This window comes from Salmo salar, chromosome 15 (assembly GCF_965601325.2).
Source record: "Salmo salar chromosome 15, fSalSal1, whole genome shotgun sequence".
In the NCBI taxonomy this organism is placed as follows: Eukaryota; Metazoa; Chordata; class Actinopteri; order Salmoniformes; family Salmonidae; genus Salmo; species Salmo salar.
This window is the reverse complement of record NC_138305.1, coordinates 69141243-69285421: the sequence shown is the minus strand read 5'-3', so window position 1 is coordinate 69285421 and position 144179 is coordinate 69141243. Positions and strand designations below refer to the sequence as shown.

General features: G+C 43.2%; 6 protein-coding genes across 16 annotated transcripts in view; 3 read left to right on the top strand and 3 right to left on the bottom strand.

Moving 5' to 3' along the window:
• The window catches only part of LOC106571924 (cadherin-4), a 395713-nt gene extending 382511 nt beyond the window's left edge, over positions 1–13202 (top strand). The window contains exons 13-17 of the mRNA XM_014145495.3: positions 487–723; positions 4230–4463; positions 6422–6561; positions 6862–7026; positions 7981–13202. Coding sequence (XP_014000970.2) covers positions 487–723; positions 4230–4463; positions 6422–6561; positions 6862–7026; positions 7981–8187 — 983 coding nt within the window. The 3' untranslated portion in view covers positions 8188–13202. The remainder of the gene's footprint in view (positions 1–486; positions 724–4229; positions 4464–6421; positions 6562–6861; positions 7027–7980) is intronic.
• A 20287-nt stretch (positions 13203–33489) lies between these two features.
• LOC106571923 (transcription initiation factor TFIID subunit 4) lies at positions 33490–44055 on the bottom strand. Of its 3 annotated transcripts, none has more exons than XM_014145492.3 (16): positions 43795–44055; positions 42870–43607; positions 41962–42110; positions 40584–40688; positions 40354–40485; positions 40147–40269; positions 39922–40011; positions 39543–39794; positions 39057–39180; positions 37453–37567; positions 37136–37305; positions 36916–37046; positions 36115–36240; positions 35898–35954; positions 35603–35722; positions 33490–35455 (listed from the first exon to the last, which is right to left on the bottom strand). In XM_014145492.3, exons 1-16 carry the CDS (start codon positions 44024–44026, stop codon positions 35291–35293), a joined length of 2829 nt encoding a protein of 942 aa, XP_014000967.2. In that variant the 5' UTR covers positions 44027–44055; the 3' UTR covers positions 33490–35290. The 3 variants fall into 3 exon arrangements, with proteins under 3 accessions (XP_014000967.2, XP_014000968.2, XP_082818124.1); XM_014145493.3 differs by having other exon boundaries at positions 39057–39177; XM_082961998.1 differs by lacking the exons at positions 33490–35455; positions 35603–35722; positions 35898–35954; positions 36115–36240 and adding an exon at positions 36610–36780.
• A 25905-nt stretch (positions 44056–69960) lies between these two features.
• On the bottom strand, positions 69961–72201 carry LOC106571922 (proteasome subunit alpha type-7). Its single transcript, XM_014145490.3, has 7 exons — positions 71889–72201; positions 71613–71739; positions 71197–71321; positions 71005–71127; positions 70732–70851; positions 70545–70607; positions 69961–70439 (listed from the first exon to the last, which is right to left on the bottom strand). The coding sequence occupies exons 1-7, from the start codon at positions 71982–71984 to the stop codon at positions 70353–70355; spliced, it is 741 nt and encodes a 246-aa protein (XP_014000965.1). The 5' UTR covers positions 71985–72201; the 3' UTR covers positions 69961–70352.
• Positions 72202–72320: 119 nt separating this feature from the next.
• LOC106571920 (calcium-responsive transactivator) lies at positions 72321–88209 on the top strand. Of its 6 annotated transcripts, none has more exons than XM_014145488.3 (11): positions 72321–72616; positions 73755–73831; positions 74017–74101; positions 74266–74413; positions 75077–75307; positions 81564–81737; positions 83241–83342; positions 83939–84031; positions 84275–84394; positions 84663–84790; positions 85010–88209. In XM_014145488.3, exons 1-11 carry the CDS (start codon positions 72548–72550, stop codon positions 85034–85036), a joined length of 1254 nt encoding a protein of 417 aa, XP_014000963.1. In that variant the 5' UTR covers positions 72321–72547; the 3' UTR covers positions 85037–88209. The 6 variants fall into 6 exon arrangements, with proteins under 6 accessions (XP_014000963.1, XP_014000960.1, XP_014000964.1 ...); XM_014145485.3 differs by having other exon boundaries at positions 84663–84855; XM_014145489.3 differs by lacking the exon at positions 75077–75307 and having other exon boundaries at positions 84663–84855.
• Positions 88210–88302: 93 nt separating this feature from the next.
• Positions 88303–99827, top strand: LOC106571919 (uncharacterized protein SCO4629). 4 transcript variants are annotated; one of them, XM_082961996.1, is made up of 10 exons: positions 88303–88844; positions 92803–92947; positions 93070–93109; positions 93297–93515; positions 93683–93820; positions 96983–97062; positions 97308–97431; positions 97585–97734; positions 97951–98111; positions 98369–99827. In XM_082961996.1, the coding sequence occupies exons 4-9, from the start codon at positions 93437–93439 to the stop codon at positions 98109–98111; spliced, it is 732 nt and encodes a 243-aa protein (XP_082818122.1). In that variant the 5' UTR covers positions 88303–88844; positions 92803–92947; positions 93070–93109; positions 93297–93436; the 3' UTR covers positions 98369–99827. The 4 variants fall into 4 exon arrangements, with proteins under 4 accessions (XP_082818122.1, XP_082818121.1, XP_082818120.1 ...); XM_082961995.1 differs by having other exon boundaries at positions 92803–92951; XM_082961994.1 differs by having other exon boundaries at positions 92803–92951; positions 93051–93109.
• cdh26.2 (cadherin 26, tandem duplicate 2) lies at positions 99828–129711 on the bottom strand. Its single transcript, XM_014145477.3, has 17 exons — positions 129545–129711; positions 125563–125685; positions 125195–125344; positions 113906–114050; positions 111434–111609; positions 111218–111349; positions 110891–111076; positions 110278–110600; positions 109791–109933; positions 109449–109676; positions 101728–101949; positions 101442–101563; positions 101273–101350; positions 101044–101160; positions 100899–100937; positions 100654–100758; positions 99828–100450 (listed from the first exon to the last, which is right to left on the bottom strand). Exons 1-17 carry the CDS (start codon positions 129578–129580, stop codon positions 100241–100243), a joined length of 2535 nt encoding a protein of 844 aa, XP_014000952.1. The 5' UTR covers positions 129581–129711; the 3' UTR covers positions 99828–100240.
• Positions 129712–144179: the final 14468 nt, after the last annotated feature.

Below are 144179 nucleotides of genomic sequence, written 5' to 3'. Positions count from 1 at the left end.
GAAATCTCTGTGGATATCTGCCTGGGTTCTCCTCTCTCTCTCTCTCTCTCTCTCTCTCTCTCTCTCTCTCTCTCTCTCTCTCTCTCTCTCTCTCTCTCTCTCTCTCCGTCTTTCTCGCCATCTCATCCATGCAGTCTCCCTTTATTTGCTTTCTCCCAATCGTCACTTCCTCTTTCTTTTTCTCTAGTTTTCTCAATTCATCTTCCTACCCCATCTTTCTCTCTCTCCCTCTGCTCCCTGCAAGTCATTGTTTTGTTGGGGTATTGTTTGAAAGGGCTGTGAGTGCTCTTATCAGTGTGCGTGTGTATGGCTTTGCGGTCATGTGTGGCCGTGAGTGTTTGCTTAACAATAATAATAACTCTTCCCTTACCTCATCTCCCCCTATCCTCTCCTTTCCTCCACTCCACCCCTCTCCTACCTCTTCTTCTTCGCCCTCTCTTCCCTCCCTCCCTCCTCTCCTCTCCACCTCTCCTGTCCCCCTCCCAGGCTCTCCCATGGCCAGTGGTACAGGGACCCTCCAGATCTATCTGATAGATGTGAATGACAACGCTCCGTCTCTGCTGCCCCGCGAGTCTCAGATCTGTGAGCGCATCAACCGTAACGCCGGCATCAACATCACGGCTGCAGACACAGACACGGACCCCAACGTAGGCCCTTTCGTCTTCGAGCTGCCCACGTTCCCTGCTAGCATACGACGCAACTGGACAGTGTCACGTCTCAACGGTGAGGGGACGGGACCGGCAGGGGTAGATGAGGGTTGGCCGATGATTGGCTGAATACCCTGGGCGCAAGGTGGTTGGAGTTGTTAACAAAGTTAATGACAGAAATATGATGCCAAGTTTCTTTGACAAGAAATATACACATATTTTACTTTTGCATGTCAAAAACCGAATGACCACTGCTGCACATGCTGCTGCTGTTTTCAACAGATTAATTTATACTATATACGAAGGAACGAGTGCACCAGGGAGAATGGTCGTCACTAGTTACCACACCTACAAAGTCATAAAGCCCACCTATTTCTACAGTTTATCTTCTTAAAATGGGATTTTAAATCTAATTTTAACATTAACCACACTGCTAACCTTATGCCTAACCCTAACCTTAAATTAAGACCAAAAAGCACATTTTGTATGGTCTATTTTGACTTTGTGGCTGTGGTTACTCGTGGAAACCAGGGAGACAAGCATTCAGATATAAGTGAAAACACATTATCTACACTAACTGGGGAAAGCTAGCTAACATAATGTCACAAAGCATGATCCTCTAGCCAGTTAACTTTCATTCTGAAATAACTTCATATTTCCAGGATGGAGACTAGAGCAGACCCAGAAGTTCTGACTGAACAGACACACATTTCAGCACCCCAGGACAGTCCATTTATTAGCTGGCAAAACAAGCCAAGCAATGTTCACAAGGCCTATGAGCCCACAGAGGCAGAGCTGCTAGTGCTGGCAGTCACTGAGGGGCAGTGTAGTAAGTAATTGAACAGCTTGTTTTGAACAATATATGTATTTTTGTACATCATTTGGGGTCTTTTTAAGCTACAATATGAGGTCCTAAACCTAACATGTAGCTGTGTGAGAAATAATCCAAATGATTGCTTTGGGGTAAATTCTTCCATCTGTCCAGGGGCAATCAATCATATATGTACCCATACAAATACTGATTACATTTTGTCAGTGTTATGCATAATATGCATAGTACATTCGTGTGATTAGCCAAGTTTAAATGATGAAAATTGCCTTCCTCAGTTAGATTTGCACCCAATTGAAGTGTTTTCTTCCCAGGCATTATGCAAGGCATTATCACTGGGATATGAGGTTACACCAGTGTTAAAAGTTTTAAAGGTGAACAGTCAAAATCATTTGATAATATTTGAAGGAAACCAGATCAAAGTAAACTCAGCAAAAAAAGAAACGTCCTCTCACTGTCAACTGCGTTTATTTTCAGCAAACTTAACATGTGTACATATTTGTATGAACATAACAAGATTCCACAACTGAGACATAAACTGAACAAGTTCCACAGACACGTGACTAACAGAAATGGAATAATGTGGCCCTGAACAAAGGGGGGGTCAAAATCAAAAGTGACAGTCAGTATCTGGTGTCGCTGTGAGATGTTACCCCACTCTTCCACCAAGGCAAGTTCCCGGACATTTATGGAGGGAATGGCCCTAGCCCTCACCCTCTGATCCAACATGTCCCAGATGTGCTCAATGGGATTGAGATCCGGGCTCTTTGCTGGCCATGGCAGAACACTGACATTCCTGTCTTGCAGGAAATCACACACAGAACAATCAGTATGGCTGGTGGCATTGTCATGCTGAAGGGTCATGTCAGGATGAGCCTGCAGGAAGGGTACAACATGAGGGAGGAGGATGTCTTCCCTGTAACGCACAGCGTTGACATTGCCTGCAATGATAACAAGCTCAGTCCGATGATGCTGTGACACACCGCCCCAGACCATGACGGACCCTCCACCTCCAAATCGATCCCGCTCCAGAGTACAGGCCTCGGTATAACGCTCATTCCTTCGATGATAAATGCGAATCCGACCATCACCCCTGGTGAGACAAAACCGCGACTCGTCAGTGAAGAGCACTTTTTGCCAGTCCTGTCTGGTCCAGCAACAGTGGGTTTGTGCCCATAGGCGATGTTGTTGCCGGTGATGTCTGGTGAGGACCTGCCTTACAACAGGCCTACAAGCCCTCAGTCCAGCCTCTCTCAGCCTATTGCGGACAGTCTGAGCATTGATTTGAGGGATTGTGCGTTCCTGGTGTAACTTGGGCAGTTGTTGTTGCCATCCTGTACCTGTTCCGGAGGTGTGATGTTTGGATGTACCGATCCTGTGCCGGTCTTGTTACACGTGGTCTGCCACTGCGAGGACGATCAGCTGTCCGTCCTGTCTCCCTGCAACGCTGTCTTAGGCGTCTCACAGTACGGACGTTGCAATTTATTGCCCTGGCCACATTTGCGGTCCTCATGCCTCCTTGCAGCATGCCTAAGGCACGTTCAAGCAGATGAGCAGGGACCCTGGGCATCTTTCTTTTGGTGTTTTTCAGAGTCAGTAGAAAGGCCTCTTTAGTGTCCTAAGTTTTCATAACTGTGACCTTAATTGCCTACCGTCTGTAAGCTGTTCCACAGGTGCATGTTCATTAATTGTTTATGGTTCATTGAACAGGCATGGGAAACAGTGTTTAAACCCTTTACAATGAAGATCTGTGAAGTTTTTTGGATTTTTACAAATGATCTTTGAAAGACAGGGTTCTGAAAAAGGGACGTTTCTTTTTTTGCTGAGTTTATGATGACCAACGTATTAAAAATGACTGTTGCTTCTACATTGATAAAGTTTGGTCAAAAAGTTACTTGTCCCCATGTCAAAAACGTGGATTCATTATTAAGGGGACATCACCTTAACTCTTAGTTTAATACGCCAATGATAACATTATATTCTCTTACCTCATTTAAATAAGTATCGCCTTGTAACCAACATTGGAGAAGACGTGTTTGCAGAGGGAAATTGTTTATATAGCTTGATTGCTACGGTACTGGAGCCAAAATTTGACTGTTGGGTGTCAGCAAATATAATTAAAAGTTTACCTTATTCATCTATGGCAAAGATAAGTACAGTATATGTTTCCCCTTTCATCTGTGTTCATCTGATGTTAGCTAGTTACTGGCTAGCTAGTTCTTCAGCCAGGATGGAACAATAGGGGGGAAGGGTCGTTCAAAACTCAGATATCATTGATGCAATTTCAATGTTGTTTGAGTTGCTTTGTGTATCACCAAATTAGCTTGAGATGATTTTACTACAATACTGCTCACTGCATCCATGTTGCTTGACATTGGCATTTCAAAGAGCTGTCAATCAAGGCGAGCTCATGAATATAAGCTCCTCGCCCACAGATCCTGTCTTTTCAAACTTCCTGGTAGTCAAAAGGGACAAAGTACTTTTTAGAGTGAAAAAGTAAGAAGTGTTGAAATGTGTCCCTGTGCTCAATTTACCCCATACCCGGACTAGCTATGTTTCCAAAACTCTTATGTTTACATGAATCCTTTTGGTTTATGTTGTGTATTTCCAGGGATTCACAACATCCTGAAATATATGTTGATATCTTTGTTAGAAAGAATACCATATTTCCCTGTAAGAAATACCTCTCCCCTATAGATGTCTCTATCAGTGGTAGTAACCTCTGTCTGTCTGTTCTCTCCCTCCCTCCCCAGGTGACTATGCCCGGTTAAGTTTACGGACCCAGTATCTGGAGCCGGGGGTGTATGAGGTGCCTGTGATTGTGACCGATTCGGGGAACCCTCCCCTCTCCAACAGGTCCATTATCAAGGTCAAGGTGTGTCCGTGTGATGAGAACGGAGACTGCACCCTTGTCGGGGCTGTGGCTGCCGCTGGACTTGGGACTGGAGCCATCATAGCCATTCTCGTCTGTATCATCATACTGCTCAGTGAGTATGGTGGATTGGACATCTTAGACACATATGTAGGAACTTAATTTCAGCTAGATTGCTACAGCAGGAAATCCTGCATCGACAGGAAAGGTGAATTATTATGTAGATTATAATTAATTGACATTTTGTAGTGGTTGATACATGTATCGTAAGGGAAAATCTAGTCTAAAATGTAAGTGGAGATTGCAAACTTCCGAAGGTTTTTTTTTAACATCTGTGCACACAAATTATTTATCTTGTACATGTAGGAAATACACGTAGGAAATACACACACACACCTGCCATACCTCCAGACGCATCACTCTGATTCGCTCAGAGCCATCACTTTCTAATTAACAACCAATCGTGTTCACCCCTATCAGAGAGAATAGAAACAAACATATCTTCCTTCCCCCTCCCATTCCCCCTGTAGCTACGACTAACCTCCTCCATACATACTGTATATCAGATCCCTCTGATCAGATGTAATATTAAACCGCCTTTCTTACCAGATGCTGAAATGGGTTAGGATTTGTTGCTCTTTCACACACTGTGCCGTTTGGGCCTTACATTCATCAAACATTTATCATGCAGTTAACGCAATAACATAAAAGTGGTATTATAGATTAATTCTTAGCTGGCTATCAGAATGTGCCGTCTCTGAGTTGGTGACCCTATGGTTTCATTATTGTGTTCTGCCGGAGAGGGGTTTTAATGTGGACTTGTTTTGCTGAGGTGCTGCTGCTGCTTTGTTTTGTGATGGTGTGGTCAGTGCTTATACCGTATTTAAATGGCTTACATTTCAGGGGTTGGAACCAAAATATTTTCTAATCGTTTCGTTCTGAACATAACCATTATTTTTTTAACTTCTGAACCGGTTCAAACCCCCAAAAAGGTTACGGTTTATGTCGTTCCTTTCTGTTCCTTTTTAAACCTCTGAAATCATTTTTTTTGTTGCATTTATCTCGACATTATATTACTTCACCAATGGATAGAGTAGCTTGCTATGGAGCGGGCAAGCAATGGACATGCATTGGACAGACAAGTGTAGTGTAGGGTATGATATGCGACTGAAATTTTGCGGGTGAGGAGAGGGCTGGGCATGAAGCGCTGGGCGTCTTGTTGTTATGACATGCATTATCTGAATTAGACCCACAGAATTATACATACAGAGGAGCGGCATTTATGAAGGAACTTTGAATGTCTTTGGACTTCAGAGAGTTGGCTTAACTAATGTTGGACCGGTGCTAGCCCGTGATCAGGCCTCTCAGTTCCATTACATTACGCATAATACCGCCTAGAGTTTTCGAGACCTAGACCAGAGCTAGCTAACAAGCTAGCTAGCTAATAAGCTTGTATGTGCAGAGCGACACCAGAATTAAAGTAAAAAACGCATCTTACCTTTTTTAGTTAGTAAATTCAATGTGAAACATGATAACTATAGTATCCTTAACTAGCATTGAAAAAGTCAATCCGTTGTTCTGTAATTAAAAATCTTTCTCCCTAATTTCTGAATCACGTCTGTAACATCAGAAGCTACACTAGACTATGCATGCTACGGAGGGAGGGGCAGGTAGCCTACACACATATACACTGGTAAAGATTTTCAGCTGGCAGACAGGCAGACACTGGAATACATTTCTTTGTTACATTTTTTGTGGAACTGGAAAAAAAATCCCTGGAAATTAAAATAACGTTATTAACCGGTTCCCATGCAATTAAAATAACGGTTCTGCTCCTGAACAGTATAGATCACTTTCGTTCTCAGTTCTGGTTCTATTCCTCTAAAAATGTCATTATTTTCCGGTTTTTGGTCTTTTGTATGGAGGTATAGTCCTATCCTCCACAAATATGTAGAGCTTTTTCTGTGGTATTGTATTTTGCAGTAAGCCAATAATGTATGTTGTTTAAGGTGTGTTGGTTGTGTGTTTTTGCAGTATTATTGTGTTATTTAAGGTGTGTTGTGTGTGTTGCAGGTATGGTGCTAGTGTTTGTACTGTGGATGAAGCGCAGAGAGAAGGAGAGACAGACCAAACAGCTGCTGATCGACCCAGAGGACGATGTCAGAGATAACATCCTGAAATACGATGAGGAGGGAGGGGGAGAGGAGGACCAGGTACACACACACACACACACACACACACACACACACACACACACACACACACACACACACACACACACACACACACACACACACACACACACCGAGAGAGACAAACACTCAGATAGACAGACACACCCATACACACACAGAGAGAGACGCACACACTAACAGAGATACAGACCTATAAACAACTACACATATACGTGTATGTGTATATATACAGCATATATCACATACGCCCACAAACACTGACAGCCAGTCAGGTCTATCTTGAGGTTGACTGTCTTATCTGTGTGTGTCTTTGGGCAGGACTATGACCTGAGCCAGCTGCAGCAGCCTGACTCCTTGGAGCACATCATCAGTAAGCCCCCAGGAGTACGGAGGGTGGACGAGCGCCCCATCATCCCTGAGTCCCAGTACCCCATTCGACCGGTGGTCCCCCACCCTGGGGACATCGGGGACTTCATCAATGAGGTGAGGGGGGCAACCAGGGGTCATAGTTATGTTTATTCCTTCATTTCTACTTGAGATCTGACACAAACACACACACACAATCCCACCCACAAGGTACTCCAAACACAACTCAAGGTAGAATGACAAACTTACAATACAAGACTACGCAAACACAGAACATAAGACATTCAGATCTGTAAATAAGATGGAGGTGTATGTACGTACTGTGGACTGTTATTTCTAAGTATTTTGATGTACCTTGTGTTCTAGGTACATGTGAGACGTGAGGGTACTATTGCATAAATGTAGGCATTTTCTGGATGCTGTTTATTTACAGGTTTCAATGCTCTTAACTTTGGCAACAGTAGAGATGGAGATTACCTGACAGCTGTTATCACACACACACACACACACACACACACACACACACACACACACACACACACACACACACACACACACACACACACACACACACACACACACACACACACACACACACACACACACACTGTACTCGCACACACACATGCACACGCTCACTTGCACGTACGTAACCCCAATCTCAACACACTCATGCAAGAAGGCTTTGATTGACAGGCGCCGTGACAACACGTTCACACTTGAGAAGTGTTGGCAGCTGTTCAGCTTTGATCCATCCTGACTACACACACACACACACACACACACACACACTGATCTCGCTCCAGCAGTCTGGCAAAACACAAACACGTTGTGGCTCGGCTGCCCACTGTATCCTCCATGGGGATTCTACATCCCTGCCAATGACATCACTCTGTCACTCACAATATATTGCCTGAATGCCAATACTTACAATTTTCTCTATGGTGCTTTCTTAGCTGTTATCTTACAAAAAGCCTACCCTACTCTGTCTCCAAATGGTATACTATACACTAACCTTTCTAATCATGTTGGCCTGTATGCCAATACTTACTCTCTTCTTCCTCCCTCCAGGGTCTGCGGGCGGCAGACAATGACCCCACGGCCCCTCCCTATGACTCCCTCCTGGTGTTTGACTACGAGGGCAGCGGCTCTACGGTCGGCTCCGTCAGCTCCCTCAACTCCTCCAGCACAGGGGACCAGGACTACGACTACCTCAACGACTGGGGCCCCCGCTTCAAGAAGCTAGCCGACATGTACGGGGGAGGGGACGATGAATAGGGCCACGGGGGCCTCATTAAAGATCCACTCCCCCAGCTGAACCCCCTCAGCTGGTCTGCCATGCTCTCTCTGTCTCTCCAACCGTGGAGAGACAGATAACACAGACACACACACACACACACACACACACACACACCAATATACACCACAAACACCAATACACACACTAATACACACCACACACAACAATATACACCACACACGGCAATACACATTACACACGACAATACACACCACGCACGACAATACACACCACACACACGAACCAACTGAACTGACCTAGCAACTGACCAATCAATCAAGCAACCGCCATAGTGAACTGTGCAGTGAGGCAGCTTTGTCCTTCTGTACTGTATTGTACTGTACTGAGCCCTCTCCTACTCCGAGGTGTGTGGGGGGAGGGAGGTAGATTTTGGGGTTGGCTACTTTTGTTTTATGTTATTTAAAAAATGTTTGATTATCTCATGGTGTCCTCACTGTCCTTAAATGCAAGCTATTTCCTGGTTTTTGGAGGCCATTGGCTTTCTATTTCCCCATCAGCCCCCAGCCTGTCCCTTTGCAGATAGATTGAGGTGCATATTGCGTGACGGGGAAGAAAAGAACAAAGAAACACAGAAAGTAAACTCCTTCCTCTGCGTGGAAGGCCCTGGTTTAATCTCTCTGAACTTGAATTCCATAGAACAGAAGCACTGTTGTTTAAGAAGTGCCTTCAGTGGTGCGTATTTTTTGCTGACTCCCGCTAACTCAGGATTGGTGGCCATTTTCTGGGCTAACGTGCACCCCGTCCTCCCCCGTCCCCTAATTACCCCTCACCTTTCAATTGTGACCTTCCTGTCCCTTTTCCTGTGTGTCATATCCATCACCCTGCAATGTAACACGGGCAGATGCAGTATAAGTTGCAGAGGGGATTTGCCTTTGGAGGTGAGGGGGTATCATTGGTGTGAATTTCGGAGAGGGAGTGCTCTGTACAAAGACAGACAGTATATCTCCTTAGGTGAAGGACAAATCTTTTCTTTCCAATCTGGCACATCTGAGCTTCTTATGCACAGCCATCACCTGTGTGACAATAGGAATCATCACACTGACACAGAATGGGACTGTGTCGTTAGACAACATGTATTTACTGTATTCGAACAGTGTGTACCCTCTGAGAGCAGTTGAGTTTGGATGGTTTTGTGACTTTGTGGTTTTGAGTTCGCATTACTTTGCACTTTTAACTTAGTGAGGCTGTGTGAGCTAGGGATAGAGGGATGACGAGTCATTTTTAATGTGAAAGAAATTAATCCATAGGAGGATTTTCTTTCTTTACCTAGTCTCTATTCTTAGATGAAGGATATGGGTGGGTTGCATGGTTCTGTCCCCCGTTTCCAAATGTTGTCAACTTGGCACTAGTTGTCTTGTGGTCTTATTGGTCAATGTGTTGAGGAAAACTATATAAACTGTAAAAAGATGAGAAAAAGGGTGTAAAAGTAGATCTTTTTTAAGTATTAGAACAAACCGTTTGTGCTCCATTTCTGTTAGCATTGCTGGCAGAGAAGACAAATTGTGAGACCCAAAGTTTCAAGCTTCGACTTAACTTTTTTTTGTGCTGATTCACTGTTGTGTCTTGACACACTTTTGATATACCATCTCTGATGCTGGTCCCCGTCGCAGCAACAGAGAGAGCGAGAAAGCGAGCTGAGATTCTGTCAGGGACTTAGCAAGCGCCACAATCTGTCTCTCCTCAGACACTTTCATTCATTTGAAATGCAAGAGGTTTTGAAAACATGTAGGAGAAAATATGTCTCTTACAAACTTTTTGGCAAAGAGTGATGGAGAAGAACTGCACTTTACCAAAGCAGGGTTTAATAGTGCTAAACATTTCACTCTTTAGAGAAGAAGGTGCCTATGAGGAACAGATATTTTATTGTCTTTTGTGAAAATACCACTACCCAACATTCCTATGATATACAGTACATTTCCCCCGGTTATACAAGTTATACACTTGTTTCTCACTCACACACCGGCAGAAGTCCTTTTGTAAATGACCTTTCACATAGTGTTCCCATGTTCCCAGTTGAGGAGATGCTGAAGAAATCAACACGGCTTCTCTCACACTGCCCATTCACACAGTCCGCTCATTCTCTCAGCAGTTAACTGAGTCCATCGGAATGTTTTGCTCTTTCAAAAATGTCAGCTGAGTTCAATGTAATTTCAGTTGAGATTTACACTTGAGAGAAATGTGGTTTCTATACGTAGAGATACTTCTCTCTCCCTAAGCTCTTTCTCTCTTATGGTGGATTTGATAGAGATTGGGCAGGGTTATATATTTAATTCATACTCCAGTTACCCTTCGTAATAAAGAGGATGATGGATCCTTCCAGGTAGTCTCCTTGACAGAGAGAGAGAGAGAGAGAGCCTTTAAACTCCTAGATAAGATATGAGGAGAGGAGGACTCTCAGCGTCCCATGCTCTTCCTCCCAGCTTCCCCTTCTCTATCAGGTCTTTACACACTACATCCAGCATCTCTTCGTCACATCTTCCTCTGGAGAAAAAAGATATGTACAGTATGCCTTACAGAGAGGGGAGGGGAATGGAGGGAGGGGGGGATAGGGGCAGAGAGGTGGGAGGAAGCAAGATGATAGGAAGGGCACTGAAAGGGGGAGTAGGTCATTTATGGGCTGTTGAATAACAGTGAGTTGGACCCCAAACCTACCTGATGTAGAGTGACAGGGCATCAGTGGGTATGAACTTTGACCCTCTGGTCCTGCTGTGTACCGACAATGCCTTTGGATGGTGACATACACAGAAGCAGGAAGCGGTATTTAGGGTTTCCACCTTACCTCTCGCTATCGCAAAGTAGGATTAGTGCTCCTCTCTTCACTAAAGCTTAGCTCAATGCACTCACTCACTCACTCACTCACTCACTCACTCACTCACTCACTCACTCACTCACTCACTCACTCACTCACTCACTCACTCACTCACTCACTCACTCACACACACACACACACACACACACACACATACACACATACACACACACACACACACACACACACACACACACATTACACAGCTGCTGCTGTTCATGATTCATGATTATCTCCGACATATAAATGTTGTACATCAACTTTTATTTTTTACACATTTTGTTGTTTTGTACATTTGTTCTCTTTATATTCTCCACCCTGTGTTTTGTTTTCTCTGTTGTTCGACGAGTAGCCTAGCCAGCCTGCTCGCAAGCTTCAAATCACCATAAAAGCCATTTGCGTTCACTGAAGATTCAAAGAGACTCATACGCTCACAGCCATACTTGTTTATGTGGGTGTTCTGTTCAAGGTTGGCGTCAATATTACATTACACGACGTCCTCCTATACATATTTGCACTCAACCTTTCTGGGCATCACCCTGCATGTCAACCCATATCGATAAGGCCTCCTTGCTATGCCCCACCCGAGAGAGTCCAGCCTGGCTGAATGCCAGACAGCCTGATGGTCCCTCAAGACTGTCAAATATTCACCTGCATGGGTGGCAGCGAACAGAGACGAGATAGACCCAGGCACTTCATGTTCCCACTTTACATAAGGCTGCTGTCATAAGTGCTACATAGCATCATCACGTGAATAGGCTGCTGCCTGTCATAGTGAATGTGTCATGATCTAGGAGTTATTAGTGAGACAAATGAAGCTGTGCCATTCAAATGCTATGAGGGGATGAGAGGGAAGCCATGGAGGGGTGAAATGAAGGTGTTGGATAAATGAAGGCTTGAATTGGAGGTTTGAAGGATTGGATTATGCAAAGGTGGTTGTGGTTAGGTGGTTGGGGTGAATGGATGCTATTGGTGTGACAATGACACTCACAGGGGAACTGGGATCAGGATGTGTGGATTTGTGCATCCACGTCTTAATTTGGCATATTGAAGCAGGAGCTCGCGGGAGGCTAAAGTATACAAATAAATTCCTTGAGCAAAAGCTTGGCATGAATGATATAGTGGGAGGAATGCAGTATGTTTAGCTTCTGCAGATGTATTTCAGATTTAGTATCTGTGTGTACGGCTTGGCCCTACTCTACAGTGTACACTCCCTTTTACCATAAGGCCTGCACACAAGCAATCAAGTCTGTCTGTCCATGTCTGTCTGTCCCTAGACAGAAGTGGTCATCTTCTGTTAGCCTTTGAACGGTTACCCTCACTGGAGGACCACAGATCCTGAAAGCTCTCCCCAATCCATGGGGTGTTCTGCGCTCTATCCAACTGCAGGAGACTCCCAACAAGTTAGTTACAGTGTTAGACATAGCCTACACTTTCACCAGGAACGCACAGAAACATGACAGTGTCTGAGTCTCAAATGGCCCCTTGTTCTCCATATAGTACACTACCGTGGTTGAAAGTAATGCACTATAAGGGATAGGATATGATTTGAGACACAACCAATGTCGTATTGGAGTCGCCCCGATGTTGCTCACGTCTGAGTGTACATAATGTAGTAATTGCTTGAAGCTAAACAGATCAAGTTAGGCAACATATAACTGTACAATTTGAGCTTTTTTGCATGTGTCTTTTTATAATGGGCAGAAGAAGAATTCTATAACAGTTATCATAAAGCTAATTTTAAAGCGTGTAGCAGCCCGCATGACCGAGGTTGCGGTCCAGAAGGACTTCTGGTATGTACCATACTCACATAAACTCAAATGGAGAAAAAAATGAAATGGAAAACAATCTAAAACGCTTAAAAAAAAAGAATAATTGCACAGTTATCAAGGTAAGATACTTTTTTTGTAAACTGTCAACAGCACAACTATTTTGTATTGTTGTTTGTACCATTTTGTATGAAAAAAGAAAAAAACTTGAACAAAAAGGGAAAGAGTGTGTTGTTTTAAGCGTGTGTTTCTAGTGCCACTGCGACCTTGGTTTCCAAATACAGTACAGTACATACGCAGCCTTGCAGATAAACCTTGTAATATAGATGCTGAGTTGGCGACTCCACGTCAGCGCCCCCTGTGTTATAAATAAAGTTTCCCCTCCTTATGCAAACACTGCTTCCTGTCTCCTAATTTTCTTCTTGTTTCAAATGTGATGATGATGATGATGATGATGATGATGATGGATTATTCCATGAACAAAGACAGAGGCTCTGACACTATTTTCTAATTCTTTCAACCTGTATTTGACACAAGTGTAGTTGCAGATGATGCTTGTGTACCTTCTTATTCACTGTGTTGCTGAATTGCTTTTAACCAAAACAATATGTTTCCGAAAAGTAAATTATTCAAACATTGATCTAAGGTCATATTTCTATAAAACTAAGGTTAATAATACATTTCCTCATTCATACTGTACAATGTGGACGCTGTCACAAGTTTTAATTGCTATTTTAATATTCTAAAATATATTTTTGTTTTATCTCTTTTTTTTTCACCCATGTGTTTAGTAAAGGAATCAACATCACAGCATCCATGTCAAAGTTCACTCTCCAAACAACACAATGTAATTCAAATGTTTTGAACATTGCAGTCTCTGTGGTTTTTTGAAAAACAAACACTAGCCCAATAAGCATAATGAGTGCTCAAGCTTTTTTCTCCTCTGTATTGGTAAAACATATTCCAAGTTGTAAGGAACATTTCCGCTGTTTAAAATTCTAGTGAAGTCAGCCACGTTTGAGCCAGTCTATCAAGTTGCTGAGATGTGTCTCCGTCTCCCAGCCTTTAGCAGCAGGGAAAGCACATATTGAACCTGAGGGTAGTTATATGTGATTTTGTAACTGCATTTGATTATGGCCCTGGAAAGGCAGAATGCAATTTGATGGGAGGCCCCCCAGCCTCGTATAGCGTAACACTCACCTTGATAGAGCGAGCGTGCAAACTGCATGATAACTGGATTACAAGAACCCATCAGCCAAGACCCAGACTGGGGGGCGTCTTGTCAGGGGGATGGTGTGTGCGTGTGTGTGTGTGTATGGCATGGATTTTCATCGACCTTGATCAAAATGCTATCAATCCTCATGTTTTCAGGCAGAGGACTAATTTCGAGGCTCACTGGAAAAAAAACACTCAAACGCTCATGCAAACGCACACCACGTTCCAGCGTGCACGTACACACACATCCGGTACAGTAGTGAATTTCTACCATGGATCCACTTCTATGGTACAATAAAACATTATTGGTGATACACTAAAGACAGTCTTTAAAGTGGAAAGTTTAAACAATGAACAAAATGTACTTTTGCATAATTGAAATCTTTCTGTGTTTGGGACTCATTTGCAAGGCTACTAGACAGACTGTTAGTATATGTGATGATTCCAGACACATGATTGAGCTTCACCTTAGTTAAGTTGCAGTCACGAAGACAGAGACACAAATGATCAACACAATTAAGTTACTGCAGTTGCCTTCTCTCTCCCTGAGCTTTTACAAGGTGTGGGAATGAAGTCAGTACCAGCTGCAGCGGATGCCATGCAAATAGGAATAAAGTTAATATAATAATACAAAGCTAAGGCAGGTGCAGATTGGATTTTCTGTACTCCTCAACGCTTGATTTATACGCTGCCACTTAAGATGGTGTTACCATGACGACCTCCTCGCTACTCAAGTGCAATCGTCGATAGCTAGCTACTACTGTACAGAGAAATATAAAAATGTGTCTTCACCTGTACAAGTAACACACTAGCAAAAGTATGGACAAACAAACAGTTTTGAGAGAAAATAGAAGCGAGCAGACTAGGTGGAAAATCGGTCAATGTGCACTTGAGCAAGGCACTTAACCTTAAAAGCTCTGGATAAGAGCATCTGCTCAATGTAAAATGTAGATTGAACAAAAGCCCCACCCAGATGAGGATTGAGACAACGGCCTCTTAGGTTGAACTGTTAACAGGGACCAGGCGGGTCAATGAAACAGCAGCAGGCCAGGCGGCAGCTCCTCCCCATTGATTGGCCTGTCACTGGATGTCAATGCATGCAGACAGAATATCCCCCACCATTTGACTCAGTGGGCGCATTCTCTGAGCCACTAGCATGCAGGAACGCCGACCCGCAAGTGACTTGCCTAGTTAAATAAAGGTTAAATCAAATAAAAATGTGCACACACACACCCTCACAATTCCCTCCTTTAATACCCACCCATAGTGAGTCTGCAGGAAGCCTGATCTAGTCAAATCATTTCACCTGCTCTCTGACACGAACATGTTCGTCTGAAAGAAAGGACATGGTGAGACAGAGGGCGGAGGAGTTTTGCTAAAGAGCGAGCGAAAAACGGGGGGGTTTACAGGTAAAATGAGTTATGCTCAGCAGTAAAACGTCAAGGTTGACAGGATGAGTCATTATAGATTAACGCAGCCAGGTAGCCTATGGTTATCTGGACTAAACCATGCTGCTGCATTTTGACCCATTGTGGATTTATAGAGGTAGGTAGTTTGGGATTGTATTGATCAAATGAAGCAGCGTTTTTCTCCTACCGGCAGGGCCACTGCATCACCACAGCTTCACTCCATTGACTTAAAAATAAACACAAAAAACACTACGTAGTTATTTCAAAAATACAATGTGTATACTACAACAATAACTGGTTACATTCCATGTATGTGTATGAGAAAAACAATAACTCAAAACGAGTTAATTCCTTCAAATGGAGAATATTCCAATACGCTACTGTGTTTGAAAATACTGTACTTTCAAGGAGGAAATACTTCATAATGGAGTCAGTCCACAGAGAAACGCTCATTATACTCCACTAACATGCTACACAAGCAGGTGTAGTTTGAAACAACATTTGTTTTTCATGGTCTTTCCAGAGAGGGTCATATTGACCTATGGAGCCTGAATCAATGGGCAGCAGGAAGTAGAGAATTACAGGCTGGAACACAAATACACACAGGCACACAGGTGGGCTCTGGTAGAGAAGGTTGCCAAGGGAGCTAGATGTCGTCAGGGGCAAGTGTAAGTGTGTGGAGGAGGCTATGTGCAATATCATCACCGTGGAGAGCATGCAAAATGATCACCATCAAGCACACACTGTTTGCCACAACATTTTGTTCATTTTTGTTCATTTTGACATTGCAAATAAGAAAACGTCATGATGACGCAAATGAATGTATTTATCTATTGCTCACCCACCACGTTGAGAGAGATACTTTTAGATTTGGTTTTGAAGCATAAGGTCAGATATGCGTTTGACTTCAAGAGCTCTGTCTCAAGACAATTTGAATCCCATTCGCCTTGGAAATAGACGAAGAGAAGAGAAGAGAGGATAACTAGATAACTGTTTTTCCCTCTGTTGTGCATCTGATGGGTGTATTAGCGGTGTAAAACCAGTGGGGGTCTGTGCTATGTGGTCTCATAGTAATGTGTTTTCTCAGAGGCAGACGTGTCACTCTGGGTAATAGGGACAAAACAAACGCTGTGGCTTTATTGTCTTATATATGCATTCCTTTACTCAGCCGTGGTGGTGGGCTATATAGCTGCTGCATCATGAATTCCATTTTCATCCTATGTGGGAGTGATGCACTCTGGGTAAAGAAATATCCTCTCACAGGAGAGCGAGGAGAGGATTCAAACAGTCAAACTGACCTCAAACGGTGCGTAGAAAAACAATCAAGTAACTTTAGATCACTCCCTTCTCACATAACGAGATATATTCAATCTATATGCACCTTCCCAAAATGACAGTTGGCTGGACATTTTGATGACAGATGACATTTGGGTACTGGATATGATGCAGGTCATTTCGAGAAGTACCTAGAGCTGTGGACCTCTTGCTATGGGATGATAGGATAGATAGGATAATGTGTCCTCTCCCAGGTCGTCAGGACCATGCCCCAGGGTAGATAGCCGCCCGGCTGGGAGCTGACCACATTAAGGATGCTGAGGGATGGAGATGGAGTAGAGTGGGGCGCTGGGTCCATTCTACTGGCTAAAATGAGATTTACATTCCACTCCCAGCAGCATCCAAATCACATTAGTCTCCACATCTATTCACAGACATACTATTTATCACTCAGTCGCACAACTGCAAAACACTAGCTACAGCCAGCAGCCCATCCTCACCAATATTCTGAAACAATTGCCAAACTGAAGTTTAAAATATTGCTAGTCTGTGGTAGGTCTATACTATATAATTACAGATCTATTATACATTGAGCAGGTCAAAATTATCCTAACCAAAGACTACTAAGAAGTCACCAACTTTTAAAGTGCTCACCCTCTTATGTATATTCATAAAATAAGTAATTAAGATATCAGATTTTGTTTCAGAGGCCTGAAAGAGTAATGGTGTTTTCCTCAGAAAGCCTGATTAAAAATGCCCATTGTAAATGATCCTTGGGCCAGTGAAACACTGACCTATGACCTGCTTAATGTTTATATTCAGGAGTTTAAGGAGACCTCTCAGCTAGCATGGAGCCACCAGACACCTCTCCTTTAATTCTGTCTCCTGCAGATTTAATGATGACCAGCCATGATATCTGTGGGCTGGACCTGCACTAAGGTAAACCATAGCCAGCAAGTTATCACAGAAAAGAATCTCGCTGCAGGTTAACAACGAAATGATCGACAGCGGGTCAACATTGAAATGATCACACTACAGGTTACTAACACCGAAATTATCACACTGGAGGTTAACACTGAAAGGATCACAGTGCAGGTTATTAACACTGAAATGATCACACTGCAGGTTATTAACACTGAAATGATCGCACTGCAGGTTAACACTGAAACGATCACTTTGCAGGTTAACACAAAAATTATCACACTGCAGGTTAACACTGAAATAATCACGGTGCAGGTTAACAAAAAAAAATATCACACTGCAGGTTAAAACAAAAATGATCACACTGTAGGTTAACACTGAAATGATCACACTGCAAGTTAACACTGAAATGATCATAGTGCAGGTTATTTAAACTGAAATTATCACATGGCAGGTTAACACTGAAATGATCACATTGCAGGATAACACTGAGATAATCACACTGCAGTTTAACACGTACATTTTCAGGTTTACACTGAAATAATCACACTGCAAGTTAACACTGAAATGATAACACTGCAGGTTAACACTGAAGTGATCACACTGCAGGTTAACACTGAAATGATCACACTGCAGGTTAACATTGAAATGATCACACTGCAGGTTAAATCACACATGGATATATTCCAGACTCGGGTAGTTTCAGTGTTACCCTGAAATGATCACACTGCAGGGTAACATTGAAATGATCAAATCTAATTCTATTCGTCACATGCTTCGCAAACAACTGGTGTAGTAGACTAACAGTGAAATGCTTACTTACGGGCCCTTCCCAAAAATGCAGAGATAACTAATTGAAATAATAGAAAAATAATTAACACAATGAATAAATTCTAAATGAGTATCAATAACTTGGCTATACACACGGGGTACCGGTACCGAGTCGATATGCAGGAGTACGAGGTAATTGACGTAGATATGTACGTAGGTTATGGATCAAGTGACTAGGCAAACGGATAGATAACGAACTCTAGCAGCTCCATACATGATGAGTCAAAAGAGATTAGTGCAAAAAGGGTCAATGTAGATAGTCCGGGTATTGCGGGTAGAAAATGTTCAGGGTCCTGCTGGTTCCAGACTTGGTGCACCGGTACCGCTTGCAGTGTGGTAGCAAAGAGAACAGTTTATGATGGGTGGCTGGAGACTTTGACAATTTTTACCAATTTTACACTACCCTCTGTAGCGCCTTTCGGTCGGATGCCAAACAGTTGCTACTCCAAGCCAGTGAAGATGCTCTCAATGGTGCAGCTGTAGAACTTTTTGAGGATCTGAAAACCCATGCTGAATCTTTTCAGCCTTCTGGGGGTGAAGAGGCATTGTCGTGCCTTCTTCACGACTATGTTGGTATGTGTGGACGATGATAATTCCTTAGTAATGTGGACCAAGAAACATGAATCTCTCGATCCACTCCACTACAGCCCCATCGATGTGGATAGGGGCATGATCGGCTCTCCGTTTCCTTTAGTCCATGATCAGCTCCTTTGTCTAGCTGACATTGAGGGAGAGGTTTGTTGTTCTGGCACCAAAATGCCAGGTCACTGACCTCCTCCCTATAGGCTCATCGTCGTAGGGGATCAGGCCAACCACCGTTGTGTCATCAGCAAACTTAATGATGGTGTTGGAGTTGTGCACGGCCATGCAGTTATGGGTAAACAGGGAGTACTAAGCATGCACCCCTGAGGGGCTCCCGTATTGAGGGTCAGTGTGGCAGATGTGTTGTTGACTACCCTCACCACCTGGTGGCGGCCCGTCAGGAAGTCCAGGATCCAGTTGCAGAGGGAGGTGTTCAGTCCCAGGGTCCTGAACCTAGTGATGAGCTTGGAGTGCACTGTGGTGTTGAACGCTGAGCTATAGTCAATGAACAGCATTCTCACAACGGTTTTCTTCTTGTCCAGGTGGGAGAGGGGAGTGTGGAGTGCAATAGAGATTGCGTCATCTGTGGATCTGTTGGGGTGGTTTGAAAATTGGAGTGGGTCCAGGCTGTCTGGGAGGTTGATGTAAGCCATGAATCTTTTCAGCCTTCTGAGGGGGCCTTTTAAAGCATTTCATGGCTACAGATGTGAGTGCTACGGAGCGATAGTCATTTAGACAGGTTACCTTGGTGTTCCTGGGCACAGGGACTATGGTGGTCTGCTTGAAACATGTAGGTATTACAGACTGGATCAGGGAGAGGTTGGAAATGTCAGTGAACACACTTGCCAGCTGGTCAGCGCATGCTCTGAGTACGCGTCTTGGTAATCCGTCTGGTCCCGCGACCTTTTGAATATTAACCTGTTTAAAGGTCTTATCTACAGAGCGCAAGAGTGCACAGCAGTCCGGAACAGCTGGTGCTCTCATGCATGGTTCAGTGTTGCTTGCCTCAAAGTGAGCATTGAAGGAATTTAGCTCATCTGGTAGGCTCGCATCACTAGGCGGCTCGCATCACTGGGCAGCTCACGACTGGGTTTCCCTTTGTAATCCGTGAAAGTTTGCAAGCCCTGCCACACTCGATGAGCGTCAGAGCCGGCGTAGTAGGGTTCAATCTTAGTCCTGTGTTGACGTTTTGACAGTTTGATGGCTCATTGGAGGTTGTAGCGAGATTTCTTATAAGCATCCAGATTAATGTCCCACTCCTTGAAAGTGGAAACTCTAGCCTTTAGCTCAGTGCAGATGTTGCCTGTAATCCATGGCTTCTGGTTGGGATATGTACGTATGGTTACTGTGTCGACGACATCGTTGGTGCACTTATTAATGAAGCCGGTGACCGATGTGGTAAACTCCTCAACGTTATCGGATGAATCCCGGAACATAATGCAATCTGTGCTAGCGAAACAGTCCTGTAGCTTAGCATCCTCTTCATCTGCCCACTTCCGTATTCAGCGCGTCAATGGTACTTTATGTTTGAGTTTTTGCTTGTAAGCAGGAATCACAATGTTGGAGTCAGATTTGTCAAATAGAGGGCGAGAGAGAGAGCTTTACATGCGTTTCTGTGTGTGGAGTAAAGGTGATCTTGAGTTTTTTTTGCCTCTAGTTGCACAGGTGACATGCTGGTAAAAATGAGGTAATACTGATTTCAGTTTCCCTGCATTAAAATCACCAGCCACTAGGAGCGGCACCTTCAGATGAGCAATTTCTTTTTTGCTTATTACAGCTCGTTGAGTGCAGATTTTGTGCCAGCATCGGTTTGTGATGGTAAATAGGCAGCTATGAAAAATATAGATGAAAACTCTGTGTAAATAGTATGGTCTGCAGCTTATCATGAGGTATTCTAACTCATGTAAGCAAAACCTTGAGGCTTCCTTAACATTAAAGATCGCATACCAGCTGTTGTTAACAAAGAGGCACACACTTCCCCCCTTACCCTTACCCGAAGCTGCCATTCGGTCTTGACGATACATAGAAAAACCAGCTTGAGGTATATTATCCATGTCCTTGTTCAGTCACGATTCCAAGAAACATAGGATATTACAGTTCTTCAGGTCCCATTGATGGGATAGTCTTGTAAATGGGAATTTTAATGTTTGTGCTTTTCTTATAACTAATTTCTGTGCTCTATTCATGTGCTGTTCTATAAACCAGTTTCTGTGTTCATGCAAGTGGCTGACTGTACAAATCATCACTGCAAATTGGCAGTACGCCCAGAACGTGTTTTGAGAACGAACGAAAGCTATCTCAGTTTCAAAGTCTCAGCTTAGAGATGAGAAGCCTCGTGAGGTGTTGGTCTATCATATGTTATGGAACAGTATTGGCCGGTCACATGAATGAAATAAAATGGTAATTATTAATTAATTATGCTAAATCATGCAAATATAACTTCTCTGTGTATAGCCGTACATAAGACAACTGCTGGGACTGCCCCATCAGAGCTCCTGATTGACATGTACTATGGTGCATTGAGTTGGTTGGAACCTCTCCAGCACGCCGACAATAAACAATGATTCATTTAATAATGACTTTGAGTGTCCCTGTGTAAAAATTTCCGCGACAGTCTCAAAATTTCCAGTTTATTCTCTAGTAGTTGTACGTTTGCCAATAGAATGGAAAGGACTTATTTACTCGCCGACGTAGTCTTATCAGGGAGCTTGCTCATTTGCCTCTCTTGCGCTGTCCCTTTCTCTTTCAAGTCCCAGGATTAGAGCCTGGTCCGGAATGAGCAGCTGCCGACTCTATGAAATAGAAATCTTCATCCAAATCGAGGTTGGTGATCGTTGTTCTGATGTCCAGAAGCTGTTTTCGGTCGTAGGAAATGATGGCAGAAATATTATGGACAAAAAAAAGTTAAGATCAGCGTAAAGAAAAACACAAAATAGCAGAATAGGTCAGGAGCCTGAAAGACAGCAGCTATCCACTGCAGTTTGTCATCACACTGCAAGTTAACACTGAAATGATCACACTGCTGCTTAACCCTAAAATGATCACACTGCAAGTTAACACTGAAATGATCACACTGCTGCTTAACCCTAAAATGATCACACTGCAGGTTAACACTGAAATGATCACACTGCTGCTTAACCCTAAAATGATCACACTGCAGGTTAACACTGAAATGATCACACTGCTGCTTAACCCTAAAATGATCACACTGCAGGTTAACACTGAAATGATCACACTGCTGCTTAACCCTAAAATGATCACACTGCTGCTTAACCCTAAAATGATCACACTGCAGGTTAACACCAAATTATCACATTGCAGGTTGAATAACATTTCAGTGAAATGACCTGAGTCTGAAATATATCCATGTCTGCAATGCATGTGGAGAGCAGGACTACTGGTGATGATGGAAAGATGACAGTGGACTGGACAGAGGGGTTAAGTATGTACAGTGCCTTCAGAAAGTATTCACATCCCTGTACTTTTCCTCTTTTTGTTGTGTTAAAATGTTTTACAACATTTTTACAAATTAATACAAAAATTAATTGTACACCTATGTTATGGCAAGCCTAAATAAGTTTAAGAGTAAAAATGTGCTTAACAAGTCACAAGCAGTAATAAGTTGAATGGACTCACTGTGTGCAATACTAGTGTTTAACATGATTTTTTAATGACTGCCTCATCTTTGTACCCCACACATAAACTCAGCAAAAAAAGAAACATCCTATCACTGTCAACTGCGTTTATTTTCAGGAAACTTAACATGTGTAAATATTTGTATGAACATAACAAGATTCAACAACTGAGACATAAACTGAACAAGTTCCACAGACACGTGACTAACAGAAATGGAATAATGTGGCCCTGAACAAAGGGGGGGTCAAAATCAAAAGTAACAGTCAGTATCTGGTGTCGCTGTGAGATGTTACCCCACTCTTCCACCAAGGCAAGTTCCCGGACATTTATGGAGGGAATGGCCCTAGCCCTCACCCTCTGATCCAACATGTCCCAGATGTGCTCAATGGGATTGAGATCCAGGCTCTTTGCTGGCCATGGCAGAACACTGACATTCCTGTCTTGCAGGAAATCACACACAGAACAATCAGTATGGCTGGTGGCATTGTCATGCTGGAGGGTCATGTCAGGATGAGCCTGCAGGAAGGGTACCACATGAGGGAGGAGGATGTCTTCCCTGTAATGCACAGTGTTGAGATTGCCTGCAATAACAACAAGCTCAGTCCGATGATGCTGTGACACACCGCTCCAGACCATGACGGACCCTCCACCTCCAAATCGATCCCAATCCAGAGTACAGGCCTCGGTGTAACGCTCATTCCTTCGACGATAAACGCGAATCTGACCATCACCCCTGGTGAGACAAAACCGCAACTCGTCAGAGAAGAGCACTTTTTGCCAGTTCTGTCTGGTCCAGCGACGGTGGGTTTGTGCCCATAGGCGATGTTGTTGCCGGTGATGTCTGGTGAGGACCTGCCTTACAACAGGCCTACAAGCCCTCAGTCCAGCCTCTCTCAGCCTATTGCGGACAGTCTGAGCACTGATTTGAGGGATTGTGCATTCCTGGTGTAACTCGGGCAGTTGTTGTTGCCATCCTGTACCTGTCCCACAGGTGTGATGTTTGGATGTACCGATCCTGTGCAGGTGTTGTTACACGTGGTCTGCCACTGCGAGGACGATCAGCTGTCCATCCTGTCTGCTTGTAGCGCTGTCTTAGGCGTGTCACAGTACGGACATTGCAATTTATTGCCCTGGCCACATCTGCCGTCCTCATGCCTCCTTGCAGCATGCCTAAGGCACGTTCACGCAGATGAGCAGGCACCCTGGGTATCTTTCTTCTGGTGTTTTTTAGAGTCAGTAGAAAGGCCTCTTAGTGTCCTAAGTTTTCATAACTGTGACCTTAATTGCCTACCATCTGTAAGATGTTAGTGTCTTAATGACCATTCCACAGGAGCATGTTCATTAATTGTTTATGGTTCACTGAACAAGCATGGGAAACAGTGTTTAAACCCTTTACAATGAAGATCTGTGAAGTTTTTGGGATTTTTACAAATTATCTTCGAAAGACAGGGTCCTGAAAAAGGGATGTTTATTTTTTTGCTGAGTTTATTAGGTTTGGCGTGTACAATGTGGAATGGTGTGTACAATGAACTAACTACTCAACCTCATCATACATACAGTAGGCTACAATGACTCCTTTAGCCTACTTGTGGAACACTGCATGCAGTGCAACATGAAATAGATATATAAAACATGTTATCAAGGCCAACTTCAAATTGAAAGTAACCGGAGCATGAAACAGCTGACTGTGAATGCAAACTACGCCAGATAAATCCCACACATGCATTGAAAAAGAAGGCATACGTCAAAGGAATTACTTAAGCCTACAATCGACAAGGGTGCATAAAGAAAAACAAACTCGACCAAGGAATTAAGAAAACGCTCTGTAGAGTGTGGCTGAATGGACAGCGTCTCTGTCTAGTAGCCAGCTAGAATTAGGCTATTCAGTTTGAGGGCAGTTAGACATTTTATAGGCGTAGTTGAGATAGCCTACAATGCTTATATGAAAATAATAACTGGCACAAAGATCTTGAGAAATTGTAGGATCAACTGCAAATTGTCACTCATAGGAAAAAGCTTGCATACCCCCTATATGAAGTCACACTTGTGGAACGGCGCATACAGTGTACTCTGACAGTGTCATTGTCTCGTGCTCTTCCCACCAAAATAGTTGCTCTGCATTCAGAGATGTTCCCTATAACCTGGGCGCCCAGCTCATTTTTGTATTTGCCTGTCTGCATTATTCGCCAGGGAACGGAAACTTTCTGTGAATATTGAAGCGTGCCATCAACGAACGAGGCGACTCTGAGAATATTGAAAACTGTTGTATCAATAAGAGTGCTCCGAGAATATTAATATTGCAACATAGCCAACGCGGAGACGGCCCGCGAAAAATGTTACCCTGGCCAGCCTGTCTCTGTCTGATATGATTGTGCTGCCTACACAGCATCTGGGTGCTCATCATATACAAACAAGCAGCCCTACTTCCACACTATACCTAAATAACTTGATGATGTTTTGCCAGCAAGATTGATCTGTTAGAATATCACATTTTCATTCAGGAAGATGGACTAGCAAAGACTGATAGAGTGAGAAGTGGAAATGCATTATATGTACCAGAGGCAGGTAGGCTACAGGTAGGGATGCAGGCAGAGGATGATGATGTAGGCCTACAGCAAAAAGTTCAAGAAGTTAGCCCAACTAGGCAATCATTAATTATTTGCATTATCTCAGTTATCATTCTGTCACTACATGACAATGACTATTTGTTCTAGCCTACAATTGTTATTGTCTTTTGGGGAGATGCACTAAATACCAAGTTGTTCAGTTGTTTATTTTCATATCAATATGAAACCAAAATTGACCTAGCCTACTGGGCGAATAAATTAAAATAGCAATTAGGCTTACAGCTATCACAACCATATTTTCATAGCAATAAAACAGCTTTTGGTTTCGAATGGTCACCAAAAAGGAGGGCTCCCCACCTCCCAATTAAATCAATCCCTGGCAATCTGATTATAACAAGGTTTACAAGGCCAAATTCAAATGCGAACATTAAATTCAAAGCAATCGGCGCACTGCCTAAACAGCTGACCGGCAAAGCAAATGGCCCTGTCTCTGCCCTCTGCTTCTAAAAGCAACAGAAAAGTTGTACATGCTGGCAGCTGCTCTCCGAGCAATGCTCCGCATGGTCCTAAAGCCTGCTAAAGTGGTAAAAAGCCTTTGCATTTTAATCTGGATTAGAATGATTTTAGTCTACATTTTTAAAAAGAATGACCATGCTGAAGACGTCTATGTCGCTAATACAGGACTAGTAAAGGCCCAGTGCACAAATTTTGTGATAATTATTTTTAGCTAAATGTATTTGAGTGTTTACCAGCATTTGTAACTTGAGTCTGATAATTATCTGTACAAAACAGTTAAGATAATACTTATAAAAATACTTGCTTGAATATAAAAATACTTGCTTGATATATGTTTTCCAGTTTCTTGAAATACTTATTTCTAAGTGAAAACTGAAATGGTCCCTCGACAGAACTGAACCCACAACCCTAGCATTGCAAGCACCACGCTCTACCAACTGAGCCACATCATCACAAATCACTTGATATCACAATGTACTCAATTACTGTATTGTACATTGCTTTTCTTCATGGTGCTGGAAAGTCTACAGGTACAAACCTAGATGACCAGCCTATGTACAATACAATAATGTACATTTACATTAAGTGGTTTGTAAGGATGGTAAATGAATACTACACAAAAAGTGGTTGTTTTCCATGTTATTTGATCAAGAAAACTATTTTATTTGATGTGGATGTTTTGTATCTTTGCCCATAACTTTGTACCTTTTGATGTAAATATTTGAGGACGGGGTTTTGTTCTTTCTGGATTTCATTGGAATGACAATCACAGAGAAAGGGACAGGACAACAAGACAACAATTCTAACTATTGAATCCTGCAAGATACTGTTCTTAATTATACATCCTTTTTTTGCCAAAGTGGAGATGATGAAAATATATTCGGTCCACTGATATTTGAATATCCCATTGAGCATGATGAAGTTATTCATTACACTTTGAATGGTGTATCAATACACCAAGTCACTACAAAGATACAGACGTCCTTCCTGACTCAGTTGCCGGAGAGGAAAGAAATTGCTCAGGGATTTCACCATGAGGCAAACGGTGACTTTACAGAGTTTAATGGCTGTGATAAAAAAATAACTGAGGATAGATCAACAACATTGTAATTACTCCCCAATATTAACCTAATTGACAGAGTGAAAAGAAGGAAGACTGTACACAATAAAAAATATTCCAAAACATGCATCCTGTTTGCAATACAGCACTAAAGTAAAATGCAAATAATGTGGCAAAGAAATTAACTTAATGTCCTGAACACAAAGTGTTATGTTTGGGGTAAATCCAACACATCACTGAGTACCACTCTTCATATTTTCAAGCATGGTGGTGGTGGCTGCATCATGTTATGGGTATGCTTGTCATTGACAAGGACTACAGGGTTTTCTTAGGATAAAAAATAAATGGAATAAAGCTAAGGACAGGCAAGATCCCAGAGGAAAACCTGGTTCAGTCTGCTTTCCAATAGGCACTGGGAGACACATTCACCTTTCAACAGGACAATAACCTAAAACACAAGGCCAAATATACACTGGAGTTGCTTACCAAGATGACATTGGATGTTCCAGAGAGGCCTAGGTACAGTTTTGACTTAAATTGTCTTGAAAATCTATGGCAAGACTTTATAATGTCTGTCTAGCAATGATCAACAACCAACTTGATAGAGCTTGAATCATTTTTCTAAGAATAATGTGCAAATATTGTACAATCCAGGTGAGCAAAGCTCTTAGAAACTTACCCAGAAAGACTCACAGCTGTGATCACTGCCAAAGGTACTTCTGCAAAGTATTCTCAGGGGAGTGAATATTTACACTATATACACAAAAATATGTGGACAGTGAACACCCATTCAAATTAGTGGATTTGGCTATTTCAGCCACAACCACAGCTCAGCCGCGAAGTGGTAGGCCACACAAGCTCACAGAACGGGACCGCTGAGTGCTGAAAAATCGCCTGTCCTCGATTGCAACACTCACTACCGGGTTCCAAACTGCCTCTGGAAGCAACGTCAGCACAAGAACTGTTCGTCGGGAGTTTCATGAAATGGGTTTCCATGGCCGAGTAGCCGCACACATGCCTCGGCTGGAGTGATGTAAAGCTTGCTGCCATTGGTCTCTGGAGCAGTGGAAAAGCATTCTCTGGAGTGATGAATCACGCTTCACCATCTGGCAGTCCAACGGATGAATCTGGGATAGGCAGATGACAGGAGAACGCTACCTGCCCCAATGCATAGTGCCAACTGTAAAGTATGGTGGAGGAGGAATCATGGTCTGGGTCTGTTTTCATGGTTCGGGGGGTATTTTAATGCTACAGCATACAATGACATTCTAGACAATTCTGTGCTTCCAACTTTGTGGCAACAGTTTGGGGAAGGCCCTTTCCTGTTTCAGCATGACAATGCCCCATGCACAAGGTGAGGTCCATACAGAAATGGTTTGTCGAGATCGGTGTGGAAGAATTTGACTGTCCTGCACAGAGCCCTGACCTCAACCCCATCGAATGCCTCTGGGATGTATTAGAACGCCGACTTTGAGCCAGGCCTAATCGCCCAACATCAGTGCCCGACCTGTGGCTGAATGGAAGCAAGTACCCGCAGCAATGTTCCAACATCTAGTGGGAAGCCTTACCAGAAGAGTGGAGGCTATTATAACAGCAAAAGGGGGGACCAACTCCATATTAATGCCTATGATTTTGGAATGAGATGTTCAACGAGCAGGTGTCCACATACCTTTGATCAATGTATGTAAATGTGATTTTTCTGTATTTGATTTTCAATAGTTTAGCAAAAATGTTGAATAACATGTTTTAACTTTGTCATAATGGGGTATTGTGTGTAGATGGCTGAAAATGTTTTTGAATTTAGGCTGTAACACAACAAAATGTGGAATAATTCAAGAGGTATGAATACTTTCTGAAGGCACTGTATGTGTCCATGTTAAAATAGCATATAGTATTTTGTGGCTAATATCTCTGGCTGAGGAAATTGTTCTTCAAAAACAAAAATGTAATATTCAGCTGACAGAGATTACTGGAAGGCCAAAATCAATCAGTGGCTGGACAGACAACCAGGAGTGGCGAATTCAACTTTTTCTTTATATTTTTAACTTAGTATTTTTGATTAGCAGATAATGTCATTGTATTTTCTGCTGTCAAGTAGTCCATCACAGACATACAGTGTCGTTTATCATCTGAGCCATGAGTGATTCAACAGCACTCTGTACCAGTAACCCCTGTAAATAGCTTCGCTACTGTTATTTTATTGTTGCTCCTTAATTATTGAAAATGTTTACTTCAGTTTATTTTACACTTTCTTTCTTAAAACTGCATTGTTGGTTAAAACCTCTTATGGCTTGAATCCCGTTATCGAATGATTGTATCCCGGATCGATATGACAACAGTCAGTGGAAGTGCAGGGCGCCAAATCCAAAACAACAAAATTCTCATAATTAAAATTCCTCAAACATACAAGTATTATACACCATTTTAAAGCTTTACTTCTTGTTAATCCAGCCACAGTGTCTGATTTCAAAAAGGCTTTACGGTGAAAGCAAACCATATGATTATGTTAGGTCAGCGCCTACACACAAAAAAACACAGTCATTTTCCAGCCAAAGAGAGGAGTCACAAAAAGCAGAAATAGAGATAAAATGAATCACTAACCTTTGATGATCTTCATCAGATGACACTCATATGACTTCATGTTACACAATATATGTAAGTTTGGTTTAATAAAGTTCATATTTATATCAAAAAATCTCAGTTTACATTGGCGCGTTATGTTCAGTAATGTTTTGCCTCCAAAACATCCAGTGATTTTGCAGAGAGCCACATCAATTTACAGAAATACTCATCATAAATGTTGATGAAAATGCAAGTGTTATACATGGAACTTTAGATAAACTTCTCCTTAATGCAACCGCTGTGTCAGATTTCAAAAAGGCTTTACCGAAAAAGCAATAATCTGAGTACGGCGCTCAGACACAAAAACATGCCATACAATATATCCGCCATGTTGGAGTCAACAATAGTCAGAAATAGCATTATAAATATTCACTTACCTTTGATGATCTTCATCAGAATGCACTCCCAGGAATCCCCGTTCCACAATAAATGTTTGTTTTGTTCGATAAAGTCCATCCTTTATGTCCAAATACCTCCTTTTTGTTCGCGCCTTCAGTTCACAAATCCAAATTCACGACGCGCAGACGAAAACTAAAAAAATGCAATTACAGTTCGTAGAAACATGTCAAACAATGTATAGAATAAATTTTTATGATGTTTTTTTTTATCATAAATCCGCAATAAAGTCTCAACCGGAAAATGCAATCTGACTCCAGGAGCTCTTATTCATCCCCACTTCACAGTAGAAGCCTCAAACAAGGTTCTAAAGACTGTTGACATCTAGTGGAAGCCTTAGGAAGTGCAAAATGACCCCACAGACACTGTAGTTTGGATAGGCAATCACTTCAAAAACTACAAACCACTTCCTGTTTGGATTTTTTCTCAGGTTTTTGCCTGCCATATGAGTTCTGTTATACTCACAGAAATCATTCAAACATATCCAAATCTACTAATAATATGCATATCTTCGTTTCTGGGCGTGAGTAGCAGGCAGTTTACTCTGGGCACGTCAGTCATCCAAGCTAATCAATACTGCCACCATCCATAAAAAGTTTTAAGGGCTTGTAAGTAAGTATTTCACTGTGAGGTCTACACCTGTTGTATTCGGCACATATGACAAATACAATTTAATTTGAACAGGAGGCCTCTTCATTACAGAGCAGTACAGCCACAGTGTGGGAACAGTAATGGTAGCACACAATGTATTAATGTGTGGTGGAATAGAAATAAAAACAAAAAACATATCTATTTTAGAAACTTTCGGAACAACAATTTGATGGCCATGAGAGAGAAAGTTTCCAATGTCCAGCAAAAGTAGCTAAATCTCTATGAGCAAGGAAAGTAGCTAATCAATTGAAGGTTGCCTGTGTTCTGATGGGACTTGGGTCTCAAACCGATCGAACAGCTTTGCAGTGTTTCTGCAAACGTACCCTCATCTAACAAAATCGCTTCAGTCTCGAATAAACTGCTCCTCGGTAGGCTTAACCATGGGCCTACCTGTAATGAAAGGCCTAGAGAAAGGCCTATATTATCACATTAGGCCCATGTCTATTACAAGGTTTTGGACAAGAGATTTTTGAGCGTTTGCTGTTCTAACAACAGGGAAAATGTACTCTACATTAAAATCACATCAAAATCAAGACAAAACAGCTGCAATCACAATGTTGGGAACCATTGGTAGGCCATCAAGCCATCATGCCATCCTGGTTTCCCACCTACTATACCATACACACGTGTCACAGTTTAACATTAAATGCTGGACCATTCTCCTCTGTCTTCTCTCAGACAAGCAACATAGGAGGCAACATGAGGTCCTAATATGACTAACATTCCAGGCCTTCTTTTCCCTTAATGGAAACCGCTTAACAAAGTCAACCCGGCGGATCGGAGCGGAGAGCCTTCCGGCAGACTGAGGCTATAATTGATGGACACTTGGCATGCTCGGTGTGCCTGGCGATTTGTCGAATCCATAAAAAGAGATGTCGAGGTAATTATGTCTGTCATGATATATTGAAAGCAGGAATGGGCGAGCTAATCAGAATACCTGACAGCTGTGGCGTGCAGATGCTATCAGACCTCTTGTCCGCGGCGATAAAATGAAAGCGGGTCATTTTAACAGGTAACAGCTGCTCATGGCTAATTTGTTCAATTACGCGCGGAGGTTGTTTCTGGGCCCCAAGGGACCACCACTCCTCCTAGATGTTCTTTCTTTCTTCCCTCTCTCTCTCTCGCTCTCTCTTTCCGAGAACGAACAGAGAGAAAATCCATACGTGCACGAAGAGCGATTTAGCATTCTTAGCATGCAGCAGCAAGGGAAGGCCCTGTTGATGACCCTCTATGATGGTAACTCAGGTTGAGCAACAATCAACAAGACATATGTATTTATTGCTGTGCATCTGTGTTAATAAAAGGACACCATGAATAGAAATCCCTTGATGACTTGTTTGTCTTAACTGATGTCAAAACCATGTATAGTTTATTTGAGATATGGCAAGTGTCTTTATTGGTTTGTCTGTGTGGCGAAGCATAAAGTTGGTGTGTGCGTGTTCTTGGGTTGCAGACTGTATGAGCAGGTGTTCCCTCCCTTTCGGCAATGATGAACATCAAAGCCTGCGACATTGAAGCTCTGAGCCTTCTCTCTCTAAATCCCTTGGCTATGATCAGTATGTATGATATATCAATTTCATAGTGCTAGTGCTAATCTCACAGGAGGTGTGTGTGTGTGTACACGTGTGTGTACTAAAGAGTATCGCCGTCTAATCCTCTCCCACTGATAAAGAACTGCTCTGTGGATGAGAGTCATCAGTAGGGATCTATCCAAACAAACTTGTCTGTCTCTTGCTCAGCCCCGCTGCTCAGAGGGATTTGGCTCCTTGGTGATTCAACCTGCTAATGTATTTCTGTCAGTCAAGATGCTCTCTCCCATATGTCTCACCCAGCATTCATTGAGAAGTCCTGGCCAATGAGGTTAGATACGTGAAAGGCAATATGTATGATTACTCAGAAAGGATGAACATATTTGTATTGGGGTAGACTTCAATGCCATGCTATCCTTGTAAGGGATATAGAATGGATGAAGACACAGGGTTTCACAGGCACCTACTGTCTGCAGAGTGAACAGAAACAAACAACTCCATAAACCTCATATCCGCACTGTCTGAAACAGGGACATGACTGGGTGTGCTTTCCCGGTGAGCCATCGCTGAGCTGCCCAACTCTGTGTGTGTGGGTGTAATCCAGCGGTGTGTACCTACAGATCAACAGCCTGCATTCTCAAGTCACTGGAGCCAGAGTACAGCCAGGAGACATGACTCCTGGCGCTGCTTGGCTTGCTCATAAAATCTCTCAGTCTGGCAGCCTAAGCACATATTTCTTGCTGTTGTTACTGCGCTAAGGGAAGGGTTGGGAAACTGACGGTATGCTCCGAAGGCTACTGTGCTGATAGAGGCATATGCAGGGGTGGAATTGGGTGAGCAAAAATAATAATCACTCTAGGAACTTACCACTGTCATATCCACAGGCATTCAGCTTATAAACATGTTAGTATCAGCTCAAAATGCTGCCCCTGGGATTTTTATTTTGTGAACCGAACTCCATTCACATGCGAGTGTGATTTCGGTTCTATTGACTTGGACCATGTCCTCATATGCTGTGTTCACGTGCTAGCCGGAACTAGGAAACTGGGAAATGCCTGACTTGCTAACTGGTTGAACGCGACACGTTTAACTACAACCAGCTAGCAAGTCGGAAATGAGATTCCTAGTTCCGACTTGTAGTACACGAACGCGGCAATAGATGCAGATGAGATCACTCTTACTCCCAAAGACACCAAAGAAAATGGTTTCGGTTTGATGAGATTGACCACTGTTTGAGGGATGTAGAGATTTAGTGATACAATAGTGCCCTCCTCTGAGAGAACTATGTACTGCACTTGAACTCAGGAACTGGTTTTTAAAAGAAATCCCTCACATCATTGCAGCCCTTCTGTCTCTGGGTTAATACAGTAGGCAGCCACTGTACAAGACAAACTATAAATGCAGGCATTGAGAAGGGTTTAAGCAAGATCCAAACACTGTAGCCACGCAGAAAGACATACAGCACAACAACTTATTTTTCATTTTTAATGAAGGAGATCATTCTCTCTCAATCCTCTATAAACAATCACCATTAAAAACGTTTCATTTAGAGTATTTACATATTAACAAATGGCTGTGCAAAATGTATATTTACATAATATACTTCAGTTTTTCATTGAAAACTGTGTTCTCCGATAGAAAATGGACAGAGGGAAATGTGTGTAACAGTTGCCAGGGGCGATGGTATAAAAACATATCAATACTGATTGACTAGCAGAGAGAAAAAATAAATGTTGAGAAAAGAGAATTAAATCTTCTATTGACAGACCTTACAAAAGGCCAACTGAAGTATGTACAGCTAGAAAAGTCTAATCAATATACATTTTCATACACTCCCATCCAAAACCTTCAGAAACAACCAATTAGTATGTGCACCAACAAAATATCCAAAAATGATATAGAAAGTGGGTGTATCCCTCTGACTTGATTAAAAATCAGTCGTTGGGGGAGGGGGGGCAGTCCATATTCTGCATTCCATAACATCACCATGGCAGCCAGGAATGGCCTACCTCCAATCATAAATAGGCTATTTATTGCCAACGTTGCATCAACGTCTCAGTCTCACTTTGCATTGTTGCATCAACAATTAATTATTGTAAATTCTTTTACATGACTCTTTTGAAAAAAAATAAAATCATAAACCTGTTCATGTTTATCCTCCCCCCCCCACAGTCTACTGGCAGAAACATATGGTCTGTATGAACAGGTGATTGACAGACTGTTTCCATAGGATTACATGTTACATGTGCACCAGAAATGAGCGCGCACACAAGCTCGCGTCCATTTCCATAACCTTTTCAACAGACGTGTTGACATTCATAATAATGGATTCAAAAACAAAAGTCAAACAAAAAAGCACACCGGAAGATATACTAAAACAGAAATCAAACAAAGCCTAAAAACTCTGTGGAGAATTGACTGAATAACAAGTAGGGGTCCTGTAATGTTATCAGGGTTCTAGAGAGTTAGACATGTATCATTCATATGGCTTTATTTTGGCAAAAAAGGCAACTCAGCAGAAGACTTGTATCAGTCAAGTAAAAAATTAAAATAAAATAAAAAGTTAAAAAAATTCCAAATGAATGACTATAAAATAGTCTCTATCTCCCACCTCTATCCCCCAACAAAAGGCCCAGAGTTTCTGTATGGTCAGGGATTTGACGTTACTACTGCGGTTTTGTACGTTTGTTCGTTAACCGTGTTAAAAGGGTCCTCGCTGGGGGTTCTTTATAAAAAGTCTAATCATATAAGCCTCTTGCATGAGGTTAAAGGATGTAAAAGCTATGCACCTACTGTGAATGAGGATGTTTCCAGACCCAAAGGAGACCTCACAAATAAGAGCATTTCCCCTCCATGGCACCAGAGGGCAGTTTATGGGAGGGGACCAGGTTGCCAGTAGCTGGTCCCTACAGAAGTGTGAGAGGCACGGGGGTAAAGGAGGGTCCAGAAGAGCTAGTCTGAGAGGTCAGTCCCACCACCTCACCTTTGAGGAAGGCGTGTAGGGCACAGCTGATGATTAATATTCCAGGTGCTGCTGGTCTGTCTTCCCTCCAGGTCATGATTGTAGGAGAGCACAAAAGAGGAGGAGGTGCCGTCACATGTAGCTGGTCCATTTGGCTCTATAAGGGACGTGCTGTTGGGAGTGTCTGGCCTGTTATCTGTCGGGGAGATGTTATTGGAGACTGCGTCACGTGCATCAGAGTGACTGGTTTCTCTCATTAGTGTCTCATCTCTCTGGAAGTGTAACAGGGCGTGGCTGGTCTCTCTGTGCGTTATTTGAGGAAGCCTTTGTAGAGCAGATGTGAGCTACTGGTTTCTCTCTCATTCTCCAGACAGAAGAGCAGGTCCCTGAGGTTGACCCTGGTGATGCGCTGGCGCTGAGGTCTGGAGCCTCCGCTATTGGCCCCAACTGACGATGAGGGACCAGAGCCAGAACCCTGCAGAGAGGGAGGGGGAGACGGAGAAAGGAACATTCATGTTGATCTTCAAAAATATGTGCATGTATAAACCGCTATCAGTCCACAAGTTTGGTTCTTTGTTAAGCGCAATATATAGTCAATGATCAAGCCTAGAGTAGTCTTTACCTCAGCCCCGGCTCCGTTGACGGGGGACTCCATTTTCCGTTTCTTCCTGGGGCCGATGGCTGCCAGGGCCGTCATGTTGGCCTCCTTCTGCCTGATCTGATTCAGCTCCTGCTGCTGCATCTACAACCAAACCACACACAGAGGGAACAGGCATGACACATACAACGCTCCTGTGCTTGAAGACTGAGACAAGTGACACAGAGTATGAGAAACACTACAAATCATTTGCATACGACATAATACACTAATGTTATACACACTCTGCACACAGCCACACAAAACGCTCTCCTCTCACCTCTTTGGCCTTCTGTTTGAGCCGAAGCTGCTCTGGGTCCTCTTGCCGCGATCGAGACTGGGGGAGGAAAGAGGCACGGAATTCACTATCAACACTACTGGCACTTACAGTATAAGACCACTAGATGCTGCAAAAGGCTATGTAACATGGTTGAAGTTGCACCTCCACATTTCTAAGGTTAATGCCATCAATGCCTGTGGTGGTGAGTTACAGTTACCTTAGCAGCCTTCATCAGGATCTCCCTCTCCTGCTCCTCCTTCCTCTGTTTCTCCATCTGATCCAGCTGTTCATAGAACTTCAGCTGGGCTCGCACGTCACTCACCTGTTCATACTTATCATCCTCCTGAAGGAGAGAGAGAGGGGTGGAGAGAGAGATAATGGATTACAAGGGTAAAAATGTATGACTTTTTTTGTTGTACTTTTTACCCTCTTTTCTCCCCAATTTTGTGATATCCAAGTGGTAGTTACAGTCTTGTCCCATCGCTGCAACTCCCGTATGGACTCGGGAGAGGCGAAGGTCGAGAGCCATGCGTCCGTCCGAAACACGACCCCGCCAAGCCGCACTGCTTCTTGAAACACTGCTCGCCTTAACCCGGAAGCCAGCCGCACCAATGTGTCGGAGGAAACGCCGTCCAGCTGGCAAACGAAGTCAGCGTGCACGCTCCCCGGCACGCCACAAGGAGTCGCTAGAGCACGATGGGACAAGGGCATTCTAGCAGACCAAACACTCCCCTAACACGGATGACGCTGGGCCAATTGTGCGCCGCCTCATGGGTCTCCCGGTTGCGACACAGCTTGGGCTAGAACCCGGGTCTGTAGTGACGCCTCTAGCGCTGCGATGCAATGCCTTAGACCGCTGCACCACTCGGGAGGCCCTTCAGCACTTTTTGAAGATGAAAGGCTAGCAACAATAAGGATGACAACCCAGTATCGACAGAATACAACAGAACTTAATAGCTCATTAAAGAAGTCGTGAACCTCCTTCACGCCAACACCCACAGAAGCTGTGTTCTCTCACCTTGAAGGTGATGTTTTTCTGCTGCGCCACCTCCGTCACTTTCTCCAGCAGGTTCTGCAGCCGCTGCTGTGTTGCATGGGAAACGTAGTTGATAACCTCTGGCCCCAGGTCAATCACCCCAAACCTCCTACCTGTTACAACAAGGGAACAGGAGATGTTAAGAGATTTTAGGTACAGAGTGTGTGTGTGCATGCGTGCGTTTATGTTGTGTGTGTCTCACCGATCTCCTGTACTCTCCGGGTTAGTGAGGCGGTGTAGAGGAAGGCCTCGTCCTTACAGGAGCGGGTCACCGCGCCCACCAGCTCAGAGTTGGTTGCCAGGATACGGGCGCTCTCCTCTGACAGGTTGACTCCAGCCATGGAGGCCACGTCATTGATATCATCATCATCTCTGGATGAAGACGACAGGGAAAGAAGAGAAAGATCACATTTATAAGGCCTCTTTTTCACTTTAAGAATTCTGAAATCAACCGACTTGTGCATGCGTGTGTGTGTGTGTGTGTGTGTGTGTGTGTGGGTGTGTGCGTGTGTGAGTTACTTGAAGGTTCCTCCGCTTGCCTCCTTCAGCTTGTTCTTCTGTGCAACAGAGAGCATAGACTGGCGCCCCAGTGTTACCTTGGCCCCTGGTGCTAGAGCTTGTTTCACTACAGGAACTGAGACACAGACAGAAAGACAGAGAGCGCAAGATGGGGGAGAAAAGGAACAGTTAGACACTACCTTTACACAGGCTCCTCAACCTTTCACATTGTATAATGTATCATTACACATCAATAAATAATGATCTTTTTCTTGGTATATTTGCTGTGAGCAGAAGAGAGGAGCTGAGATCAAGAGGAAGAGAGATGGAGGAAGAACATTTCACAGATGAGCGCTTTCTTGATCAATATCGCATGCAGCTACATTTATATCTCACAAGGGGGCAGTGTTTCCATACAGTCCAGTGAACACACGTAAAGTGTATTTCCATTCAAAATTCCATTTTCCTTTACCCTAACTTTAACCCAGGTGCATCATGCACAAAAATGTGAGGAGGCACAAAGTATGTGAGGATGGCTCAGGGGTAGAAGTTGAGAATTTAGCATTTTTTTAAACTCCTGTAATCTAGAGCCATAATCATTATGCTTAATTTGATGTCAGAAATGTGTTTATTTTCCTGCATATCTAAGCATACTTCTTGAGCTGTCTGTTTCTTACTGACTGGTGGTAAAAAAAAAAAATCAAGAAACGAAATATGCTTCTCTGCTAAAATCTGGGTAAAAGATTGAAAGGATGCGAGTACATTTAGTAATTGCTTGCTTTTCTAAAGTCTACCAACCTTACCAGCAGGCATGCCAGCTAAGATAGTTAGACAAGCTAGTTACTCTAACTTGACTGATGGCCTGAAATGGTTTCTTGGTAGCTAGATATGAGGTTGGAAGATTGGTAACCTATTTGGGCTAGCATTACAGAAATCACTTTATTTTAATAAAATGTTAAACAGGACAAATTTGAGGGGGCACGTGTCCCTATGCCCCATATGGGCATAACACCACTAACTTAACCCAAACCCTAACCCCAATTCTAACCCTAACCCCAATTCTAACCCTAACCCCAATTCTAACCCTAACCCCTAAGCCTAAAATAGCCTTTGTCCTCATGGAGACCTGAGAAATGTCCCCACGAGGGAGAATTTTCCTTGTGGGGACTTTTGGGGATTTCCGGTACCCACGAGGATAGTAATACAAGACCACACACACACACACGCGCACGCACGCACGCACACACACACACTACTGCCATCTCCACTAGCTAATCTCCACTAGCTAATAGCAGCCGGCCACAGACCGAACACTTCTGTCTGACGCTTTCTATCATTGACACTGCCATTGTTCACACTGAGCGCATTTGTCCCAGAGACTCCCAGTGGAAAAATAGCTAACACAGAAAAGCTCCTATCCTGCACAAGAGCAGTATTATACAGCTATGGTATAAGAAAGCACTAGGGTTCATCTGAAATAAGATAACTAATACGTTATCCTTTGTATAAATGATATTTCTGTTTGAGAAATGGCTGACATTTTCATGTAGAATAAGTACACAAACATCAAACACAAAGCCATGACGCAGTTAAGACGATGGGACGCAGACAATACAAACGCACACCTGTTTGCAGCTGTTTGACCACCTGCGGATGTCCCATGATGATGCGACTGTGGGACTGGCCTCGGAAAGTAACCATGGGCGACTGGGCCAGAGTTACCTGAGTACTTGCCAACGCCCCCTGCTGCTGGGGCACCATCAACACAGAGAGAGAGTAGAGAACGAGAGAGAAAGAGAGAGGAGAGAGCGAGGGAGGAGAGAGAGGTATAAAACATGATTCACACAATAGAGCAGACATTACTGTTCAGGCTCGGGCTATTTATTTTTAACATTGTCCTTTCTAGTATGGCTCCAGCAATTACGGTGGATGCGTAACCAGGCCAGCCCAGTGCAGCTCGGCTTTGCCATGTAGTGTGAAACAGGTGATACACTTCTGGTCATCCCTCAACATAACAGTCATATAGACTTCATGTGACACAAAGTCAACAAGGCACCCCCCTATACAATACATGGAAACACTGAGTGGAGTATCATTAGGATATAGTATACCAGGCCAGGCTTGCTGTGAGGTGTCTGGGCCTGGCTGATGACAGGGGACTGGTGCATGGTCCCCTTGGCCCCGGGGCTGGCCGTGGTGGTTCTGTTCAGAGGGAGTCTCTGTGCGGTGGCCGTGCCCCCCAGCACCACTGCAGTCAGGGCTGTGGAGGAGGAGGCAGGCTGGACGCTGGCCTGGGGAAGCTGGCTCTGCTGGATGAAGGCTGTCGAGTCTGGGGTCATCTGACGCAGTGCAGGGAGACTCCTCTGGAGATGGGGAGGGAGAGCACAGGTCATTCCCTCATCTATATTGCATCTTCCGGCCACTTGTGTTTGTTTGGGTCGCGAGTGAATAGCTAGCTACATTAGAGAAGGGAAAAGCCATCGGGCTCACCTTGAGGAAAGGCACAAGATATGGCTGAGGAGAGGAGTTGAGCTCCCGGTATAACCGACTGGTGAACTCCTCTGCTTCGATCTTACCTTCCTGCAGTGGTAGAAAAACACAGACATCAATGTAGAAAGACAGCGTGAGGAAAAAGAGTAAGAGCGAGTGCAAGAGAAAGAGAGAGACAGAGCGAGAGAGAGAGTGAAACGAACACCGACAGACAGACAGGCGTACCAACAGGCTCTTGACCAGGTCCTTGACGCTGGCCGTGGTCTCAGACGACTGCTTCCCGCTGGATGCCAGCTTGATCAGCGTGGAAAGGAAGTTCTTGCATTTCTTCACGTTCTCCAGGGTCTCCTACACACACACACACGTAAAAACCATTGCATGACCATTTAGGAGTAGACAAATGCAGGAAGGAGTAGAGGAGTGTTGTCCCACCGTAGTGGGAGTGCTTGGTGTCCCGGTAGCTCCGGGGGTCCCTGCTCGCTGGTTGACTGCTGCTGCTGCCGAGCCAGGCTGCACTGGGGCCTGACCTGGGGTGGCAGCCGCCCCACCCAGCACAATGGTGTTCTACAGGAGATGGGACAAAGGGAGCAGGGGATGAAATGAGACTAAAGGGAGAGGGTGAGATAATGAAAGAGAAGAGGGGGGATGAGGTGTGTACCTACCTGCTGTAGCACAGGAGGCCTCTGGAGGACAGTGGTCTGGGCCGGGGTGCCCTGCTTGATGATGGTGGGGGTCACCTGACGGGCCATGAGGGGCATCCCTGGAGCCTACAGGATAGGACAAGGGTTCTGGGGACGGTTGCACCAGTTGGTCGTAACCCCACTTCCGACCTTAAAATTAGACCTGTTGCACCACCTGGGCATAACCCTTCTATGAGCTATGTCTGGGAGTAGAATCTACGCCTTGTAGGGAGCAGGTGTATTCTTTCATGATATGCTCAGAAAATAACAGCAATCTCTATTTTCAAAAGGATGTGAGTCTCGTGTTCAAATTTCACAACCGAAGCAGGCTTTTCATGTTGCCTATGCACAAGTCAATAGCTACATAATACACTTGATTTATGCTACATTATAGCATGCTAAATGTGTCTGATCAGATATTAGCGAACAAATAGATGGTCTGCCACCTCCTCTTATTTGCCCAGACAGAAACCAATTAACCAAACATATGGACGGAGATTCTGTGAAACAAAATCATATTGATTGATCATCAGACAAGTCAAGAGCTTTGAGTCGGAATATAGCCTAGGCTACCACACGAGTGACGAGCAAAATAATCCACGTTATACTCGGCTACCGTAGGCTACATAGCAAACCAGCAAAATATTCTGATAACACTGCTAGACCAGCAAACTAGACTAAAGATCATCATGAACACTCACCTCAATTTTGCTAACATTTCCCCAGCCTAATTGTAACCAAATATCCAAACGGATATTCGGTGAAAAAAAAAAAAAAAAATTCTGACATTGATTCATTCATCAAGATAAGTCCTCATGCTTGTCTCAAAGCAGCGCGATAACACTGGCCCAATCATAACGGTGCTGAAATTACGGTTGACCACATACGGCTATTGCTTTAAAGTATTTAAAACGGTTAGACGACTTTGGGAAGTTTCAGTAAGCAACAATATGATAAATGCCTTCAATGGCATTAACTTTATTCTCATTCAGTGATACTCATTCCCAATGTAATTATCGATTGATCCATCCAGCTGTGGTTGAGAAAACGTGCATGCATAGCGGTGGGCTTTGCGAAGTGATGGGACATGCCTCGCAATGTTTAGAACTGCCACTGGCGCTGCCTAGCAACCATCATTATGAAGCATCACATCTCATGAACGTGCGTTGTATATGCCGTACTAGTCTTATTTTTGGTTGGTGCAACAGGTGTAAATTAACCGGCTTTGTGTCACCTCTGTTCGCCTGTGTCGCTCTTTCATCGCTCTCTTTATTCAATCACACTGTGATCTCTCCATCACTGGAGCTAAGAGATGATTTACAGTTTCAGTGTGTGTGTGTGTGTGTGTGTGTGTGTGTACCTGTACAGAGGTGATCTGGACAGGGGGAGTGCTGGTGGGGGTGGCTGGCCGTGGGGTCATGGGGCTCTGGGACTGAGCCTGCATCTGGGCCAGGGTCTGCTGGTGGATCATTAACAGCTGCCCACTCTCACTGCGCACCAACACCATCCCTGCACAGGGCAGAGGGCATGGAGGGGGGTCAGAGGTGAGGTCAAACAGGGGTCATAGATCAACAGACAGACTCGCTAAATACACCACAATTGAATAACTTCTAAAGCATTGTTTGCTTAGAAAATATATTTGGCCACTCTTGGCTGAAAAGTGGTACAGTAAAAAGTAATTATCACTAAAACTCAACTTTCAGTGGCGAGCTTAATGGTGGATAGCATTGTTAGACAGAACATGTGAGAGATGCAGTTCCAACAGAACATTTGGCACATGCTTGCAACTAGGTTACATGATGCACTACAGTGTCAGTGTGCCCCTTGACAGTGGGTCGGTCTATGGTATGTGTGCTATCAGGACCACACAACAGAGAACAGCACAACAGATAACGCTAATCTGCTTTTACAAGCAAAACAAGTAGACAGAATCAATAGAATGTTCCCACAGGTCACAGTGTGCTAGAGGAGCATGAACAATGGACAGCAAAACACACACACACACACTAGAGACTGGGATGGAGTACAGTATAGCAACTGGACAGTTTGTCTGATAAACAAACAAAAGACTTGTCTGTGTGCCACAGCGCATAAGTTTGCAATAAAGTTTGTTTATCACATTGATAGAGCCTTGAAACGCTGCCAGCAAGATGCATTGTATCCCCTCTCCACTCACTATGGCTCACTGACATAATTGGCTACTCTAACACATCATATCATGCTTCAATGAATCAGCTATACAATATCAACTGAGAATGGAAAAGTTACCTGGGGGGAGCTGAATGTTTTGGATGTTTGGCGCGTTCTGTTGGGGTTGCGGAAGTCTTGGGGCCAATACCTGAGGAGCGATCGCCCTTATCCCACCAGGACTGATTGCAATAGTCGATGGGCTTTTCTCTAAAGCTGTTGCCGTCCCCGTCACCTGTGCAGTCTTTTGTATTGTCGTTTTTGGCGACTCTGACTTGTTGATTTGTGCTCCTGAACATGCAGGGTGAGCGACGTTGACAGATGATGTCAGAAAGGTATTGCTCCCGCTCAGCGAGGTGACTGCTCCGGGGGTTTGCATAGGCGGCCTCACGAGCGTGACAGTAGGCACACTGTTTAGAACAGACGGCTGAGACGATATTACAGTTGAAGTGACAGCATTGTCCATTAGAGAGGTTTGAATGACAGTGCTGGAAGTTGAGGGTAAGATTACGTTTCCCTTGACCACGGAGCCTGGTCCGTTGTAGACAATCGTGACGGCGGGCACTGTGCTGCTTGCCGAGCTCACCAAATTATGAGAGTTTATTACAACGCTACTTCCATTTAAAGTTTGTACACCAGCCGACTCAGTTTTTCCGATCCTTTCCCCGTGATCGGGAACCACTGTTACCACACCACCAGCTGTCCTCGTCTTACTCTGACTGTGTCCCGCTGTCATGCTTGAGCCCGCCGCCGTCGTCGCGGCCGCTGTATCCATGGTGGACCTCGTACTATTAATGACACCCCCTTGGACGCTATTCCCTACAGCAGAGGAAACATGAGAGAAAGGGAAATATATATATATACAAATATATATAAATTGAACATGTGTATAAGCAAGAGTTTTGTCAAATGGTGTGGCTTAAAAGATACGAAAACAGAAAAACAACGTGACAAAAATGTGCTAACCAGAGTCAGCGGCTAAACCTATATCTTACGTTAACGTTACCTGGTTTAGCAAGCTCTTGTGAAAGTCCCATTTTGCTGTCCTGGACATTGGAATTGCCACATACAGCGGGGTTGCCACTGTGATTTGCGGCAGCCTGGACCCTGACTGCAGAGTTTCCGCGACCCGATCCCGTGAGCTCAGACTCCAAAGATCCAACAAGATCACTAACTACTTTCTCGTCCACCTCAGTGTTGAAGAAAACATCATCCAGCAAATCCGAGCCCGCCGCCATCTTTACCCTACTACACTCGATCGTGAGACGCATGCGCCGATTGGATACTCCGTCACTGACATCGGATTCCGGGTGCTCTGATTGGTTATTGCTAGATTTAAAGGTTGGGATAAATGGTTTTAACTTGCATTTTGGAATGCCAGCCGGATGAGGAAGCACGGACGAAAAATCGGTACGACAATACGGATAGAATTGCCAAATGGAAACGAACCACACGAGATGTTACCGATTGTACTTATTTGGAATCATTCTAGAGGAAATAATGTGATTTCTTTGCTCTTTTGAGTTTTTATTCTCGACTCAAAATGGCTGCGTTGTTTTTTTCATTTTTTTTTCTTCAGTTCTGTCCGACAACTGCTGTTACCACACGCACGAGGGCGCATATCATGCGCTCGCTGCTGACTGTTAAACAGAACTAGGCAGCCTGCTGCTTGCCCCTCTGTCTGTCGCTGAGCTGTGGAGGACAATAAAGACATCTCATGTCATTTTTTTTACATTTCTGTGATCATGCTTTAGAGATTGAAGTTGTGCTATAGGCATAGGGTGAATTCAAAAAGAGTGGGACATTGCTCTTTTAAAAAAAGTATTATTAATGGAGGGAGCGCCCAAAAATATAAATGACGTCATGATTTCCCAAATCAACGTTTGTACCGACAGATGTAGCTAATTGAATAGCCTATCATTATAGAGTATTCATTAAAACGCATTCTCCAAATCAAATTTTATCAGTCACATGCACCTAATACAACATGCACGGAATTCACCTTACAGTGAAATGCTTGCTTACAAGCCCCTAACTGACAGTGCAGTTTCAAAAAATATGGATAAGAATAAGAGAGAAAAGTAACAAGTAATTAAAGGTGCTGGTACAGTCAATGTGCAAGGGCACAGGTTAGTTGGGAAAGTGTGTACATGTAGGTAGAGTTAATTAAAGTGACTATGCATATATAACAACAGAGAGTGGTAGTGGAGGGGTAGTCATTTGACTAGACGTTCAGGAGTCTTATGGCTTGGGGGTAGAAGCTGTTTAGAAGCCTCTTGGAGCTAGACTTAGCGCTCCGGTACTGCTTGCTTGTGGTAGCAGAGTGAACAGTCTATGACTAGTGTGGCTGGAGTCTTTGACAATTTTTAGGGCCTTCCTCTGACACCGCCTGGTACAGAGGTCCTGGATTGCAGGAAGCTTGGCCCCAGTGATGTACTGGGCTGTCGGAGGCTGAGCAGTTGCCATACCAGGCAGTGATGCAACCAGTCAGGATGCTCTCGATGGTGCAGCTGTAGAACCTTTTGAGGATCTGAGGACCCATACCACATCTTTTCAGTCTCCTGAGGGGGAATAGGTTTTGTCGTGCCCACTTCATGACTGTCATGGTGTGCTTGGACCATGTTAGTTTGTTCGGAACTTAAAGCTCTCAACCTGCTCCACTGCAGCCCCGTCAATGACAATGGGGGCGTGCTCGGTCCTCTTTTTCCTGTAGTCCACAATCATCTCCTTTGTCTTGATCACGTTGAGGGAGAGGTTGTTGTCCTGACACCATACGACCAGGTCTCTGACCTCCTCCTTATAGGCTGTCTCGTTGTTGTCGGTGATCAGGCCTACCACTGTTATGTAATTGGCAAATTTAATGATGGTGTTGAAGTCGTGCCTGGCCGTGCAGTCATGAGTGAACAGGAAGTACAGGAGGGGGCTGAGCACTGGATCCTGCACTTCCTGACGGGCCGCCCCCGGTGGTAAGGGTAGGTAACAACACATTCGCCACGCTGATCTTCAACACAGGGGCCTGCAACTGGATCCTGGCCCCTGTGTTGAGGATCAGCATGGCGGATATGTTGTTATCAACCCTTACCACCAGGGGGCGGCCCGTCAGGAAGTCCAGGATCCAGTTGCAGGGGGAGGTGTTTAGTCCCAGGGTCCTTAGCTTATTGATGAGCTTTGAGAGCACTGTGGTGTTGAACGCTGAGCTGTAGTCAATGAATAACATTCTCACATTGGTGTTCCTTTTGTCCAGGTGGGAAAGGGCAGTGTGGAGTGCAATCGCGACTGCATCATCTGTGGAACTGTTGGGACGTGATCCAAATTGGAGTGGGTCTAGGGTTTCTGGGATAATGGTGTTGATGTGAGCCATGACCAGCCTTTCAAAGCACTTCATGGCTACAGACGTGAGTGCTACGGGTCAGTAGTCATTTAGGCATGTTACCTTAGTGTTCTTGGTGCCCAAGAACACTATGGTGGTCTGCTTAAAACATGTTGATATTACAGACTCGGACAGGGAGAGGTTGAAAATGTCAGTGAAGACACTTGCTAGTTGGTCAGTGCATGCTCGCAGTACACGTCCTGGTAATCCGTCTGGACCTGCGGCCTTGTGAATGTTGACCTGTCTAAAGGTCTTACATCGGCTGCAGAGAGCGTGATCACACAGTCTTCTGGTACAGCCGGTGCTCTCATGCATGTTTCAGTGTTATTTGCCTCGAAGTGAGCATATAAGTAGTTTAGCTCGTCTGGTAGGCTCATGTCACTGGGCAGCTCTCGGCTGTGCTTCCCTTTGTAGTCTGTAATGGTTTGCAGGCCCTGCCACATCTGACGAGCATCAGAGCCGGTGTAGTACGACTCGATCTTATTGATGCTTTGCCTTTTTGATGGTTCGTCGGAGGGCATAGCGTAATTTCTTATAATCTTCCGGGTTAGAGTCACGCTCCTTGAAAACGGCAGCTCTGGCCTTTAGCTCAGTGCGGATGCTGCCTGTAATCCATGGCTTCTGGTTGGGGTATGTACGTCAGTCACTGTAGGGACGACGTCATGGTTGCACTTATTGATGAAGCCAATGACAGATGTGGTGTACTCCTCAATGCCATTGGAGGAATACGGGAACATATTCCAGTCTGTGCTTGCAAAACAGTCTTGTAGCTTATCATCTGCTTCATATGACCAGTTTTTTATTGATCTAGTCACTGGGGCTTCCTGCTTTAATTTTTGCTTGTAAGCAGGAATTAGGAGGATGGAATTATGGTCAGATTTGCCAAATGGAGGGCGAGCTTTGTATGCATCTCTGTGTTTGGAGTATAGGTGGTCCAGAGTTCTTTGCCCTCTGGTTGCACATTTAACATGCTGATAGAAATTTGGTAAAACTGATTTATGTTTCCCTGCATTAAAGTCCCCGGCTAGTAGGAGCGCCACCTCTGAGTGAGCGTTTTCTTGTTTGCTTATGGCAGAATACAGCTCAGCTGTCAGAGCAGCTCACAGATCACTGCACCTGTACATAGCCCATCTATAATTTAGCCCAAACAACTACCTCTTCCCCTACTGTATTTATTTATTTTATTTTGCTCCTTTGCACCCCATTATCTCTATTTCTACTTTCCACTTTCTTCTACTACAAATCTACCATTCCAGTGTTTTACTTGCTATATTGTATTTACTTTGCCACCATGGACTTTTTTGCCTTTACCTCCCTTACCTACCAGCCACCTGTATGTTGATATTGGCGTTGTTTAGCCACGACTCCGTGAAGCATAAGATGTTACAGTTTTTAATGTCCCATTGGTAGTTTAATCTTCCCAATAACTCTTCCATTTTATTGTCCAAAGATTACGTTTGCTAGCAGAATTGAGGGGAGTGGGGGTTTATTCGATCGCCTCCGACTCCTCAGATGGCAGCCCGCCCTATCTTTCTCCGCCTCCTCTTCACGCATATCACTGGGGTCGGGGCCTGTTCCCGAGGGAGCCGTATATCCTCCGCATCGGGCTCGGCAGAGTCGTGAACTAAGAAAAAGGATTCTGCGAGTCCGTGGTGAGTAATCACAGTTATGATGTCTAGAAGTTATTTTCGGTCATATTGCACAGTCTATGCCCACACATTGTCTAAATACAATGTTATATTTGTAATACTCTCAAACAACACATTAGGTATAGGCTACCTCATTTCAGAATAGGGCAGCATCACTCAATAGTGAATTAATTTGTATATACACTATATATACAAATGTATGTGGACACCACTTAAAATTTGTGGATTCGGCTATTTCATCCATACCCTTTGCTGACATGTGTATACAATCGAGCACACAGGCATGCAATCTCCATAGACAAACATTGTCAGTAGAATGCTCTTACTGAAGAGATCAGTTACATTCAATGTGGCACCGTCATAGGATGCCACCTTTCCAATAAGTCAGTTCCTCAAATTTCTGCCCTGCTAGAGCTGCACCGGTCAACTGTAAGTGCTCTTATTGTGAAGTGGAAATGTCTAGGAGCAACACCGGCTCAGCCGTGAAGTGGTAGACCACACAATGTCACAGACCGGGACCGCTGAAGCGCGTAGCGCGTAAAAATCATCTCTCCGGCCTCCCAGGTGGCGCAGTGGTCTAAGGCACTGCATCGCAGTGCTAGCTGTGCCACCAGAGATTCTAGGTTTGAGTCCAGGCTCTGTCGCAGCCGGCCGCGACTGGGAGGCCCATGGGGCGGCGCACAATTGGCCCAGCGTCGTCCAGATTAGGGAGGGTTTGGCCGGCAGGGATATCCTTGTCTCATCACGCACTAGCGACTCCTGTGGCGGGCCGGGTGCAGTGCACGCTGACCAGGTCGCCAGGTGTACGGTGTTTCCTCCGACACATTGGTGTGGCTGGCTTCCGGGTTGGATGGGCATTGTGTCAAGAAGCAGTGCGGCTTAGTTGGGTTGTGTTTCGGAGGACGCATGGCTCTCGACCTTCGCCTCTCCCGAGTCCATACGGGAGTTGCAGCGATGAGACAAGACTGTAACTACTACCAATTGGATACCACGAAAATTGGGGAGAAGAAAAAGGGTAAAAAAAATATATAATTTAAAAAATCGTCTGTCCTCGGTTGCAACACTCACTACCGAGTTCCAAACTGCCTCTGGAAGCAACATCAGCTCAAGAACTGTTCGTTGGGAGTGATGTAAAGCTCGCCGCCATTGGACTCTGGAGCAGTGGAAACTCGTTCTCTGGAGTGATGAATCACGCTTCACCATCTGGCAGTCTGACAGACAAATCTGGTTTTGGTGGATCCCAGGAGAATACTATCTGCCCCAATGCATAATGCCAACTGTAAAGTTTGGTGGAGGAGGATTAATGGTCTGGGGCTGTTTTTCATGGTTTGGGCTCGGTCCCTTAGTTCCAGTGAAGGGAAATCTTAACGCTACAGCATACAGTGACATTATAGACAATTCTGTTCTTCCAACTTTGTGGCAACAGTTTGGGGAAGACCCTTTCCTGTTTCAGCATGACAATGCTCCCATGCACAAAGCGAGGTCCATACAGAAATGTTTTGTCGAGATTGGCGTGGAAGAACTTGACTGGCCTGCACAGAGCCCTGACCTCAACTCCATCGAACAACTTTGGGATGACTTGGAACGCTGACTGCGAGCCAGGCTTAATCACCCAACATCAGTGCCTGACCTCACTAATGCTCTTGTGGCTGAATGGAAGCAAGTACCCGCAGCAATGTTCCAACATCTAGTGGAAAGCCTTTTCAGACGAGTGGGCTGTTATAGCAGCAAAGGAGGGATCAACTCCATATTAATGCATATGATTTTGTAATGAGATGTTCGACAAGCAGGTGTTCACATACTTTTGGTCATGTAGTGTATTTCTTCACATATCCAAGCCAATCATTTGATTGATCTCAAAGTTTCACGGGGATATGCATTTAGGTATTCTTGAATTACTATTTTGTGAGCGAATTAGATCTGATGGTGTTAAAAAAACTATTAGACTTTCTTGTTTTTTGTTTGAATCAAAGCATATATCCTGCCTAGTTGTATTATCTTTTTTTTTTCTTTTCAGCTTCATCTAAACATCCTAAAATCTCATTAGAAATGAGGTGTTTTTGGTGTAACAGTAGAATTATAGGCCTACTATGCTACGGTATTAAATTCGGTTCTGTTATGTAAAATGCAAATGAATCATTATGTGATCTTGTGAGACATTGATTCAGCTTTGATTTAACTTTACTAAAGGAGCACCATTGTGAGAAGTGGTGATCTTCTGTTTGTAATAATAATAATATGTGATGAGCCTGACTACACTGGCGGGTTTTGCCATTAGGCACAAGACACAATTGCCTCAAATCATCAAGGGGCCTCATGAGCTGGGCATAAAAAATACATTAAAATAAAACAAAATTACAATACTTTCTGTGCTTGAAGCCCCCCTCATGCTCCGCTCGAAGCATAATAAATAAATAATAGAAACATCTCCATTAAAATCCATCTGTTTAATTCACCGCATCCACCGATATCGTCCTTTCGCATCTGCGGTGGAAGGTGGCCAAGCTACAATATCTTCTCTTGAAAACATCTGTAGTGTCCAAATGGTTTGGGCTACACACTAATATACCTCTCTATGAAAATATGAGACTCTCCGTTTTGCTCTGTGACCCCCACAAGTCCCAAATCATCTTGGCTCCTGGACCCTGTCAGCGTATTTCAAGGCTCTTTTGAGACAATGACTTATCAGTGACCAAAGCCCTGCTCAGATAATCCCTACCATTGTATCGCTGAGTTGGCGTATTGCTGCTGCAAATGTACATGGCAGTCGTAATGTAAGTAACCTAATTTATGTCCCTCTAACTCCCCTGAATGCCTCTGTCAACCCTACAGCTATTGTATGCAGTAATCATGCGCCTATGAACCAGAGCACTGAGGCAGTTTGGCCTAGTAGGAAATCCACTGTGTGCAGCTCACCCTGCACTATATGCTCAAACATAAATATCACTGTCATGTCTAGCTCTGATCAGCCTCCCAGTAAAGCAATAAAAACAATCAAGAATCCCAAAAGAGTTAAAAAAAGAAAAAGAAGCCCATTCTTGTGGGAAGGTGCTATAGACCACGAAGTGCTAACAATCAGTATATGGATAATATGTGTGAAATGCTTGATAATCTATGTGATATCAACAGAGAGGTACAGTGCATTCGGAAAGTATTCAGACCCCTTCACTTTTTCCACATTTTGTTACGTTACAGCCTTATTCTGTAATTTCCCTCATCAAGCTACACACAATACCCGATAATGACAAAACAGAAATACCTTATTTACATTGGTATTCACACCCTTTGCTATGAGACTTGAAATTGAGCTCAGGTGCCACCTGTTGCCATTGATCATCCTTGAGATGCTTCTACAACTTGATTCAATTGATTGGACATGATCCCACAGTTGACAGTGCATGTCAGAGCAAAAACCAAGCCATAGGAAAGCTCTGAGACAGGATTGTGTCGAGGCAAAAATCTGGCGAAGGGTATCAAAACATTTCTGCAGCATTGAAGGTCCCCAAGGACATAGAGGCCTCCATCATTCTTAAATGGAAGAAGTTTGGAACCACCAACTCTTCTTAGAACTGGCCACCCGGCCAAACGCAGGGGAAGGGCCTTGGTCAGGGAGTTCACCAAGAACCTGATGGTCACATCGTACACCTGGCAACCGTGTCAGCGTGTATGCGCCCGGCCTGCCACAGGAGTCGCTAGAGCACGATAGGACAAGGACATCCCTGCCGGCCAAACCCTTCCCTAACCCGGACGACGCTGGGCCAATTGTGCGCCAACCAATGGGTCTCCCGGTCACGGCTGGCTGTGACAGAGCCTGGACGCGAACCAAGATCTCTAGTGGCACAGCTAGCATTGCGATGCAGTGCCTTAGACCACTGCGCCACTCAGGAGGCCCCGATGGTCACTCTGACACAGCTCCACAGTTCCTCTGTGGAGTGGCCAGACGGAAGCCAGATTCTCTGGTCTGATGAAATGAAGATTGAACTCTTTGGCCTGAATGCCAAGCATCACGTCTGGAGGAAACCTGGCAGCATCCCTACGGTGAAGCATGGTGGTGGCAGCGTCATGTTGCGGGGATGTTTTCAGCAGCACGGAGACTAATCAGGATTGAGAGAAAGATGAACGGGACAATGTACAGAGAGATCCGTGATGAAAACCAGCTCCAGAGTGCTCAGGACCTCAGACTGGGGTGAAGGTTCACCTTCCAACAGGACAACGACCCTAAGCACACAGCCACGACCAGCAGGAGTGGCTTCAGGACAAGTCTCTGAATGTCCTTGGGTGGCACAGCCAGAGCCCGGACTTGAACCCGATCTAACATCTCTGGAGAGACCTGAAAATAGCTGTGCAGCGACACTCCCCATCCAACCTGACAGAGCTTGAGAGGATCTGCAGAGAAGAATGGCAGAAATTCCCCAAATACAGGTGTGCCAAGCTTGTAGCATCATACCCGAGAAGACTTGTGTCTGTAATCGCTGGCAAAGGTGCTTCAACAAAGTACTGAGTAAAGGGTCTGAATACTAATGTAAATGTGATTTTTCCATAAAAATAAAAAAATACATTTGCAAAAATGTATAAAAACCTGTTTTTGCTTTTTCATTATTGGGTATTGTGCTTAGGTTGATGAGGGGGAAAAAACGATTTAATCCATTTTAGAATAAGTCAAGGGGTCTGAATACTTTCCAAATGCACTATATTTCATCAGCGACCTAAATATTGACTAGCTTTCATCAAGCTGCCCACTCAAAAAAAAGCTTAAATGTGTAACCAGTGCCTGCAACCTGGTTCAGGTTTTCAGTAAACAGTATAGAATGTTTCATCCAATTGTATTGATCACATCTTTACTAATGCTGCAGAAATCTACTCTAATGCATATCCAAATCCATCTGATGTAGTGATCATAATACATTTACATTTTTTTTACATTTTAGTCATTTAGCAGACGCTCTTATCCAGAGTGACTTACAGTAGTGAATGCATACATTTCATAAATTTTTATCTCCGTACTGGTCCCCCGTGGGAATCAAACCCACAATCCTGGCGTTGCAAACACATATGTTAGCCATATCTAAGAAAGTTCCAAAGGCTGGGCCTAATATACCTAATATACCAAAGTTCCAAAGGCTGGGCCTAATATAGTGTAGAAGAGGTCATACAATACGTTTTGTAGTGATTACTATGATTACTAAGATGTAATTATTATTTGCTGGTATGTGGTGTGTAATGAGAAGCAACCAGACGCTGCACTTGACACATTTATGAAATGGCTTATTCCAATTACTAATAAGCGTGCACCCATTAAGAAAATGACTGCAAAAACTGTAAAATCCCTGTGGATTGATGAGGAATAAAAATGGTATGGTTGAGAGCAATGAGGCAAAAGGAATGGCAAATAAGTCTGGCTGCACAGCTGAAAGGCAAACCTACTGTAAATTGAGAAATCATGTGACTAAACTGAACAAAAAGAAGAAACTGTACTATTACTGTACTTACACAGATAAATTATATAAAGAATGATAGTAAAAAAAACTTTCATGAAATGTTGGGCAAAATAGCAAAATAGGCTTCATCATTAATTGAAGCAGTTGGCTCATTCATCACGACAACTTTACTGAGGATGATAGCGGACGATATTGCTACTCCTATTTGCCATCTCCTCAATCGTAGCCTACAGGAAAGTGTGTGCCCTCAGGCCTGGAGGGAAGCAAAATTCATTCCGTTACCCAAAAATAGCAAAGCACCCTTTACTGGCTCAAACAGCCGACCAATCAGCCGACCAACAAATGAACAGATTTTCAGCACGCTTATAAGGAAGGGCATTCAACATGTACAGCCCTTACACAAATGACTGATGATTGGCTGAGAGAAATTGACAATAAAAATAGTGGGAGCTATTTTGTTAGACTTCAGTGCAGCTTTTGATATTATCGATCATAATCTGCTGCTGGAAAAACGTATGTGTTATGGCTTTACATCTCCTGCTATATTGTGGATCGAGAGTTCTCTGTCTAACAGAACACGGAGGGTGTTCTTTAATAGAAAACTCTCCAACATAATCCAGATAGAGTCAGGCATTGTACAAATTGTACAAGTACAAATTACCTCGACTAACCTGTACCCCCGCACATTGACTCGGTACCGGTACCCCCTGTATACAGCCTCATTATTCTTATTTTATTGTCTTAATTATTATTTCATTTTTTTACTTTAGTTTATTTAGTAAATATTTTTCTTAACTCTCTTTTCTTAAAACTGCATTGTTGGTTAAGGGCTTGAAAGTAAGCATTTCATGGTAAGGTCTACACCTCTTGTATTCGGCGCATGTGACAAATACAATTTGATTTGATTTGATTCCCAAGGGCAATTGTCTAGGCCCCATTCTTTTTTCAATCTTTACGAATGACCTGCCACTGGCTCTGAGTAAAACCTGTATGTCTAAACTGCTTGGATTATAAATTTATAAATTGGATTGGATTATACATTTCCCGGTCAAAACATATTGATGCAACAGTGGCTAAAATGGGGAGAGGTCTGTCCATAATAAAGCGTAGCACTACCTTCTTAACAACTCTATCAACAAGTCAGGTACTTAAGGCCCCAGTTTTGTCGCACCTGGACTACTGTCCAGTCATGTGGTCATGTGCCACAAAGAGGGACTTAGGAAAATTACAAATGCCCCAGAACAGGGCAGCAAGACTGGCCCTTAAATGTACACGGAGAGCTAACATTAATAATAGGCATGTCAATCTCTCCTGGCTAATAGAGGAGAGATTTACTTCATCACTACTTGTGTTTGTGAGAAATATTGACATGTTGAATGCACAGAGCTGTCTGTTTAAACTACTAGTACACAGCTCAGACACCCATGCGTACCCCACAAGACATGCCACGAGGTCTCTTCACAGAAGAGTCCAGAACAGACTATGGGAGGCGCACAGTACTACATAGACCCGTGACTACATGGAACTCTATTCCACATTAAGTAAAGCATGCAAGCAGTAAAATCAGATTTAAAAAAAACAGATAAAACACACCTTCTCGAACAGCAGGGAATGTGAGACACACACAGGCACAGGCACAGACACATGCATACACACACACACACACACACACACACACACACACACACACACACACACACACACACCCCCCCTCAAATCAAATGTATTTATAAAGCCCTTTTTACATTAGCAGAGGTCACCAAGTACTATACAGAAACCCAGCCTAAAACCTCAAACAGCAATATGAATGAAGATGTATAATGCTGATGTAGAAGCACAGTGGCTAGGAAAAACTCCCTAGAAAGGCAGGAACCTAAGAAGAAACCTAGAGAAACCAGGCTCTGAGGGGTGGCCGCTCCTCTTCTGGCTGTGCCAGGTGGAGATTATAACAGTACATGGCCATTAAGGCCAGATTGTTCTTCAAGATGTTGAAACGTTCATAGATGACCAGCAGGGTCAAATAATAATCACAGTGATTGTAGAGGGTGCCACAGGTCAGTACCTCAGGAGTAAATGTCAGTTGGCTTTTCATAGCCGAATATTCAGTGTTCAAGACAGCAGGTGCGGTAGAGAGAGAGAGAGGGAGGGAGAGCGAGTTGAAAACAGCAGGTCCGGGACAAGGTAACACGTCCGGTGAACAGGTCAGGGTTCCATAGCCGCAGGCGGGGAGGGGAGGGGAAGGAGAGTGCGAGATAGAGAATTAAAGGGAGCATACTTACATTTACACAGGACACCAGATAAGACATGAGAATCACACCAGATATAACAGACTGACCCTAGCTCCCCGGCACATAGACTATTGCAGTATAGATACTGGAGGCTGAGACATAACATATGCACTATACACACGTGCACATGGATTTTGTGTTATACAGTACATATGTGATAGTAGAGCAGTGGGCTGAGGGCATACACTTAATGTGTTGTGAAATGTATTTTAATTTTTACATTTTTTTATATAACTACAGTACCTTCATTTTGCTAGTCCCCAGGAAGAGTAGCTGCTGACTTGGCATCAGCTAATGGGAATCTATAATAAATAGAAATACAAATAGGCCTACTAGTATCACAAGACTTGTCTGAAGGTAACCCGGTACCGGGACGGGAAAAAAACAATAGAAGTGAATAGGGCATTTCAACATAAAAGGTATAGGCCTAAGGGTAATTCCAAGATATTTTATTTTTCTGAGCTTACTTATGTCTCTCACATATCCACCTCATTTTCAAACGTTTCTATGGGTACAGCCAAACAACTATATAGATGATTCAATTTCCACTTCTCCTCCCTACTGCAGCGCACTGGTGGCAAACTTGGCAGAGTCAATTATTTGAGAGTCAGTTTACAGAGTATAAAAGTCAAGTAAACAAGTAGGCTTTAAATGTAAGTGTATAAATGTAATTGTATATTTATTTCATTCAAGTTCGCTAACATTAGCTAGACTTACAAGTAGGCTAAGTCTGTTGTAATAATAACGTTAGTTGTGTTGTGTCAGAGTTAAGGCCAACTATAATGATAACTATAATGACAAACTATAGCCTACATAACGTTGTTGAGCATCCATACTAGAGGAAGGTTTATCGTTCTACAGTCCTACACCTGTCAATCAACTGATCAACGCATCCCAGTGCATGCTGCCTAAGAACCAATTTATGCTTGATCTGAAATGTGGTCGGAGGCGCCATTTGGATGGTGTGATGCAATTGCGAAGCCTCCGGAGGCACGCAGAGGCCAAATTGAGCTCTGTACCGCAACACAGTGCGCCTCTCAAATTGTGTAACAATGTAGAGGGCGCAGTATAGCTCCGCATTGATATGATTGGTTGACTGTAGGTGAGTGCGGGAGGTCCTGTATAAACACAAACTTTTTTGTGTTTGTTGTTGCCTGTTTTGCTTGTTATTTTAGCATTAATACGTGTCACATATCAATTTGCAAACAATGTAAATGAAGCCACAATCAAACATGTTCTCTTTTTTTCTGTCTTGAGTAAGGAAGCTCAAAAATGCAGGTGTTTCAGCCTAGCTCAGTGCTTTCTGTGGTGGTGGGGCAGCCAGCGGAAAATATAGAGTGTAGCAGGGTTTGCTAATGTTCTCTAGTTGCGCCGTGATTGGCTCAGTGTTCTGTCACTCATGGGGACACTATGTCAACGCAAAATCTATGGGAAGAGCTCGAACATTGAAGCCCCTTGGGTGCTGCCATAGAATGACATTAGAAGTGCCCATCCAAGAAGGCTCAAGGCCACTGGCCACGGATAAAATGATGTCAAATTATGTTGTATCTACCGTAGCTTTGATTGGACTGATTGTGTCAACATCATACTTTCAAAATCTTAACTAGCAAGCTGGACAAGCAGTCATCATCATGAATCATGTCGACAAACTACTGGCAAATCTTTTTCAATCCTTGTTATATGAATAGAAATTCTAGATAAAACCTATTGGTGCGGATCGGCCATTGGACATAAACATTAGATGTTGGGAAATTCAAAATTCAACAATGAGTGGTTTGGAAATAATCAGTGTCTCACTGCAAGCGTTGGAAAGAAATCACTAGCCTGCTATTCTGTGGAGTGGGTGTGTGGTCCAAGTCTGGGTTTAAGGGTCTCTTTTCCAAGCTTAAAAGGATAAACATTCAACACCATGGGCCAGAGGTTGAAAACATTGGGCATGCTGTCAATCCATCATGACTTGTGCCGCGTTCAAAACAATTGGAAACTCGGAACTGGGAAATCTCAGACTTCAGTGAGTTCAAGACAACTGGGATCTCGAGCTCCGCCTGGGAAAATAAGTTTTGAACAGTTATCCAACTCAGAATTCTAAGTCAGGAACTTTGGCCTCTTTCTAGAGGTCCAACCTGAAGATCACTGACATCATGATTTGGCCTTGTTTTTTTCCGAGTTCCTAGTTGTCTTGAAAGCACCATCAATCCAGAGAATGCCAGACTTTGATGGCAAAGTTTACCCACAAGGATTGCTGCCCCACCTTCCTGTTCAAGTGAGCACAACAAGGCGAGTCCAAAAATGTCTTGTATGCTGCTGCATAAATGATGTAATATGCCAGGGAGATATGTATACTGTAGCTAAGAAAGTAATACGAAGTGTATGTTGTGTAGTAAGCTGTTAGTAGCCCATGTGCCTCACCCTAATAATTTGGTCCCTTTCCCACTCATAACTTAGCCTACTGTTCTGACTTGGTGGTGCACATGTAGCATATAGCCTGTTTAAGAGAAATGTAATCATTGAATATTGTAAGTGTGTTCATTGTCTGCTTATATGCCCCCTTTATTTATCCTACAGTTCTGACTAGGTGTACAGGGAGAATACTGTAAGAATGGCCAATGTTCTGAATTCTGTCACTGTACATTTCAAAAGTGCTAAACAAATAGTGATATTGACTATGTCTGTCCTAACTCGCTCATTAATGTCTTAATCGAAATGACGGATTGCCTTTTATCCACTCGTCGTCCCCTTATGCCATAGTTTGTACATCTCAATTGTAATGAGAAACCACATTTGTTGAAGCAAGTCAGCCATGTCAGCTATGTTTTTTTAAAGACAGTAAATGAGGCTGAATGAATTGTTTTGCTGACAGACAAGGCTCCGCTGATAGCCAGGTGTAGCAGTGGTAAGGATTCACTCCATGGTGCTGAAAAGAAAGCTCTACTGTTGAGACTAAATAACTGCATCTTGATCCAGGCACCTTAGTAGGTAAGTAATATGGTGTATTTTGTAATGATGTATCAGCTAATATAAACATGCTAATGTTTTTCTAGTGGCACACATATGAAGGATGACGTTGTAGCCATAGTTTCTGTGTCCGGCTTCCGTGTTGTAAAAGTGTTCAAAATGAAGTGGACAGACACTTCAAAACAGTCTGGCTATTTATATATACAGTATATATATAATATATACACTGCTCAAAAAAATAAAGGGAACACTTAAACAACACAATGTAACTCCAAGTCAATCACACTTCTGTGAAATCAAACTGTCCACTTAGGAAGCAACACTGATTGACAATAAATTTCACATGCTGTTGTGCAAATGGAATAGACAACAGGTGGAAATTATAGGCAATTAGCAAGACACCCCCAATAAAGGAGTGGTTCTGCAGGTGGTAACCACAGACCACTTCTCAGTTCCTATGCTTCCTGGCTGATGTTTTGGTCACTTTTGAATGCTGGCAGTGCTTTCACTCTAGTGGTAGCATGAGACGGAGTCTACAACCCACACAAGTGGCTCAGGTAGTGCAGCTCATCCAGGATGGCACATCAATGCGAGCTGTGGCAAGAAGGTTTGCTGTGTCTGTCAGCGTAGTGTCCAGAGCATGGAGGCTACCAGGAGACAGGCCAGTACATCAGGAGACGTGGAGGAGGCCGTAGGAGGGCAACAACCCAGCAGCAGGACCGCTACGCAAAATGACCTCCAGCAGCCCACAAATGTGCATGTGTCTGCTCAAACGGTCAGAAACAGACTCCATGAGGGTGGTATGAGGGCCCGATGTCCACATGTGGGGGTTGTGCTTACAGCCCAACACCGTGCAGGACATTTGGCATTTGCCAGAGAACACCAAGATTGGCATATTCACCACTGGCGCCCTGTGCTCTTCACAGATGAAAGCAGGTTCACACTGAGCATGTGACAGACGTGACAGAGTCTGGAGACGCCGTGGAGAACGTTCTGCTGCCTGCAACATCCTCCAGCATGACCGGTTTGGCGGTGGGTCAGTCATGGTGTGGGGTGGAATTTCTTTGGTGGGCCGCACAGCCCTCCATGTGCTCGCCAGAGGTAGCCTGACTGCCATTAGGTACCGAGATGAGATCCTCAGACCCCTTGTGAGACCATATGCTGGTGCGGTTGGCCCTGGGTTCCTCCTAATGAAAGACAATGCTAGACCTCATGTGGCTGGAGTGTGTCAGCAGTTCCTGCAAGAGGAAGGCATTGATGCTATGGACTGGCCCGCCCGTTCCCCAGACCTGAATCCAATTGAGCACATCTGGGACATCATGTCTCGCTCCATCCACCAATGCCACGTTGCACCACAGACTGTCCAGGAGTTGGTGGATGCTTTAGTCCAGGTCTGGGAGGAGATCCCTCAGGAGACCATCCGCCACCTCATCAGGAGCATGCCCAGGCGTTGTAGGGAGGTCATACAGGCACGTGGAGGCCGCACACACTACTGAGCCTCATTTTGACTTGTTTTAAGGACATTACATCAACGTTGGATCAGCCTGTAGTGTGGTTTTCCACTTTAATTTTGAGTGTGACTCCAAATCCAAACCTCCATGGGTTGATAAATTGGATTTCCACACACTACTGAGCCTCATTTTGACTTGTTTTAAGGACATTACATCAACGTTGGATCAGCCTGTAGTGTGGTTTTCCACTTTAATTTTGAGTGTGACTCCAAATCCAAACCTCCATGGGTTGATAAATTGGATTTCCATTGATTATTTTTGTGTGATTTTGTTGTCAGCACATTCAACTATGTAAAGAAAAAAGTATTTATTAAGATTATTTCTTTCATTCAGATCTAGGATGTGTTGTTTAAGTGTTCCCTTTATTCTTTTGAGCAGTATATATATATATATATATATATATTAATATCTGTTTTTCCATGTATGAGTTTGTTATTAAATGCGTTTCTATGGTCTAATAGGAGTGATGCCAACTTCAATGTTTCATCAAATAAAATGTGTATAATTTTTTTTGATAGCCTACTTACAGGGGTCCTAAAATTCTAAATCAAATAGTCATGCCAAGGATAATTTAGCTATCTTAACCCTCCTGTTGTGTTCGTTTCATGTTAATGAATTCTGTGTTCCCGGTCCAAAATGACCACCCCATTATAGCTGATTATAAATCCATAATAATACATATATTATCACCTAATGTTGTGTTAGATCTTTTTATCAGCTTAAGTTCTTGTGAACATTTCAAGTTTCAAACTTCTATTTGCTATTTATGGCCTGTAGACCTCATTGACCTGAGCTCATACAACTCATATTTGGGTAAAAAAAACATAATGTATGGATTATTTTGACTATAACAAATACTCAGATTAAACATTATTTATTACAGACTACTTTATGTCAAAGTTTAACAAGGACTCTCCTCCTCACCAGTGTCATGATCAAAGATATGATCAAGAGCCTCACATACAGTATGTTGTTTGGTCATTGTACTCCCACAGATTGAATTGTGCGCAAGGCCTCAAAAAAGCTTTATATACCAGAGCTGAGAAAAGTTCTATATATTATTGAAACAATGTTGCGATTGTTTGTGAGAATGCCAACAGGTGTGGTTCCCAAGGGGGAAAGATTCTATTGGGGAAAGGTTCCTGTGGGGGTTGCCATGGAAGCGAAGAAGGGGCGTGAGGTGTGTGTGTGTGTGTGCGCGCGTGCGTGCTCACACATGTCTGGGAGAGGAAGTGTGTCCATCTGATGAATGGGCATGTGCCTGAACTCAATTTTATACACTTTTGTGTGATCAGATGCCCTGTGTGGACAAAGTCATGGAACCTTATGACAGTCAGATTAAATGAACTACATTTTTTAAAGCGAAAACTTCGGTCCAATTCGACCAGAACACAGCAGGACGGTTAAAACAATTCCATATATTAGCTTAATAGAAACCCAGCTCTGGTCATTGGACTAAAGGCAGGCACGTGCACAGATTGGTCTCTACCTGTGCAGAGCACATGCCCCTTTGCCCTTCCAGTATCCAAAGTTTCCCCAAAAATGTGCTTTTTGTCATTGAACCCACTGCCCACAAGCTGTCATCAAGTTCGCCACCCGCACCCCTGTCCGTTGTTTCTGCCCTGTATGGAGTTCGCGCGAGCCCGGTTGCGCTTTTTACCCAGTCTGCACTGTACGGAGATTGCAGGCAATGCTTGAGAGATGCGCTCACCGGTCGAGTGTTTGTAGCAACATAATCACCCCGGACTGACACAAGCAAAAACTCATTATATAAATGTTGCGGCAGCCTAGCTACAACCAAACATTAGAGATCTGGCATGCTGTATGGGATGAAAACGAGACGATTCTTCAGCTACTAATATTAGCAGCTGCATACAGCCTACACTCCCTGTCCATCTGGTCAGGGTAAACACATTGGTAACGTTATGTATTTATTGTCCATTTGTTTATCAGGAGAAAATGTGAACGTGATTACATTTGGTTGATATTCTAACTTGGGCTGGCTACACCTTTAGAAAATCCAAAAGTATTAACTGGAATTAATCAACAAAATATTGATGAAATAGACTGTGATTTCATTTTTAATTAGGCCTACAGTTGCATGGGCCTGCATGATGCAAACATGCATAAAGCAAGCTCAGCCCTGTGAGTTCTATTGTCCATCAGTTGTCTCTGTTGTCCCCTGTTAGTCTAGTCTAAAATATAATTCATATGAACAAGTATAAGGCTGCTGCATAGAAACGGGCTGCGTGGCCTATTAGTGCGCATAGAAATAGGCTACGTGGCCTGCTATCCAAGCTTTGGAATCAGAACGTTGAATAAGATAACATAACTGCTCCATGTATGCATGATGTTGGAATTTGATTAATAATCATTAAAACAATTGTACCAATGTAACAATGGATGTGGAAATGGCGTTTTACATTGTAGAACCAGTTTATTGGTTGTAATTGTCAATTGGGTAATGGTCCTGGGGGGCAAGTGCTTATTATGTAGGCCTACTTGTTTGAGCTCCTGTTAGACTGATTCGATTTGGTTTCTCAGATAGGACAGGTTAAGCCTGATACAGAGGCTATTTCTTTTGGGCAATTGCCCGTGTATATTTGATCAATCAAATCAAATCAAATGTATTTATATAGCCCTTCTTACATCAGCTGATATCTCAAAGTGCTGTACAGAAACCCAGCCTAAAACCCCAAACAGCAAGTAATGCAGGTGTAGAAGCACAGTGGCTAGGAAAAACTCCCTAGAAAGGCCAAAACCTAGGAAGAAACCAAGAGAGGAACCGGGCTATGAGGGGTGACCAGTCCTCTTCTGGCTGTACCAGATTAGGAAAAACTCCAGGCCCCAGGGGGGGGGGGGGAAATCTAGTTGGATATTGTGTATGATATGATGCTTTCACCATTGGATCACCAAGACCTATAAATACATCTACACCCTGAGCATATCAACTTGCCTTGCCTTCTGTTGATTTCATGCTCTTATGACTGCAAATGAGTTAAGAATTAGTCCAAGCAAGGAGTAAAATCATTGATGTGTAATAATGTGATTGTGTTTGTTTAGGTGATTGACTCTATATACAGTAATGAGAGAAACTTGACAGGTGTACTCACTGTGCTTGGAGAGGAAACATTAAATGTGCCACTGGAGTGGGCACACGAGATGTGGCTTCAGTTCATGTCAGGAGAGAGTTGACAATGGTATTGGAATGGAGTGGTCATCATATCTTAATCAGGGAACAGCAGGGGACTTAGCTGTAAATACAAATAGCAGATAGATTCCATTACAGCAGTGCCATCATAGGTTTAGGCAACAAGTTTCGAAATGAAGTTAAACTCAGACATTTTAGAATTCACGAATACAGACTGCGCATATTGCCCACTTAACACTTCGAATTAGCCCAAAAAACATTCCTGAATAAAGCCCTGATCATCCACATACCTGACGATAATTGAGAACTGCAAGTAACTGCAAGCAGATAGGTCCCAGAGTGGTGGGGGAATTTTTTACCCCTGGGGCCCGGAGTTTTTCCTAATCTGGTAACCTAACCAGAAAAACTCGGACCCTATAGGGTATGACAGTGATTAATCCGTTGTAAAAAGGTTTTATATGGGCTATGATGGGACCAGTTTATCTAATCAGTTCACATGGTTAAAAAAAAAACGATTTGAAAAAACTATTGACAGAGATTTAGGACAAACGGAACTCCGACATAACTCCGACATTGAATTAAATAAACATGTATACAAATAAACATGTAAACAACATGTAAGCATGTATAGAAATGTATACATGTTGCAATAAACAGTAAGGTAATGGAATGATGAAACGCTAGCAATTATTGTAGTATTAGAAGGAATCTAGATTTATCACATAGGGCCTATGCATTTAAACGTGTGAAAGCAACACCAAATATTTCAACAAAAGAAAAAAAGCACTCTCCACTGGCGAGAGTTTGGAGTGCAAGTGAACCATCTTCGCCACACTAACATTTGATTTTAACAACAAATTCCAAATGCAAGCTTCATAAGTATATTATCAAGATTAAGCAATTGTTACATATCAAAAGACCAGTAGACCTACGCTAATTGTTGCCCCAATGCTGGTGAGCTTGCAAAGTAAACACTTAATATTCTTAATCACCAAACAATTTTTGGAGCTGCATATTTATTTATTACGGGATTACTCTCTCCCTAAAATGTGTCGTTTGCTCGACACCCGAACCTATCTATACATTTACAGCAATTCAATAATCTGTTCGCAAACTCACCCGACCTGTGTTTATTGACAATTTGTTGGTCCAGTCAGAGTGCCGAGTGAGCGTTTCACTAGCCAATCTGGTTCCGTTTTTTTTGCAAGGGAGACGCTGCGGCTACTGTCTAGCTGCGTGTGGATTAATCCACGTTGACTGTGCCACAAAATGAGTGCCAAATCATTGCAAAAACTGGCCAGATAATTTCAAGTCATCAGTCTCAAGACAAAGTCGAGTCCCGAGTATTGAGGCTCCAAATTCAAGTCAAGTCTCAAGTTATTTTATTTTATATCAAGTCAGTCTCAAGTCACCAAATTTGTGACTGGAGTCAGACTCGAGCCCAAATCCTGTGAGTCGAGTCCACAACTCTGGCAGAAAAATATTAACTGTGTTGGAATACTCATACTATTTTTATTTTTTATTAACAAACAAATAGTAGCAAAAAAAGAGGAATAGTCAAATGCAAACAAGCATACATACTATTTACATCGCCAGGAATCCTAAACAAACAAATCATATTCATAAATAATACAACAAGTTTAAATTGCCTTTTTCGTTTTTCATTTTAGTTAAAGTAGTGACATATTGATTTAAATTCATTTATAAAGTGAACAAAGTTAGGTTTTGAATTCGACCATTTGCATTTGTGAATATGACATTTACCTAATATTATTATCAGTTGAATCAAATATACTACATCTTTATCAATGTCAGAATTTCTGAAATAAATCATTGTATCAAAACCAATTGTACAACCTATCCTATTTTCTTTGTAACAACGTTCTGTACGTCAATCCAAAGAATTCTACTGTAAATACAGGTAAAAAACAAATGAAATATGGTATCCTTCTCCATTCCACAGAAATCACAATTATAGTCAATATTCAGCTTGAAGTTTTCCAAAACATGCAATTTCCAAATCCCAGAGTGAGGCCAATGATGAGAACAGGCCACCACCAAGGAGAAGACAAGGTGGCCCTTCTCTGTTACAATTGAGGAGTGTCTGTTGAGCGGTTGGATTTGAGAAGATTTAATTTGCTTTGGGGATGCATTTATAGCCGGAGCGCAACTTTCACTGGGGATAGGGGGGTCATGTCCACCCTACATTCTGAAATTGTATTTTTGTCCTCCCCAGTTTTATCATACAAAAGCGGTGGAGGGTGCTTTAGGACCATGCGGATGCCTCCGAGCGGGTAGACTGTTTGGAGAGTTCAGCCAGCTGAATTTAGAACCTCGCAATATCACAGAGTGGGCTGGCAGGCTGTGTGAAGGCAAACATCTTTAGCAATCTACACACAATACCCCATAATGACAAAGCAAAAACCTGGTTCAGAACTTTTTTGCTAATTTATACCAAAAAAAACTGGAAATATTACATTCACATTAGTATTCAGACCCTTTACTCAGTACTTTTATCACGACTCAGGATATGACCCAGATGCAGACACGGGAGGCGGATAGTACAGATCTCAGATGATTTATTAGAAACACGGGGCAGGCAAATGGCAAGTCGAGGCCAGGCAGAGGTTCGTGATCATGTCAGAGTCAGGCAGGTACAGGACGGCAGGTGGGCTTGGGGTCAGGGCAGGCAGAATGGTCAGAACCGGGAAAAACTATAAAACAGAACTAGAGAAACAGGAAGGCGGGAGAGAAGACAAGACGAACTGGCAACAGACAAACAGAGAACACAGGTATAAATACACAAGATAATGGGAAGTTGGGTGACACCTGGAGGGGGGTGGAGACAAGCATAAAGACAGGTGAAACAGATCAGGGTGTGACAGTACCCCCCTCCCCCTCTTGGGACATCACCTGGCGTCCTACCTGGACACATACCTGGAAACAGGAGACAAAGGACTGCGAGACATGTTTAATCCTAGACACATGAAAATTGGGATGTATACGGAGGCTACGGGGCAACAGAAGACAAACACCAGAGGGGCTAAGAATCTTGGAGATGGGGAAAGGGCCGATAAAACGGGGGGACAGTTTGCGGGACTATCCGGAGGGGCGGATCCCGAGTAGACAGGATCTGCCCCGAGACGAGCCAGGGAGCCAGGGTCCGGTGGCGGTCCACCTGTCGTCGATACCTGGAGGTGGTCTTGAGAAGAGCTGACTGGTGGCAGCAGTGGAAGAACATCTGGGCCAAGGGTATGCTGACCTCTTGCTCCGGGAAGAGCGGGTCTGATATCCCAGGGAGCAATCAAAAGGCGAGAGACCAGTGGCTGAGCAAGGGAGGGTGTTGTGGGCATACTCTAACCACACAAGCTGCTGGCTCCAGGTGATAGGATGAGTGCAGCCGCGAGACAAGAGAGGGGGGGGGGGGGGGGGGGTATTTAGTGTGTCCTTTTGTGTTCAGGAATTCGTGTGGGATTGTTTGTATGTCACTAAGAGTGCAGACGGTAGTTAGCACTGCCTTAGTATTCAGAGTGTTGCATTTCTGTATTGTGTTTGCCGGGCTGCGCGCCGTGCGTTATCGTTTTGGAACGATTCTCCTCTTTGGGTGTTATGCGCACCCTGTGCTTTTTCGGCTACCTTATTTTCAACGGTGGAATAAAACTTCTGTACTACCGGACCTCAGTCTCCTGCTCTTGACTCTGCCCCTTTCCTGCTCCTAAGAAAACGTGACAGAATCCCGCACCTGATACGATGGAGTCAGCAGGAGCAGAAGCGCCGTCCATGGCTGAGCAGGTGTCACAACACGCCAGCCTCCTCCACCGCCTGGGCTCGGCTATGGACCAGGTGCTAGCCCGGTTGGAGAGCTGGGAGAGAGGTGCTTCCCCAGCCAGACCAGCTCCGGTTCCTCATCCTGAGCTGGTCTGCTCCTAAGAAAACGTGACATACCTCGAATGAAGGACTTCCATTTTGTCCCGTAGGAGCCCGTAGGCCCAGCTCGTTGTGGAGGGCTCGAAGCCCTTCACCCTCAAGTTTGAGTCGGACTTTGACTTTGATTCTGCAAATCCAATGTTTGACAAGGAAGCGCTGGAGAGGGAGATGCAGGACAAGTTGAACATCAAAGGTTAGTTGCATTATACTCACCACATATCCGTCGACATGTGGGCTTTGTACTGTAGTTGCAGGAACATGGCAATTCGACCATGACTGTGATCATTCATTAAGAACACAATATCTCATGATTTGGCTATCACTGATTGGTGAAATTATTGAAAAAAGGGGACTTTTCTATCTCTGACAGAAATGGTTCCTCTCATTTTTGTCTTTAGTATCATCTGCAAGCTTTTCAGAGCCATGGTTGGTCACTGTTTTCATTCATTCTAGCCTCTTCACCATCTCTAGAAGCCAATAATGAAGGAGAAACCAGGAGTAGACAGTAGTGAGAAGACGGTGGAGAATTCATTTGGGCCTAAGTGCTACTATGACAAGGCCAAATCCTCCTTTGATATCTCATCAGACCATGAATCCAGGTGAATTTATGTTTAATTCACGCTTGTTTACATTCATTTGTTTAAATGTACTCTAAACATCTGAATGTTCTCCACCTATTGTGATGTCTGAGTCAATTTCATGAATGTCACATTTTTAAAAGATCTGACTACGTGCTTGTCTGATCACATTCTGTAACTCTCTAACCCAGACACCCTATCTAGGCAGAAAGGAAGCTGAATGTTGAGACCTTCGGGTTTCATGGTCGCCTCCTGATGGGCTGTGGGGGGCTACCGCTGGCCGGAGAGGGCAGGGGTCAGCACAGCGCCGGCCCTCCCAGAGAGCCGGGAGTGGGAGGCTGTGAGGGTCAAGGGTCAGGTGAGTAAGGGTGTGTGCATGTTAATTCTAAAGCGTGGGTATAAATAAGTTGTGATTGTGAGTCTAAAATACAGGCGTTTATTTTTACCCTGCAGGCCTCATTTGGATCTTGGGTTAATTTGTTATGTACACTACCTGTCAAAAGTTTTAGAACACCTACACATTCAAGGGTTTTTCTTTATTTTACTATTTTCTACATTGAAAAAAATAAAGGCGTTTGAGCCAGTCAGTTGTGTAGGTAGGGGTGGTATACAGAATATAGCCCTATTTGGAATATAGCCCTATCTGGTAAAAGACCAAGTTCATATTATGGCAAGAACAGCTCAAATAAGCAAAGAGAAACTACAGTCCATCATTACTTTAAGACATGAAGAACTTTGAAAGATTCTTCAAGTGCAGTCGCAAAAACCATCAAGCGCTATGATGAAACTGGCTCTCATGAGGACCGCCACAGGAATGGAAGACCCAGAGTTACCTCTTTTGCAGAGGAGAAGTTCATTAGAGTTACCAGCCTCAGAAAATGCAGCCGAAATAAATGCTTCACAGAGTTCAAGTAACAGACACATCTCAACATCAACTGTTCAGAGGAGACTGCATGAATAAGGCCAAGGTCGAAATGCTGCAAGAAACCACTACTAAAGGGCACCAATAAGAAGAAAAGACTTGCTTGGGCCAAGAAACACAAGCAATGGACATTAAACCGGTAGAAATTTGTCCTTTGGTCTGGAGTCCAAATTGGAGATTTTTGGTTCCAAATGCTGTGTCTTTGTGACACGCGCTGTGGGTGAACGGATGATCTCCACATGTGTATTTCCCACCGTAAAGCATGGAGGAGGTGTTATGGTGTGGGGGTGCTTTGCTGGTGACACCGTCTGTGATTTATTTAGAATTCAAGGAACACTTAACCAGCATGGCTACCACAGCATTCTGCAGCGATACGCCATCCCATCTGGTTTGGGCTTAGTGCGACTATCATTGTTTTTCAACAGGACAATGACTGAACACACCTCCAGGCTGTGTAAGGGCTATTTTACCAAGACGAAGAGTGATGGAGTGCTGCATCAGATGACCTTGCCTCCACAATCCCACGACCTCAACGAAATTGGGATGGTTTGGATGAGTTGGGCCGCAGAGTGAAGGAAAAGCAGCCAACGAGTGCTCAGCATATGTGGGAACTCCTTCAAGACTGTTGGAAAAGCATTCCAGGTGAAGCTGGTTGAGAAAATGCCAAGAGTGGGCAAAGCTGTCATCAAGGCAAAGGGTGGCTATTTAAAGAATCTCAAATATAAAATACATTTTGATTTGTTTAACACTTTTTTGGTTACTACATGATTCCATGTGTGTTATTTCATAGTTTTGATGTCTTCACTATTATTCTACAATGTAGAAAATAGTAGAATAAAGAAAAATCCTTGAATGAGTAGGTGTTCTAAAACTTTTGACCGGTAGTGTATATATTATTTTGTTTTTGTACATTTTGTATTCCATTATTGTTCTCCGCCATCATGAGGTGTTTTGTAATGAAGAAACATTGAGAATTTATTTTCACTCTCGGGTGCCCCACAACTGAATAAGTATATGATAAATGCTTTATATATATTTTTTTGCCTGTGCTTTTCAACCTCTGCTATATTCTGATAAATAGCTAGATGACATGCACACTTCCTAAACTATTCAAGGGATCAATTTGAAGATGAAACTGAGGGGAAAATACCTTCAGTTAATTTTTGTGTTCCAGGTAATGTAAATATTACTTATTAATATAATTATAAATAACTTGATTAAAGACCAAATGTCTGCCAGAACGAATGAATTTCCATGTATTGGTTTGTTTTCTATCATTTTGAGCACAAGTGATGTTACATTGTTACAAATCTAATAAAGAAGGGAAATTGCTGATTCACTTGTTCTTGTTAATTTTCTCTGTTCAATGATAGTAACTGAAAGTTGTAGTTTAAAAACAGAAATTTATTAATTGCAAGAATAAGGTAAAGTCTTAAGTTTTCATATGGTCTATTAGGGCAGCAGTGTCTCTCCATCCATTTTATTGGAACTCCCAGGATGGGAGTAGTTTTGTTTGAGCCCAACACTAGTCTCAGCACCCAGAACAGTCTCTCCCAGCACTACCATAGCCTACCTGATTCAGCCAAACAAGAGCCCGGTGATTAGTCAAAACAAGTGTGGTAGTACTGGGCTAGAACAAAAATATGTACTCCTTAGGAGTCCCTCCAGCATTGGATAGAGAAACGATGAAATAATTAATGTAAACAATGAGATTCCTGATGCAATATTGAAGATGGATGAAGGCATGCTTGGTCATGACTTCAATCAGAAAGTGTTCATGTTTTCTTCTTTTGTTTCTCCGCTTCCTCCTTTTCCTTTTCAATAGCCGTGACGTATTCCTCAATTTCCTCTTGGACCAGAATCTATTTACAGTGGAAAAGAGGTCGTTAGGGGAGCATTTAAGTTGCATCATTACACAGGTGAGATCCTCTGACGGATTTGCGCAGGTGTCATGATTTCAAACAGACCTTCATTGATTCATCCCGCTTCATAATGGCCAACTCAATGTTCTTTCCCCCTGACTGGACAACCTGTGAACACATGGAGCAAACCTTGAGACAGGAATAGCTGAGATTTCAATCATTAATAGCAGGTGCTCATGCAATATCGTTGCTGCCAATCAAAAGTTTGTATCTAGACTGGCATAAACCTCACCTCAAGTAGGGCTCTGATGGCCAGTTTAATGGTGTCTGTATCGGACTCCATATGCTCCTCTTTATAGTTCTTCTCTAGAAACTCACGTACAGTCTTGGCAGATCTTCCAATGGCATTTGCCTATGTACACAACCACACTTAGGTTTTCACATTCTGCTCATATTTAATCACATTGCAACTTGAGGTACATTGGGTAATTCATTGGGGGTGATGACAAACCTGTCAAAGCACCTTTAAATGATTCAGATGTATGGGTCAGAATTACACCCCTACCTTCCAGGCATGATATGTTCCTGAAGGGTCAGTTTGGTACAGATGGGGTGTTCCATCGAAATCAAACCCCACAATGAGGGAGGAGATGCCAAAGGGCCTTCGCCCATTGCTTTGGGTGTAGCGCTGAAAGTGGGAATATGTAGAAATTATATATCTGCACATGTGTATTGTACTGTAGTGTGTGTGTGGTACCTGTTTGATGCTGGAGATGAAGCGTGTGATGTACTCCACAGTCACAGGGTCTTCCACTGTAAGCCTGTGACTCTGACACTCCACCCGAGCCCTGTTAACAACGATCCTGGCATCTGCTGTCAACCCTGCAGGCCATGGGGTAAGGAGATAAAGTATGTTACACCAATTAAACACCTCACCCAACAAGGTGAACAAACAATCAAATTGCTAAATTTCAGCAGTAAAATTAAATGTATCATTCAAAGTAGGCCTACATGATCAAATGTTGATGACATAAATTATACCATACAAATGGTAGGCTAATTACATATTTGCAATCAACCACTTCACACCATCTGTGGCTTGGGTGCGCACTGTGCCTTATTGGTCCTATGTTGGTCTTCTTGCCTTATTGGTCATGTCCTACAGTAAGTTACCTGCAAAGGCCATGAAGACGTTGTCATCCAAGGCGCAGATTTTGCGCACTGTTCTGTCATCTTGGAGCTTGGCGACAGTTTTCTTCTCCACTCCTAGCACAACGACGTTTTTTCCTCGCACTCCAACCTGTAAATGAATTAGGCCCAAGTGATACAGTTGCGCCCGTTGTAGCACAATTCGGGTCTGCTTCTATTGATAGGCTACATTTTGCATCGGCACAGACCCATTGTTTTGACCTCAATCAACATTGACAGAAATGAGACAGGACTACTTACAGCGGTTGAACCTTTTTTGACCGCCTCCTGTGCGTATTCCACCTGGAATAAGTGGCCATCAGGTGAGAACACTGTGATTGCACGATCGTAGCTCATCTTCCAAGCACTTCACCTGTAAAGAAAAGCTGATTTCTGTGTCTCCTCGATTTGCCGACGCTCTTTAACAAAAGTGAAAGTAATCCGACTGAATGAAACAGCAAATTCAAGTTGAACACAGCGCCTCATCTGGATTTTAGTGTGCAACAGCCTTGATTTATTGCGGCCATCGTTGGTTTACGTTGGAGAGTGAGCGCATTGGATGTCGTGAATCAAAGAACACCCCTACTACTGTGAGAAATTATACTGTAGCCTATAGCTGACTGCATGGGTTATACCAACACATTACTGAGTGAGTCTCGAAAAATACGATATTTTCATAGACATGATGGAATTCTGATCAACTCTCAATCTTAACAACAGAACCAAATGTAGAGTATCAATTTGCATCCAGGGGAATAGTGGTATACTTATAATGTATTTTCATTTCGGAGCAATCCAGGGGTTCACACACCCCTATTATTTTCTGAACATGGAAAACCTAACTATGTTATACTGCACGCAAGATAATAGGCAAAATATTAGAATAAAACGAGCGTTTCTTACTGTTTCCTTATATAACAATGTCGGTGGCATTTTCATCGGCGCGCCCAAGGAGCAAAGGGGAGGTGACACAACAAACGATACAAAAGGTAGGCTAATGCTATGTCTTTCTCTATTACGTCGTCTAACAGGAAATATTTCATTCTGGTCGATTTGAGAGCGTGGATAGAGTCAGCCAGTGCCAACGGTGGGAAAGTAGTCAACATCAGCACATAACTGGTACAATAGAGCGAGCCAAACAAAGTGACGTGATCATAAGACGCTAATGAAAACGAATTGACATTCATCAAAGGCTACTTTTTATTGCGTTGTTACTGTTGTGCTCTTCACTGCACAGTGTGGCATTTAATGGAAGCCGACATAACGGCTGCAATGTTATGCGTTAGAACAACAACACATGTTGTCTAATAATAGATTATAGCATCCGAGACCAAAAAATCTAGTTTGTCCCGAGTCTGACTGAATTTTTGCTTATTCTGGTGCATGCACTTCATGGGATTTTTTGTTAACTGTTATTTGAGTATTTTTGGGGTTCTTTTTCTTTAAGCAACATTTTATCCTTTACAAAATACACTCCATATGATAGGCTATTGTTACAAAAAATAGTTGATAGCCAGCCGTGCCAAAGAGCCAGCCGTGCCAAATATGTGAGAAGACTAGCGAGAATTCTTTAGACAGCCAGTGGTAAGAGGCAGGTGCACTGGATGAATGGATAGTCTGACAGTGGCAATGATGATGGAAGGTGTGGGCTTACGTGCAACATCATTGGACCTTTTTTTTATCCTCGAAGGAACGGGGAAGACTCTTATTGGTGCTTGTCAAATTGTTGAGGGTATATATATATATATATATATATATACACACACGGTTAGAGCTCCTTCTTTGGATCGTAGCCTGTAGAGGACAGATTCCCCTTTCTTGTACACTCGCTTTTTGTCACTGATGTCAGAATGTTGTGATTGGCTGAAAATAATGGTAGACTTTTGGAGTTGCAGGAAAAAAAGACAAACCATGGCTCCGTCCGACTTAAACAGTCTCTTCTGCCCTAGGCTCTTTCTGGCAACGTTAAATATACTCCAAGAAAAACAGCTGACCCAGATAATTTTGTTCAGAGAGTGGGGGCTTACGTGAGCGCAAGTCCCGAGAATTCAGGACACTTTATTATAGTGTCATAACTCTGTTATAATAAGCTGCTCGCCTAACATGATTTTCTTTTATCTCCCCAAGATGCTGGATGAAAATCACCATCTGATACAATGCATAATGGATTACCAGAGCAAAGGAAAAACAGCAGAATGCACACAGTAGGAGTCACACCTGTCCTCATAGTGTTGTCACAGATGCATGTTATGTAGGTTACTATAGCAGATGTGTACTTGTATGAAGATGTGTTTCTAAGCATGAAGATAGTATATCAAAGTTTAATGATGGTCATCATGTTGAAGGCTCTTGTGATTAGTGATTAACCTGTCTTTCTGTGCTTTGACAGGTATCAGCAGATCCTTCACAGAAACCTAGTCTATCTGGCCACGATAGCAGATTCGAATCAGAACATGCAGTCACTGTTACCTGCAGTAAGTCTGTGTGGAGTTACGCAATACAATAGAGCCCCGTGTTGGTCTTCTTCTCGCTCTCGCTCTCTCTCTCTCCCTTACCCGGCCTCAATAGCTGTTCTTTAACTGTAACACAATTCCCAGAGCTGTAAATTCACGTCTCTCCTCTCCTCCTGTTCTCTCAGCCTCCTACCCCTAACATGGGGAATATAGGTGCTGGAGGAATGGGACAGAGTGGAGGCAGCGGGCCCCTACACTCCCAGAGTAACCTCAACGACACCATGACCCCTGGCCTGCCCCCTACCTCTATGATGCAGAGTCAGATGAGCAATGGTGAGACCTCCGTATCCACACACACACACACACACACACACACACACACACACACACACACACACACACACACACACACACACACACACACACACACCACACACACACACACACTATCCACTGTATGTGTGTACTATCTGAATGCTCGCCTCTTTGCCAAACTGACTGTCTGCTGCATGCATGTATGTCGTCTGTCTACCTCTCCTATGGCAGCATATTTGATCTCGTCCTCTGCTCTGTCCAGACATCATTCTATGATTCTATGGGTGCATCTCCATGTTTTAAAGTGGCCTCCTCTTCTACACTAATCCCTGAATACAGGATACTGTAAGTGGATGCTAACTGGGCATTTCATTCCATCTGTCCAGTTCTCTCACATCACTGCACATTGAGTAATGGAGACGAGGAGAGGAAGCCACTTCTTCAGACTATTTAGATGCACTCTTGTCCATTTATCGCTCCACTAATTCTTCTCTCGTAGTCTCTCCGCATAATATACACACCCTTGATTCAAAACTTCATTCTATGCCTACCGAGTCCTCCACAAGCCTCCTGTGGTGTAGCGATGAACTGGATGTGTTGCGTTTTCGTGGTGCCTGTCACCATGCTGGCACTGCGTGTGCCTGAGTGGCTGGTTGCTCTGACTGCTCTGTGTGTCGTCAGGCCCCAGCCACGCTCCCATGCAGCAGCAGGTGGGTCAGACACAGTCGGCTGGGCCCTCATCCACGTCCCTCAGCCTGCCAGCCAGCACCCACGGCTCAGCCTCCGGCTACAGCCACCCCGTGCCCCCCTCCTCCCAGGGCAGCATGATCCAGGGCCTTGGCCCAGGCTACGGTTCTTCCTCTTCCTCTTCTACCTCCTCCCGCAGCAACCTCAACATGCAGTCTAACACAGGTGAGCCAGCCAGGTGTAGAGGAATCAGCGACAAGGGATCAGTGGCATAGGAATACATCATCAAAGCCAATGATATGAAATCGTTATTGGAAACACTATTCCTTTGGAAATACATAATTGCTAATTGCGCTATTCTATTTTGTTTTCTCCAGCGAGTCTTGTTGCTAAGTGCATTGGTAACGATTGTTGAGTCCACTCATAGCGTATTGTGATTGGCAGAAAGTGAGCAGGGAGGGTGAGAGGCCAGCCCCCACTAGAGTAAATGTCAGAGCTCTGGAAGGGAAGGGGGTATGGTCAGGGAGGAAGGGAAGCAAAAGGGTTGAACATTAGAGGATAGAGCAGGGATTATCATCTTGATTCAGCCTCTGGCGATTTGTTTTCTTGAGCGGATGGTCGTGGGGCCCAAACAGATATAATATTTGACTAAAACATAATAATATTAAATAGAGGTGGACCGATTAATCGGAATGGCCGATTAATTAGGGCCGATTTCAAGTTTTCATAACAATCGGTAATCTGTGTTTTTGGACATCGATTTGCCGATTATTTATTTATTTAAATGTTGTTGTTTTTTTACACCTTTTTTTAACTAGGCAAGTCAGTTAAAAACACATTCTTATTTTCAATGACGGCCTAGGAACGGTGGGTTAACTGCCTTGTTCAGGGGCAGAACGACAGATTTTTACCTTGTCAGCTCGGGGATTCAATCTTGCAACCTTACGGTTAACTAGTCCAACGCTCTAACCACCTGCTTTACATTGCACTCCACGAGGAGCCTGCCTGTTACGCGAATGCAGTAAGAAGCCAAGGTAAGTTGCTAGCTAGCATTAAACTTATCTTATAAAAAACAATCAATCAATCATAATCACATGGTTGATGATATTACTAGTTTATCTTGCCTGTCCTGCGTTGCATATAATCAATGCGGTGCGCATTCGCGAAAAAGGACTGTCATTGCTCCAACATGTACCTAACCATAAGCATCAATGTCTTTCTTAAAATAAATACACAAGTATATATTTTTAAACCTGCATATTTAGCTAAAATAAATCCAGGTTAGCAGGCAATATTAACCAGGTGAAATTGTGTCACTTCTCTTGCGTTCATTGCACGTAGAGTCAGGGTATATGCAACAGTTTGGGCCGCCTGGTACGTTGCGAACTAATTTTCCAGAATTTTACGTAATTATGACATAACATTGAAGGTTGTGCAATGTAACAGGAATATTTAGACTTAGGGATGCCACCTGTTAGATAAAATACGGAACGGTTCCGTATTTCACTGAAAGAAAAAACTTTTGTTTTCGAGATGATAGTTTCCGGATTCGACCATATTAATGACCTAAGGCTCGTATTTCTGTGTGTTTATTATATTATAATTAAGTCTATCATATTAATAATTAAGTCTACCATATTAATGACCTAAGGCTCGTATTTCTGTGTGTTTATTATATTATAATTAAATCGTTTGGCCAGCAGCTCTTCGCAATGCTTCAATCATTGCGCTGTTTATGACTTCAAGCCTATCAACTCCCAAGATTAGGCTGGTGTAACCGATGTGAAATGGCTAGCTAGTTAGCGGGGTGCGCGCTAATAGCGTTTCAAATGTCACTCGCTCTGAGACTTGGAGTAGTTGTTCCCCTTGCTCTGCATGGGTAACGCTGCTTTGAGGGTGGCTGTTGTCGATGTGTTCCTGGTTCGAGTCCAGGTAGGAGTGAGGAGAGGGACGGAAGCTATACTGTTACACTTGCAATACTAAAGTGCCTATAAGAACATCCAATAGTCAAAGGTATATTAAATACAAATCGTATAGAAATAGTCCTATAATTCCTATAATAATTACAACCTAAAACTTCTTATCTGGGAATATTGAAGACTCATGTTAAAAGGAACCACCAGCTTTCACATGTTCTCATGTTCTGAGCAAGGCACTTAAATGTTAGCTTTCTTACCTGGCACATATTGCACTTTTACTTTCTTCTCCAACACTTTGTTTTTGCATGATTTAAACCACATTGAATATGTTTCAATATTTATTTGAGGTTAAATTGATTTTATTGATGTATTATATTAAGTTAAAATAAGTGTTCATTCAGTATTGTTGTAGTTGTCATTATTACAAAAAAAGAAGTAGAATCGGCCGATTAATCGGTATCGGGATTTTTGGGGGCCATACAATAATCGGTATCGGTATCGACGTTGAAAAATCATAATCGGCCGACCTCTAATATTAAACCTTGCTTCCATTTGTATATGATCACGTGTCTCTATTATGAGTGGCAATACTTCGGAACAGATTTCCAAAATTAAAATCACCTGGAGCGGATTTCCTGGTGTTTTTACAGTATTTTTTTTGTCCCCAAAAAAACTATAATAAAAAAACAACGATATACTGGATACTGAACAAAAATATAGAAGTGTTGATCCCATGTTTCATGAGCTGAAATAAAATATCCCAAAAATGTTCCATACGCACAAAAAACTTCGTTCTCTCAATTTTTGTGCACAAATTTGTTTACATAGTAAGCATTTCTCCTTTGCCAAGATAATCCATCCACCTGACAGGTGTGGCATATCAATAAGCTTATTAAACAGCATGATCATTACACAGGTGCACCTGGTTCTGGGGACAATAAAATGCCACTCTAAAATGTGCAGTATTGTCACACAATGCAATGCCACTGATGTGTGCAATTGGCATGCTTACTGCAGGAATATCCACCAGAGCTGTTGCATGAGAATTTAATGTTAATCTCTTTACCATAAGTCGCTTCCAATGTCGTTTTAAAGAATTTGGTAGTATGTCCAACCGACCTCACAACCGCAGAGCCACACCAGCCCAGGACTTCCACATCCGGCTTCTTCACCTGCGGGATGGTCTGAGACGAGCCACCCGGACAGTTGGTTAAACTGTGGGTTTGCACAACCGAATAATTTCTGCACAAACTGTCAGAAACCGTCTCAGGGAAATGCTTTTCTGTGCTTGTCATCTGCACCAGGTTCTTGACCTGACTGCAGTTAGGCGTCGTAACCGACTTCAGTGGGTAAATGCTCACCTTCGATGGCCACTTGCACGCTGGAGAAGAGTGCTCTTCACGGATGAATCCCGGTTTCAACTGTGCTGGGCAGATGGCAGCGTGTATGGCGTTGTGTGGGCGAACAGTTTGCTGATGTCAACGTTGTGAACAGAGTGCCCCATAGTGGGGTTATGGTATGGGCAGTTATGGTATGGCAATTTGAATTTGAGATACCGTGACGAGATCCTGGGGCACAATGTCGTGCCATTCATCCGCCGCCGTCACATGTTTCAGCATGCACTGCCCCATGTCGCAAGGATCTATACACAATTCCTGGAAACTGAAAATGTCCCAGTTCTTCCATGGTCTGCGTACTCACCAGACATGTCACCCATTGAGCCTTTTTGGGATGCTCTGGATCAACGTGTACGACAGCGTGTTCCAGTTACCGCCAATATCCAGCAACTTCGTACAGCCATTAAAGAGGAGTGGGACAATATTTCACAGGCCACAATCAACAGCCTGATCAACTCTATGCGAAGGAGATGTGTCCATGAGGCAAATGGGGGTCATACCAGATACTGACTGGTTTCCTGATCCATGCCCCTACCTTTTTTAAGGTATCTGTGACCTACAGATGCATATCTGTATTCCCAGTCATGAAATCCATAGATTAGGGCCATGTTAATTTATTTCAATTGACTTATCTTCTTATATGAACTGTAAATCTTTGAAATTGTTGCATTTATATTTTTGTTCAGTGTATAATTAAATTGTTTTGCTCAGAAAACTTGGAGGGCCAAAATCCGCCTGTGGGTTGCCAGTTTGCGAACCCTGTCTTAGAGTGATACTGTTAAAGTCGGACGTTTACATACACCTTAGCCAAATACATTTAAACTCAGTTTTTCACAATTCCTGACATTTAATCCTAGTAAAAATTCCCTGTCTTAGGTCAGTTAGGATCACCACTTTATTTTAAGAATGTAAAATGTCAGAGTAATAGTAGAGAGACTGATTTATTTCAGCATTTCTTTCTTTCATCACATTCCCAGTGGGTCAAAAGTTTACATACACTCAATTAATATTTGGTAGCATTGCCTTTAAATTGTTTAACTTGGGTCAAATGTTTCGGGTAGCCTTCCACAAGCTTCTGACAATAAGTTGGGTGAATTTTGGCCCATTCTTCCTGACAGCTGGTGTAACTGAGTCAGGTTTGTAGGCCTCCTTGCTCGCACACGCTTTTTCAGTTCTGCCCACAAATTTTCTATAGGATTGAGGTCAGGGCTTTGTGATGGCCACTGCAATACCTTGACTTTGTTGTTCTTAAGCCATTTTGCCACAACTTTGGAAGTTTTCATGGGTCATTGTCCATTTGGAAGACCCATTTGTGACCAAGCTTTAACTTCCTGACTGATGTCTTGAGATGTTGCTTCAATGTGCACCAGTCCCTCCTGCAGCAAAGCACCCCCACAACATGATGCTGCCACCCCCGTGCTTCACGGTTGGGATGGTGTTCTTCAGCTTGCAAGCTTCCCCCTTTTTCCTCCAAACATAACGATGGCCATTATGGCCAAAGAGTTCTATTTTTGTTTCATCAGACCAGAGGACATTTCTCCAAAAAGTACAATCTTTGTCCCCATGTGCAGTTGCTAACCGTAGTCTGTCTTTTTTTATGGTGGCTTTGGAGCCCTGGCTTCTTCCTTGCTGAGCGGCATTTAAGGTGATGTTGATATAGGACTCATTTTACTGTGGATATAGATACTTTTGTACCCGTTTCCTCCAGCATCTTCACAAGGTCCTTTGCTGTTGTTCTGGGATTGATTTGCACTTTTCACACCAAAGTACGTTCATCTCTAGGAGATGGAACGTGTCTCCTTCCTGAGAAGTATGCGTGGTCCCATGGTGTTTAAACTTGTGTACTATTGTTTGTACAGATGAATGTGGTACCTTCAGGCGTTTGGAAATTGCTCCCAAGGAAGAACCAGACTTGTGGAGGTCTACCTTTTTTTTCTGAGGTCTTGGCTGATTTCTTTTGATTTTCCCATGATGTCAAGCAAAGAGGCACTGAGTTTGAAGGTAGGCCTTGAAATACATCCACAGGTACACCTCCAATTTACTCAAATGATGTCAATTAGCCTATCAGAAGCGTCTAAAACCATGACATCATTTTCTGGAATTTTCCAAGCTGTTTTAAGGCACAGTCAACTTAGTGTGTGTAAACTTCTGACCAACTGGAATTGTGATACAGTGAATTAATCTGTCTGTAAACAATTGTTGGAAAAATTAATTGTGTCGTGCACAAAGAAGATGTCCTAACCAACTTGCCAAAACTATAGTTTGTTAACAAGAAATTTGTGGAGTGGTTGAAAAACGAGTTTTAATGACTCCAACCTAAGTGTATGTAAACTTCCGACTTCAACTGTACGTGTGTAGTCTGGAGGTTGGGATTGAGGGTATACTGTAGTGTTCCCTGTATCAGTAGGGCCTAGAGTGGGAGGGAGAGATAGGGAGGGAGGTCTGCTCTCCCAGGATTCTAGAAAATGAGGATTATATTGATTTAGACAGGAGACAGGACATTGGTGGATGATTCACTGACCCAAGGAACCCCTGAAGGTATTCCACAGCTTTTCAATATCTTTCTCAATAACCTCCCCTCTGCCCTCTCTGTTAGAAAACCTTCTCTAGTCTTTATACACTTGAACTTCACACTCCAAAACCTCTGAATGTCTGCATTGTCCTATATGAACGACAAGAAGAACCAAACACATTCAGTTCATCAGACTGGTAGGCAGCCCCATCCTCCCTCTGGAGTCTTGTATTTGCTAGTCTAGCCCCAGTCACTTCCCTGCTTCAGGCTCTCCTCTCTTCTCCTGACCTGTAACCCTGACATGCAGCCCTGCAGCCCACCCTCGTCTCCCTGGTTGTCCATGTGTATTTATCTCTGTTTTATGCACTGACCCCTCTATGGCTTCTTTTCCATTTCCTCCAGAGCATTTTAAAGCCTCTCTCTCTCCCAGATTCTTTGAATATTTGAAACAGACCCCCTCCCTTTCTGGGTACTCTCTGACTGTCATGACCCCTCCCTTTTTTATTTTTTTTATTCTTTTGATTCTGCCTGTTTCTGTTCTGGTTATGTATGTTGTTGATGACAATGATGAAGATGTTGACATTGTGTGTGTGTGTTAATGTGTAAGATCTCTCCCCATAACGCCCCTTCCCTCCCCCCCAACCCCCTTTTAGTCTCCATGATGCACCAGCAGTCGGCCACACCTCATTACCCGTCATCCCAGACTGGTGGCGGACAGCAGCAGTACCAGGGTCAGCAGGCTGCTATGGGCATGTTGGGGCAGAGCGGGCAAGGCAACAACATGATGAGCCAGAGGCCCATGGGGACCTACCGACCCACACAGCAAGGTAGGTGACCGAGGCTTTCTGTCTTTCTCCAGGCTGCTGCGGTTTGGTCATGGGCTGCAGATGCACTGTGGTTTATATGTGGAGAAAATGTCTGTGTGGTTCAGAGTGGAGATGATTACTAGAGGAACTCCTGAAGATGTAGCCACAGCGGATGCAGATGACATAGACGTTGGCTGAAAGGTGGATATGTTAATGGTTAGCAGGTGTTTAGGAGGTGTGAGCCTAAAAAACAGACTATGATATTTATGGTGGATATAATCTGTCACGGATGCGCATACGTTACCATGGTATCGCAGGTGTGTAGCCTAGATGATCTCACCCATAGTAATGGCCTGCCTGAACTTTACTGAAGATTTATGGCTGTTGTAACGTGGAGTCCCAGTCTCTGTATATCCCTTTACCCATGGTGTCAGCATGAGCCTAAAACTAGTCCCTAAACGTCCCCTTGTGTTTGGTGTGGGACGTGGACTAGGCATGTACCTCACAGAGACTCGTCAGTAGCTCGTCTGTAGGATGTCTGAGAAAATGTCTCCAGGGAAACAGAGGTGACTTGCCCTGGGTTGTTTGTTGTGGCTTACCTTAGTCTTATCCCAGCTTGTCCAGGTACGATCACTAGATCTTGTCTACAAGGACTCTATTGTTCCAGTGTATAGTTCATCACTGAGAAAGGATATTTGTCAATGGGGAATTGAATCGTTTTCTTTTGCCATGAAAGATTATTTGTTCTCTAGCTGTTGACTGGTGTGATAATGGTCCTTTTTGCATTACGTTATTGGATCAATATTTTGTAGAATATTAATATTTAGCGAGACTGTGAGTTGCTGTCTTGCAGATACAGCGATATTTCTAGCAATACTTCTGGCAACGGAAATAAATATATTTGGTTTCTGATTCAGTCGTTTGTGAAGGAATGGCATCTGGAGTTTCTGCACACCACCACCACAGCGTCTCCCATATGATTGGCCCGTCTGGGATTTCTAAAACCACTCTTATTGGTCCTTTCAGAAAGTCATATTTCATTTCATTCTCATAGGATTCTATACTTTTTCAGATCATGGTTTGGATAGGGCTGAACATTCTGAAATGAAAATGGACGCCAAAATGATGCATTTTCTTCCCATGGAATTCACATTTCAGACAACGCCTCCTACACAATCATTTATTCAGTTTAAATCTACCAATAGGACCTCTTGAACTTGAGTCATTGAACTACAAAAAAGCTTCTCATTATGTAATTAGCACCCATAAGACACTACTTCACTTTCTCTCACACTCACACACACACACACCACACACACACCACACACACACACACACACACACACACACACACACACACACACACACACACACACACACACACACACACACCACACACACACACACACACACACTCCCCTCCAACTGCCAAAGCGCCCTGGTCCAGCCCCCTTTAGTCACCAACACAGAGGCCCATTGGTCCGACCAGCTGATTAACCAATGCTGGTGTCGCCTGTCTTGCAGGATCTGCACCGCAGTACATGGGACAAGACGATTTCTACGGAGAGCAGTACGGACACACTCAGAGCTCCAGCGAGCCCATAAACCAGCAGTATTACTCTGATGGTAATAATTTAGAGCCTTGACCCTCACACACACAACCCCTCCAACACATACACACCTTTCAGACATCTCAATCACACACACGCATACATGCCATCCCGTCTCAGTGTCATCCCACTGCCCTGTCTTCAAGTTATACTGCAGCGCTGAACTCCATATTCCAATCCTCTGGCTTCTTGTTTTTCCTTTCCCTTCGTGTGGGAGTTCAATGGGAGTCTTTTGTACGGTGGATTTTTGTGGAAGGATTATGATTTTGATGGCAAAGTGCTGAGTTTGGTCTTAGAACTGTTTCCTCCCGGTGTGCCTCAGTCAATAGTGTTCCCCTCTGGTGTGCGGAAATGTTAGATTTCCCATTTTTGAAAATCGTTTAGGGCAGAGCTCCAACTGATTCTAGCGTGTTTTTGTGTGCTTTCTGTGTTTGAGTGTCCGAGGCACTTCAAATGTCTGTTTGTGCTCTGGTCAACTAATGGGTGTATTCCTATGTATGTAAGCTTTTTACAAACTGTGAAAGGACCAAGCTCTCTACTGTAAATGTGTGAGGAGCCACATTGTTTTTTGGTGGATTGGTTTTGGCATGTGCTCATTCCTGCCCCCTCCAGGTCATGGGGAGTACTCCTACCAACAGTCATCCTACGGTGAACAGGGCTATGAGAGGTCCTTTGATGAGTCCTCACAGCACTACTACGAAGGAGGTATGTTCCCAAAACACATAGGCTCATGCCTAATAAGCATAAAGGTTGTGAACTTGTGATAGTTTTGTAGCTGCTAGCTATGTGCCACTGTAGGCCCAATCTCAGACACCCAGAACTACAGTAAAATCTTGCGTAATTGTGTCAGATGCTCGATTACTATTAATGTTACACGCATCTGTCCACGAGAGATTACAGTATAAAGTTAAGTCTTGAAGTAGTTAAATTGCTGCTCCCGACCCCCAGGCAACTCCCAGTACAGTCAGCAGCAGGCCCAGTACCAGCAAGGGTCAGGCCAGCAGCAGCCCTTCAGCCAACAACAGTACCCCTCACAGCAGGGCTACAGCGGACAGCCACAGGGCTACGGTAAGGAACACACACAGGCGCACACACACACACACACACGCACACACGCTTGCATGAACGCACAGACATACAGTGACAGACACATAGACATACACATGCCTATGTTTCGCAATGGACATATTGATGCTGCTGATAGTTGGGATTGTTGGGCTGGTTGGGAATTGAACATTCATATCAGGACATTTATTTTTTTAAAGATGATGATTGTTTCACTGTACATCCGTCAGTGTGATTCAAGACTTGGTTGATTGACTGATTTGGTCTCCAGGTCCAGGTCAGGGTGCGCCGTCCCAGTACTCCCAGTACCAGCAGGGTCAGGGCCAGCAGTACAGCTCCTACCGCTCCTCCCAGGCTGCCTCTGGGGCACAGACACAGAGGCCCTACGCCTACGAACAGGTACAACTACAGCTACCCCCAACCCCACGTTTTGAGGAGGACTGTGCTGTCCAACAAAACATTGGGTAAATTGGGCAACTCACACCGCAAATTACCACAGTGGCGATGCCCATGGGTTGCTTTGAATCATGAGAAAGTATTCATGAACAAAAGTATTCCCCATCTCATGCTGACCTGACATGACTAAAGATGTTTATTTTCTAACTCCCTCTCTTTTAGGGTCAATACGGAAACTACCAGCAATAAGGCACCACCTCCTGGGCAAACTGGTGGACAAGTTAGGCAAGGGAACAGTTCTGTGAATAACCCCCAACAGTCGTGTGTAAACCAGTCTCTGAGTAAATGAGTTAGATTTATCTCTGAATCTTTTTAGTTTGCTGAGACACGGATTAGCAGGCTAGCAGTCAGATTCATGTTCTGCTGGTTCACTATTTTCTAACTGAGTACAGGTGAACTGGTTCAGGAGATCCTGCATGAAACACCTCTTATCTCTGCTTTCTCTTCTTTTCCTCGCCCTCTAAGATGATTTGAATTATGGGTATCTGGTAACAAATCGGGGAACCCTCAATAGCATTATTATATTAACGTTGGCACCCTCATAAGCGTTGAAAAGACTCATATGTTTAATTCGAACCTTGCCTTTAAATGTCTTCCTTTTTTGGTCTCTGTCCTCGCTATCAACCTCTGTCTGGTTCTCTCAACCTACTTTTCTGTCTGTCTTTCACAGGGTGCACAATACAAGTGCTGTCCTCTGTCTAAGATTGTAATTTAAAATGTGCCCAGGTCACAAAAAGAATGTTTGGTCATACATTCAGCATCTTTTATTCAGTGTAAAGCTTAACTTGATTAAGGTGAAAATGGGACTTGTCAGTAGTGTTCAAACTGAAGTGTTCAGGTTGTGTTTGAAACTGTGAAGTTGTGTAGATCGGTGTGTGATGTTACCGACTGTTCAGTGTTACCACTCTGTCTGCGTATGAAGAACACATGTTTGAGTAAGGTTATAGACACAATAGCTGGTAGATTGACAAGAGAGTGCAACTATCAACAACCATCATATTACAGCTAATATGTACAATTCATTTCCATGATCAAACCTCTTTGTTAATTCTTTAATTTTGTCTGATTGCATATATATATTTTTTAACTAAGCATTTTTTTTATTAAGCAAAATTATTTGTAGATTTTTATAAGTTGGGACTTTTTCCATGCTATATTTACACTGAACAAAAATATAAACGCAACAATTTCAAAGATTTTCCTGAGTTACAGTTCATATAAGGAACAGTCAATTGAAATGAATTCATTAGGCCCTAATCTATGGATTTCACATTACTGGGAATACAGATATGATTCTGTTGGTCACAGATAACTTTGAAAAAAAGGGAGGGGCGTGGATCAATTATGTTCATTGTTCGTAGCGTATGCCTGCCCATACCATAACCCCATCGCCACCATGGGGCACTCTGTTCACAATGCTGCCATCAGCAAACTGCTTGCCTACACGACGCCATCCACGCTGTCTGCCATCAGCCCTGTACAGTTGAAACCAGGATTCATCCATCAAGAGCACACTTCTCCAGCATGCCAGTGGCCATCAAAAGGTGAGCATTTGCCAACCGAAGTCGGTTAAGATGCCGAAATGTAGTCAGATCAAGACCCTGGTGAGGACGATGAGTACGCAAATGAGCTTCCCTGAGACAGTTTCTGACAGTTTGTATGGACATTCTTTGGTTGTGCAAACCCACAGTTTCATCAGCTGTCCAGGTTGTTGGTCTTGGACGATCCCGCAGGTGATGAAGCCGGATGTGGAGGACCTGGGCTGTCGTGGTTACACGTGGTCTGTGGTTGAGAGGCTGGTTGGACGTACTGCCAAATTCTCTAAAACAATGTTGGAGGCGGCTTATGGTAGAGAAATTAACTTTCAGCTCTCTGCAAACAGCTCTGGTGGACATTCCTGTAGTCAGCATGCCAATTGCACGCTCTCTCAACTTGAGACATGTGGCATTGTGTTGTGTGACAACTGCACATTTTAGTGGCCTTTTATTGTCCCACCACAAGGTGCACCTGTGTAATGATCTTTCTGTTTAATCAGCTTCTTAATATGCCACACCTGTCAGATGGATGGATTATCTTGGCAAATGATAAATGCTCACTAACAGGGATGTAAACACGTGTGCACAAAATTTGAGCTTTTTGTGTGTATGGAACATTTCTGGGATCTTTTATTTCAGCTCCTGAAACATGGGACCAACATTTTACATGTTGCGTTTAAATTTTTGTTCGGTATATTTATTTATCAAGGTACAATTTATTTTATCAGATGTTTTCATTTTTCTATGTCTCATTCTCTGTAATGCACTTTTACTTATCGTAGTTGTTTCTAAGAAATGATTTCCAAACAGCCAAAGTAAAGTAATACACAGGGAGAGGATTTTAGAATGTTTTTAGCAATCCGCACAACACTTTTTCAATACGTGCAATACAGTCAGTCACTGGAGCAGAGGATGAGATTATCAGTAGGCTTGATAATTGACTTTAATGACTTGCTGTGTGCTACCACACACTATTGAGTCTATAGCCTGTTAGGGTACAAAATGAAAAGTCTTAGCCTTCTATCTAGTTGAGTACATAATCCAAAGTATTATTTTTTCCAATTGTGTTTGGGGTTTGCTTCAACTGTCTTAACCCATATAGAGGGATGTTTTGTAAAGTATTACATTCTAACCAATGTGATGTAGTCTTAGCCTATGTGTGTGAGTGCATATGGCATACATGTTTGGTGTATGTTTACAGAAACAAAACAAGTTTGCCATTTGTCTTACTCAATTTACTTTATTCGAAGTGATCCTAGATCAAGTGTTGGTTGGTAAGTCCTTATGAGTGTTATAGAAGACAAGTTTGTGCCACAAACACACTTGCCTTATAATTTCTATGACAATGTACAATATGTAAAGAGATGTTGTGGTTGTCTTTATTTACCTCAAACGATTTGATCATTTTATGAAAATAATGGTTTGGTTTGTTGTATAGGTATACATATATCCCCTGTAATAATCCTAGTAATGTCAGACTGGAACTTTACTATAAAATGCTGAAAAGGGGACAGCACAACTCATTACACTTGTATGTTGCCAATAAAGTGGGATTTCTGAGGTACCTGGCTGTCAAACAGCTCAATAACTGTATGTTAACTCAACTCTACAGTGACAATCATAGGCTTCTTTAGACTGCATAATATATCATTGTATTAATTTCCTGTGAATTGGATATGTACTGCTTTGCTTATAATGCAATACATTGCGTGTGCGTGACAGAATAAAGGGTTTGTTTGTGCATAACCAAATATGAATGTTTAATTGATTGTTCATCTTCGTCTTTTGTTACTGTTTAATATGTAAAATAAATTTACTTTCACCTTGTTTTGTGTCTTGTATGAAGCAATGTTCCATCACACGACCAAACTTTGACTTTATATGCTTTTTGAACCTCGGTAGCTACCGTAGCTAGCTCGCGGTATGCTGCTGAAGTGAAGTTGTTGCTCCAAACAGTTAGCATTGATATAAAAGCTACATGTTTGTTTAGCGTTGTTAGATTGCAAGATTTTGTAAAATATCTAGAGATAGATGGACATTTTTTTTGCCGATTTAATTAGTAGGCTTGTCGAAAGTGACTTGTATAGCTAACGTTAGCTCATAACCACAGTCAGCGAGCTACGTTAGCTAGCTAACTAACACATTATCCTGCTATAGTAACGCTACTGTTAACTAGCTAACGAGGTCAGGGCGACACTTCTGGCTGTCTCCCTTTGACATGACATTCATTATTTTCCAATGGTAACTATATTGACAAAGGTTCAGAGCCGAAGATGGCTTGTCCAAGAGATAAGCCGAATATTTGCCCACGTTTGCTTTAGGAACGAGGTGAAGGGCAGCTGGTTGACAGGGCTCAGAAGCCACTTGGCAGCACAGAGGAAAACAACTGGAATCAGGAATGTCACCACGTCCTGTGCAATTAGAGGACATCCCCAAAAGAAATAACTGTCAGAAAAAAACTGGTATGTTTTAATGTGATAAAGCTAACTAGCTCGATTAGTTATCCCCTGTCCTCGGCTCACTAAGAAAAGTTAGCCATGCACTGCACAACATGGTTGTTTACATTGCCAAGTAATGTGCTTTCGAAAGTATTCAGACCCCTTGACCACATTTTGTTACGTTATAGCGTTATTCTAAAATTGATTAAATAAAACATTTTCCTCATCAATCTACAACCAATACCCAATGACAACAGTTTTTTTGAAATTTTTGCGAATGTATTGTAAATAAAAAAATAATACCCTATTTATGTAAGTATTCAGACCCTTTGCTATGAGACTCGAAATTCAGCTCAGGTACATCCTGTTACCATTGATCAACCTTCAGATGTTTGTACAACTTGATTTCAGTCCAAATTAAATTGATTGGACATGATTGGGAAAGTCACACACCTGTCTATATAATGTCCCACAGTTGACAGTGCATGTCAGAGCAAAAACCAAGCCATGAGGTCCAAGTAATTGTCCTTAGAGCTCTGAGACAGGATTGTCTCAAGTCACAGATCTGGGGAAGGGTACCAAAACATTGCTGCAGCATTGAAGGTCCCCAAGAACACAGTGGCCTTCATCATTCCAAAATGGAAGAAGTTTGGAACCACTAATACTTCCTAGAGCTAGCTGCCCGGCCAAACTGAGCATTTGGGGGAGAAGGGCCGAACACGATGGTCACTCTGACAGAGCTCCAGAGTTCTTCTGTGGAGATGGGAGAACCTTCCAGAAGGACAACCATGTTTGTAGCACTCCATCAATCAGGCCTTTATGGTAGAGTGGCCAGACAGAAGCCACTCCTCAGTAAAAGACAGCCCACTTGGTGTTTGCCAAAAGGCACCTAAAAGACTCTCAGACCATGAGGAACAAGATTCTCTTGTCTGATGAAACCAAGATTGGACTCTTTAGCCTGAATGCCAAGCTGGAGGAAACCTGACACCATCCCTATGGGGAAGCATGGTGGTGGCAGCATCATGCTGTGGGGATGTTTTTCAGTGCAGAGAGATCGTTGATGAAACCCTGCTCAAGACCTCAGACTGAGGCGAAGGTTCACCTTCCAACAGGACAACGACCCTAAGCGCACACAGCCAAGACAACGCAGGAGTTTCAATTGGGTAGAGGTCGGGGGATTGTGGAGGCCAGGTCATCTGATGCAGCACTCCATCACTCTCCTTATTGGTCAAATAGCCCTTACACAGCCTGGAGGTGTGTTTGGTCATTGTCCTGTTGAAAAACAAATGATAATCTCACTAAGTGCAAACCAGATGGGATGGCGTATCGCTGCAGAATGCTGTGATAACCATGCTGGTTAAGTGTGCCTTGAATTCTAAATAAATCACAGACGGTGTCACCAGCAAAAAAAACACACCTCCTCCTCCATGCTTCATGGTGGGGACAACACATGTGGAGATCATCCGTTTACCTACTCTGCGTCTTACAAAGACACGGCGGTTGGAACCAAAAATCTCTAATTTGGACTTTGGACCAAAGGACAAATTTCTACCGGTCTAATTTCCATTGCTCTGGTTTCTTGGCCCAAGCAAGTCTCTTCTTGTTATTGGTGCCCTTTACTAGTGGTTTCTTTGCAGCAATTTGACATTGAAAGCCTGATTTCATGCAGTCTCTTCTGAACAGTTGATGTTGTGATGTATCTGTTACTTGAACTCTGTGAAGCATTTATTTGGGCTGCAATCAGAGGCTGGTAACTCTAATGAAATTGTCCTCTGCAGCAGAGTTAACTCTGGGTCTTCCTTTCCTGTGGTGGTCCACGTGAGAGCCAGTTTCATCATAGCGCTTGATGGTTTTTGAGACTGCAGTTGAAGGAACTTTGCACTTGACTGAGCTTCATGTAATGATGGACTCATTTCTCTTAGATTATTTGAGTTGTTCTTGCCATAATATGGACTTGGTCTTTTACCAAATAGGGCTATCTACCTTGTCACAACACACCTGATTGGCTCAAACGCATTAAGAAGGAAATAAATTCAACAAATTAACTTTTAAGAAGGCACACCTGTTAATTGAAATCCATTCCAGGTGAAGCTGGTTGAGAGAATGCCAAGAGTGTGCAAAGCTGTCATCAAGGCAAAGGGTGGCTACTTTGAAGAATATTTTGATTTGTTTAACACATTTTTGGTTACTACATGATTCCATATGTGTTATTTCATAGTTTTGATATTTTCACTATTCTGTAATGTAGAAAATTGTTAACATTTTATTTTATTATTTAAATGTCATATTTCGGTGTTTTTTAAAATTAAGTTTGCTACAATTTCTAAAAACCTGTTTTTGCTTTATCGTTATGGGGTATTGTGTGTAGATTCATGAGGGGAGAAAAACTATTTTATTCATTTTAGAATAAGGCTATAACGTAACAAAATGTGAAAAGTCATGCGGTCTGAATACTTTCCGAATATACTATAGCTAGATAGCTCGTTTTTCTGCACTTTGGAGAATTCTGGACAGGGCTTACTTGTTCCATAATGCACTCAAATCAGTGTTCATTTTTGCATTATTTAAAAAAAGTTGGTCTAGTCTTAATCATTTTGACTAAAATGTCATTGTCTTAGTTGCATTTTTGTCATTTGAATAATGATGTGGTCTATTTAATGTCAGAATGAGAAACAGTGGGCCATTTTAGTCTCATCACATTTGTATTGCCTCATTAACCTATAGTAAACATAAATCACTGTCTTCCATGTGCACAAACATACATAGACTTGTCCTACCAACATATTATTCTGCATAACATCCAATTCTCTTGCCAACAGCAGAAATATGACAAACATACACTACCGGTCAAAAGTTTTAGAACACCTACTCATTCAAGGGTTTTCCTTGATTTTTACTATTTTTCACATTGTAGAATAATAGTGAAGACATCAAAATTATGAAATAACACATATGGAATCATGTAACCAAAAAAGTGTCAAACAAATCAAAATATATTTTATATTTGAGATTCTTCAAATAGCATCCCTTTGCCTTGATGACAGCTTTGCACACTCTTGGCAAGGGCCGTGATATGCTTTATGAATGTAAAATGCGGCCCACCAATGCGCGATGGAAAAAAAAGTGAGTGCTGGTATTATGGATAATATCTTTTGAACGGTAATGCCTAGTATCAAGTCGTTTTCTCTGAGGAAAAGAGGGAGACTTGGCTAGTACGTTCATTACAGAACCTGTCTATGAAATGCAGTGGGAAAAGTGTGAGGGTTGAGTGAGACTACAAATTCAAAAACATTTCTATACTCAAGGGAGAGAAAAACATAGCTTGACTGTTGTTTTACTATTAAACTTAATGCTGCTGCTATTGTTTTTAATTTAGTTAAGCAGCTTGTGTTTCTTAACCAGGCAAAGGGTATCTAACTAGAAGGCTGGTGGTGACTGGTTAGTTACGTTGAATATGTGTATGATCGGAGGTGGAGCGGAGCCTATCAGCCTGTCTGCCCACTCACGCTCATCGCTTGCTCCCCCGCAGCTCACAAGCTGATGTACGCTAGGCTGTGTGTGGCGGGTCCTTTACACTGCTTAACAGAACTGCGCTGTGCTTCTGTGCTGCCAATATTAATTGTGCTTATCACTCAAAGCTCTCAATCTCTCCAAAAACTCTTGTCCAGTCCATTTAGTAGTGAGATTTTAGTCACAGATAATTTCATCTTGTCTCGTTTTAGTCAACTGAAATATATATTTTTCTGGGTCTATTTAGTCAGTTATAGTCTCGTCAATTGCCACTGAAAAATAGGTGTGTAATTCATATTTGAGTCACTATTATTGTTGACAAAGTGAACACTGACTCAAATAAGGATAAGCAAATATTGATTATACTATAAGATGTGACAATGATATTAGCTTAGTTAAGTTTTCAAGAGTGTGCAAGTGGGATATGATTTTAGAATGCAGGTAGATATCTTTAAGCTCTCACTCTGTTTAGACTCGCCATTTTGTGGACCACCGCAATGTGAAGCTACTGGCTGGAGCAGGTGGGAAAGGGGCCTGCACCTTCCATAGTGAGCCCCGGAAAGAGTGGGGTGGACCGGACGGAGGGAATGGAGGAGATGGTGGGAACATCATCAAAAGTAGGTGAGAGACACTCACTCTCAACAGTGTTGCACTATTCTCAAACCGACCTGGTTATACATTGTTTATAATCTGGTTAAAAAGTCTTGATCTTCTGAGAAGCTTTTGTTTACCTATTCAGATCAAAGTTGTGGAGAAACGCCAGCACAACCTACATCGCTGTGAGTTAGTGCCCATGGCTACGGCTGGGGTATTGCTTTGAATTAGGGGCTCTTGTATGAACATAGATTTTAATTACTTTAATTGTGCGATGTAATTACTAAGTAAATACCAAATACCATAATGCTGACTGTAAAATAAAGTGAAGGCCAAACTGAATGTTGTGTGTGGTGTTTTGGGACCATGCAGGTGCCAGTGGGCACGGTGGTGAAGGAGCAGGGGGAGACTATGGCAGACCTCTCCCAGCATAGCCAGGAGTACGTGGCTGTTTTTGGAGGGGCGGGGGGAAAGGGGAACCGCGCTTCCTGTCCAATGAGAACCGTGCCCCAATGATGGCCACCCCGGGAGAGAGAGGCCAGGAGAGTTGTCCTCCAGCTGGAGCTGTGTACCATGACCCATGCTGGACTGGTGAGACATGGGAGTGGGGCTCACTCTCCTCTGACTAGGTCTATGTTATTATAATGTGGGCTGGTTACAATAATATTGTAGACATATAAATGGGATGTTACTTGATCCCACAATAATGTATAACATTTTCTTAGATTTACATGTTAGTGTGTGTTTTTTCACTTCAGGTTGGGTTTCCCAATGCAGGGAAGTCTTCTCTTCTATGGACCATCTCCAATGCCAGGCCTGCTGTGGCTACCTACCCCTTCACAACCCTCAACCACACGTCGGCATTGTTAAGTACAGGGACCATGAGCAAGTGGCAGGTAATGGAGTTTGTCTTATTGTTGTATATTATGTTGGGCACAAAGGTTGATCATGCAGTTTACCATCCCTCCTTTTCCCATTGTCTGGTGGCTGACATCCCTGGTACCATCCATGGGGCCCATGAACCGAGGCCTGGGGATCTCCTTCCTGCGCCACGTTGAGTGCTGTCGCTTCCTGCTCTTTGTCCTGGACCTGTCCTCCCCTGAACCCTGGACCCAGCTCCAGCACCTGCGTTTCGAGCTGGACCAGTACGAGCCGGACTCTCCCACTGGCCCCACGTTGTCGTGGCCAACAAAATGGACCTGCTTGGGGCTCGGGGGAAAATGGACGCCCTCGGGCCACATGGCCCAAAGGCCCTCACAGGCCAGAACACAGAGGAGCTGATAATCCACCTCAGGGAGCTGTATGATGTCTACCTGCAGACCCAGGGACAGGTTGTAGGATTGTAGGTCTGCCAGGGAAAAGGAGTGAAAGACGTCCATGCCTTTTCCTTTTCCTCACTGTTTAGCACCTACCAAATGTAGTTTGTTCATATTATAGGACTAAAGAAATATTGATATAACTGTGAACTATGGTATTTATTTATGATTGAATGTGTTTAATTAATCTTGATTCTGCATTGTTTTATTTACACAATGCACTATACTCATACTTATCACAACTGTACAGGGGTCAGCGCTGATGTCATCAGATATTGTGATGTCAAATTTACTTGTTCAGGGTTTTCCCTTATAATATCAACATCACACATTTAACCTTTAGGATGTCTAGAAACACACTCTAATCAAAAATGCAAGTACTGGTACGTGTTAAACACTGGACAAGTCTTAAGTGGAATCCTTGGGACGTCTAACTCTGACGTGTCCCCGTTGAAGATAACATTTAAAATGGTTAAGGTAAGGGTAGGGTAAGGTCGTCCCAAGGATTCCACTTAGCATCTGCCATTAGACATTTGGTCTCAGCTATCAACTTCTATTTTAACAACATTTTCAGAGCAGGAATCTCAGGAATTCTCAGTAACACGTCTGTCACCCTCGCTAAAGGATTTATCTATGTATTTCTTGGTACAAAACAACAACAGTGTGTTTGGGCTGACTTTTGACCTCTGTGCCCGTGGTCACACCATGGGTCACACACAGTAGCGGATGTTTACTGTGTGCTGCTGCTGACTGGACTTCCAGAGGGCAGTGAGAGCGAGCAGGGTCAGGTCAGGCAGTTAGATGAGCAGTCAGGGCTAGAACACCATGGCTGCGTTTCATGCCACAAAACGTTTTCCTTCCCTCTGTCCTCGTTTACTCCCCTCCATTGATCGAATAGAACTGGGCAGATGAAAGCAATATGACAGAAACTCAACCCGGTCTTAGAGCATTTCGTATTATTATGTATGTAAACCCGAGACACTCCATTAAGTATGATTCAGTACGTTACGTTTCATATGGTATGTAGTAATTTGTGGATGTCCTTGACCCATTTCGTATTATATGTTACGAATTACAATTCATATTATATGTTACAAATTTGTAAAACGTACAATATGGTACCAATTGGCGAAAGGTATGGTATTTTAAGGAATCCTATGGAGGTGGCAAACGTCAGTGAAGCTATGGTTAAGTTTAGGTGTTAGGTTAAGGGCTAGGGGAAAGGTTAGCTAAAAGGGTTAGGGGAATGGTTAGCTAACATGCTAAGTAGTTGCAAAGTAGCTAAAATGTAGTTAGTACCGTAATTTCCGGACTATTAAGTGCACCTGAATATAAGCCGCACCCACTGAATTTAAAAAAAGATATTATTTTGAACATAAATAAGCCGCACATGTCTATAAGCCGCAGGTGCCTACCGGTCCATTGAAACAAATGAACTTTACACAGGCTTTAACGAAACACGGCTTGTAACAAAAATAAATAGGCTTTAACGAAACACGGCTTGTAACAAAAATAAATAGGCTTTAATGAAACACGGTTGTAACAAAAATAAATAGGCTTTAACGAAACACGGCTTGTAACAAAAAATAAAAAATTTGCCCTAAACTTTAATTGTCTTTTTGCACTGAGTCAATTCCTCACGCTACTGTTTCCAACGTCTTATCATCGACTCATTAAGACCAAGCTCCCGTGCAGCAGCTCTATTTCCTTTTCCAACAGCCAGATCAATCGCCTTCAACTTGAAAGCTGCATCATATGCATTTCTCCGTCTTTGCCATGATGAGGGAGACAAAATGACTACCGTAATCAGAATGATGGGAAGTTTGAGAGCGCTCGATTTAATCTAAACAGTAAACAAAAAAGTTGTTTGACCGTAACCCGTTCGGCAATTTCATTGGTCTAATGAAAGCTTCATGCCGCCAAAAAATTGAGCACGTCACAGAATGTGTTTTTTAGGAGAAAAAAAAATTGAAAGCGGAAAAAATCCATATATAAGCCGCGAGGTTCAAAGCCTGGGAAAAAAGTTGCGGCTTATAGTCCGGAATTTACGGTAGTTGAAAACTTGCTAATTAGCTTAAATGTTAAAGTTGATGAGATTCCAACTCACAACCTTTGGGTTGCTAGACTTTTGCGTTATATGCCCGACTAACCACTCTACTTTTGTTTTTTTTGCATTAAGTAACCATCTGTCTTATTATGTTGTGGATGGGGTTGGGTCCAGTTCGGGACCAAAACAAAACAACACCCAATCTAAACCAGAGTGAGGGTGCAAGCAGGTTAGCAGGAAAAATCTTGAAAAGCAGGTTAGCAGGAAAAGAGAGAACGTTGGGAGAGAGAGCCGCTGGGGTTTGCCAAGCTTTTATCCTTGGGACAGACGAGAAATAGAATGTCAATGTTAACTGCTTCTGAATGATGTTATGTGTATGAATGAGTTGAACACTGGTGGAGTGTAGCATGTTGAGCCTGGCCACTGCTACTGCTGTCTTTAAAGGATGACCAACGTCACCTGCCCTCAGGGTGCTGTTATTGTCTAGATGCTGCTGCTGTGTCAACGGAGTGGACCATTATAGCTCTGTTTGTGCTCGCCTGAGGTGAAGCAGGGTGCTTCCTCTCCACACGTGTATTTAATGAGGACATTGTTGACCTGTGAATAAGTATTGTTACTGATTAATTCAGTGTCATCATTTTCGTTTTGGTTATTTGATTTGGTTCTGCTTTTGAAGTGTGTGTGTTCTCCTACAGGGCAGCATGTGAGAGTAATGGACAATAAGTGGGCCAGAGTTCTGTGGGACTACCTTTGTCTGCACCAATCTCTGGAAAAGGTAAGCCTTCATATCTGACTGTATATACACATAAGATACATTTTGACAGGATACATTTCAAATGGGATTGAAACTGAATTTTAAGTAGTGTAATGCTACACTCTTTTGGGAAGTCATGATTAGCTCGTCTGGCTTCACCCAAAATAACATCATAATGAACTATCCTCTCTTACCATGATGTCATATTCCATTTCATACTCATAGATTTTCTCTCGGGGTTTTGTTTGTTATGTATGTTCTCTCAGAGTGATGTCATAATAGGCCTGGGTTGCCATGATGTGCGTGTGGCAGAGAGGTCAGCTGATCTCTTCCTGGAAGGATTGGCTCCTTGGCTGCTTTTCACTGGTTACTTAGGCAACCAGACTGCAGGTCAGCAAGACACTGGGCATCTTTCCCGCTATTTATGTCTTTCTCTGTCCCTCTTTCTGCCCATGCAAGAAAACACACACACGCATCAACGCACACATACCGTGTTTGTATGTTACTATCCAATGTCTCTAGTGTGTGTGTTGTGTGTTCCAGGTGTGTGGACGAGGCCAGAAGCTGACGTGTTCTTGGATGTTGCTCTGAGGATGGGAGTGCCCAGGAGGAACATACTGCTGGAGACAGAGGCCACCAACACTGGAGAGAACATCCGCTTCTACAGGCTCCTCAAGGAGAATAACATCCCAGGTGAGACTCTCCTCATTACAGACACACCGATGGAGAAAAAAAACAATGTTATTGGTGTGGCATTATTCTACAACTAAGGTGCAGAGGAGCACAACTGAATCACTGAAACACATTTTTAGCCAAGCCGGGATTGTGTTGTTATGCTTATACAGAAGGCCTATGTGTATTTTTGTCATTTACCCATTAGTGATTGTGTTTGTCATGTGTCTATCCCAGCCCACAGGGTGATCCTGGTCCAGCAGCCCTTTATGGAGCGCAGGGTTTTTGCTATCTTTCTGCACCAGTGGCATGACCAGGGGGAACACACGCATGCCATCGTCACCTCCCCCCAGATGGGAATCTCTGCCTACCCCCACTTCACAGCACTTACATGCTAGGTACTCTGTCCATAATATCAAGACTTGTGTGTTTTCGATAGAACTTTAGACCATGTAAGATAAATATGTCTATAATTATTCACAGGTCAGCAAGCCTCATCTTTCTAGTGCAGGAGTGTATGAATGCATTCAGAATCAAATATTCTGAAAGTCAGTATTTTTCCATTGCCAACCATTTCAATTAACGCAATGTAGGAATAACAGACATTAGTATGATGCTATGTGTGAGGTGTAAACTTTGTGTTTGTGTATTCCAGGTGTTCTAGAGAGGATCCGTGACTACCCACAGAAAGGCTTCCAGTTGGAACAGGAGATCACACCCAGTACTCTCTCTGCCTACCAATGGCTCCTGCACGCTGGCTACTTTCCCAGGTGAATGCACAACACACATGCCCATGCATGAACGCCTGCACACACTTCCACGTACACACACACACTTGTCCCTATGTTTTGCTATTGTTGATGCTGCTGATAAGTTGGGATGGTTAGGAATTGAACATTAAATCACAGTAAACTTATATTTAGAAAATATGTTTGTTTCATTGAAACCGTGAATTGAGATGCATGAAAATATACCACAGAACTCTGCATTACTACATAAGTAAAACTAAATGAATGTAAAACAATTACCTTTACCTAGATACCAATAAACACATATAGAATATACATTCAAAGCCAACACCAATACACACAAATTAATCAACCAGACTTCAGCGCAAAACTTTCAACCCAAGCTTTCACTGGTAATCCAAGCGCGCCCCCATGTATATAGATGGAGCTGTTGTGGAACAGGTTGAGGGCTTCAAGTTCGTTGGAGTCCACATCACTAAGGAACTATCATGGTCCACACACATTTGGCATGGCATAGGCCCTCAAATCCTCAAAAATGGCTACAGCTGCACCATTGAGAGCATCTTGACCGGGTGCATCACCGCTTGGTTTGGCAACTGTTTGGCATCCGGCCACAAAGCGCTACAGAGGGTAGTGTGTACGGACCAGCACATCACTGGGGCCAAGCTCCCTGCCATCCAGGACCTCAATACCAGGCGGTGTCAGAGGAAGACCCTAAAAAATGTAAAAGACTCCAGCCACCCAAATCATACACTCTTCTCTCTGCTACCGCACGACAAGCGGTACCGATGCACCAAGTCTGGAACCAACAGAACCCTGAACAGCTTCTACCCCCAAGCTATAAGACTTCTAAATAGTCAGTTAAACAGTTAACCAATAGCTACCCGGAATATCTGCATTGATTATTTTTGCACTAATCTCTTTTGACTCACCCCATACACTGCTGTTAGTTACTGTTTATTATCTATCCTGTTGCCTAGTCACTATATCCCTACCTGTATGTACATATCTACCTCAATTACTTCGTACCCCTGCGCAATGACTCGGTACTGGTAACCCGTGTATATAGCCAAGCTTTAATTACTTGTGTATTTATTCCTTGTGTTATTATTTTTTTATTTATTCCTTGTGTTATTGTTTTTATACTTTTTGTTCAATTTTTTTCTACTATTTATATATTGTTTCACTGCATTGTTGGGAAGGGCCTGTAAGTAAGCATTTCACTGTTAGTCTACAGCTGTTGTTTACGAAGCGTGTGAAAAAATACAATTTGATTTGGGAATCATCATCATAACCATCATAGAAAACAATATTAGACTATTCGGACTCAATGTATTTTCTGAAGAATAAAGAGGTAAGAGATGGTGTGGTATGTTCACTGTTAATTCACCTCTAAATTGCAGCCATCAAATTCATAAAAGCACAGAGCAAGTCAATGCCATGCAAGTATTTTCCACTACATGTCTCTCTCTGTGTGTGTTCTCAGCGGTAGATTTCATTGTTCTCCTTTCAACACTGAGTTCCATCTTGGTCTTTGTATTGATTGATCACTGATCTTCATAGTTCTGTGTGCATTTGATTGTTTTTGTAAAAAATGACTGCTTGTTCTTAACCAGATTTCGCAAGAGCAAGTTTGCTGTTCTACCTCATTTGAAGAATGAGTGATCATGTCCAGTTTATAATCCAGGAATGCGGCCGGTGACCTAGCCTGTTATGCCAATGCTATCTAGCCGGTCCTGGCAGAGCCTTTTGCCCCAGAGGGTGAGGGCAAGATGGGCTTAGGATGCGCTGAGGTCTGCGGTGTTGCAGATGGAGGCCAGGGTGTTGAACCTGGGGCCCAGGTACAGGAGCATGTCCTGGTCGAAGAGGGTCTCAGGGATGGAGATAGCATCCAGCTGGAGGTCTGTCTCTAGGTACCCCTCTTCAGCGTAGGGGTGCGGGGCATAGTCCCCCAGCTCCTCTCCTTGAACTTGCAGGGCGTACATCCTCTGGAGAAGGTGGAGTGATGGATAGAAGTAGGGCAGGAGGGAGGGAGAGATTGAAGTGAATGGAGGAGAGTTGTGGTCACAATAAGGTTAATCGACAATGAATACATCAGTTCAACTAGTACATAAAAAAAATCACAATTTGATTTATTTTTTGTATTCATTGATTACAGACATGACTGTTTGTGACTGTTGCACATTGTTACCTGATTCAGTTGGGTCATCAAGTGCCCGGATTTGTTGAGATAATTAGCTTCTTCCCATGAGGAGTATCTTGTTGTTGTCTTCATTGATCTGCTCATCATTGACCCCTGAGTGATGAGAAACATAATATCACTACTCAGAACACACACACACATACAACTAGCACAATGCAACATTAGTAAAATGAAAGTCTCCGGGAAAAAAATTGTTTACATAAGTTTCATTGAAATATTAGATTTTGAAGTACCTGTTCATAACCATTGGAGCGTAATTTTGTGGGCGCACTCTGAAACAAAATGTTAAGTGTTGCTGTAGTACAGTGCCACTGAGAATTTAATTGACAGGGCAAAAATGTATAAAGGTAGTAGATTTATTTGATTGCTATAGCCTACCTGGCGCAGGGAGGTTCCTCGTTGAAACTGTCCCTGTTGTTGCTCTTGGTAGGAGGAGGAATACTTGGAATATCCTGAACGTACCAGTGCTCGCATACTGGCTGACTTCTGTACAGCCTGGGAAAATATATAATATTTACTTGTCATGGTTAAACAGTTTTCCATTTGTCAAATATGCCCAGTATGAACCAAAAGAATAATGGTGATTGAATATTGCAGGTTTCCTAACCGACATCCTCTTGATTGGTTGAAAAGCAGCTTTTGTTTCCACCTGGCTGTCCACTTGGAGTATGGTAGCCGTAGGCACCTGGGATCAAAAATAGCATATCGTACGATGTAAAAAAGCCATTTCCAGAGAAGAACGTGATTGTAGTGATAGTAATGTTGTCTGTGGTTACCTTGCAATCAGTTCCTGGGATCTCAATGTTAGATTTGATCAGATGTTCTCCAGAGATTTCATCTATAGGGATCAGCTTCAGATCTCTCTTACAGGTCATCAGGAGGGCCAACAGTAGAAAACCTAGGAGGGACACACACATTTTGTTTAGATACAAATCTTCATTCACACTAACCTGTGCTGTTCTAAACGTATTTAGTGGGAGCCAATTTGCCAAATAAACACTAGGTGGCGATGTAGGCCAGTTTGTCTTTTCCACCAAACACAAGACTCAAAAGACTATATACCTAGTACTAGCAACATGGCAGCGATGACAATCCCTACTGCACTCTCTCCAATCTTGGATCCAGTGGCCCTGCGAATGCGGCAGCTGGCCACCCTGGAGCAGTCACACACGGTGACGGACAGGTTGTGGAGGGCACCCTGACCCTGCAGGTCAAACACCTTCAGCAGCAGCTCGTGGTGACCTGCATACACTGTGTTCTCCTTCACCAGGTTCACTGTGTAGCCTGGAGGGATGTGCAGTGAGAAAGAGAGATAGCTAGTTGAGGGCTGCATGAAGTATAGGCCTATAGTATTGAGAGACTTATGCCACATTCACATGCTAGTCGGAAATAGAAAACTCAGACATTTCTGACTTGCTATCTCGTAGAAAGATGATTCCGAGTGTCTCACTTGGGAAGTATCAGAATCTCTGAGGTTACGAGCATGTGAACGTGGCATTAGGCCTTCTTGTGCAAAAGCTACAGTTGAAGTCGGAAGTTTACATACACTTAGGTTGGAGTCATTAAAACGTTTTTTCAACCACTACAAATTTCTTGTTAACAAACTAATGTTTCGACAAGTTGGTTAGGACCTCTTCTTTGTGCATGACACAAGTCATTTTTCCAACAATTGTTTACAGACAGATTATTTCAGTTATAATTCACTGTATCACAGTGGGTCAGAAGTTTACACACACTAAGTTGACTGTGCCTTCAAACAGCTTTGAAAATTCCAGAAAATGATGTCATGGCTTTAGAAGCTTCTGATAGGCTAATTGACATCATTTGAGTCAATTGGAGGTGTACCTGTGGATGTATTTCAAGGCCTACCTTCAAACTCAGTGCCTCTTTGATTGACATCATGGGAAAATCAAAAGAAATGAGCCAAGACCTCAGAAAACAAAAGGTAGACCTCCACAAGTCTGGTTCATCCTTGGGAGCAATTTCCAAACGCCTGAAGGTACCACGTTCATCGGTACAAACAATAGAACACAAGTATAAACACCATAGCACCACGCAGCTGTCATATCGGTCAGAAAGGAGACACGTTCTGTCTCCTAGACATACTTTGGTGCGAAAAGTGCAAATCAATCCCAGATCAACAGCAAAGGACCTTGTGAAGATCTGGAGGAAATGGTACAAAAGTATTTATATCCACAGTAAAACGAGTCCTATATCGACATAACCTGAAAGGCCGCTTAGCAAGAAAGAAGCCAGTGCTCCAAAACCGCCATAAAAAAGACAGACTATGGTTTGCAACTGTACATGGGGACAAAAATCGTACTTTTTGGAGAAATGCCGTCTGGGTTAGGCTTGCAAGCCGAAGAACACCATACCAACCGTGAAGCACAGGGGTGGCAGCCATCATTGTTTGAATGTTAAATGACAAGACAGAGGCATTAATGCAAGTAACCAGTCTTGTTCAGTATATTGCAATACATCCGGGTATCTCAAGCACACCGGTAAAACACTGGAGTTGCAGTAATTAACATTTACCAACAGATGGCATCACTGTGCCATCTTACACCCATAACATCTTCCCTTTTATAAAATAGGACAGGAGCTGTCAATTCACTAACAAAACAAACCTAGTAGTAATTTCCAACATGAACAGTTTCTTTTTTTTCTTCTTTTTTTTCCAGTTAACAACTTAACACATTTTGATACTCTCTTCACTTTTATCTCTGTCTGTCAACAATCCCTAATGGGAAACCTACAGATTAAGTATTTTTGGTGGCTGGGACAGACGCCCGCAGTGTGAAAAGACAGGGGGCTTGTCTGCGTGGACTGCGGGTTCCCGCACAGGCGCGTCACCTGACTGTCTATGGGGAGTATTGATGGGCGAGGGAGCGGCCGACCTGTGATCCCCTGGCTCTTCGCCCAGTGCCTCATGCCCCATGTGACTTGCTGGGGTTCCGTCTTTTGTCATGCGACCCCTATGACCATCAGGGTTCTGAGTAGGTGCTGGCTCAGCAATCCGAAGGTCAACCCTGTTACGACGGTACAGTGATCCATTCACTTCGACCAAGTAGGAGCGTGGTGCCACATTCTGTACACAGGATCCGAGTCTCCAGAGGCCCGTCCGGTCCCCTGGTAGTGGCTTCATTCGCACCGTTTCACCCACCCTGAGCTCTGGTAAGTCTTTTGCTGATTTGTCGTAGATGAACTTGGAGACCTGTCTTCTGTGACGTAGCTTCACCAGCACGTCTGTCACCACACATGGCTCCAGGAGAGTGCTTGCTACTGGCAGAGCTGCTTTCAAATGCCGTGCCATGAGGCGCTGGGCCGGGCTGCTATCCATGCCTTCTGTCGGGGTATTGCACCACTGCAGGATTGCTTTCCAGGCATCTTTGCCCTCTCGCAGAGCTTTTTTGCAGAGGTTCTTTGCGATTTTGACTGCCGACTCAGCCTTCCCATTAGCTTTTGGGTGTCGTGGTGATGAAGTGACGTGCTCGAATTCCCATTCTGCAGCAAATTTTCGGAACTCAAATCCGGAGAATTGGGGTCCATTATCTGAAATTACCCTATCTGGCTGGCCATAGCGGGCAAACTGAGCCTTGCAGCGTTTGATCGTTGTCTCTGCTGAGAGGTCGGGGAGGAGGTCAATCTCCCAGAAGTCTGAGAAATGATCGACTATCAGCAGAAAGTCTTTGCCACTGTGCTGGAAGAGATCTAGACTTACTATCTGCCAGGGGCGCATTGGTAGCTCGTGGGACATCATCGTCTCTCTCTGTTGCCCAATGGCATATTCATTGCAGATTGTGCATTTACTGACAGTCTTTGATTTCACTCTGCATTCCTGGCCAATACAGTGTGTCACGTGCTTGTCTGTAACAGGCCTCACCTCCTATGTGACTTGAGTGCACGCGCGCCAACATCTCAGGGCGCAGAGACCGGGGAATAACGACTCTCTGACCCTTGAATATTACTCCGTTTTGAACACTGAGCTCCTCTTTGACTAGCCAATATTCTCTGATGGCTAAAGCAGTTTCTTCCTTGCAGTCAGGCCAGCCCATCAGAATCACAGACCTCAATGCCTGGAGTTGCTCGTCCCTGTCTGTGTGCTGTCTGATTTGTATAAGGGGCTGGTCCGTAACATTGAGGTAGTCAGCCTGGTTGATGTGTTCAACATCCACTTGCTCTGTTTGTAAGCTGCACACTGCGTGTTGTTCATGCATGGAGCGTGTGTGAGTGCCTGATGCAGTAGCCCTGCTGAGCGTATCACTCACATACATCTCTGGCCCTGGCTTATACACCACCTTGAGGTTGTAGTTTTGTAGGGCCAGTAGCATGCTCTGCAGTCGTTCCGGGGCATTCAGGAGGGGCTTGCTGAATATAGCAATAAGGGGCTTGTGATCTGTCGCTGCGGTAATATTGTCACACCCGTACAGGTAGTGGTGGAAGCGTTGGCATGCAAACACAATGCTGAGGCACTCCTTCTCTATCTGGGCATAGTTCTGCTCTGTTGGAGTGAGTGCCCTAGAGACGAATGCCACAGGCTGGGCCTGCTGCATGAGGCAACAGCCCAGTCCATACTGGCTTGAGTCACTCTGAATCGTGACAGGTTTTGACACATCGTAGTACAGGTGTCTGGGTGACCAGTTGTTTTATTTCCCTCACCGCTGTGTCATGTTTTGGGAGCCAATGCCAGATGGTGTCCTTGTCCATGAGCCTCCTTAGTGGCTCACACACTTCAGAGAGCCGCGGTAGGAACTTGGCCAGGTAGGTGACAAATCAGACGAAGCGCTGCACTGCCTTCATGTCAGATGGGTGGGGTATTTCCAAGACAGCCTTCACTTTTTCTGGATTCGCCTTCAATCCGGTGGAGGACAAGATGTGCCCATTTAAGCGAACCTCTGGCACTTTAAACTGAAGCTTTTTTATGCTTAGCCTTAGCTTGACCTGTCTGCATCTGATCATCAGGGCCGGCAGCTTGGCGTCATGGTCACATTCTGCCTCATCACTGTCCCCACAGCCCACTACGAGGATGTCATCTGCTATGGGTTCCACGCCACTGAATCCCATCAACAGCTCGTGCTGTTTCCGCTGATACACCTCTGGAGCCATGGAGACACCAAACGGGAGCTTCAACCACCTCTTCCTGCCCCGGGGTGTCCAAAAGGTGGTCATGTAGCTGCTGGGCTCGTAGAGCTTGCACTGCAGGAAGGCATCTCTGGCGTCCACGAGCGTGAAGACTCTGGCCTTTGGGAGCTTGTAAAGAACATCCTCCAACGTGGGCATAATGTAATGTGCGCGTTGCAGAGCCCGGTTGAGGTGTTTAGGCTCAATGCATATCCGTAGCTTGTCTGGTTTCTTGACGATAACCATATTACTTATTCAGTCTGTAGGCTCGGTGACTGATATGATGTGGCCATCTGCTTCGTATTTGTCAAGCTGAGCCTTCGTAGCTGCTTTCATGGCCACTGGTACATTGTGGGGTGCACACTGGACAGGCTGGATTGCTGCGTCCAACTCAAAGTGGATTTCGCCGGCGACTGACTCGACCGGTGCGTTGAAGACATCATGGTACTTGCTTAGGAGTGTCTCCTTGCTCAGGGGCCCAGCCTGGACTTTGTCTATAATGTTAAGATCAGCTGGGATGGTGAAGTTAATAAGCCCAAGGCGCTCGCATGTAGAACCTGACCGTAATGGCTGTTGACTAGCCTCAACTATTTCAAACTCAAGAGTTTGTTTCTAGCCACGTAAAACACACTCTGTCACAAACAGGCCTAAAGAGGTCATGAACTGGACTGAATACAGTTTCAGCTTGGTGCTACTCTGTGTGAGTTTGTCTCTGGGCGCGAGCCTCTTTTTATCTTTAAAGGCTCATAACGTTACATGTAGCCCCTGAATCTGGCATTGCTGTGGTTTATTATTAAGTAGCAGAGTGACAAACCACTTTTGTCATTTTGCCCTTACTGCCCCTATGCACTCGCTAGCATATACATCCTCTGTGCTATTGTTCCCTTCATCTGTGTTTGTTTCAATGGAGTGCACTTTACCCTCCTTTCTCTTGCTTTTCATGCAGACCCTTGCGAAGTGATTAGCTGTACCACAGGATTTGCATATTTTTCCATAGGCTGGGCAGTGTTCTTTTCCCCGTCCATGAGAAATGCCACAATATCGGCATGTTTTGGGGTTGTCTACTGCAGAGTTGGCTGTAGTATTAGCATTAGCTGTGGCAAAGGGGAATTTCTTTGCTCGCTGCCTGAATGTAGCATTGACATTGTCCATATGTTGCCTTTCTAGCTCCATGGACCTTATCCGTAATACAGTAAGCTCTGCTGCACGGCATGTCTCCAGTGTCAGGTCACGTTCTCTCAGCAAACGTCTGCGGGTGCCCTCATCAGTTATGCCAAGCACTATCTTATCTCTGATCAGTTCATCTCTTAAAGCACCATAGCCTAGTGACAAAGCTGTCAATGGACTCCCCGTCCTCCTGTTTGCAACAACCGAAAACATAGCGCTCGTAGATAACGTTCTTTGCTGGATTAAAGTAATGTTCAAGAGCATCAAGAATAGCTGTAGCGTTACCTTGCTGAGCTGCTGTTAGGTTCAGGTTGTGTTTGAACTGAACCTCGGCAAGACGGAGCTGCTCTTCCTCCCGGGGAAGGACTGCCCGTTCCATGATCTCGCCATCACGGTTGACAACTCCTTTGTGTCCTCCTCCCAGAGTGCTAAGAACCTTGGCGTGATCCTGGACAACACCCTGTTGTTCTCCACTAACATCAAGGCGGTGACCCGATCCTGTAGGTTCATGCTCTACAACATTCGCAGAGTACGACCCTGCCTCACACAGGAAGCGGCGCAGGTCCTAATCCAGGCACTTGTCATCTCCCGTCTGGATTACTGCAACTCGCTGTTGGCTGGGCTCCCTGCCTGTGCCATTAAACCCCTACAACTCATCCAGAACGCCGCAGCCCGTCTGGTGTTCAACCTTCCCAAGTTCTCTCACGTCACCCCGCTCCTCCGCTCTCTCCACTGGCTTCCAGTTGAAGCTCGCATCCGCTACAAGACCATGGTGATTGCCTACGGAGCTGTGAAGGGAACGGCACCTCCATACCTTCAGGCTCTGATCAGGCCCTACACCCAAACAAGGGCACTGCGTTCATCCACCACTGGCCTGCTGGCCCCCCTACCTCTGAGGAAGCACAGTTCCCGCTCAGCCCAGTCAAAACTGTTCGCTGCTCTGGCACCCCAATGGTGGAACAAGCTCCCTCACGACGCCAGGACAGCGGAGTCAATCACGACCTTCCGGAGACACCTGAAACCCCACCTCTTTAAGGAATACCTAGGATAGGATAAAGTAATCCTTCTAACCCCCCCCCCCCCCCCCCTAAAAGATTTAGATGCACTATTGTAAAGTGGTTGTTCCACTGGATATCATAAGGTGAATGCACCATTTTGTAAGTCGCTCTGGATAAGAGCGTCTGCTAAATGACTTAAATGTAAATGTAAATGTAAATGTGTTTGTATACGTGTCGGCATTCAGCTCCCATTATAGTCCTCAAAGTGGCAGCCACTAACTCATCGTCCTTTTCCCGAAGTCCCGTTGCTAGTGTATAGTCCTCCCATTCACCTCTAAACGTATCCCAGTTTGTGCTCCAATCTCCTCTGAGCTTCATAACGGCGGGAGGGGGAATGTTCGCTGCCATGTCTAACCGGTGCTAACACTACTGAAGCTAACTAGCAAACTAACTCTAGCTAAGGACAATTCCGGCGAAGTTTTTCTCAAATAAGCATTTTTGGGGGGGTAAACCAGAACAGGTGACTTTAATTTGCGGAAAGCATGGTTAGTTATCCGACTCTGACACCATGTTTGAATGTTAAATGACGAGACAGAGGCATTGATGCGAGTAACCAGTCTTGTTCAGTATATTGCAATACATCCGGGTATCTCAAGCACACCGGTAAAACACTGGAGTTGCAGTAATTAACATTTACCAACAGATGGCATCACTGTGCCATCTTACACCCATAACAATCATGTTGTGGGGGTGCTTTGCTGCAGGAGGGACTGGTGCACTTCACAAAATAGATGGCATCAAGAGATAGGATATATTGAAGCAACATCTCAAGAGATCAGTCAGGAAGTTAAAGTTTGGTCGCAAATGGGTCTTCCAAATAGACAATGACCCCAAGCATACTTCCAAAGTTGTGACAAAATGGCTTAAGGACAACAAAGTCAAGGTATTGGAGTGGCCATCACAAAGCCCTGACCTCAATCCTATAGAACATTTGTTGGCAGAACTGAAAAAGCGTGTGCGAGCAAGGAGGCCTACAAACCTGACTCCGTTACACCAGCTAAGTCAGGAGGAATGGGCCAAAATTCACCCAACTTATTGTGGGAAGCTTGTGGAAGGCTACCCGAAATGTTTGACACAAGTTAAACAATTTAAAGGCAACGCTACCAAAGATTAATTGAGTGTATGTAAACTTTTGACCCACTGGGAATGTGATGAAAGAAATAAAAGCTGAAATAAATCATTCTCTCTACCATTATTCTGACATTTCACATTCTTCAAAGTGATGATCCTAACTGACCTAAGACAGGGAATGTTTTACTTGGATTAAATGTCAGGAATTGTGAAAAACTGAGTTTAAATGTATTTGGCTAAGGTGTATGTAAACTTCCGACTTCAACTGTAGGTATGTAGAGAGTAAAAGAGCCCATATGGAATAATGTATTATGAATGAGAGGTCAGATAGAGTGTACGAGACATTTATGAGGAGGAAAACCTCACCATTGTCGGGGTCAATCCTCCACTTGCCCTTGACATCGTCCCCTTGGAGCTGGAAGTAGAAGGGTCCGCTATAGGGTTCTCCATCCAGGTCGTAGGCTGTGATGTTGACCTCGGTGTGCTCATCTGAGAGACACATGTCCATGGTGGCCATCTCAAGCTCCGGAAGGTTGTCATTCTGGTCCTTTAGGTGGATGTTGAGCGTTCCAGTTCCGGTCATGGGAGGCTGGCCTGTCAATCAGAGAAACTCTCAACTGACACATGCTGGTGGTACTGTGGATGATATGCAGATATAGATTTTGGTATAATTGACTGTATTGGAATAGTATCTTTTATAGTTCTTACCATCATCAATAGCAAACACTGTCACTTGATAGACATTGTCCTTCACATAAGGTGACTCTCGGTCTAAAATCTTAGTTGTGGTTATTTTGCCAGTCTTTGCGTCTACTGCCACACAGTCACAAGGGTCCTTTCCTTTCACGTACCTACAAGACATGGTTTGGGCATGTAAGATGTGTTTTCGGCTACAGGTCTAGCGAAGGTTGGCTTGGTTGGCCTGATTGGCTTCAAGAGCGTGCATCATCACAACATATGATCGAAGTATGACACTTTTAGTAGAATTTTTATAAAAATCAAGAATGATCTGTGGTTTGAGGTCAAATTAATTATAGTAATAAACTGGTAATGAACTGTAAAAGAAATGTCATGGAGAACTGGGCTAAATTCCCAGTCTAGCTTGATAAACAGTAGGAGGTGCTGCAGAACTGTACAGTAGGACATAGAACAGAAGTCCCACTGAATGGTGGGTTAAATGCATCCCCAGTCTTACTTGAAGGTGTTGGCATGGTTCCTGTCCAGATCGATGGCAGTGAACGTCTCCAGGTACCAGCCCACCTCCACATTCTCCTCCACTGTCACGTTTTTGATGGCGTCGGTGAAGATGGGCGGGTCGTTGATGTCCTCCACCGTGACCGTCACCTGGCGGGTGGGCAGCACGGGCGGTTTGAGACCTGTCAAAGATACCCCCTCTGTGGTGACCACATCCCACAGGCCCGTGGCAGGACGACCTTTGACCTTACAAGAGAAGTAGGGCGCCTCGTTCTCTACACTGACTGACAGGTTCCTCTGAGAGCCATCCTCGTAGTCCAGAGGCTACCAGGAGACAGAGGAAGAATGTGGGTTACGGAAGGATGATTTAGTGTTTAGTCAAATAAATGGATACAGGGATATGATTATTGCAACCACATCTATGAGCACAGTTCATCAGATACTACTACAACTAATACTACAGGTCTGCTATTAGTTTGATTGCAACAACAACAACAAAAATATGATTAATAGAACAACAACTTTAAAAATGTAAATTGCAGAAAATGTGAAAGTCTCACATGACATACATTATCTTATTTAGGAGGCATTAACTTATTTGAAAGGTAACAGACCTTTTCAACAAACAAGACTCCTTCGTTGGTGTCTGGATCAGTGGTGATTCTGAAGTTCTGGTCCTTGTCTCCGTGGATAGTGTATTTGGCCTTCCAGGCTTCAGTGCCTATGGTATCTTGGTCTGAAACCTGGAGCCGAAGAATTGGTACATCACCGCTGTCTCTCTCCTTGATGCTTCCTGCACCCTGAAATAATATAAAATCCCAGGAGGATGGAACATTATAAGAGGGATATAGTTGTGGTTCCGGAGATTCATTAGTATATTTTAACAAATACCTCCACCACATCTTGTGATAAAGTGAAGAGGATAGAATTATTTTGCCCACCGTTTGCCCAGTGAAGACAGGCAGATGGTTGTTTCCATCCTCTATATTGATGATGTTTGTACAGGTGCTGGAGAGCTGAACCACCTCTCCACGATCTTTAGCCTCCACCAGGATGGTGTATTTCTCTGATTTCTGAAGTGGATGATTGAAACAATCACACTATAGTTGAAAGTTAATGAAAGAAAGATTATAGACATAAATAGAGACACCTCTTACATCGTGCTCCAGACACCCTTTGAATTTGATGATTCCAGTTGGACCACTTTGCTCAAGGAAGAACTCCAGGTTGTCTGGGGGTGTAGGGGTGATGGAGACAATCTTCAGGTCAAATGTGCCATTGTTTGTCTTGCTTTGATCTTTATCTGTTGCCATTACAGCTGTCACGAAATCTCCTGATATGAGAGGAAACAGAGAGTTATGGTTTCAGAGGCTCCAATTCAACCAATCATAGTTAAAGGACAACCACACCGCAGGTTCACTCAAAATGTTTACTCTGTGTGTTTCGCAGCAAAATCCGTTGTCAATGTCTGCAATTTGTGTCAATTTTAAATTAACTGTCCGTTGAAAATCTCACTTTTAAAAGTGTATATTCTGTTAACTCATACCCAAATAGTGTTGTTGACTCAGCCTATATTCATATGTGTAGCCAAATAATAAATTGGAGAAAGAAACACTTAAAAAAACATCTAAAAACAGACTGCTTCAAAAATGCTTGCTATTTCCTCATAGAGGTTGATGTTATCCTCCAGATGAGGATTAGCTGACCAATCGGTGGTCTACTCCATTAAATATACTGCTCAAAAAAATAAAGGGAACACTTAAACAACACATCCTAGATCTGAATGAAAGAAATAATCTTATTAAATACTTTTTTCTTTACATAGTTGAATGTGCTGACAACAAAATCACACAAAAATAATCAATGGAAATCCAATTTATCAACCCATGGAGGTCTGGATTTGGAGTCACACTCAAAATTAAAGTGGAAAACCACACTACAGGCTGATCCAACTTTGATGTAATGTCCTTAAAACAAGTCAAAATGAGGCTCAGTAGTGTGTGTGGCCTCTACGTGCCTGTATGACCTCCCTACAATGCCTGGGCATGCTCCTGATGAGGTGGCGGATGGTCTCCTGAGGGATCTCCTCCCAGACCTGTACTAAAGCATCCACCAACTCCTGGACAGTCTGTGGTGCAATGTGGCGTTGGTGGATGGAGCGAGACATGATGTCCCAGATGTGCTCAATTGGATTCAGGTCTGGGGAACGGGCGGGCCAGTCCATAGCATCAATGCCTTCCTCTTGCAGGAACTGCTGACACACTCCAGCCACATGAGGTCTAGCATTGTCTTGCATTAGGAGGAACCCAGGGCCAACCGCACCAGCATATGGTCTCACAAGGGGTCTGAGGCTCTCATCTCGGTACCTAATGGCAGTCAGGCTACCTCTGGCGAGCACATGGAGGGCTGTGCGGCCCCCCAAAGAAATGCCACCCCACACCATGACTGACCCACCGCCAAACCGGTCATGCTGGAGGATGTTGCAGACAGCAGAACGTTCTCCACGGCGTCTCCAGACTCTGTCACGTCTGTCACGTGCTCAGTGTGAACCTGCTTTCATCTGTGAAGAGCACAGGGCGCCAGTGGGGAATTTGCCAATCTTGGTATTCTCTGGCAAATGCCAAACGTCCTGCACGGTGTTGGGCTGTAAGCACAACCCCCACCTGTGGACGTCGGGCCCTCATACCACCCTCATGGAGTCTGTTTCTGACCGTTTGAGCAGACACATGCACATTTGTGGCCTGCTGGAGGTCATTTTGCAGGGCTCTGGCAGTGCTTCTCCTGCTCCTCCTTGCACAAAGGCGGAGGTAGCGGTCCTGCTGCTGGGTTGTTGCCCTTCTACGGCCTCCTCCACGTCTCCTGATGTACTGGCCTGTCTCCTGGTAGCACCTCCATGCTCTGGACACTACGCTGACAGACACAGCAAACCTTCTTGCCACAGCTCGCATTGATGTGCCATCCTGGATGAGCTGCACTACCTGAGCCACCTGTGTGGGTTGTAGACTCCATCTCATGCTACCACTAGAGTGAAAGCACCGCCAGCATTCAAAAGTGACCAAAACATCAGCCAGGAAGCATAGGAACTGAGAAGTGGTCTGTGGTCACCACCTGCAGAACCACTCCTTTATCGGGGGTGTCTTGCTAATTGCCTTTAATTTCCACCTGTTGTCTATTCCATTTGCACAACAGCATGTGAAATGTATTGTCAATCAGTGTTGCTTCCTAAGTGGACAGTTTGATTTCACAGAAGTGTGATTGACTTGGAGTTACATTGTGTTGTTTAAGTGTTCCCTTTATTTTTTTGAGCAGTGTATATTTAATGACCAGTATACTCCCACACCATTCTGTTGTTGGGGTACGTCAACACCGTTCCAACACAGAACAGTTGCTTTTTAACATACTTAAAAAATTACAACTATTTCCCTCATATTGTAAATAATTATAGTTCATATTTCTAAGAAAACTGGAAACACTTAACAGTTACTTTAACAATACATCATAAACATTCTGAGTGAACTCAGTGTGGTTTTCCTTTATCTGCAATAAATAAAATTAAGACAGCAAGAATAAAAGAAAAAAGAAAGAAAGAAAACAAAGAAAGAAAGATACAAACAAATAAAAGATTTTACCTTGTGAAGTAGACTCTTTTAGGTTGATGGTGAAAGTGTTCCTCTGGAAAACAGGTGGGTTGTCATTGATGTCTAGAATCTCCACCTCCACTCCCAGTCGGGTGTCCAATGCATTATTGGATATACCTCTGGCCTCAAATGTCAACTGTAGTCCCATGTGATAAGGAAGATGTGAATCAATCCACCAATCAATCAATCAACCAACCAATCAATACATCAACCAATCAAGCAAACTATCAAGCAATACATTTAATAAAAACTAAACCAAACTAAAATAACATAATGCAATACCCATACAGAAAAAAATACATTTCAATATATTTAATGTCATGTAAAATGTATTTCCATTACATGTAGATACATTTGGACCATAAGCAAAAAAGAAAATGCTCATCCAGAAGCAGCACTCCTAGTGGCCGGGGACTTTAATGCAGGCAAATTGAAATCCGTTTTACCTCATTTCTACCATCATGTCACATGTGCAACCAGAGGAAAAAAACTCTAGACCACCTTTACTCCACACACAGAGACGCATACAAAACTCTCCCTCACTCTCTATTTGGCAAATCTGACCATAATTCTATCCTCCAAATTCCTGTTTACAAGCAAAAACTAAAGCAGGAAGTACCAGTGACTCACTCAATATAGAAGAGGTCAGATGACGTGGATGCTACGCTACAGGACTGTTTTGCTAGCACAGACTGGAATATGTTCTGGGATTCATCCAATGGCATTGAGGAGTATAAGTGCATTGACGACGTCATCCCCACAGTGACCGTACGTACATATCCCAACCAGAAGCCATGGATTACAGGCAGAATCCTCACGGAGCTAAAGGCTAGAGCTGCCGCTTTCCGGACGCTTATAAGAAGGAGCTGGACACTAATCCGGACGCTTATAAGAAATCCCGCTATGCCCTCAGACGAACCATCAAACAGGCAAAGTATCAATACAGGACTAAGATTGAATCCTACCACACCGGCACTGACGCTCGTCGGAGGTGACATGGCTTGAAAACTATTATGGACTACAAAGGGAAACCCAGTCACAAGATGGCCAGTAACGCGAGCCTACTAGACGAGCTAAATGCCTTTGTTGCTCACTTTGAGGCAAGCAACACTGAACCACGCATTAGAGCACCAGCTGTTCCGGACGACTGTGCGATCATGCTCTCCGATGTGAGCAAGACCTTTAAACAGTTCAACATTCACAAAGCCACGCGGCCAGACGGATTTACAGGACATGTAAAAGCATGCGCGACCAACTGGCAAGTGTCTTCACTGACATTTTCAACCTCTCCCTGACCAAGTCTGTAATACCTACATGTTTCAAACAGACCACCATAGTCCCTGTGCCCAAGTTAGGGAAGGTAACCTGCCTAAATGATTACCGCCCCATAGCTCTCACGTCGGTAGCCATAAAGTGCTTTGAAAGGCTGGTCATGGCTCACATCAACACCATCATGCCGGAAAACCTAGACCCATGCCAATTCGCATTCCGCCTCAACAGATCCACAGATGATGCAGTCTCAATCACACTCCACACATCCCATTTCCCTACTGGACAAAAGGAACACCTATGTGAGAATGCTGTTCATTGACTACAGCTCAGCATTCAACACCATAGTGCCAACAAAGCTCATCACCAAGCTAAGGACCCTGGAACTAAACACCTCCCTCTGCAACTGAATCCTGGACTTCCTGACAGGCCGCCACCAGGTGGTAAGTGTAGGCAACAACACATCTGCCACACTGATCGTCAACACTGGGGCCCCTCAGGGGTGCGTGCTTAGTCCCCTCCTGTAGTCCCTGTTCACTCACAGCTGCTTAGCCAAGCACGACTCCTACACCATCATTAAGTTTGCTGACGACACAACAGTGGTAGGCCTTCACCATTCAGGACCTATATACAAGGTGGTGTCAGAGGAAGGCCCAAAATATATTATGTTATTTGTCACATGCTTTGTAAACAACAGGTGTATACTAACGGTGAAATGCTTACTTATGGGCCCTTGCTAACAATGCAGAGAGATATAACATTGAGAAATAATAGAAAAGTAAAACATGGAATAATAAATGTAATGATAAATACACAATGAGTAACGATAAGAGACATTTATGCGTGATCCAAAAATGTGGTCGGAGGTTCCGTATGGAGGGTGTGACGCAATTAAGGAGCCTCCGGAGGCATGCATAGGCTAACTTTAGCTGCGTACTGCATCACCGTGTAGCTCCCAATTTTGTTTACAATTCGGAAGGCTCCGACTAGTTTCGCATTGACATGATTGGTTGACGGTAGGTGGGGGCAGGAGGTCCTGTATAAACACAAACTCACTTCCTTGACAACATCTCTCACAACAGCGCTGTGCTGCTCCGTGAAGTGCAAGAAGTATGAATGCAGACGTCAAATTGGCCATGCAGCACCTTTAACTTGGCTATATACACGGGCTACCAGTGCCGAGTCATTGTGCAGGGGTACGAGGTCATAATCAAACTAGATACAGTTGAAGTCGGAAGTTTACATACACTTAGGTTGGAGACAATTAAACTCGTTTTTCAACCACGCCACAAATTTCTTGTTAACAAACTACAGTTTTGGCAAGTCGGTTAGGACTTCTACTTTGACACAATACATGTTTACAGACAGATTATTTCACTTATAATTCACTGTATCGCAATTCCAGTGGGTCAGAAGTTTACATACACTAAGTTGACTCTGCCTTTAAAGAGCTTGAAACATTCCAGAAAATTATGTCATGGCTTTAGATGCTTCTGATAGGCCAATTGACATAATTTGAGTCAATTGGAGGTGTACCTATGGATGTATTTCAAGGCCTACCTTCAAACTCATTGCCTCTTTGCTCTTTGCTTGATCAGCCAAGACCTCAGAAAAAAATGGAAGACCTCCACAAGTCTCGTTCATCCTTGGGAGCAATTTCCAAATGCCTGAAGGTACCACGTTCATCTATACAAACAATAGTACCTAAGTATAAACACCATGGGACCACGCAGCCGTCATACCGCTCTGTCTCCTAGAGATGAACATACTTTGGTGTGAAAAGTGCAAATCAATCCCAGAACAACAGCAAAGGACCTTGTGAAGATCTGGAGGAAACAGGTACAAAAGTATCTATATCCACAGTAAAATGATTCCTATATCGACATAACCTGAAAGGCCGCTCAGGAAGGAAGAAGCCACTGCTCCAAAACCGCCATAAAAAAGCCAGACTACGGTTTGCAACTGCACATGGGGACAAAGATCGTATTTTTGGGAGAAATGTAACAAAAAAGGAAAAAGGGGGATGCTTGGAAGCCGAAGAACACCATCCCAACCGTGAGGCACGGGGGTGGCAGCATCATGTTGTGGGGGTGCTTTGCTGCAGGAGGGACTGGTGCACTTCACAAAATATATGGCATCATGAGTGAGGAAAATTATGTGGAAATATTGAAGCAACATCTCAAGACATCAGATCAGTCAGGAAGTTAAAGCTTGGTCACAAATGGGTTTTCCAAATGGACAATGACCCCAAGCATACTTCCAAAGTTGTGGCAAAATGGTTTAAGGACAACAAAGTCAAGGTATTGGAGTGGCCATCCAAAGCCCTGACCTCAATCCTATAGAAAATTTGTTGGCAGAACTGAAAAAGCGTGTGCGAGCAAGGTGGCCTACAAACCTGACTCCGTTACACCAGCTCTGTCAAGAGGAATGGGCCAAAATTCACCCAACTTATTGTGGGAAGCTTGTGGAAGGCTACCCGAAACGTTTGACCCAAGTTAAACAATTTAAAGGCAATGCTACCAAATACTAATTGGGTGTATGTAAACTTCTGACCCACTGGGAATGTGATGAAAGAAATAGAAGCTGAAAGAAATCATTCTCTCTACTATTACTCTGACATTTCACATTCTTAAAACAAAGTGGTGATCCTAACTGACCTAAAACAGGGAATTTTTACTAGGATTAAATGTCAGGAATTGTGAAAAACTGAGTTTAAAATATTTGGCTAAGGTGTATGTAAACTTCCGACTTTACTGTATGTACATGTAACTAGGAATAAAGTGACAGATTTTAAACACTAACAACAGCATATATGATGAGTCACAAAAGTGTAAAAAGGGTCAATACAGCTATTTGATTAACTGTTTAACTAACTATTTTGCATCCTTATTGCTTGGGGGTAGAAGCTGTTCAGGGTCCTGTTGGTTTCAGACTTGCATCGGTACCACTTGCCATGCGGTAACAAAGAGAACAGTCTGTGGCGTGGGTGGCTGGAGTCTTTCACAATTTTTAGGACCTTCCTCTGACACCGCCTGGGTTTGAGGTCCTGGATGGCAGGGAGCTCAGCCCCAGTGATCTACTGGGATGTAAACACTACCCTATGTAGCGCCTTGTGGTCGGATGCCAAGCAGTTTCCATACCAAGCGGTGATGCAGCCAGTGATGATGCTCTCAATGAAGCAGCTGTAGAAATGTTTGAGGATCTGAGGGCCCAAGCCAAATCTTTCAGCCTGCTGAGGGGGACGAGGCGTTGTCGTGTCCTCTTCAAGACTGTGTTGGCGTGTGTAGACCATGATAGATCCTTAGTGATGTGGACACCGAGGACCCGCTCCACTACAGCCCGTCGATGTGAATGGGGGCGTGCTTGCCCCCATTTCAGTTTCCTGAAGTCTACGATCAGCTCCTTTGTCTTACTGAAGTTGAGGTGGAGGTTGTTGTCCTGTCACAACACTGCCAGCTCTGACCTCCTCTGTATAGGCTGTCTCAATGTCATCAGTGTCGCCGGCCTTTGTGTCGTCGGCCACGCAGTCGTGGGAGTACAGGAGAGGACTGAGCGCGCACCCATGAGGGGCCCCTGTGTTGAGGTTCAGCATGGCGGATGTGTTGTTGCCTAGCCTCACCACCTGGGGGTGGCCCGCAGGAAGTCCAGGATCCAGTTGTAGAGGGTGTTTAGTCCCGGGGTCCCGAGCTTAGTGATGAGCTTGGATGGCACTATGATTTTGAAAGCTGAGATGTAGTCAATGAACATCATTCTCACATAGGTAGATGTTCCTCTTGTCCAGGTGGGAAAGAACAACCACGTGTCATGATTAGATAGTGAAAAAAGACACCAATTTCTTTAAGAATTCATTTAAACAATTAAAGCAAATTTACCAACATTTCTGAAAATGGATATATAGTGTTTTGCAGTGGTGTAAAGTACTTAAGTAAAACTATTTTAAAGTACTACTTAAGTAGGTTTTTGGGGTATCTGTACTTTACTATTTATATATTTTGTTGTTTTACTTCACTACGTTCCTAAACAAAATAATGTACTTTTTACTACATACATTTTCCCTGACACCCACAAGTACATTTTGACAGGAAAATGGTCCCATTCACACACTTATCAAGAGAACATCCCTGGTCATCCCTACTGCGTCTGATCAGGCAGACTCATTAAACACAAGTGTTGGAGTGTGCCCCTGGCTATAGAAAATAAAAATAATTCAAAAAATTGTGCCGTCTGGCTTGCTTAATATAAGGAATTTGAAATTATTTATACTTTTACTTTCGATACTTAAGTACATTTTAGCAATTCCATTTACTTTGATACTTAAGTATATTTAATTTTACTGGGTGACTTTCACTTTTACCTGAGTCATTTTCTATTAAGGTATCTTTACTTTTACTCTATTATGACAATTGAGTACTTTTTCCACAGCTGGTGTTTTGGAATTCAACTCTTTAAGTGTCTCTCTTCAGTTGAATTAAGTAATGAGAGATTGGGCACTGTTTTTCTATATTTTTATTTACATTTTTATCGATTGAAACAGAAACTATACACCGTACAACATTACACAATATGTCAAAGTATAGGTCTAGGTCTTGCGCTTCAAATGAATATTATTATACAGTGGATGGTTAGCGGTGTCATGGTGTGGTGTGTTCGTAACCAAGTGGAAAAAACCCACTTGAATGGCCCTCCAACTGGTATTTACTAGTTAAATCATCCATGAATCACCTTGTGATGGGGAATGGAAGCTTGTTGTATGCAACAGGGAGGGGCAATTGAATGCAAAATTCAGTTGTTAAAACATTTCTAGCCTGTCTATCTATGAGTTACAGGTTTGACGTGTTATGTTCGACCCTCTCAGTTTTTCACGACAAAGCAACAGAAAATGGCCAAGTAGAGCAGAACCAGCTCACCTGCTTTTACACTATGGTGTGACTATTAGACGTTCAATGTTTCTTTTGAAAGAAATATTTAAAAACTAATCGTTTTACCATATTAAAATGAAAGATCAGTTCACAAAAGGACAGATGTAAATTATTCACTAATCACATAAAATAATCTTCAGAAATAATTTTGTCAATGCAACGAAATAGCTAAGGCTTTACAATAATGGTAATTTATATAATTGTATTTTGGGAGGTTAGTGGGTTAAATTCTTCCTAGAAGTTACAGAGGGTGCACAGAGGGATGTCAAAATGCAGAATTTTTATACTTTAGCAAGTTTTCATTCACAATGAAAATCAGATTTATTTAATTCTCCATGTGGTCTATATTAAACGGCACTTCATTTAACATAACAGGCTTTTAAAATGCAATATTGTTGCAGTATTTCTATTTAACACATTAAATGGATGCAAAAGGCACTCATTTCGTGGAAAGACCCAGTACGCGTTAAGTTCTGCCAGTTGGATGTTGGTTGCAATGCTCTCGTCAATTTTTTTGGTTGATTTGTCATGTGCACATGTAGGACATGGTGTCACTACAGGACCTATAACGTATCATGTTTGTAATCATTTCGTAGTTATTTTGACCAAATATTTTGTAGTGGCGGTAGCCTATTAAAATATTTGGAGGTGTGGCTGGTTGGGGGCGTGGCTGGCTGGGGTCGTAGCTTTGGCTTCATGCTTTTTGGCCTCCCATGGGACCGGATTGTCATGCCTGTTAATGTGTTATGTGTTCTGCAATTAAAATGGCCTACAAAAGTTGAATTGTAAAGACAATCACCATTTTGTTACAATAAGATTTGGCAAATGTTTTGTATTTGCCATGCATTTGAATAATAACTACATTTAAATGCATGTTGGAATATATGTAAAATATATTGCTAAGAATGTATTTTGAAATATATTAAATACATTTTCCAACGTATTTAACATATATTCTGATATACATTTTACATACATTTATATATACATTTTAAATACATTCCGTAATATACATTGGAATGTACACTGAACACAAATATAACACAACATGTAACAATTTCTAAGATTTTACTGAGTTACAGTTCATATAAGGAAATCAGTCAATTGAAAGAAATCCATTAATCTTTGACTGGGAATACAGTCATCTGTTGGTCACAAACACTGTACCTTAAAAAAAAGTTGTGCTGTGGATCAGAAAACCAGTCAGCATCTGGTGTAACCACCATTGCCTCATGTAGCGTGAGTTGATCAGGCTGTTGATTGTGGCCTTTGGAATGTTTTGCCACTCCTCTTCAATGACTGTGCAAAGTTGCTGGATATGGCGGGAACTGGAACATGCTGTCATACACGTTGATCCAGAGTATCCCAAAAATGCTCAATGGGTGACATGTCTGGTGAGAATGCAGACCATGAAAGAACTGGGACATTTTCAGCTTTCAGGAATTGTGTACAGACATGGGGACGTGCAATATCATGCTGAAACATGAGGTGATGGTGGCAGATGAACGGCACGACAATGGGCCTCAGGATCACATCACGGTATCTCTGTGCATTCAAATTGCCATTGGTAAAATGCAATTGTGTTTGTTGCCCGTAGCTTATGCCTGCCAATACCATAACCCCACCACCACCATGGGGAACTCTGTTCCCAACGCTGTCTGCCATCTGCCCAGTACAGGTGAAACCGGGATTCATCTGTGAAGAGCAGCACACTTCTCCAGCATGCCAGTGGCCATTGAAGGTCAGCCTTTGCCCACTGAAGTCGGCTACAACGCCGAACTGCAGTCAGGTCAAGATCCTGGTGAGGACGATGAGTACTCAGATGAGCTTCCCTGAGACGGTTTCTGACAGTTTGTGCGGAAGTTCTTCGGTAGCGCAAACCCACAGTTTCATCAGCTGTCCAGGTTGCTGGTCTCAGACGATCACGCAGGTGAATTAGCCGGATGTAGGTCCTGGGTTGACTTGGTTACAAGTCGTCTGCAGTTGTGAGGCTGGTTGGACGTACTGCCATATTCTCTAAAATGACATTGGCCTACCATGACATATTGAAATTAACTTTCAATTTTCTGGCAACAGCTCTGCTGGACATTCCTGCAGTCAGCATGCCAATTCCACACTCCCTCAAACCTTGAGACATAAAATAAAATAAAATTTTACTGGTCACATACACATATTTAGCAGATGCTATTGCGGGTGTAGCGAAATGCTTGTGTTCCCAGCTCCAACAGTGCACTAGTCACAACAAGTTGTGACAAGTCACAACAATACACACAAATCTAGAAGTAAAAGAATGGAATTAAGAAATATATAAATATTAGGAGGAGCAATGCTGGAGGGGCATTGACTAAAATACATTAGAATAGAATCAAGCATATACATATTAAATGAGTAAAGTAGTATGTAAACATTATTAAAGTGACTAGTGTTCCATTATTAAAGTGAACAGTGATTCCATGTCTATGTACATAGCGCAGCAGCCTTCTAAGATGCAGGGTTGAGTAACCGGGTGGTAGCCAGCTAGTGATGGCTATTTAACAGTCTGATGACCTTGAGAGAGAAATTGTTTTTCAGTCTCTCGGTCCCAGCTTTTATGCACCTGTACTGACCTCGCCTTCTGGATTATCATCCAGAAGGCGGGGTCGTGGCTTGGGTGGTTGATGTCCTTCCTGTGACATCGGGTACTGTAGGTGTCCTGGAGGGCAGGCGGTGTGCCCTCGGTGATGCGTTGGGCAGACCGCACCACCCTCTGGAGAGCCTTGTGGTTGCAGGCGGTGCAGTTGCCGTACCAGGTGGTGATACAGCCCGACAGGTTGCTCTCAATTGTGCATCTGTAAAAGTTTGTGAGTGTCTTAGGGGCCAAGCCAAATTTGTTCAGCCTCCTGAGGTTGAAGAGGTACTGTTGCGCCATCTTCACCACACTGTCTCTGTGTGTGGACAATTTGAGATTGTCAGTGATGTGTACGCAGAGAAACTTGAAGCTTTTCACCTTCTCCACTGCGGTCCCATCGATGTCGATAGGGGCATGTTACCTCTGCTGTTTCCTGAAGTCCACGATCAGCTCCTTCTTTTTGTTGACGTTGAGGAAGAGGTTATTTTCCTGGCACCACTCCACCAGGCCCCTCACCTCCTCCCTGTAGGCTGTCTCATCATTGTCGGTAATCATGCCTACTACTGTTGTCTGCTGTCGTCTGCAAACTTGATGATTGAGTTTGAGGCATGTGTGGCCACGCAGTCATGGGTGAACAGGGAGTACAGGAGGGGGCTGAGCACACACCCTTGTGAGGCCCCTGTGTTGAGGATCAGTGTAGTGGAGGTGTTGTATCATACCTTCAACACCTGGGGGCGGCCCGTCAGGCAGTCCAGGACCCAGTTGCACAGGGAGGGGTTCAGACCTAGGGCCCCGAGCTTAAAGATGAGCTTGGAGGGTATTATGGTGTTGAAGGCTGAGCTATAGTCAATGAGCAGCATTCTTATATAGGTATTTCTCTTGTCCAGATGGTATAGGGCAGTGCGATAGGGATTGCATTGTCTGTGGATCTATTGGGGCCGTATGGAAATTAAAGTGGGTCTAGGTTGTCAGGGAAGGTAGAGGTGATATGATCCTTAACTCGCCTCTCAAAGCACTTCATAATGACAGAAGTGAGTGCTGTGGGGCATAGTCATTTAGTTCAGTGACCTTTGCTTTCTTGGGTACAGGAACAATGGTGGACATCTTGAGGCAAGTGGGGACAGCAGACTGGGATAGGGAGAGATTGAATATGTCCGTAAACACTCCAGCCAGCTGATCTGTGCATGCTCTGAGGACGCAGCTAGGAATGCCGTCTGGGCCGGCAGCCTTGCGAGGGTTAAAACACCACGAGTAGTTAATCTTTAAACATACACCACTGTAACATACTCTGTTTCACGGAATCATGGCTCTCTCCGGATATACTGTCCCCGTCCATACAGCCAGCTAGGTTCTCAGTACATTGCGCAGACAGGAATAAAGAACTGTCCTGGAAGAAAAAAGACAGTGGTGTATGTTGCATGAATAACTACTCGTGGTGTGATTGTGATAACGTACAGAAACTCAAGTCCTTTTGTTCACCCGACCTAGAATACCTCACAATCAAATGCCGACCGTATAACCTCCCAAGAGAATTCTCTTCAGTTATAGTCACAGCCATGTATATTCCCCCTCAAGCCGATACCACGACGGCCCTCAAGGTACTACACTGGACTTTGTGCAAACTGAAAACCACATGTACTGAGGCCGCATTTTTTGTAGCTGGGGATTTTATCAAAGCAAATTTGAGGAAAACACTACCGAAGTTCTATCAACACGTTGACTGTAGTACTCTCACGACAAAATCACTCAAGCACTGTTACTCCCCCTTCCGAGATGGCTACAAGGCCCTCCCCTGCCCTCCCTTCGGCAAATCAGAACACGACTACATTTTTTCTCCTCCCTTCCTATAGGGAGAACCTCAAACAGGAAGTACCGGTGCTAAGGTCTATTCAACGCTGGGCTGACCTATCGGAATCCATGCTTCAAGATTGTTTTGATCACGCGGACTGGGATATGCGGCGGCAGGTAGCCTAGTGGTTAGAGCGTTGGACTAGTAACCGAAAGATTGCAAGATCGAATCCCCGAGCTGACAAGGTAAAAATCTGTCATTCTGCCCCTGAACAAGGCAGTTAACCCACTCTTCTTGGGCCATCATTGAAAATAAGAATTTGTTCTTAACTGACTTGCCTAGTTAAATAAAGGTTTAAAAAAAATTCTGGGTAGCCTCTGAGAAAAACATTGATGTATACATGGACACAAGGTGCAAATGTGTAATGATCATGCTGTTTAATCAGCTTCTTGATATGCACAAAATTTGACAGGAATAAGCTTTTTGTGCATATGAAACATTTCTGGGATTTTTTATTGCAGATCATGAAACATGGGATTAACACCTTACATGTTGCGTTTATATTTTGTTCAGTGTAATTAAAGTGTATAGAATTAGAATTGTTTCAAATAAATGATTTGGCCAATTGTAAATGTTATTAAAACATATATTTTAATTGTATTTTTTTATGGTTAATGAGCTCCATTCTCTCCCACCTTAAGTTTCTGGTAAAGCTCGTAGTCTAGTTCTCCATGAACTACGATATCTCCGGTGTCTGTATTGATTGACAGTTTTCCTCTGGGGTCCAGATCAACCCCTTGACCATGTAGATGGAAACCCACACGGAACGCCTTCTCAATGTGAACCTGAAACAAAACATCCATTCAGTACATGACTTTGTGTGTGTGTGTGTGTGTTTGCGTATGCGTGCATGTGCACCCGTGTACGTCCGTCCGCCTACTTGTTCGACCATGTGTGTATGTGTGTGTTTGTGCGGGCACATGTGTTTGAATCAATGCACATGTGATTACATAGAAAAGGAGGCATTTCCCTCTCGACAAAAGAGAGTGTGATCTTTACTTACCTTCCCCAGTACATAAGGATAAGGTCCGGGCCTCGCCTCTTCTATCTTAAAAGAGTCTACAATCCAGATTCTCTTCTGCCGATGCAGTAACTCTTCAGAGGACACACTGACAAACCCCAGACACTACAGAGCAAACCAGACAGGAACAGATGCATTGGTTAAAAAAGGTATTTCCCTGAAAGGTGAGCCTGTCTCTATTGTGAGTAGGGGCTCAATAAGGTAGTGTTAAAGTGTACATAAGAATGAATGGGACTGAAAGCCATGGGAACATAAAGACATTTAGCTGAGCTCATCTCACCACCATCTAATTCTCTCTCTATATATATACACATTTATATACACTACTGTTCAAAAGTTTGGGGTCACTTAGAAATGTCCTTGTTTTTGAAAGAAAAGCAATTTTTTTGCCCATTAAAATAACATCAAATTGATCAGAAATACACTGTAGACATAGTTAATGTTGTAAATGATCATTGTAACTGGAAACGGCCGATTTTTTTTATGGAATATATACGTAGGCGTACAGAGGCCCATTATCTGCAACCATCACTCCTGTGTTCCAATGGCACGTTGTGTTAGTTTATAATTTTAAGAGGATAATTGATCATTAGAAAACCCTTTTGTAATTATGTTAGCACAGCTGAAAACTGTTGTGCTGATTACAGAAGAAATATAACTGGTCTTCTTTAGATTTGTGGGTTTGATTACAGGCTTTCTTTTGAAACTCATCAGTCTATGCTTGTTCTGAAAATGGAAGGCTATTCCATGTGAGAAATTTCCAAGAAACTGAATATCTCGTACAATGCCGTGTACCACTCCCTTCACAGAACAGCGCAAACTGGCTCTGACCAGAATAGAAAGAGGAGTGGGAGGCACCGATGCACAACTGAGAAAGAGGACAAGTACATTAGTGTCTCTAGTTTTAGAAACAGATGCCTCACAAGTCCTCAACTGGCAGCAATACACCCGTCTCAACGTCAACAATGAAGAGGCAACTCCGGGATGCTGGCCTTCTAGGCAGAGTTCCTCTGTCCAGTGTCTGTGTTTTTTGCCCATCTTAATCTTTTCTTTTTATTGGCCAGTCTGAGAACTGGATCATGTTGTGTGGGTGCTTTGCTGCAGTAGAGACTGGTGCACTTCACAAAATAAATGGCATCATGAGGAATGCAAATTGTGTGGTTATATTGAAGCAACATCAAGACATCAGTCAGGAACTTAAAGCTTGGTCGCAAATGGGTCTTCCAAATGGACAATGACCCCAAGCATACTTCCAAAGTTGTGGCAAAATGGCTTAAGGACAACAAAATCAAGGTATTGGAGTGGCCATCACAAAGCCCTGACCTCAATCCCATAGAAAATGTGTGGACAAACCTGACTCCGTTACACCAGCTCTGTCAGGAGGAATGTGCCAAAATTCACCCAACTTATTGTGGGAAGCTTGTGGAAGGCTACCCGAAATGTTTGACCCAAGTTAAACAATTTAAAGGCAACGCAACCAAATACTAACTGAGTGTATGTAAACTTCTTAACCACTGGGAATGTGATGAAAGAAATAAAAGCTGAAATAAATCACTCTACTATTATTCTGACATTTCACATTCTTTAAATGCAGTGGTGATCCTAACTGACCTAAAACGGGGAATTTTTACTATGTCAGGAATTGTGAAAAACTGAGTTTAACCTATTCGCTATAGGGGGCAGTATTTTCACGGCCGGATGAAAAACGTTCCCAATTTAAACAGGTTACTACTCTGGCTCAGAAACTAGAATACGCATATTAGTAGATTTGGATAGAAAACACTCTGAAGTTTCTAAAACTGTTTGAATGGTGTCTGTGAGTATAACAAAACTCATATGGCAGGCAAAAACCTGAGAAAATTCCAAGCAGGAAGTGGCCTGTCTGAGAATGTGTATTTCTTCTTTTGGTTCTCTATCGAAGCTACAGTATCTGTGCTGTTATGTAGCACTTTCTAAGGTTTCCATTGGCTCTCTAAAGCCTTCAGAAAGCGGATTGAGGCGTCTCCTGTCTCTGGGCAGAGTTTTGTAGCTCAGTTTGTCAGTGGTCTGCCTGGTGACTAAGAGATTGTATATGCGCGTTCACGAGACCACGCAGTTTTTTATTTTCCTCTTTGAATGAATACACTATTGTCCGGTTGGAATATTATTGCTATTTTATGAGAAAAATACCATAAAAATTGATTTTAAACAGCGTTTGACATACTTCTATGTACGGTAAAGGAACATTTTGAATTTTTTTGTCTTGAAATGCGCTTGCGCGTTACCTTTTGGATAGTGACCTGAACGCACGAACAAAACGGAGGTATTTGGACATAACTATGGATTATTTGGAACAAAAACAACATTTCTTGTGGAAGTAGCAGTCCTGGGAGTGCATTTTGACGAAGATCAGCAAAGGTAATACAATTTTTCTAATAGTAATTCTGAGTTTAGGTTGCCCCGAACTTGGCGAGTGTCAAAATAGCTAGCCGTGATGGCTGAGCTATGTACTCAGAATATTGCAAAATGTGCTTTAGCCGAAAAGCTATTTTAAAATCGGACATAGCGATTGCATGACGGAGTTCTGTATCTATAATTCTTAAAATAATTGTTATGTATTTTGTCAACGTTTATGATGAGTAATTTTGTAAATTTACCGGAAGTTTTGGGTGGGAATGCATGTTCTGAACATCACATGCTAATGTAAAAAGCTGTTTTTGGATATAAATATGAACTTGATTGAACAACATAATGTCCTAGGAGTGTCATCTGATGAAGATCATCGAAGGTTAGTGCTTCATTTAGCTGTATTTTGCGTTTTTGTGACATATATGCTTGCTTGGAAAATGGCTGTGTGATTGTTTTTGGCTATGTACTCTCCTAACATAATCTAATGTTTTGCTTTCGGTGTAAAACCTTTTTGAAATCGGACAATGTGGTTAGATTAACGAGAGTCTTGTCTTTAAAATGGTGTAAAATAGTCGTATGTTTGAAAAATTGAAATTATTGCATTTTTGAGGTTTTTGTATTTCGCGCCACGTTCTTCCATTGGATACTGGCGAGGCATTCCGCTAGCGGAACCCCTAGATGTAAGAAATTAAATATATTTGGCTAAGGTGTATGTAAACTTCCGACTTCAACTGTAGGTGTCACTGTTGTCGAAAGGAGGAGCGGACCAAAGTGTGTGTCGTTCCACATTTTATTTACACTGTGAAACTATGCAATACATATAAATAAACTCAATAACAAAAACAACAAACCGTGACGCAGAGTTGACATACACGTACTCAAAAAACTATCTGCCACAAACCCAGGTGGGAAAAAAAACCCTACTTAAGTATGATCTCTAATTAGAGACAATGAGGACCAGCTGCCTCTAATTGAAGATCATCCCAAACAACCCCAACATAGAAATACAAAACTAGAACCTGAACATAGAAATAGAAAACATCCCGTCACGCCCTGACCTACTCTACCATAGAAAATAACATCTTACTATGGTCAGGACGTGACAGTAGGTATTTGTAGAATTACACTTTTTCAATGGATAAGCCACCAGATGTGGTAAAGGTCATGAATTTAGTTTTTTTGTACATTCAAGACCAGTTTGAGACCATAAACGGAGGCCTGTGGTGACTGAAAAGCAGTCTAGAGCTCTTCAACAGCCTGAACCATGAATGTAAGACTGTATATTGGTTACTAAACACTGCAACCAAAAAAAAATCACAATTCCAGATTTTGACCACCTTCCAGACCCAAAGATCTAAAGCGCTATGTCTTCAATAAGAAATGCTTAAACTCAGGTTGCTTAATCAGTATGATACATTTGATTTAAATATGCTATTCAAATCCTAGCCTGAATGAACACAGAAAGTCCCATCCCAAACTGTATCCAAGTAAATGGTTGGGCATGATAAGCCTGTCTGCCCATCAATCCATTGACCCTCTATTCAGCCGATGATTGATTTCAAACATCAAACCTTACCAGTGTTATGAGCAGACAGGTACTTCTAGTCCCCATATTGTATCCAGATGTGTGAGCTGATATGGTACTCCAATGCCACAGAGTGTAGGCCTGTCCCTAAATACAGTACAGACACAGTCCACCTGAGGTGAAAACACAGCTGAAGAGACGTGTCCTGGCTTCGGCTACAGTATTTATGGGCGGGAGGGCAAGCGCAGGCTGAAATGGGTGATGTCATACATAGCTGAGCAATTCAAAAACCCTGCTGTAGGTGGGTGCAAGCTGAAACCTGGTTTTAGGCAGAAAGATGTGTGTAATATGAATTTGGTGGGTGCATATAATTGTCCTATTTCACAAATGTTCAAGTGTGCTATACAGTACGCATGTGTGAAATGGAAAATTGTTTTTTTGCATATCCCCACTGAGACAGAGGTTGGTCATGGCCAGCCATTATCAACAGCAACCCTGCAGCAATTTTTTTTTACTTGTCGGCTCAGGGATTTGTACTAGTGACCTTTCGGATACTGGCCTTGGTCCAGGGCACATCAATTTTTTTTTACTTGTCGGCTCAGGGATTTGTACTAGTGACCTTTCGGATACTGGCCCCAACGCTCTAACAGCTAGGCTACCTGCTGCCCTACCTGCCATGTGTATGTATTTGTATTTGTATTTGTATTTGTATTTGTATTTGCATTTATTATGGATCACCATTAGCTGCTGCCAAGGCAGCAGTTACTCTTCCTGGGGTCCAGAAAAATGAAGGCAGTTATACAATTTTAAAACCATGACAATTCATTCACAACAGATTTCACAACACATTAAGTGTGTGCCCTCAGGCCACTACTCTACTACCACATACAGCAGTAGTCAAAAGTTTGGACACACCTACTCATTCCAGGGTTTTTCTTTATTTTACTATTTTCTACATTGTATAATAATAGTGAAGACATCAAAACGATGAAATAACACACATGGAATCATGTAGTTAACCAGAAAACAAATAAAAATCATTGTGTTCAAGCAATCAAGAACAAAACAAAATCAACATTTATTTTAGATTTGAGATTCTTCAATGTAGCCACCCTTTTCCTTGATGAAAGCTTTGCACACCCTTGGCATTCTCTCAACCAGCCTCATGAGGTAGTCACCTGGAATGCATTTCAATTATCAGGTGTGCCTTGTTAAATAGTGGAATTTCTTTCCTTCTTAATGTGTTTGAGCCAATCAGTTGTATTGTGACAAGGTATTGGTGGTATACAAAAGATAGCTTTATTTGGCAAAAGACCAAGTTCATATTATGGCAAGAACAGCTCAAATAATCAAAGATCAACGACAGGATGATTTTAAGACATGACGTTACTTCTTCTGCAGAGGATATGTTAATTCAAGTCAACTGCACCTCAGAAATTCACAGAGTTCAAGTAACAGACACATCTCAACATCAACTGTTCAGAGGAGACTGTGTGAATCAGGCCTTCCTGGTCGAATTGCTGCAAAGAAACCACTACTCAAGGACACCAATAAGAAGAAGGGACTTGCATGGGCCAAGAAACATGAGCAATGGACATTAGACCTCGGAAAATCTGTCCTTTGGTCTGATGAGTCCAAATTTGAGATTGTTGGTTCCAACTGCCGTGTCTTTGTAACTTCATTGGGATAGGGGGCAGCATTGGGAAGTTTGGATGAAAAGCGTGCCCAGAGTAAATTGCCTGTTACTCAGGCCCAGAAGCTAGGATATGCATGTAATTGGTAGATCTGGATAGAAAACACTCGAAACTTTCCAAAACTGTTAAAATAATGTCTGTGTGTATAACAGAACTCATATGGCAGGCAAAAACCTGAGACAAATCTACCAGGAAATGGGAAATCTGAGGTTTGTCGTTTTTTTAAGTGATTGCCTATCCCATATCCTGTGTCTGTGGGGTCAGATTGCACTTCGTAAGGCTTCCAGTAGATGTCAACAGTCTTTAGAAGTTGTTTCAGGCTTGTGTTGGAAAGGGGATTGAATAAGAGCTGTTTCAACAAGTGGTCAAGCTGAAAGACATTAGTTTAGTCTCGCGCGTGGCCGTGAGCGCGATGCTCATTCTCTTTCCTTTCTAATGACAACGGAATTGTCCGGTTGGAATATTATTGAAGATTTATGATAAAAACATCCTAAAGATTGATTATGTACATAGTTTGACATGTTTCTATGAACTTTAATGGAACTTTTTTGACTTTTCGTCTGGACTTTGTGCCCGCGCTTTGTGCATTTGGATTACTGGACTGAACGCGCGAACAAAAAGGAGGTATTTGGACATAAAGATGAACTTTATCGAACAAAACGAACATTTATTGTCTAACATGGAGACCTGGGAGTGCCATCAGATGAAGATCATCAAAGGTAAGTGATTCATTTTAACGCTATTTCTTTTGTGACACCTCTCCTTGGTTGGAAATTGTCTGTATGGTTTTCTGTGGCTAGGCGCTGACCTAACATAATCGCATGGTGTGCTTTCGCCGTAAAGCCTTTTTGAAATTGGACACAGCGGCTGGATTAACAAGAAATGTATCTTTAATCCTATGTATTACACTTGTATCTTTCATCAATGTTTATGATGAGTATTTCTGTAATTTGATTTGGCTCTCTGCAATTTCACCGGATGTTTGTTTGAGACAATGCATTTCTGAACATAACGCACCAATTTCAAATGAGGTTTTTGGACATAAAGAGGAACTTTAGCGAACAAAACACATATTTATTGTCTAACATGGAGTCCTGGGAGTGCCATCCGGTGAAGATCATCAAAGGTTAGTGATTCATTTTAACGCTATTTCTGACTTTTGTGACACCTCTCCTTTTTTGGAAAATGGCTATATGGTTTTCTGTGGCTAGGCGCTGACCTAACATAATCGCATGGTGTGCTTCGCCGTAAAGCCTTTTTGAAATTGGACACTGTGGCTGGATTAACAAGAAGTTTATCTTTAAAATGGTGTATAACACTTGTATGTTTGAGGAATTTTAATTATGAGATTTCTGTTGTTTGAATTTGGCGCCCTGCAATTTCCCTGGCTGTTGGCGAGGTGGGACGCTCACGTCCCGAACGATCCCAGAGATGGTAAGACGCAGAGTAGGTGAACGGATGATCTCCGCATGTGTGGTTCCCACCGTGATCATGGAGGAAGAGGTGTGATGGTGTGGGGGTGCTTTGCTGGTGACACTGTCTGATTTATTTAGAATTCAAGGCACACTTAACCAGCATGGCTACCACAGCATTCTGCAGCGATACACCATCCCATCTGGTTTGCGCTTAGTGTGACTATTGTTTGTTTTTCAACAGGACAATGACCAAACACACCTCCAGGCTGTGTAAGGGCTACTTGACCAATAAGGAGAGGGATGGAGTGCTGCATCAGATGACCTGGCCTCCACAATCACCCGACCTTAACCCAATTGAGATTGTTTGGAATGAGTTGGACCTCAGAGTGAAGGAAAAGCAGCCAACAAGTGCTCAACATATGTGGGAACTTCTTCAAGACTGTTGGAAAAGGTGAAGCTGGTTGAGAGAATGCCAAGAGTGTGCAAAGCTGTCATCAAGGTGTGTCCAAACCTTTGACTGGTACTGTATATACAACACAAAATCCATGTGTACGTGTGTGTATAGTGCGTATGTTATCGTGTTTGTATGCATGTGTCTGTGCCTATGTTTCTCTTCACAGTCCCCGCTTTTCCATAAAGTGTATGTTTGTGTGTGTGTGTGTGTGAGTGTGCGTGCGTGCGTGAGTGCGTGTGTACATTTTACTATACTTGTGAGTACCAGAGGTCCTCACAAAAATAGTAAACCAACTAAAATTCAGAGAAGTGAGGACATTTTGTCGGTACTCACTTGTTAAAAGGATATTTTACACTTAGGGTTTAGGTTTAGGGTTAGGGTTAGAATTAAGGTTAGGTTTCAGGTTAGGGGTTAAGGTTAGGGTTAGGTTAAGGATTAGGGTTAGGTTTAGGGTTTAACAAGAATATGATTGTTGGTCCCCAAAAGGTCCTTAGAAGTATGGTAAGACAGCTGCGTGTGTGTGCTAGCTTACACTGAAAGCTTTTGGATTTCTGATACTATCACTCACTTTTGCTTTCTCTCTCTCTTGCTTTCTCTTACAACCGCACGCACATCTGCACGTTCATAAACACACACACACACACACACACACACACACACACACACACACACACACACACACACACACACACACACACACACACACACACCCAGATGAGGCTGGTGGGAGGAGCTATAGGAGGACGGGGTCATTGTAATTGCTTAAATGGAACGGAGTCAAACGTGGCTTACATATGTTTGATGTGTTCCATTTCATTTACATATGTTTGATGTGTTCCATTCCATTCCAATACCATTCCATTAATTCCAGTCCAGACATTACAATGAGCCTCTAGTGACACTTACAGTAATAACATGGCTATATACAGGGAGTACCAGTAGCGAGTCGATGTGCAGGGGTACAAAGTTGAGGTAGCTATGGGGGTAAAAACTGTTCAGGGTCCTATTGGTTCCAGACTTGGTGGACTGGTACACTCTTAGAAAAAAAATATGCTAAGTAAAACCATACATGGTTCTTCAGTTTGTCCTTATAGCAGAACCCCTTTTTGGTGCTAGGTAGAACCCTTTGCAGGGGGTTCTATCTAAAACCCTCTATGTAGGGTTCTTCAAATAACCCCCTGTATATGGTTCTGCCTAAAACCCTTCATGAAGGGTTCTACCAAGAACAATTTTATCATCCATAGGTCCTTCCTAGAACCGTCTATGAAGGGCTCTACCGAGAACCCTTTTATCTTTAGAAGGATCTTCCAAGAACCGTGTATTAAGGGTTCTACCGAGAACCCTTTTATCTTTGGAGGGTTCGTCTTAGAACCCTCTATGCACAGTTCCACCAGCCTTATTAACATTTAAAATGTAATGATTTATGACAATACATGACATATACTAAGGCCTTTCTTTCAGGGTCTTGTTATACCCTAACACAGGGGTGTTAGGAATCTCCTGGTTTACAGGCGACATCAGGTCTGCAAATAACATTATGCTGGCCTGCAAAGTAATGTGTAATTCATTTTGGAATTCAGACTGAGTTAGAATATCCAACAAGGGGAATTGTTAATCCCCCGCAACCTGCATTCAGAATGACTGCCAGGGTAGGGAAGATTGAATACTGAGACTATCTCAATCATCTAAACTGGAATAACCATCTCAGTAATGGGTGCAGTAAATCCAATTACTTGGATTAGTTCAGAAATCAGTATGTTATTTATCTTTGTGTAGCATAAAATTAATCAACCAATCAATGCAAAAACAACAGATATAACAGTAAATCAACAACTCCCTGCAATCTCCCTGAAATATATGGTTCTTTATAGAACCATTCTTGCCTTTCAAAGAATCCTTCTTGCCTTCCAAAGATTAATTCTTGCAAAAAATTGTTATTCTGATCAAAACAGTTCTTGGTAGAACCCTATCTCTCTGCAAAGAACTCCTTTCTAACCCTTTTTTCGAAGAGTGTATCACTTTCCTTGCAGTAGCAGAGAGAACAATGGCTTGGGTGGCTGGAGTCTTTGACAATTGATGGGGTTTCCCTCTCACACTGCCTGGTATAGAGGTCCTTGATGGCAGGGAGCTCAGCCCCAGTGATGTAAGTTTTTCCTGTAAGACAATGTGGTGGCTAATTTCTGCATAACCAGATGAGGAGAGTTACACACTTCACACACCAGTCAGAGTTATACTTAAAACTACATCTTTAATAATTAAGATGCTTTTGCAAAAGCACTTGACCTTCAATGATGCGCTATCTCTAATGAACCATTGAAAAAGTGATTACACAAAGTACAAAGATCTTTTATACCCAAGATCCACCCCTCTCAACGTACATGACGAACAACAGATCTTAGGAACTGTTCACAAAGGGACCTTATACTTTAGAAAGGAGTATCCCTTAGCCAGATAACATTCGCTATATATTATCGTTCAGTTTGGTCCCTAATGATGAGGTTCTAATCTCGTTCCTGGTACTTCATAGTACAAAAACACCATTACATTTACATTTACATTTACGTCATTTAGCAGACGCTCTTATCCAGAGCGACTTACAAATTGGTGCAGCCATCTAATACAGTATACGGACGAGATGCAGTGGAGTTGGAACTGAGCAGCTATAAGGCAACACATGCTTTTAAATATTGTAATAATATTGTACAAATACACCAGACAGAGAGAGAGAGAGACAGAGACAGAGAGAGAGGGGCCCTATAGAAACAGGGGCAGCACCAGAAGATGGTCAGATCTGGGACCAGGATCCAGATCTGACCATCTCATCCAATGGCATATTGTCACGTCCTGACCAGTAAAGGGGTCATTTGTCATTGTAGTATGGTCAGGGCGTGGCAGGGGGTGTTGTTTTTGTGTGTTTTGAGGTTGGTTTATTTAGAGGGGATTTGTTCTAGTTTTCATTTTCTATGTTCGTTTTCTATGTGTGGCCAAGTATGGTTTCCAATCAGAGGCAGGTGTCTTTCGTTGTCTCTGATTAGAAGCCATACTTAGGCAGCCCTTTTTTCCTTTGGGTTTGTGGGTGGTTGCTTTCTGTATAGTCAGTGTACTTTGCAGAACTGTTGATTGTCGATTTGTTGTTTTTTCGTTTAACCTGTGGGCTAGGGGGCAGTATTTTCACGGCCGGATGAAAAACGTACCCAATTTAAACAGGTTACTACTCTGGCCCAGAAACTAGAATATGCATATTAGTAGATTTGGATAGAAAACACTCTGGAGTTTCTAAAACTGTTTGAATGGTGTCTGTGAGTATAACAGAACTCATATGGCAGGCAAAAACCAGAGAAAAATCCAAGCAGGAAGTGAAAAGTCTGAGAATTGTAGTTCTTCTTTTGATTCTCTATCGAAGCTACAGTGTCTGTGGGGTGACGTTGCACTTCCTAAGGCTTCCATTGGCTGTCAACAGCGTTCAGAAAGTGGTTTGAGCATTTTCCTGTCACTGGGCAGATAATAGGAGCGCATTTACTGAGTGGTCTGCCTGGCAACAATGGGATTGGATATGCTCGGTCCCGCGAGCGCGCCCCTCCTTCTTTTTCTTCTTGAATGAATATGCTATTGTCCGGTTGGAATATTGTCGCAATTTTACATTAAAAATACCATAAAGATTGATTTTAAACAGCGTTTGACATGCTTCTAAGTACGTTAATGGAACATTTAGACTTTTTCGTCTCTCGTTCCGCCCTCGCGCGTTATGCCTTTGGATAAGTGATCTGTACACACGAACAAAACGGAGGTATTTGTACATAAATATGGATTATTTTGAACAAAAACAACATTTCTTGTGGAAGTAGCAGTCCTGGGAGTGCATTCTGACGAAGATCAGCAAAGGTAAGAGAATATTTCTAATACTAATTCTCAGTTTAGGTTGCCCCGAACTTGGCGGGTGTCTGAATAGCTCACCGTGATGGCTGAGCTATGTACTCAGAATATTGAAAAATGTGCTTTCTCCGTAAAGCTATTTTAAAATCTGACACAGCGGTTGCATCCAGGGGTAGTCTATCTATAATTCTTAAAATAATTGTTGTATATTTTGTCAACGTTTATGATGAGTATTTTTGTAAATTGATGTGCACATTCACCGGACGTTTTGGTGGGAATACATTTTCTGAACATCACGCGCCAATGTAAAATGCTGTTTTTGGATATAAATATGAACTTTATCGAACAAAACATACATTTATTGTGTAACATAATGTCCTAGGAGTGTCATCTGATGTAGATCGTCAAAGGATAGTGCTTAATTTAGCTGTGTTTTGGGTTTTATTGACACATGTCCTTGCATGGAAAATGGCTGTGTGATTATTTTTGTCTATGTACTCTCCTAACATAATCTAATGTTTTGCTTTCGCTGTAAAGCCTTTTTGAAATCGGACAATGTGGTTAGATTAATGAGAAGTTTATCTTTAAAATGGTGTAAAATAGTTGTATGTTTCAGAAAGTTGAATTATGACATTTTGTTGTCTTTGAATTTGCCGCCCTGATATTTCACTGGCTGTGTCCCGCAGGTGCGTCCCACCTAGCCCATAGAAGTTAGACACATTCACATATGAAGACAATGTTTCATTCTGACTTCTCCTCTCTCTGGGCCCCAAGTGACTGAGCCCTAGCTAAGGGAAAAGTACAACTGAAAGATACCAGAGTCCAAAGTGCACGCCATCCTAATGACAAGTATCTCACATAAGCATATTATACAAATAAAACATCTTAATTATCTATTTTACCCAACTAATTCTGATTCATCCGCTACAACACCAGTGAACATGCACAATGCATTGCGTAATGACTGTCTGCTGCTTTTTACTGCAAGGTCCACACACATTAATAAAAGGATATTGGTTGACTTGAGAAAGATTCCACCTGTCTGCCAGGGTGTTTGTTGTGACTGTGTGGTGATAGAAAATAAAATCTTACAATACTGTAACACACTGAACAAAAACACAAACGCAACATGTAAAGTATTGGTTGCATGTTTCATGAGCTGAAATTAAAGATCCCAGAAATGTTACATATGCACAAAACGTTTATTTCTCTAAAAATGTTTGCACAAATTTGTTAACATCCCTGTTAGTGAGCATTTCTCCTTTGCAAAGATAATCCATCCACCTGACAGGTGTGGCATATCAAGAAGCTGATTAAACAGCATGATCATTACACAGGAGCACCTTGTGCTGGGGACATTAAAAGGCCACTCTAAACACAACACAATGCCACAGATGTCTCAAGTTTTGAGGGAGCATGCAATTTGCATGTTGACTGCAGGAATGTCCAACAGAGCTGTTGCCAGAGAATTTAATGTTCTCTACCAATGCCATTTTAAAGAATTTGGCAGTACATCCAACCGGCCTCATAACCACAGACCACGTCTAACCACGCCAGCCCAGGACCTCCACATTCGGCTTCTTCACCTACGGGATTGTCTGAGACCAGTCACCCGGACAGCTGATAAAACTGTGGGTTTGCACAACTGAAGAATTTATGAAGAAAATGTCAGAAACCGTCTCAGAGAAACTCATCTGTGTGCTCATTATCCTCACCAGGGTCTTGACCTGACTGCAGTTCAGCGTTGTAACCAACTTCAGTGAGCAAAGGCTGACCTTTGATGGCCACTGGCACGCTGGAGAAGTGTGAATCCCGGTTTCAACTGTACCGGGCAGATGGCAGACAGCTTGTGCAGTTTGCTGATGTGATCAGAGTGTCCCATGGTGGCGGTGAGGTTATGGTATGGGCAGGTATAAGCTACGGACCACGAACACAATTGCATTTTATCGATGGCAATATGCACAGAGATACACAGAATGATACCATAACGAGATCCTGAGGCCCATTGTCGTACCATTCATCCGTCATTCACACCTCATGTTTCAACATGATAATGCACTGACCCATGTCGCAAGGATCTGTACACACAGTAATTCCTAGGAGCTGGCCTGTATACTCATTAGTCATGTCACACATTGAGCATGTTTGCACAGCCATTGAAGAGGAGTGGCACCAAATTCCCAGGCTACAATCAACAGCCTGATCAACACTATGCAAAGGAAATGTGTCACGCTGCATGAGGCAAATGGCGGTCACATCATATGCTGAATGGTTTTCTGATCCACGCCCCTACCAACAGATGCACATCTGTATTCCGAGTCATGTGAAATCCATAAATGATGGCCTAATGAATTTATTTAAATTGACTGATTTCCTTATGTGAACTGTAACTCAGTAAAATCTTTGAAATTGTTGCATGTTGCGTTTATATTTTTGTTCAGTGGTATATGACTGCATTCTAAGAAGATACATTTGACAAGAAATTGAATACCTGGATCTTTCTTAATTATTTGTCAATATCAGTCAAATGTTTTCTGTGCTGTAATTCAGTCGATATTGGATAAATTATAACAATTCTAAAAGTTTGGAGTATCTTTGATGACCGTTGCAAATGTATTCTGATGAAAGCCATGTGTGTCACGACTTCCACCGAAGTCGGTCCCTCTCCTTGTTCGGGTGGTGTTTGGCGGTCGACGTCACCGACCTTCTAGCCATCACTGATCCATTTTTCATTTTCCATTGGTTTTGTCTTGTCTTCCATCACACCTGGTTCCAATCCCATCAATTACATGTTGTGTATTTAACCCTCTGTTTCCCCTCATGTCCTTGTCAGTGATTGTTTGTTGTATGTATTGGTGCTAATTATGTTCTGGTGTGCGACGGGTTTTGTACCCACTTTCGTTATTTTTGTATATGTTGGTTTTCGGAGTTTGTGAGCACTTATTAAATGACTCCGTTTATACCAAGTTCGTTCTCCTGCGCCTGACTTCCCTGCCACCAGCACGCATCCATTACAATGCGAGCCAATACAGAGCATATGTCTGATATTTTCGCAGGAGTAATTTCAACACCTTTCTCCACCTATACCCATTCCCATCACACAGGAAGCATCAATCTGTTAAACAAGTACTAAGACAGAAAGACACTGTGAGTCAGTATCAGATCAGAAAACAGACGTGTTATGACAGAGGAACTTCCTCAAACCCAGAGGGTTGTAACATTTTACATTATTTTGATTTCAGCTATTGTGCTATGATCATGTGTGGGTTGGATAGGGAGGGTGAGGATATGATGGTATAATATTTGATTGAGAAGATAAGACAGGTGCTGTCCATTTATGAAGGCATAGAGTAACACATATTTTACACAACTATACACTTTTTTATACACGCATGTTCCGTTCTGAAGATGCATAATAAAGGCAGGCCAAAAACAGCATGTTGACGAACAGTGGTGGCTTGGCTAGAAGAGGTCTCTCAGGGCACAAGCTGTGGCCAAAGACAGACTCCAGTGGCTGAAGATTGTTGCGACCTTATGTTGCACCCGGGATGAAGACAACTAAATAAGTAAGCAATACACTTGTTTTGACAATTGTCAAAATGGGATTCAGATTGTAGAATGGTTATGACTACAACGCTACACATGGATCATAAATGCTCCCTTTTCATTGCAGTGATTGGGACAACATTTTAACATGCAGTCCTGTTAGGTTGATCAAATCACATTGCTACATCCAACATCCAACAGATATGACTATATTGTACTTTATTTACACACTCTCTTGTGTCAAACCGGTCATCTGTCGACCCATCATCTGTCGACATACGCTTAATGAAAAGGCCAGAGCAGACTGTGAGCGTGTGTTCCACTGCAGGTGTCTGTGGAGAATAATTTGCATATTACAGGGCTTATCAGTGGTGATCTGATACGCAAACACAAGGATAGTCATTGCAGTGTCTTGTTACTATCTGTCCCTGAAAGGTAAAAAATAATACTCATCAGAGATTTCGGTAATGGAGCGAAATGAAGGCAGTTATACAATTTTAAAATCATTACAATACATTTACAACAGATTTTACAACCCATTAAGTGTGTGCCCTCAGGCCACTACTCTACTACCATATACAGTACAAGTCAAAAGTTTGGACACACCTACTCATTCCAGGGTTTTTCTTTATTTTACTATTTTCGAAATTGTAAAAAAACATCAAAACTATGAAATAACACATATGGAATCATGTAGTAACCAGAAAACAAATAAAAATCCTTCTGTTCAAGCAATCAAGAACAAAACAAATATAGATAGATACTACAGTATGCCAAGTTGGTGCTACTAACAGAAAATGTGGGAGGGTAAGACTGGAAATGGTCAAAGTGAACAAAGTTACACAGTTCAGCAGCATTTTTGGAGAGGGAGGACCTCTTCTGATTTTGCAGTGAAGCATAGCAGGTACAGCGTTGGCAGTTTGCTGGTTGTTACTGACTGACGTAAAGCATTGCCTGTTATCTTGTCTATAATTACCTGTTGCGTATTTATCCGTAACTCTTTCAGTCTCAAATGTCCAACACTAACCCCTATCATCTTCTGTACTGAAACCCTATTCCAATCTGTTACAGTAGCATAACTTTCTTCTTTACAACACCCCTAAGGAGACAATGAAAGATTTGATAAATGCCCAAGCTAAGCCCATGCTGTTTGTCTCTATTGCTGCAGTAAAAAAAATGTTATAATGCATAGCTTGCCATAACATGAGAAAAAGTGTATATGTCAGTACAATTGCTCTAATCCATTATTAAATAAAGGAGTGAAGGACCCACCCCTCAGTCAACCAGTTTAATCACATTCTCCATTCATGAACAAAACCAACCGGGTTGTTGACTGTATGGGAGGCGAATTCATCTCCCATGTCATTTACAGTAGCTGGTGAATACCAGTGTTGGGGAAGCTACTCTGAAATCATAGTTTACCAAACTACCAATTACTTGACACTGGAAGAAGTTAAGCTACACTAAATCTACCCTTCAGAAAAATACAGTTTATTTAACTAAAGCTACTTTGAAAAATAGACTACAATTTGCGAGAATCTGGGGTTCATTTTTATTTTTTTACAGAGTGTGTAATTTGGCCTATTAACACAAAACAATATGTTTCAAGTGAGAGTTAGGATGGTCTGATGCTGAAAAGGAAAGGCAATTTGGTAACACTTAATTTGAAGGGGTCCTAATTACAGTGAAATTACATACTGTATGTACTTTACTGTAATTACAAAGATGTTACAACGAATGCTTGTTACCATGCTTGTTACAAATGTTAAAGTTCACAATAGCATCCCATCCAGTGGAGGCTCCTCAGAAGAGGAAGAGGTCGACCATCCTCCTCAGTGAATTTCATAAAAATAAAAATAGTGAAACATAAAAAAACTATACTAAATATATTCACGTCACCAAATAATTGATTAAAACACTCTGTTTTGCAATGCAGGTCTACAGTAGCCTCAGCAGCACTCTGTAGAGTGGCACCATGTTGTAGCCGGAGGACAGCTAGCTTCTGTCCTCCTCTGGGTACATTGACTTAGGAGGCTCATGGATCAGGGGTGTATTCATTGCGCCGATTCTGTTAAAAAAGTTTCTTAAACGAAAGCAAACAAAACGGGAATGAACATACCTGAATTTGTCCAATAGAAACTCTCATTTGCAACTGTTGGACTAATGATTACACTCTAGATTAGCTAGATGCAGCTGAGAGTGTGCAAGGCGGTATTGAATGTGTCATTGTCTGTCACGTTGACTATTCAAAATTCTCTCGACCTGTGCAACTACATTGTAAACTTTCATTCATAGGCTAGGTTGTAGCAACCTCATGATGGGAACAGGGAAAATGTCAATATCATGTAGGAGCCTAAACCTATCGACATTACATTGAGCTGGATGAATGGAATATGAATGACAGTCATCCAATATGCTGTAATAGAAATAAGGCCATGTTCATAAAAATAGTGATCTTCCTCCCTCATCTTAAATGGCACCGAACTCCACTGATCCCAATAACTCACCATGTTGGTCAGTGCTATTCGGTATCCTTGGGATGTCCTCACCTTAAACCTTAACCCTAATCTTAACCCCTTACCTAACTTTAACCCTAACCTCAACCTAACCCTAACCTTACTCTTACCTTAACCATTTTAAATGTCAACTTCAACGGGGTAGGGACGTCCCTAGGATCTGAATAGCATGGACCTGTCACGTCCTGGCCAGTATAAGTGTCACGTCCTGACCAGCAGATGGAGCTGTTGTAGTAGTTTTGGGGTCAGGACGTGGCAGTCTTGTGTGTGTGATTGTTCTATGTTGGTCTTGTGACTCCTGATCAGGAACAGCTGGGGATCGTTGTTCCTGATTGGGAGTCATATATGTAGGAGTATGTTTGTCACTTGGTTTTGGTGGGTAGTTGTTTTTGCACTGCGTTGGTGAGCCTGCAAAACTGTTTAGTGTTGTGGTTATCATTTATTGTTTTGTCAAGTGGATGCTTTACTCTTTTTTTGTTAATTAAAATATGAGTATCCACAACTCCGCTGCATTTTGGTCTTCCCTGCAACACAACGAAGTATTTTGTGACAGAACTACCCACCAAAACCAAAGGACCAAGCAGCGGAGAAGAGGACAGAGGCAAGTGAGGGAGGAATGTTGGAAGCAGCGCGCTCGGGAGGTGATGGATTCCTGGTCGCTGGAGGTGTTGACGGAGAGGATTGACTGGACATGGGAGCAGTTGCGGGTCCACTGTGACAACCTGCCTGGGAGGCAGGTAGAACCCGAGAGGCAGCCCCAATAATTTTTTAGGGGGGGGCACAAGGGCTATTTGGCGGGGCGAGATTACAGCCCCAGGCCAGCTCCCCGTATCCTTGTAGGGCAGACTGGACAGGTCCCGTGCTTTGGGGTTGGGGCTGTGGTGAGGCCTGGGATTTTCAGGCCGGTAGGCAAGGTACCAGCGCCCCGCATGTGCCAGGGCGAAGTAGGCATTGAGCCGGAAGGGGTGATGCCAACCCTGCGCTCAAGACCGCCAGTGCGCCCTTTCGGTCCGGTGTTTCCCGCTAGACGCACTAGCATGGAGGTGCGTGTCTCCAGGCTGGCACATCCAGTACCAGCCCCACGCATCAGGAGTCTAGTGCGTCAGCCCAGCCTCGCCAGTCAACAGTCGCCAGAGCTGACCGCCAGTCAACAGTCGCCAGAGCTGACCGCCAGTCAACAGTCGCCAG

Bases quoted from the DNA above. Each gene is read 5' to 3' on its own strand.
- LOC106571920 (XM_014145485.3), top strand. From the start codon at position 72,548: ATGTCGGTGGCATTTTCATCGGCGCGCCCAAGGAGCAAAGGGGAGGTG. The intron at 84,032-84,274 runs GTATGTTCCCAA...CCCGACCCCCAG, and splicing joins ACAGCACTACTACGAAGGAG to GCAACTCCCAGTACAGTCAG. The intron at 84,395-84,662 runs GTAAGGAACACA...TTTGGTCTCCAG, and splicing joins CGGACAGCCACAGGGCTACG to GTCCAGGTCAGGGTGCGCCG.
- LOC106571923 (XM_014145492.3), bottom strand. From the start codon at position 44,026: ATGGCGGCGGGCTCGGATTTGCTGGATGATGTTTTCTTCAACACTGAG. The intron at 42,111-42,869 runs GTAACTTTTCCA...TGCCCTGTGCAG, and splicing joins AAACATTCAGCTCCCCCCAG to GGATGGTGTTGGTGCGCAGT. The intron at 39,181-39,542 runs GTATACTATATC...ATGGTGCCCCAG, and splicing joins CTCACAGCAAGCCTGGCCTG to CAGCAGGGGGCGTTGGCAAG.
- cdh26.2 (XM_014145477.3), bottom strand. From the start codon at position 129,580: ATGGGGACTAGAAGTACCTGTCTGCTCATAACACTG. The intron at 101,351-101,441 runs GTAACCACAGAC...TTTTGATCCCAG, and splicing joins TCCCAGGAACTGATTGCAAG to GTGCCTACGGCTACCATACT. The intron at 101,161-101,272 runs GTTAGGAAACCT...ATATTTTCCCAG, and splicing joins AACCAATCAAGAGGATGTCG to GCTGTACAGAAGTCAGCCAG.
- LOC106571922 (XM_014145490.3), bottom strand. From the start codon at position 71,984: ATGAGCTACGATCGTGCAATCACAGTGTTCTCACCTGATGGCCACTTA. The intron at 71,322-71,612 runs GTAACTTACTGT...CATGGCCTGCAG, and splicing joins CGTCTTCATGGCCTTTGCAG to GGTTGACAGCAGATGCCAGG. The intron at 71,128-71,196 runs GTACCACACACA...TCCCACTTTCAG, and splicing joins TCATCTCCAGCATCAAACAG to CGCTACACCCAAAGCAATGG.
- LOC106571919 (XM_082961996.1), top strand. From the start codon at position 93,437: ATGATGGCCACCCCGGGAGAGAGAGGCCAGGAGAGTTGTCCTCCAGCT. The intron at 93,821-96,982 runs GTAATGGAGTTT...GTTCTCCTACAG, and splicing joins GGACCATGAGCAAGTGGCAG to GGCAGCATGTGAGAGTAATG. The intron at 97,432-97,584 runs GTCAGCAAGACA...TGTGTGTTCCAG, and splicing joins CTTAGGCAACCAGACTGCAG to GTGTGTGGACGAGGCCAGAA.